The sequence below is a fragment of the Chenopodium quinoa genome, unplaced genomic scaffold, assembly GCF_001683475.1.
Source record: "Chenopodium quinoa cultivar QQ74 unplaced genomic scaffold, ASM168347v1, whole genome shotgun sequence".
Lineage (NCBI taxonomy): Eukaryota > Viridiplantae > Streptophyta > Magnoliopsida > Caryophyllales > Amaranthaceae > Chenopodium > Chenopodium quinoa.
In genome coordinates this window covers 5,823,693-5,967,871 of record NW_018743252.1, presented here as the reverse complement: position 1 = coordinate 5,967,871, position 144,179 = coordinate 5,823,693, and the positions used below count along the sequence as shown (strand labels likewise).

Sequence of the window (144,179 nt, the reverse complement as noted above, 5' to 3'; positions counted from 1 at the left end):
CAAGACAGTCTGCGAAATACCTCGATGAGGCATACTCAGTCGTAGCATGAGAGTCAGTCAGGCGGCACCTCCCGTCAGTCCGGCTTTCATAGCGACCAGGCGGTACCAAATTTATCGTTTGTACCGCAACAACAGTATTTTTTACAGCCACCTCCGTTTGGTGGACATGCAGCAAAAAATGTCCAACCTATGGACTGGCAGCTACGGTTGCTTAGACTTGGTGAACAGCCGACGACCTTCTCCAAGGAAATTACTGAAGCCGCTCAGCCGGTCAAAGTGAAAAATGTATTAGTAGGCGCCTATGACGGCACTACTAACCCAGAAGACCATCTGATGGCATTCACCAACCTGATGTACCTTCAAGGGTTGGATGATCCCACTTGGTGCAAGTGTTTCCCAGCGACTCTCAAAGGAATCGCACAACAATGGTTCGGCAACCTGCCGACTGGTTGTGTAAATAACTTCAAGACGCTTGCTTACTTATTTACCTCCAACTTCGCCATGAACATCCCTGCGAAGAAGACGACCCTTGATTTAGGAACAATTCAGCAGGCGCGAGAAGGAGGGGCTTCGTTCTTACATCAGGCGGTTTAACCTGATGAGAATACAGATTCAAGGGTTACCGGATGAAGTAGCCTATACTGACTTTTTCAGAGGTCTCAAAGACGGGTCGACCTTCAAATTTGATTTGGTCCGAAAGAGGGTGGCGACTCTTCAAGAGGCCTTGATTGAAGCGGAAGCTTATATACAGGCGACTGATCTTTGTAGTACGGTAAAGCAGTCAGACGGGAGAAGGTCCGACAAAAGAGAAGGACGACAGAAACAGTCGTCAAACAAAGTCGAGAAGAGAAAAGAGGTCTGGGCGGCTGATTCCTCTAAACAGCCGGCCCAGAAAAAGAAAAAAGAATTCAAACCATACTCCCCAAAGCATGCGTTTAACAAGGATAGCCAATTTATCCTAAAGGAAATCAAGGGACGGATCTCAATTGAGAAGCCGGTCCCAATGAAGGGTTCTGCAAACAACCGGAACCAAGAAAAATTCTGTGATTATCATGAAGATGTTGGTCATCACACCAATGAATGCATCAGTCTCATGCGGTATCTGGACCGCCTGGCTAAGCAAGGTGATCTTGACACTTATGTCAAGAAATCTACGGGGAACACTTCCTCGAAAAAGCAGTCGGCCAAAAAGAATCAACAGGCCGACAGTTCCGATACAGATGATGCAGTCGTCTACACCATTGCAGGCGGCTTCTCAGGAGGCGACCCCACTATTAGGGGAAACAAAGACAATATCAGACGGTTAGATGTAAATTCCGTTCACCAAGAACGGCCCTCCAAATATTCATTTCCTGAGATTGTCATCACTGAAGAAGATCTAGGAGGGGTAAGAGGGCCGCATGACGACCCTATCGTTATTGAATGTAAAGTGGCCAACCAGAGAGTTGGCCGAATCCTCATAGATACCGGAAGCTCCTCAGATCTCATCAGTAGCAAATGTCTGTCGAAACTAAAATATCAGACTGATTGCATACATCCGGCATCCCACCCTTTAGTAGGGTTTGGAGGAGGAGTCGTCCACCCAGTGGGATGAGTGGATTTACCCATCCGCCTGGGCGAAAAAGGGGAAGGACGACACATGGTAGTCCGGTTCCTGGTAGTAGAAGAACTCTCGGCCTACAACATGATTCTGGGACGACCAACCCTGAATAATTCCAAGGCTGTTATAATCCCATCTCTTATTTTGCTCAAGTTTGAGAGGGATAATGGAACAGTGGGGTCCCTAAGGGGAGATTAGAGGTAGCCCGAGAGTGCTATCTCTCGGATGTCAAGGCCACTGTTATGGCCACTATGTCGAGCGGTGGAGAAATGGACCTTGACAATGTCAAGGAGAGTGCGCCTGTTCAAGAAGCAGGCGGCAAGAAGAGAAAGGCATCCCAGACAGGGGCCGCAAGAAAAGACAGAAAATAGCAATCATTGGCAGAGGAGCGGTCGGATGAATTCCGCCCTCAGCCAGCTGGTGAGCATACGGACCTGATCTTAGATGACTCGCGTCCTGACAGAACAATCAAGGTTGGGACGACTGCTCTAAGGGACCTGGGTGACGACTTTCACAAACTATTGAAAGAATACAAGCACATCTTTGCATTCGAAGTCCATGAAATGCCAGGCATTAGTCCTGATCTGGCGGTACATAACTGGCCGTGGACCCAAAAAAGAAGCCGGTACGGCAGAAGAAGCGGAACCATGGCGAAGAAAGAAGTCAGGCGGCAGCCGCCGAAGTTTAAAAATTACTTGATGCAGGGTTCATTCGGCAATGTTACTTCCCAGACTGGGTTGCAAATGTGGTGCTTGTTAAAAAGCCGAATGGCACCTGGCGAATGTGTGTAGACTACACAAACTTAAACAAGGCGTGCCCCAAAGACAGTTACCCTCTGCCTAAAATTGATAAACTGGTCGACTCAACAGCCAGCCATGCTTTGATGAGCTTTATGGACGCCTACTCTGGTTTCCATCAAATTCCTTTATGGGAGAAAGTCAGGAGAAGACGGCCTTCGTCACTGATCAGGGGTTATACTGTTACATGGTCATGCCGTTTGGTCTTAAGAATGCCCCGACCACTTTCCAGCGAATGATAAACACTGTGTTCTTTGATCAGATTGGGAGAAATGTCGAGGCATATATTGATGATATGATTGTCAAGTCTAAACTTCAGAAAGATCATCTGTCGGACCTCCGAGAAACTTTCGCCACACTCAGGCGGCACCATGTCATGCTCAATCCCAAGAAATGTGTCTTTGGAGTTGAGTCTGGGAAATTTCTCGGATTCCTTATCAATCAGAGAGGAATAGAGGCGAACCCTGAGAAGGTGCAGGCAGTCATCGACATGCAGTCGCCTCGTACCATCCGAGAGGTTCAGAAGTTAACAGGTTGTCTGGCGGCCTTGGGAAGATTTCTAAGCCGATCAGGCGACAAATGCCTATACTTTTTCCAGGCAATTAAGAAAAAGGCAAGGTTTGAATGGGGGCCGGATGCTGAGGCGGCCTTCCAGAAATTGAAAGTTCACTTGCATTCCTTGCCGAGGCTGGTCAGCCCTTTGCCCAAAGAAGTACTCTACATGTACCTGGCCGTCTCTAATCATGCGTTAAGCGCTGTTCTCCTTGCTGAAAGAGACGGTTGTCAGCTCCCGGTCTATTTTGTCAGTCACGTACTGAAAAAATGTCGAGTTGAGGTATCCCTTAGTGGAGAAATTTTGGTCTTGAACTCTTCATGGCTGTTATAAAATTGAAGCCCTACTTTTTGGCACATGCAGTCGTCGTGTATACAGACCAACCTATCAAGCGGCCACTGACCATCATGGAGTCGTCAAGCCGAATGATCAAATGGGCCATAGAAATACAGAGCCTCGAAGTTACCTTCGAGCCTAGAAAAGTAGTGAAGGGGCAAGCCTTTGCTGACTTTGTTGTTGAGATGACTCGTCCTCCTGACTCTCAAGTTCCAGACCAAGTCTGGAAGGTATATGTGGATGGAAGCTCTACTTCAAATGGTTGTGGAGCAGGCGTCATATGTCAGTCGCCAGAGGGCGACAGGTACGAGTATGCTCTACGCTTCAGTTTTCAGGCCTCAAACAATGAGGCAGAATATGAAGCTTTACTAGCCGGAATCCGCATGTGCAAGGCGGCAGGGGCAAGAAAAATAGACGCCTGTTCCGATTCACAATTGATAGTGAGTCAGTACAATGGCGAATACGAAGCAACCCATCCGGCCATGATCAAGTATTTACAGGCGGTACGACAGGCGATCGGATCCCTTGAAGATTTTCGTCTGACCCAAGTGCCGAGATCAGAAAACAACCAGGCGGATGCACTTTCAAAATTAGCATCATCCGCCTCCTGTGATACTCCTCGAACTGTTTTTTGGGAAGTAATGGAGAGGAGAAGCATTGAGGAAGAACCTATTGGAATCTTAGACAAAAGCTCAACCTGGATGGATCCAATCAGGGCATATCTGACAAAGGGTACCCTGCCGGATGATCATCAACAGGCGGCAGCACTGAAAAAACGAGCAACCAGTTTTGAAATAATAAAGGGAGAACTTCACAAAAGGGGGTACCTTCAACCCTTCTTAAAGTATGTTTCTCCAGAAACGGGACGAGAGATACTAGACGATCTTCACTCTGGTTGCTGTGCTTCCCATATAGGCGGTAGGACGCTTGCTCAACGGGCAAGGCGGCAGGGCTACTTTTGGCCTACTTTAGAAGCAGATGCAATGGAGATGGTGAAAAACTGTGACAAGTGCCAAAGGTTTGGCAAGCTAATTCACCGTCCGGCTACTGACCTCACTACCATTCATAGCCCACTACCGTTTGCTAAGTGGGGCATGGATATTCTGGGTCCATATACGCCTGCTACAGGCGGAAGGAGGTACATACTTGTTGGCGTCGACTACTTCACTAAATGGGTAGAGGCGCAGGCTGTAAAGGGAATCAAGACGAAGGATGTAATTTCATTCATTTGGAAAAATGTCATCACTCGGTTCGGGGTTCCCATGTCTATGGTTTTTGATAATGGTCCCCAATTTGAGACGCCTGTTCTCAAAAGCTGGTTGGGTGACCAAGGAATTGTACACTACTTTGCATCAGTCGGCCGTCCACAAGCAAACGGCCTGGTAGAAGCTTTCAATAAAATCATCTCAGATGATCTCAAGAAAAAGATTGAACGAGCAGGTGGCCTATGGGCGGATGAATTACCACATGTTCTCTGGGCCATTAGGACGACTGAAAAAGGGGCAACTGGAGAAACTCCATTCCTCCTAACTTATGGTGCGGAAGCTGTTCTTCCAATAGAACACTACGAGCCGACTCTTCGAGTAATGCTATATGACGAAGAGGCAAACTGGGAAGCCATGCGCCTGGCATTAGACTCACTTCCTGAAAGGAGGGGCAATGCTGTCTTGCGCCATGAAATTTACCGTCTGAGAATGACTAGATCATACAACAAAAAAGTACACAGGCGTCCACTCAAAGTGGGGGACTTAGAAAAATGGAAGCAGTTGGAAGGGCTAATGAGTCTTGCAAACTAACTCCCAACTGGGAAGGACCCTACCGAATCTGTGAAGAGGTCAGGGACGGTACCTACCGTCTGGAAACACCAGACGGCCAACCGTTGCCTCGAACTTGGAATGCAGATAATCTTAAAAAATATTTCTTTTGAATGATATAAATAGTCAAGGGCTACTTAATAAAAGTTTGCATACTTAATATTCAATTTTGTACTAAGAGGGGCACGCCTACTAACAAACAGTCGGCTACTCTCCATATTCAGTTTTCATTTTTACTTAAGAGGGGCATGCCTACTGACAAACAGTCGGCTACTCTCCATGTTTAATTTTTATTCTTACTTAAGAGGGGCATGCCGTCTGTACCTTTACAGTCGGCTACTCTCCATTGAGTATTTTACTCATCACCATAGGGGCATGCCGTTTGGATATTTAGTCGGCTACTCTCCATAGAAGAGGGCCGACTGGTTCCAAAGCACACAGCCACCCCCCTTATACTTAGCTAAAAATGATCAGGGCCTGGCCGACCCTGTGCCTAAACAGGCGGCTACCCTCCTCTTACTTACCACCTACGTTCACCAAGAACTAACCAATTCCACAAGCCGAATGATCAGTCCAGGCGCCAAGCCAACTAATCCAATCTTTAAACTAATTCGACTTGTCCCAACATCATAGCAGGCGTCCGGCGGCATCCCTCCGGATGAAATTCGTCGCAGAGAGCAGCTCCCTTTTGGGTGGAACATTTCTCTATAAACTAATTACACGGCACCTATACGACTGTCCCCAAGGGCAACCACGTAGCCGTTTATGAGACAAGGATAACTCTATCACTAACCAAACCAGTGGTAGCAGTTGGCATCTGAGTCAGATGACCGCCTGTATTACTTGGGATAAATGCAGGGGGTACCTCTTGAGTTAATAGCCAACAAACATTGGCGAATCAAAAGGTTCAGCCGGCCTCCGCCACCTTGTACCTTTACTACTCAAGCAGGAGTGACGGCGACTGAGTAACACCAAAGTTAACTCATAGTCACTCTCTCAAACTTAGTATGGAGCCCAAAAGGTATGAGTCGTCCGCCTGTTTTTAGCAAACAGGGGCTCTCAACCACTACTCCTGCTAGTTTAACAACCTATGAGTTAAAAGCCAACAAACATTGGCGAATAAAGGGGAACAACCGGTACCCACCGCTTGATACTTCTACTACTCAGTTACTTGGCGACTAGGTAACAATCATGTTTACTTGGTCACTCCTTAAAAATTTGGTATGAAACTAAAAAGGTGTTCAAACAGCACCTGTTCACACTAGATTAAATATGGCGGGAAACAGTCGGCCTAGACGGCCTAAAGTCTCTAGCCTAAAAGCATGACAAGTAGGAAACAACTTTCCTACTTGGTTAATTTTACACATGACCGGACCGCCTGCCTAAAGGGGATTCAGTCTTTAAAATGGTTCGAATACCGGTTGGATAAATGGCCGACTGATCGTCTAGCCTGGAAACAGACCACCAGTCGTCTAGGGGCATAGGCGGCGTGAGTAACTATCCGTACCTGTTTGCAACTATCGGCCATGTAAAACAGTCAGTATAGTGTACAATTGGATATCAGAATATTCAATACTTAAACAAATTTGAAGCAAAACAAAAAAAATTCATTAAAAAGAAGCCGGTCATTAAAGACGGCAAAATATTCAGAGCCCCGGCCCCCTGGCCAGGTAAATACAAACAAACGGCACGCAGGCCGTGGAAAGAAGACATAAAGCTTAAGAAAGGGGCAGATCTTCAATATTAGCAGCTGCCGCCTAGTCAGCACTCTTCTTGCTGGACTCGGCTTCAGCTGCATCCTTTGATGCACTACCCCCAAGCGGCACAAGCGCCACTACCGGCTGCTCCTCCTCCTCCAACGCCTCTTCCTCAGCAGCCGCCAGGATCTCTTGATTATATCTATCAGAACACTGGCGGTACGTTTTTTCCCATGAGGCAAAGTCGGCATTGGGGAAGAGGTGGCCCCAAGTCATGCGCTGGATTTGAGCAGAGTCTTCCATCATCTCCCGGACCAGCTCTTTCTTTTCTTGCTCGGCCTTTTCCGAGAGCTCCTGAGTAAGACTCTTCTCCTGGGTCACCAGGCGTACCTTTACGCTCGCCAAGGATTTCTCCAAGGTTTCGTATGAGGACATCTTTTGGCGAAGAGGTCTCAGCTCGGCCTTGAGGTTGTTGATGGTCGCCTCCAGCTCGCTATTCCTCTTCTGGGCCGCCTCTAACTGAGCCCGGATAGCAGCGGTAGCCTGCGCCTGATAATAAAGAATATCAATGGTCAGAACTTCATTTTAGGCAATTTGAAACATTGCCTTATCACAGTCAGAGGCGGCCATAGCTTTTGTAGCCTTTACCTCTTTGTTCTTCCGGTCAAGCGGCTTGCGAAGGCCGTTCACTCGGAGCAGGGCCTAAGTAAAAAGGGGAACAGGCGTCAGTTTCCAAACAAAAAAGAAAACAGGCGTCCTGGAATTCAAATACTCAAAAATATGCCAAGTATACCTCAGCAAGGACCCCTGCAATCCGGTCTAGGTCAAGGGTGCCGACACCCCTGACCGCCTCCCTTTCAGCTAGAGGAACGGCCTTGATCATAGACTTGGCCACCTCGACCAAGTCAGGCTCCTAAGGTTCGGCTGCATCAAGCATAAACAAACGGATTAGACCTAGTAAAGAAGGGAGCAAGTCTAAAATTTACAAGGATAATTTCATACTTCTAGGTGGCCCTGCTGGAGTTTTAGAAGAAGTGGCCGGCTGTTTCTCAGCCGCCACTGGTTTCCTGGCAGAACCAGGAGAGCTCGCAACAGTCGTCCTCCGGGCCTTGGGGTCCGGCTGTTGGGAAGAAGAAGCTCTTGGAGCGCCCGTCTAAAAAAGAAGAAAAGAGTCAGTATATGCATAAACACAACTCCACAAACAGGGTGAAAGGTTCGAAGCCCACCAAGGGTGCCCCCTTGTTGGGGGAGTCGGTTGAAGACTGTTGCATGATGGAGGCCCGCAACATGGCCGCCGCAGTCTTGGAGGCGGTAATTTTGCTCATGGCGTCCGCTGCAAAAACAAATAGCAAAGTTAATAAAAGTCATAACAAGAAATGCATGGAACAACAGAGTATTTGACAGGTCCGCTACCTCTTGAGCACCGACTGCTGAGGCCACAGGCGGCCAAAAAGTACTCGTCGTAGAGCCATTTGAAGCTCGGGACGCAGTGCAGGGGTACTTGCTCTCGTACCCCTGAAGTAGAGTTCACCTTCGACTCTACTTTGAAGAGTCCTTTATCTAGGATCTCTTTCTTAGCCTTGGGGGGAACAGGCGGCATGCTGCGGCCGCCTGCAAGAAGGGGCGGATTCCTGTTCCACCTGTTGAAGCGCTTGTTCAGCTATGTGTCTGAACTCTCAATGATAAGGAAGGTGCTCCGCCAGTCCTTCCATTTGTTTGCTTTACCTCTCGTCATGAGGTAGCCCCTGTGGCTCGTTAATTGATACCAGCTGGTACCGCCTGCCTTAGGGGTCCGGCTGAGGTAGTTCATGTGGGCGAAAGCCTCGAAGTTCGGCTCCACCCCGTGCAGTTCGCACCCGGCCACATAGCCGAGTACGTTGACCCAGGAGTTCGGGGCTAACTGACATAACCCCAACTCATACCCATCCAAGATCCGCTGAACATCCGGATGTAGTGGGAAGCGCAGCCCAGCCTTGATGGCCGCCTCGTAGCAGCCAAAGCAGGCGCCATCATAACTGGTACCAGCCGGCCAGACGACTGTGTCTTCTGGATCCGGCACGAACATTAAAAAGTCGGGGCCCATTGTGTGGTTTGCGATAAAGCTCTCCACTTTCTCTTGCATGGATGTGATCCGGCCCCGAGGTACCGTGCAGTAGTAGGGGGTATTTTGCTCTCGGTGAGAGGCGGATGGCTCCGCCCAATCGTCCCCCTTCTCAACTGCGTGAGAAAGCCTTGCCTCTTGCAGGCGACTGTTTTTCTCTTCTGTGTCCAGAGAAGCATGGCCAGAAGAGCTAGACTCGGAATCGTCCTCTGAAGAGTCCGAAGAGGACGACTCCTCCCCTCTCCCGGAGGGGCCCGCCTCCTCTCCTTTAAAAGGAGCAGGAGAGAATGTAGAATTGTCAACTGTAAAACGGGAAGGGGTCACTTTGACTCCTCCCTCAGAACTGCCGGCTTTCAAGCCGCTTTGTTTCACTTCCACATCTGGCGCCTGGTCAGATGTTTCACTAATCGGCACCCTGTGGGATGAGCCGTCTGAGTTTGAGATCAGGGCAGTCTTTTTTGTTCTGGCCATCATGCTCTGCATAGACACAGATACAGTCGGACTTTGTATAAAGGGCAAAGATGGGTCCAGAAAAGGGCAGGCGGCACTCCTAGTCCTAGATTCAGCCGTCCCTGGTGACCGGCTGATCACTAACCTAGGTCGTGTCGTGTGCTTCCGTGGTGCCATTTCAAAAAAGAATAAATTAAAGAGGAAATTAAGAGTAAGAGAACCGACGGTTACCTGAACGAGTGACGATTGATGAAGTTCTGAAAATCCTTTGCAGTCGGCTTGTCAGAGCAGGCGGTAGGAAGAAAGGGTCCAAAATGTCAGAGCAAGTTTAGGGGTCCGAATGTTCTCTCACAAAGTTTTCAAGTGTGAAAATGACCGAAGTCAACACTCCTTTATATAGGCGAAGTGAGAAGGCGAAGGGTCACTTCCAGAATTCAAAATTTTGGCGGGAGAATCTCTCGGCCTCTCGCCGAGTGACACCTGTAGCAGGCCGTCGCCTGTTACAGGGCGATACCTGTCACAGGTAACACGTGACCAGTCACGTGCCACCTGTGAAGGGCAAATGATTAGGGGATTTTTCCCCACCAATCACCATCTGACAAGTGGACCAATCAGGTTCCGCCATGTGTCCGTCACATGGGCCAATAGGAGCCTGCCACGTGTCAAGCAATGATCCGTCCACTCTGGACCAATTACGACACGCACGTGTCCTTCCCATGACACCTGGGATAACCGGTCACCTAGGCCCTACTTCCGTGGGAAGCCCAATCAGCCCAAGGTTAACCTAAACCTAGATTGGCACGTTTCCCGAGGTTATAAATACCTCCCTTAATCCTCATTAAGAGAGATTACACAGATTACACACATTAAAATCTCTCACCTAGAGAGACCCAATCACTTTAATTTCCGCATTAATTACTCCTTAATCAAGTACTAACTTGACCGTCGGAGGCGGATCTCCAATCATCCGGAGCGTCCGTTTGATTTGCAGGTACAGGCGTCCGGTTCTAGTCTCGGAATTGTAACTCTCCCGCAGGACATCAGAAAACCCCGAAACAGAAGGCTCATTGATAGGCTTGATGAGGAGAAATGGATCAAAAGAGGTTTTGTTTTTTGAAATAGCCAAGGCCTCAAAATGCAAAGAATCGCTAATGTTTGGCTTCTTACTTGTAGGAGGAACAGGAAGCTTGTTGTTATCAATCAAATATTAGATGGCTTCCTTTATTTTCCAACAACTTTCGGTGGTGTAGACATCTAAAAATGTTCCACAAAACCAAACCTGATGATGAAAAACGTTTCACCACCATTATTGGTCGGGTTAAGTATTTAATCTTTGGAGTGCTTAAATCTATATTCAATCCAATACATTTCATAAACAAACCCAGTTCTTAGCCCATTTCCCTAAGCCATAACTTATTTTCTTCTTTTCGTGTCCACATCAAAAAAATCGAGCTAAAATGATTTCGTGGCACTATAATTTTGAACAAAATATTTTTCAGTTGGATAGGCCTTGAAATAAGCTTTCCAACGGCATATGCCCAATTCCGATTTAAAACGAAGAAGATATGAGCAAAACACTAAAACTCTGCCTAAAATAGACACCCTTGCACTAAAATGGCAATATATTAAAATATACAAAAGATTATGACTTGATTATAATTGGGATGAAAAGAAGACTTGAAGATCTTTCCGACGTTATATTATATTCCTTATTCCGAGTTACGGATCTAAAGTTATCGAAATTTTAAAAACACATAAAAACTAGAAAGTACTGCGCCACGGTAAAAAATGTCGTGATACGGCAGGCAATGCCGTGCCATAACAATTCTTGCTGTGCCACAACAATTCCTTTGACTTAGTTTTATCTTTTTACGCGTTTTGGCTTTCAAAAATGATAAAATTTATTGCCGTGCCACGGCAGATTTAATGTACCACAACAAAAATGTCGTGGCACGACAATTTATTCTTCTACAACGCCTCATTTCTAGGGTTCCGGACCTCACCCCTCACATTTCCTCTATAAATACAAGGTTGGTTCCACAGTTTCGGGGCACCAATTCAGATTATCTTTCTCTCTTACGCTCTAGCCTAAATACTTACCTTCATTACTCTTTTATCCAACATCCCCTAAGCACTCCCCGGAGTCCGTACTTTACTCGAAATTCTATACTTAAACCAAGGCGTGAAAGGAAGAAATATTTGAGGGTTTGGCCCCAAAACAACTTTACTTTCATTTGATTTAATTTCCATATTATTTATTATTTTCCTTGAAGTTACTAACGTGTTTATTGTTTTATGTTGCAAGCAAATGCAATCAAAGTAAGGAAACATATTCCTTTGGTTCCTGTTATATTTCTAACGATTTTTGTTACGTTTGTCATATATTAATCGTTATTATGGTTAAATTGCTTCCGATGTAAATGTTATTCTGTTGTTTATTGTTGATCACCGTATTGCATGTTTAAAGGGAATATGTAATTGAATATCACGACTAATAAGATAATTTGAACAACAGAGTTATATTAGAATCCTTTTTAATCTTGTTATTAATTAGATTGATCACGAAACTTAGAATTATATGTTGCACTAATATCCAACCAATTTAGCCTAATTTAGTTTGGAGCAAACTGAATCTTTGTTTGTGTACTTTTGAGATCACATAAAATATTTTTCACAATAAGAATCGAGTAGAGGCCAATACGGGCGAATGTGACTCCATGACTCACTTCGTTCCATCATCCCTGATCTTCCTTTCGTGGTTCCGAATCATATGGAGTTAGTAATCTCATTGATTATGAACTGTGTGTAACCTTCACGGGTCAATCGTTGTTACCTATCGTTGTCCCTTATTCGTGGTTGCCTTATAATGATCCGTGAACGGTTTACAAGTTCCTTAAAAACTTGTTGGCGACTTTCTACTTTCCTTGTCCCTAATCTTATAATGTCAATTCCCACTTTCTATGATTGCCAAGAATATTCACAACATGCTTACGTAGGCGCGCTTTGAACGACGCCAAAGATTAGCGACTCTACTAGGGAGGATTCTTGAATTGTATTCCTGCGATTTAATTGCAATGTCACATATGCACATGCATTTTAGCTTACCTATTTTTCCACAGTAGTACATGTTCTACGTATGTGGCTATCGAAGGAAATTTAAGCTCTATCAACCCGAAAACGCTCATGGCCATAAGGGTTCATCCGAGTTTTTAAATCCACCCAAACCATGGAGTCGAGTTCGATTTTATCAAGAACATGTGAATCCGTCCATTGGCATACACCCTCAAGGGAGGCTGCCTTGCTAACGCGTCCAAACTCTTAACCATGGTACCCTTTTGACACCCCAATAAGCTTGCCTATAGTCGAATATATAAACAAGACTCTAGGTTGCGAACTTCATTGCATCATGTGTGCCAATGGGCTTATATGTGCATATTTATATTGATTTTTTTTATTATTATTTTTTTCTTATCTAACCCTCCTTTTTTATTAGAGTCGAGTCATAGTTTCTTTTTTTTTTTTTATTATATTGAGTAAACCCGGATTTTTATTCCCATATCCTGCACAAGAGTCAAATTGTTTTGGTCATAGCTGGAGTTGTAGAAAGAGTGAGATGTTGTGCCACCTATGGATCTGTAGCCCGAAGTTTTATCTTTCATTTGGCATTCGGTTCGTCACAATCAAAATCACAGATCAAAACTTATAATTAAAATACTACAGCCTGCCCAATTTAGGAGTTCTTTTTATCGTCTAACCTTTTTTTTTAATTTTTCTTTTTTTTTTATCTTTTCGTGTCAAGCTAGTCTTAGCTAATATTATACTTCTCTTACTTCCCTAATCCATGTCAACTTGTATAACATAGGATTGTAGATGTTTATTTATTTATATTTTATTTTCCCATGAGTCCTAACTCTTCTAGAATTCTAGTCCTTCTTCCTAATATTTTGTGATTATTGTGCTAACCTTAACATGTGTTTTTTGTCTTTGATTGTGGTTGATCTTATTTATGACTAATGATTGTCAATGAACCGTTTTCACCTAGTAAATAGCATAAACATTAAAATTGGACAAAATTAACCATTCGTTTTCACCTAGTAAATCACTATTTTTGAGTCGAAATCTGGGTTTGTCAGCCAAAATTAAAAAAAAAATACAAGTTTAAAATTAATTAAAACGAGTTTCTAATCCAATTAGAAAGCACAACCAGAAATTTAAATCCATTTTAAATCACCTTAATTAATTGCTAATTGCAATAATTAAAAAGAGCGCGGCTCCGATATCGCTGAAGGGTTTCGTAGAGACCGTCTCTACGCGGAATAGAAACCCCCTAAGACCCGCCCCAATAATTAAAGCAATTTAAGCATGCATAAACATAATTAAACAATAATTAAGAGAAGGGAGAAAAAAGTAATACCCTTTAAGCGTGCTTCGCTCGTAAACTAAGCTCTTACTTCGAAGCTTAAAGCCTCACAAGCGTGACGGCTCCAACGGCTCGTACCCACGACCCGACCCGAACGATCTTCGTCTCGAGGGTTAGTCGAGACTTGACCAAAGATAAAACTAGAGTTTTACGAACTTAATGGTTTTCTCAATAATAAGAGATGCCTTTTTGAGTTCCACTCAAGTTGATTTCCAGATGCCCACTCATCAGGTATTTATAGGGAAATGCAACTTGCACTCCCATTCATGATAAATGTGGGATAGCTTGCATTCCTAACCAATTTATTTAAATAAAAGATAATACAATCAACAATCAACAATCAACAAGTGGCACATGGAGAATTAGTGATTAGGTGAGTACCATCACCAAAGGGGGGACCATTGCCTTGCTCCCTAAGGGTTGGCTCCAAGGCTTGGTCCCCACATCTCCAAACCGACATCAAGGCATTGGCAAGCTGGCAGCCTGCCTTGGCTACCAAGGCTGCCAGCTGGCGTCTGGCATCAAGGCTAGGCAGCCTGCCTTGCCAGCCAGCCAGCCATCCAGCAAGCACAGCACAGTAAGCACGTAGAGCCCAGCCAGCGCTTGCGTGCTGCTAGCGAGCCATGCATGCTGCTGCTGCTGCTAGGTGAGGCCCCTAGCTCGCTGTTGTGCTTGATGCTGCCATGCGAAGGCACACACACACGCATATAGTGCAAGCATGCACAGCGTGCTGCTACGCTAGCAAGCACGCACAGCACGTTGCTACGCTTGGTGCTGCTTGGCTAGCACGCACGAATGCATAGCACAAGCATGCATAACGAGCTGCTGTGCGAGTGCTATGCTGCCATGCAAAGTGCCTAGCAAGGCCAAGCATGATGTGCGCGCCAGTGCTAGGCGATGCTGGCCTACTAGCTCCTAGAAAGCAAGCAAGGCCTAGCCTTGCGATGCTTGCTGTGCGCCAGCGCCTAGCATGCTAGCAAGGCCTAGCCTTGCGATGCTTGCTGTGCGCCAGCGCCTAGCATGCTAGCAAGGCCTAGCCTTGCGTTGCGTGCTAGGCTTGATGTGCGCCAATGCTAGCAAGGCCTAGCCTTGCGACAGCAGTTGGGCACTAGCGCCTAGCAATGCGAGGTGCATGCTAGCTCAAGCTAGCCTAGCAATCACATGGCTAGGTCAATGTGATGCTACGGCTTTGCTCAAACTTTTTGCTTGTTGACTTTGCAACGCTCGGTCTCGATGCCCTAGGCTCGATATCCGACGTTTGTGTTCGTAATACTCTAATGATTCATCAAATCCTTCGGATTGATTCGTCGGTTCGGATCGGCAGTTCGTTTGTGTTCGACCCGAAGGGTTCAGTAAAGACAATGCTGTAATTTTAATTGTTCACTAATATTACAGATCGGAAGCGGCCACCACCCATGCATTCCGATCACTTGATCTAACTGAAGAATTAGCTTCCTGATAATTCTGAACCCTCTATCAGAATAATACACTTGTTGGAAGGACACCATTCCTTTCAATCTTCTACTTGTCCTTCCGTACAAGTGTGCATATAGTGTATAGCCCATTTCCTATATCGCTTAATGTCTCTTCATGAACTTTAAGGTAAGAATCTTCGTCACCCTTATTACGTTCAAAAGTGTTTCTCGATCTCCGAGTTCGACTATCAATAAGCTGATGATTTCTAAAATCCATCTGAGCACGACCATGCATTTTCACAGTCTGCTCTTCGAGCCGCCTTGTAAACAACAAAGACATATTCCCTATTGTTAATAGGGGGACATTCCCAGTCTTGTACTGTAAGCCTCCCTTACTAAGAGGATCTAATCTCCCGAGTGTTCCCGTTATAATCCCCAGTTACGGCAGACGTTTGACAACATCAAAGAGACTAGTACTCAAACAAGAGAACTTCACAATACTCATGGTCGAGGAAATAGGTTTCGATAGCTATAATGAGAAATGTACTTATGACGATTTTGAATCTCTTAAAGTACTCTCATAGGTCAATCCGGTGTAGTTCTAAACTAGCACCTGTGCAAATGATTTATAACTACTATGTCCTTGCAGCACAAGAAACGGTGCTGTAAATCATACTACACACTAATCTCTGGTGGTCATTGATCTTCCATCAGTTAAATGACCTCGATTAGGGATAATTTTCAATTTAGATATTCAATGTTCACTTAACAGGTGTTTCTTTATCCAAGACATGGTCTTGATACCCTGTTTTGAATATTCCCATAAATCGAATGGACTCATTATTTAATTCTAAACCACAATTAAATAGAAATGGAGTGAATAGTAATTTTGCATAAAAATTGATTACTTCAAAAATGAATGGTTTCAATGTAGTGTTTTACATTGAGACATCTAGTTTAATTAAAACACATGTCTAGGGAATTCAAAGCCAATCTCCAACGTGCTTGATTCCCATTGCCTCGACGTGGTTGTTGTGCTTCACCTGAGGCAAAGGTTTAGTCAAGGGATCGGCCACATTTTCATCCGTCTCGATCTTACAAATTCTGATTTCACCTTCGGATTTCCATTCCCTTATCATGTGAAATCGCCTTTGGACATGTTTGACCTTCTGGTGCTCTCTTGGCTCTCTGGCCTGAGCAATAGCTCCATTGTTGTCACAATAGAGATCTATTAGACCCTTGATCGAGGGTACAACACCAAGTTCACTGACGAACTTTTGAATCCAAACTGCCTCCTTAGCGGCTTTCGAAGCTGCCAAGTATTCGGCTTTAGTTGTAGAATCTGCAGTGGTGCTTTGCTTGGCACTCTTCCAACTAAACGCTCCTCCATTTAGGCAAAATTTGCACCCTGACTGTGACTTGAAGTCGTCTCTATCAGTCTGGAAGCTAGCGTCGGTGTAACCTTCAACAATCAAGTCTTCATGGCCACCATAGACCAGGAATTTATCCTTGTTCCTTTTTAGGTACTTTAGGATATTCTTGGCCGCAGTCCAATGCGCCTCTCTTGGGTCTGATTGGTATTGGCTCGTAGCACTTAAGGCGTACGATACATCAGGCCTCGTACGTATCATGACATACATGATTGATCCAATTAGCGAAGCATATGGAATCTGATTCATTCTCTCCCGCTGAACAGGTGTTTGTGGACACTGTTTCTTGCTAAGTGTTATGCCATGGGACATGGGTAGGTGCCCTCTCTTGGCATTTTCCATGCTGAATCGTGCCAGTACTTTATCAATGTAATTACTATAGCTCAATCCAATCATCCTCTTAGATCTATCCCTATAAATCTTGATGCCCAATATGTATTGTGCCTCCCCTAAGTCCTTCATTGAAAAGCATTTTCCCAGCCAGCCCTTTACGGACTCTAATAATTTTGTGTTGTTTTCAATGAGCAATATGCCATCGACATATAGGACTAGGAATGCGATGTCACTCCCACTGACCTTCTTGTAAACACAAGACTCATCTGGATTCTTGATAAAACCAAACTTACTGATGGCTTCATCAAATCGCAGATTCCAACTTCTGCTTGCCTGCTTCAGTCCATAAATGGACTTCTTAAGCTTGCATACCTTTCCAGCATTGCTTGGATCAACAAACCCTTTCGGCTGTGTCATATACACAATTTCTTCCAAAATCCCATTAAGGAAGGCGGTTTTGACATCCATTTGTCATATTTAATAATCGTAATATGCAACAATCGCTAGGATGATCCGGACGGACTTTAGCATTGCGACTGGCGAAAAGGTTTCATCATAATCAATCCCGTGGATTTGCCTATAACCTTTTGCCACCATCTAGCTTTGTATATTGATAAATTTCCATCTTTGTCTGTTTTCAATTTGAAAATCCATTTACAATCGATGGGTGTGTTACCTTCGAGAAAATTTACCAAGTCCCAGACTTGATTTTCAGACATGGAGTCCATCTCAGATTTCATGGCCTCTTTCCATTTAGCAGAGTCGGGGCTCGTCATAGCTTGTTTGTATGTCGCTAGCTCATCTCCATCCATGACTAGGATGTCCCGATCTTCGGTTAAGACAATACCAAGGTATCTGTCTGGTTAAGATCTTCGCCGTTGCGACCTACGAAGGGTCATAGGTTGAGCATTTACATTGTCTGTTTGATTCTGACCAATCTTATCAACTGCTTCTAAAGTATTTTGATTGTCAGTTTTATCAGGTTGACATTGTTGCTCGTCCTCTCGAACTTCGTCCAGTTCGATTTTCCTCCCACTTGTCATTTTGGAAAGGTGTTCCTTCTCCAAAAAGACACCATCACAAGCAACAAACACTTTGTTCTCGGATTTATTGTAGAAGCAATACCCCTTGGTTTCTTTTGGGTAGCTCACAAGGAAACACTTGGCTGATTTTGGGTGAAGCTTGTTAGAAATTAATCGCTTGACATATGCTTCGCAACCCTAAATCTTAAGAAAAGACAACCTTGGAGGTTTCCTAGTCCATAATTCATATGGAGTCTTTTCGACAGCTTTTGACGAAGCATGGTTCAGTGTTAGTGCCGTAGTTAATAACGCATGTCCCCAGAAAGACATAGGTAGTTCACTAAGACCCATCATTGATCGAACCATGTCTAACAAGGTTCGATTTCTCCTTTCGGATACTCCGTTCCATTGAGTTGTTCCAGGAGGTGTCAACTCTGAAAGAATACCATTTTCTTTTAAGTGATCGTCGAATTCATGGCTCAAATATTCGGCACCTCGATCCGATCAAAGTGCTTTAATCTTCTTGCCAAGTTGATTCTCAACTTCACTTTGAAATTCTTTGAATTTCTCAAAGGATTCAGATTTATTCGACATAAGGTAGACATAACCATATCTACTATAGTCGTCGGTGAAGGTAATGATTGTCTTAATTTTTTCAGTGGTATCAACATTTGTCTAATCATATGTAAAAACATGCAATTTCCATTGAACATATATAAACAAGACATTTTGAAACAACTATTGTCAAAGTCTTACGATCAAAATAACTTGGTGTCCAACACCATAGATCATAATATGTTCAAAAGCATGATGAAAGTAAGATTAGTTTAATTACAAGTCATAGACAAAATAGTGCATGCAAGCATGAATGAAAAACCATCTTCGTCGTTTGCTCGTTTTGCACGTACACTTGATAAGCTTCTCACTTGATCCCTGAGAAGGAAACATAAAGTGAGTCATATTTGGTATCTAATACCTATGATTTGCTTAATGCACAAGTGTTTAAGGAATATACCTGAGGTAGTCGGAACACTCCTCTCCTCCTCATCCTTGCGAAAGATCTTACATTCTTGTTTGTAGTGGCCTTCCCAGCACAACAGAAGCAACGAATCTTTGCCTTTTTCTTGAACTCCCTCCTTCTTAGTCTTAGGGGCCTTTCGGTTGCTCCATAGAAAGTAGCTCGGTTAAGAAGTTGCACCACCTCTCTAAAGGAGTATGTCTCCTTACCCGCAGCTATATGCACTCTGAGTGCATCATAGCCCGAGTGAAGTGAAGCAAGCAAAATGTCACCGGCCATCACAGTTTCCACTGGGATCCCTAGAAGCTCCATGTGTTTAAAGAGCCTAGTCATTCTGAACACATGAGGTCGGAGGGGCATACCAAGTCTTTGCTTGGTATTGTAAACCCTTGACCAAAGTTGACATCTTTCCTTAGCAAGACAACCCTTTTTAGGGGGCTTTATCCTCATGTTCGAGAGAGACCTAGTCAGGTCAAACACGAGTCCATCATAGTTTCCATTGAGACTCTTGGTGACTCTCACATTGACGACGTCCTCAAGAGCTTTGAGGAACATGTCCGGAAGGTAGGAGGAAATCCTTTCCTTCCAGTCTTCCGGGATGGAATTAGCCATAAGTAGTGAGACTTTCTTACAATTGGAAGACCATTCTTCATGAGCCTCATCACTCATGATCCCCTTAGAGAAGAAGCTTGGAATGGGAGTATCAAGAGTGTACTCCAAGGAACAATTCCGAAGAGTTTTCCTGAGTTCCTCCTCCCACTCCTTGAAGTTGACCAAGTTAAGGCTAAAAGCCAACTTGTCGGGAGTTCCGGGCACATAGAGTTGTTGTTTGAGTTACTTGCAGACATGTTTCTACAATTTAAATTTAAAGCGTTCATGCAAATTTTCAATCTTATTGAGCATTTTATCCACGCATTAATAATTTGTCCCTTTTAAGCGAGAATAAAATGATTCCAAGATCCTAAAGATCAAGAAATGATTAAGCATGCTTTGGCTTGTCTTAACATTTAATATCTTAAGGTAAGAAATCTAATTGCTAATAGCTCTAAGCTACTCTCGGTTTGATAAAACGTCGCATCTGATGCATCCTTGACGTCTTATCTCTTTTGCCATGACATCTAAGGACTCCTTACTAATATCGTTGAGCTTAACCAAGATCAAATCGTATACCTAATATACCTTACGTTCCTAGGGAGGTAGTGATGCCTCGCTTTGGCATAGCCCATCACGTACGCATATTAGTTCGGTAAGTGTTGTTCTTGGAACGGAAAATTTTAGCTCAATATTATAGGGACCTAGGGTTTCTATGTTGGTTGATTTAAGTGAACTTAACTAATCATCGCAACAATTTGAAATCCTAGACATGCATCTAGCATTCAAATATATATATAAGCACAATAATATATAAAGCATAAAATAGATGCATTTGGAAACTAGCATGACCCCTTGAATCTTCAAGTCTTCAAGGGCCTTCAAAGCATTATCTTGACTCGACCTCATAGAAAAAAACACCGTCTTGAGACGTCTCCGTCAAGCATGCAATATCTAGTTACTACGACTAAGATTAATCTAAATATTAAGGTACAAAAATACTCAACGGTACGCAGACCGTATTTAGATTTACAAAAATACGTAACACAACGCAGTCCGTATTTTCTATCCTAGTCGGGTCCCACTAGTTGCCATTTTCTCAAAACCCTGTTACATAACAAGCTTTCATTCACCCATTCACTATATGTGAATGGCCCATGCATTTTACGACGAAAAACAAGTAATAATGCACAACACGCGAAAACTAGTAACTAACTTAGGTGGTTAATCCGATTAACACGCCTAATTAAAACTAGTCAAAGTTGTTTAACATATTATGTATTTTAAGGAGCAATCCGTTCACGTAATTACTCAAGCTCCCACTAAATTCCGCATCCAACTTGATCAATCTAATTAATAAAGTCGGTTTAACCCATAATTTGTCAAAATATTTTGCAAGTGCCAAAGCTACCAAGGCCTAGCCTCATTTAAATTTAACTATTTAAATAATTAAAACAGCAAAATTATTGCAAAAGTCATAGCCCAAAATTAAGCAAAAACGACCCACTAAAAAATTTATGGGCTGCGCACTAAGGCTGCTATGCAGCCCTTGGTGTTGCGCCTGCTATGCTGGGTGCTAGCATGTTCGCCCAGCGTAGCACGCTATGCTAGCCAGCACTAGCAGCTTGCTACGCATGTTGCGCATGCTAGCTTGCTTGCTGGCGCCTGGCAGCGTATGACAGGCTGGCTGGGGCTTGCTTCCATGCTGCCCAGCATCATGCCCAACAAACTCCAGCAGCCAACCACGCACATCGCAATAGCGCGCAACACAGCAGGCCTCGCCACATAGCAGCAACACCTCAAGGCGTAAGCACCCTTGTGCGCACCTAAGGCAGCCACATGTGGGCTGCGTGGGCAGGCCGGCTAGCCTTTGGTGACGCTAGGGTGTTCTTGCCTTGATTTGCGTGCCATTTCTCGGGATTTTAATCTCGTTTTATATGTGACATTAATTAATTCTATATTTATTTTAGAATCAACTTAAGGAAAAAATGAAAATAAAACAAGTCTAACTTAATCAAATTCAATTTTAATGGTGCACAATCCTAAATCATCCTAAATTACCTTTGAATAATTTAGGTCTTTCTGATGCTTAAAATTGAAAAGCGCTATACCCATAATTAATTTAACCAACATGCAAATTAATAATGAGTTTTGACAAAGTAGGGAGTTGGAAAATAAAACCAATCATCCAATAAAAATTAATTTCAAACGTAACTTTTAACTTGTGTAATATGACAAAGATTACAACTTCCAACATGAAGATTAATCAAGATTCAATCACAAGTACTTGAACTTTGAGGATTTTAATCAACTAAAAAAATGACTAAATCCTACATTAGTTCAACATGGAATTTAGAATCAAAGTTCCAACCATTTAAACACTTAAAAATTGGATCTTTAATATACTAGGAACTTTAAATTTTCACATTCACAATAAACATTCACACTTTAATGCAATTGATTTGCACGATTGTGAAATGACAAATTTATGTGAGAAATTGAACATACCAACTTAAGCACAAATTATGACTTCGTAACCATGCTTAAAAGAGTTTAAAATTGCTATAGATTAGGGATGCAACAATGCATTTGATCTACCCTTGACATGCTTAAATTAATCAAGGCATAAAGATTTAAAAATTTTCGTTAAAAACGAAAAACCCTTCGAAAAACATTTTTCTGGGTGGATTTTGGCTTCTGGAAAATCCTAATAGAGTCAGAAACGATTTAGAACATCGATTCCACCCAAAAATCACTATTTTTGAGTCGAAATCTGGGTTCGTCAGCCAAAATTAAAAAATACGAGTTTAAAATTAATTAAAACGAGCTTCTAATCCAATTAGAAAGCACAACCAGAAATTTAAATCCATTTTAAATCACCTTAATTAATTTCTAATAGCAATAAATAAAAAGAACGCGGCTCCAATACCGATGTAGGGTTTCGTAGAGACCGTCTCTACGCGGAATAGAAACCCCCCAAGACCCGCCCCAATAATTAAAGCAATTTAAGCATGCATAAACATAATTAAACAATAATTAAGAGAAGGGAGAAAGAAGTAATACCCTTGAAGCGTGCTTCGCTCGTAAATCGAGCTCTTCCTTCGAAGCTTAAAGCCTCACAAGCATGACGGCCTCCAACGGCTCGTACCCACGACCCAACCTGAACGATCTTCGTCTCGAGGGTTAGTCGAGACTTGACCAAAGATAAAACTAGAGTTTTACGAACTCAAAGGTTTTCTCAATAATAAGAGATGCCTTTTTGAGTTCCACTCAAGTTGATTTCCTAATGCCCAATCATGGGGTATTTATAGGGAAATGCAACTTGCACTCCCATTCATGATCAATGTGGGATAGCTTGCATTTCTAACTAATTTATTTAAATAAAAAATAAATTAAAAGATAATAAAATCAACAAGTGGCACATGGAGAATTAGTGATTAGGTGAGGACCATCACCAAGGGGGGGGACCAATGCCTTGCTCCCCAAGGGCTGGCTCAAAGCCTTGGTCCCCACATCTCTAAATCGGCATCAAGGTATTAGCAAGCTGGCAACCTGCCTTGGCTTCCAAGGCTGCCAGCTGGCGCCTGGCACCAAGGCTAAGCAGCCTGCCTTGCTAGCCAGCCAGCACAACACAGCATAACAAGCACGCACAGCCCAGCCAGTGCATGCGTGCTGCTAGCGAGCCACGCATGCTGCTGTTGCTAGGCAAGGCCCCTAGCTCGTTGTTGTGCTTGGTGCTACCATGCGAAGGCACACATACACGCATATAGTGCAAGCACGCATAGCGTGTTGCTACACTAGCAAGCACGCACAACACGTTTCTACGGCTGGTGCTTCTTGGGTAGCACGCACGCATGCATAGCGAGCTATTGTGCGAGTGCTATGCTGCCATGCGAAGTGCCTAGCAAGGCCGGGCATGCTGTGCGCGCCAGTGCTAGGCGATGTTGGGCTGCTAGCTCCTAGCAAGCAAGCAAGGCCTAGCCTTGCGATGCTTGATGTGCGCCAGCGCCTAGAATGCTAGCAAGGCCTAGCCTTGCGATGCATGCTGGGCTTGCTGTGCGCCAGTGCTAGCAAGGGCTAGCCTTGCGACAGCAGCTGGGCACTAGTGCCTAGCAATGCGAGGTGCATACTAGCTCGAGCTAGCCTAGCAATCACATGGCTAGGTCAATGTGATGATACGGCTTTGCTCGAACTTGTTGCTTGTTGATTTTGCAACCCTCGATCTCAACGCCCTAGGCTCGATATCCGACGTCTGTGTTCGTAATACTCTAGTGACTCATCAAATCCTTCGGATTGTTTCGTTGGTTCGGATTGGCAGTTCGTTTGGGTTCGACCCGAAGGGTTCAGTCAAGACAAAGCTGTAATATTAATTGTTCAATAATATAACAGATTGGAAGCGGCCTTCAGCCAGGCATTCCGATCACTTGATCTCACTGAAGAATTAGCTTCCTGATAATTTTGAACCCTCTATCAGAATAATACACTTGTTGGAAGGACAGCATTCCTTTCATTTAGTATAAAAAAAAAAAAAACAATCAATTGCCAAACCAAACACACGATGCACCAATGATTTGAGGCACCTTTGCAACTCATTAGTCCTCTAAATCATTTAAACACATATTCCATTCTTTCATTAACCATTTAGAGCCTCACATAACAATCAGCTTTCATTTTTTCAACCCACACACACCAAACCTTTGGATGGGATGGTGTGTGATTTGTGTGACATTCAAAGGCAAGTTCAAAAGAAGAAGCAAAAGAAAAAAAAAATTGTCTAAGGAAAGTGTTCTAATGTCTTTGATATGAACACGTCTTGAATTGCGTCTCTCATCGAGTGCTTGGTACCGTGCTTGAGAAACATGAATGCTAAGTGAGTGATGGACTACATGATCCTAGATTGCCCACATTGATTCAAAAAAATGAGAAAATTAAAATTTAAAAGCTAAAAAAAATGTGAAAAAATAAAACTTGCAAAATTCAAATTACAAATACACATCCTTGGGGGCTTCTCTCAAGTCTTGAGCCTTTTACCCTTTCTTTTTTAACACAAGCTTTACCATGTTACAACCCTCAAAAGACCTCTTTGAGGTATACATACACTTATGTTAAGTTCAAATAGAGCTACGTTTGTCCTGATCATTCCTAACGGATACATAGGCAACCTCACATTGAGGTGCGACCATACTCACATTCATGCATGATCGAGTAAAAAAATATCCAGCGCTCACCCCTATCCGTCTAGAGCTAGACTTGGGGGCTTGAACCCACATCACTCGGCCTACCTAGCCTAAAGAGTCACTATCTTTGAGTATTCCCACATCTCTTTCCATTGTCATAGCCTTTACAGCCTCACCTTAGTATCACATTCACACACTTCATTCACATATACATTACCATTCTTCCCCTTAGGAACCCTTTATCATAAAATATTGTTCCCATATCGCGCATTCTTCACAATAACATTCAGCAAACGTCATCATCATTAAAAGCATCAATGAATACTTGCTTAGCTTCCTAACCTAAACAACATTCATACATTACATATTGTGCTTAGCTCCCTAACCTAAGCAACACTCAACAATCACCATTGTATACGTGCTTAGCTTCTAGACTTAAGCAACGTCCAAGATTGTACACTATATATGATGCTTAGCTTCCTGACTTAAGCAACATAAATCGACAATAAGCTACGATTATATTGTGCTTAGCTTCCTGACCTAAGTGCATTCATTGATCGTGTCACATGATGTAATTGACCTTAGCCTCCTGGCTTAAGAACATTCATCATGCATACATTATTTTCAAGATGAGCGATTCAATTTGACAAGATAATCCATACGATTCACTTCGGTTTACTCAACGAGGAAGTTCAAAACTTCTTCCCATTTTTAATATTTTTTCTTTAGGGGAAGTTCAAACACTTTTCTAAAAAATTTTCTTTTGGAGAAGTTCAAAAACTTTTTCAAAATTTTATTTATTGAGGGAAGTTTGAAAACTCTTACTTCATTTCTCACGTTTTTTTTTCGGGAGAAAGTCGGTACCCTCCACTCATGACAAAAATTGAAGGAAATTTTTGCATTTTCAGTAGCTTGTGTCTGCGCACACACTTAAACTATACATATATACACCCCGTCACAAGTCATACACATGTCATGTCGTGTCAAGTCAAGCTTGTTCAAGTCAATATCAGTCTATACAAGTCCCTTAGAAAAATCCATTTTGCAGGTCTTAGGTACAACCTCTGTTCGGGGACAATCGAACAAATTACCATTTACAGACTTTGTTCAAGGACAATCGGACATTTATTTGCTCATCGCGAGGCATGGACGATTCACGTTGTAAGTTTCTCGAGGCGTAGAGACTTGTAATTTGTTTTTCATCAAACATATTTTTTCGAGCCGCGCAAAATGGTCAGTTGTTGCATGCTTCTCGAGGCGTAGAGGTTTACAATTGTATCCCGAGGAGCTAACACTTAGTATTATTCCCGGAGTATGGAATTTCACTTGTGAGTTATTCGAGGCGTAGAAGCTCACGATAGGATTTTCGAGGCGCGAATACTATCTCATATCAATCTTCCCGAGGCGTAGAAGATCATCATTCAGTAGGCTTCTCGAGGCGTTGTAGTCTACGACATGTTTCCCGAGGGGCGGAAACTTGTCACCTTTCATCTAGTGGATTGCTCGAAGCGCAGTGATTCACAATCGGATTCCTGAGGTGCGGAAGATCATCAATCAGTAGGTTGTTCGAGGCACAGGAGTCTACGACATGTTTTCCGAGGCGCGGAAGCTTGTCACCTTTTATCTAGTGGATTTCTTGAGGCGCAATGGTTCACGATAGAATTCCCAAGGCGCAAAAGGCTATTATCTAAGGGATTTCTCGAGGCGTAGAAAGATACCAAACATATTTGCTATTGATGCACTTGTGTCAGATACACATTCTATCCCTTGATCTTTTATCTGTGGAACTTGTAGGGTTTTGCAGTGTCCAACACCGCGTGGAAACATAACCCGCCCAAAGATCCATGCATAAATTAAAGCAACTAAACATGCATACAATTAATTAAACATTAAACACATAATAATAATAGAGAGAGAGAGGAAAAGACGATCATACCCTTTATGCGTGTTTTCCTCTTAGCACGAGCACGAACTCACGAACGGAGAAAGAGCCTCAAAAGCGATCCCTCCAACGTAGTCCACCCACGCGCCCAAACTTGGCTAATGTTACCGGCTAGGGTAGTATTAACATTACTAACAAGAGGACCTCCTTCTAAGGTTTTCTTAATGGAGATGCCTTGTATAGAGTTTAACTCTTGCAACAATTCCCAAGGGAGACCTTGGGTATTTATAGGAGAAGCATCTCCATCGCCTTGATTTCCAATCAATGTGGGACTTTGCAAAGGTGAGAAATAAATGGATTTAATTTAATTCTAAAATAAATTAAAATGCCAATAACAAATAATCAAACAACAAGTGGCACAAACATGGGAGGGTTAGGTGAGGACCACAAGGGAAAGCCAGATGACCTCCTTGTTCCCGAAGCCACCAAACCCACCAATCACAAGAATGTATGATCGGTCAACATCCTTGGGCACCAAGGTATGGCCGGTTAAGGCCTTGTGAACTTGGCTTGAGCCTGATAGCCGCACCGCAAGGCCACCACACTTGCTGAGTTGTTGTGTGTTGCGTGGCTGCCATGTCGGGCCTGCCAGCCTGCCTCGCAAGCTAGTGCTTGCTGCGGGCTTGCTGGCGTGCAAGGCTAGCATGCCTGATGTAAGCTACTGGCATGCAAGGTTAGCAGGCCTGCTGCAAGCTACTAGCATGCGGGCTGCTTGGTCCGCCATGCTAACTTCTTGCTTCTACTGTCCTTCACAAGCTAGCATGCCATTGCGCGCTGCTTGGTGCTTGTGGCTAGCTTGGTGCTTGCGGCTTGCTTGCGACAGCGTGTGCTAGCTTCGCCCTCGTACGGCTAGGCCGATACAAGGGTAGGGCTATGCACTTTGACTTTATTATTTGTTATTTGACTTATTTGTACGTCTCGTTAATTCCTAGAATTTAACTCAACGTTCGACGTTCGGCCTCGACGCTCTAAGCTCGGAATCCGATGTCGCAGTACTTATCCTATTGTTTGACATATTAAGGCCTTTGGCTTAATTCATCGCCTTAGTTTGGTTACACGCTTGGGTGTGACCCGTTGGGTACAGTTAAAGGAAAGCTGTGAGATTAATATTATTAATCTCACTGATTGGAGATGGCCTCTAGCCCTACTTTCCGATCACTTAACTTTATAGAATAATTAACTCCGTAATTTATTTTGAACCCTCTATCGGAATAATACACTTGTTTGAAGGACACCATTCCTTTCAATCTCCCACTTGTCCTTTCGGACAAGTGTGTTGTTTGTGTATAGCCTATTTCATATGTCACTTAATGTCTCTTCATGAACTATATGGTAAGATTCTTCGTCATCCTTATTACATCCAGAAGTTTTTCTCGACTTCCGAGTTCGACTTTCAATAATCAGATGATTTCTATAATCAATCTAAGTACCATGCATTTTCACAGTCCCGCTCTTCAAGAGGCCTTGTAAACAACAAAGACATGTTCCCTACTGTTAATAAGGGGACATTCCTAGTTTTGCATTGTTAGCTTCCTTTACTAAGGGGACCTAGCTGCCCGAGTGTTACCTTTATAATCCCCTTGTACGGCTGACGTTTGACATTATCAAAGCGAACTAGTAATCAGAAAAGAGAACTAACAATACTCATGGTTGAGGAATGAGGTTCCGATAGCTACAATGAGTAATGTACTTATGACGATTGTTTAATCTCTTACAGTATTCTCATAGGTCGATCCGGTATAGTTCCAAACTAATGCCTGTACAAATGATTTATGACATTCATGTCCTTGTAGCACGAGAAACGGTGTTATAAATCATATTACAGACTAATCTCGCGCGATCAATAGTCATCCAACTTTTAAATGACCTCGATTAGGGATGGTTTGAATATGATATACAATGTTCACTTAATAGGTGATTTTTTATCCAAGACATTGTCTTGATACCCTATTATGAATATCGTCTAATCGAATGGACTCATTATTTAATTCTAAACCACAATTAAATAGTTTGTGGAATTATTAATAAAAATTTTATCACACTATAAAACTTTTCAACGTTTCATCTTATGATAAATGGTTTTCCACAAATGTTTTAAGAGTAATAATCTTTACAAAACATAAATAGAAATCACACTCATATCTCATATGTTTGATATCTTTTATGCAATTGTGAATGTTGTGGTTCACTTATTGCATAGGTTTAGTTATCATTACTTTAATTGCAAATCTTAGCATTTTCATTATCGAACACTTTCATAATGAGATGATAAAATTTGAGTGTGATATGGATTACATGTGATCTAGAATTTATTTCCCAAGTGATGGCTCCCACTCATTTTCATGAATTGAGACCTTCAACTTGGCAACCTATAATCATCAAAGTTCAATAACGAACTATCTAATCATCAAAGTTCAATAATGAACTATCTATTGAACAACATCCCTATTTTTGCCTTTAAGGCAACAATGTTCTCAACATATATTTTAGTAGATTTTTTAATGATGCTTTGCTTGGATTTTACTCCAATCAGTTCACAATGATTTGGGATCATTTGTGATTATGGAATTATACTTGAAATTTCTGCACAATCTACATGGGCATATGTCCATGTTGCCATTCTCAAGCCACAACGCATCTAAGCTCGCGCTTATAAATGGCTTCCTCATTAATGATCTAATCCTTGTTAAGGTTGTGCTCGCAACATCAATACTCAAATTATATTTGTTTCCATGTATCAAGAACTCATCCATTTACTTAACCAAATACATTGGAAATTCTTGATCATAACCTAACATTCCATTATTTAGATTTCAAGTCGATTGGTACTTTATACTTGTCATGCTCTCTAAACATGCAAATCATGTGACGATTCCATATCGTAGCACATATGATGGATTCAATTGCAAAGCCATTCACAATTTGATCCCTTTCATGTGACTTTTAGCTCATCCAGTTTCACTAAGTCTTGCTAACTGTTTGCTACATGATACGATTGAAAGTCTCTACTAGAATTTTTCTTGTTTGACTTAGCATTTTCCTAGCTTATACTTAGTACAAACATTTGCTTAGTTTTATACATATGGGTCGAAAGCCTTTTTAGGCCCTTCATGTTTAATATGGTAAATTTCTTTACCCGTTCAAACATTTCATTAAGTCTATTAAATAGGTCTTAATTCCCATTATGTACTAAGTGTTGTCTTAGCTTGGTCCATTGTAGAAAAATTCTTTCAAATATAAGCATTTAGAATTTGATAGTTATTTTACAGTAGAGTTCGTAAACTTTTTATTGGACCTTAAAAAATTGACTTTGGCTCCCACTAAACTTCTTTTTTCAAAGAATTTACATGTTTCTCAAAAAGCCAAACCTGATATTAACTTTATGAGAAAACACGTTCAAATTCCAATATGCAATGTTTCCTTCAATCCAACAATGGATTTCTTGAGCTTGGTTTCAAATCTAGAATTATTTATATTTACAAAACCCTTAGAATATATCTATAGTCTCTTCCAAAATCCATTTTTAGGAAGGCGGTTTCGATATCTATTTTTCCATATTTCATATGCACAATTTTGCTAGAATAATCACGAAAAGATTAAGCATTCAGATTAGTGAATAGGTTTTATAAAAATCAATGTCGTGAATTTAGTTGTATCCTTTACAACCAATCTATCTATGTATGCATATACTTTTCCATATTTTTTAGTTTTTTCATGAAAACCTATTTGCGATTGATAGGTCTTTACCCTTCATGCAAATTAATCAAGTTTCAAATATGAATTTCAAACATGGAACCTGTTTCGGATTTTATGGCCTCTAACCATTTCCAAAATTTGGATTTGTTGTAGCTATCTTACAAGACACTATTCCCTTACTATCCAATAGTAAATAATATACTTTTAAGTCGTAGGTTCATTTCTAACTTAAAAGAAACTTTAAAAGATTCAATCCAAGCCTTTTGGTGAATTCTATACCAATACGGGGTAATTGCATCAAACACAGAGTCTCAATGCGCTTCTAATTCCCTTTGATTGTTTTGATCTTACTCCAATACTTTTAAAGTTTTGTAAGTAATAAATTCTCGGTTCTTGTTTGTTGCTCATTCATTTTCCTCTCACTTGTCGTTTTGAAAATGTGTTACTTTCCATAAAGACACCTCTTAGAGCAACAAGTACTATGTTCTCAATTTGGTTGTAAAAGTAATTCCCCTAGTCTCACTTGAATGCTTGCAAAGAGACTTGTATGTTGTCTTTGGGTAAACGTTTGTTGTGAAATAAACACATAACTCCCACTTGAGCTACCTTAGCCCTTACTGAGCCATTTATCTCCCACTGAGCCAATGAGCTGCCACTGAGGCTAAGAGCCCTAGACATATACTTGAAAAGACGCTAGAAACTATTTCTATCCATAACTGAATATGGTGTCTTTTCTTAGCTTCGACAATTTTGTTTAGTGTAAGATTTAGTCATTTGTGCATATCTCTAAGAACGTTATAGGAAGGGATGTGATTCATCATCGTTCGAGTCATTTCCAAATGACTTCGAGGTCTCCGTTAAGATATACTATATTCATTGTGGAGCTGATTATGAAATTCCAATTTCATAACATTAAGATGATAACTCTTGGCTCAAGCAACCATCGCTTGATCTAATCTTGACGTTTTGTTATCTTGCCAAGTCGATTCTATACTTCACTTTAACTTTTGAGCTATTCAAGATCCAGTTTGTTCACCATTGATGAATATAGCCATATTCTTTCAAATTCTTGTGAAAACGTTCAAGTAATGGAATTCTCTTTAGATTTCAGAGTCAATTATCTATACCAAGCACAATAGCTCATTTCTTTGTCGGTTTCAACAAGTAAGACTTCCTTGCCTTACTAAGTAATGCATGAAATAATGTAATGTATGCAATAGTGAATGTTACTTAGGTTAGGAAGCTAAGCACGTTTTGCATGAATCTTGATAAATATACCTAGGTCAGGAAGCTAAGTACATTTGTGATAATGTTATCGAATGATGATGACTTTGCTTGATGATGTCGTGAAGTATGTGTGGTGTGGTAACAAGATTTCATGATAAGGGGTTCCTAAGGGAAAGAGGATATGGCCATGAATATGTGAATGAAGTGTGTGAAAGTGATACTAAGGTGAGGCTGCAAGGGTTATGGTGACGGAAAGAGATGTGATAAAAGTCGAGATGGTGACTCTTTATGCTGGGTAGGCTAAGTGATGTGGTTCAAGCCCCCAAGTCTAGCTCTATATGGATAAGGATGAGCATTGGATATTCTTTAATTCGATCATACATGGATATGAATATGAATGTAGTCGCAACTCGATGTGAGGTTTCCTACGTATCCGTTAGGAATTAGGCCGAACGTAGCATTAGCCGAAATTTGCACAAGTGTATGTATACCTCATAGAGGTCTTTCGAGGGTTGTAACGTGGTTAAGCTAGTGGTTTGAAGAAGAAAGGGTGAAAGGCTCAAGACCCGAGAAAAGCCCCCAATGATGTGTAATTGTGTATTTGAAAAAATTTGAATTTTGCAAGTTTATTTTTCACATTGTTTTTAGCTTTAATTTTACCTTTTTTTTTCTTCTTTTTTTTTCTTGCTTTGAATCAATGTGGTCAATCTCGGATCATGCGGCCCATCACTCGCTTAGATTCATGTTTCTCGGGCACGGTACCAAGTACTCGGTGAGAGACGCAATTCAAGACGTGTTCATATCAAAGACATTGGAACACTTGCCCTTTGACATTGTTTTATATTTATCATTCTTTTTTTAATGTTACAGAAATCACACACCTTCCCATCCCAAGTTTAGGTGAGTATGGGTTGAAAAAATGAAAGCCAATCGTAAACAAGGCTAAAAGTGGTTAGTGAAGAAATGGAATATATGTTTGAATTGTTTAAAGGGAATGAAAAGGTTGCAAAGGTGCCTCAAATCGTTGGTGTGGGCTTGTGTTTGGTTTGGCGATTGAATTTTGTTTTTTTTTTTTTGTAAACTAAAGAATGGCATGATCGAGATGTAAGAGGAAAAGAATGCTCACTTTATTGATGAAGAAATGTGAATAAAACATACAGAACTGCGAAGTGGAAAACCTATGCTAGACAAAATTTGGGGAAAAGGGAGATATATAAAAAAAGAAAGAAAACATGAAATCTTGCAAGAAGGACTCGTCGTGCGCCTTGTCTTCATTGCTTCTTGTTACTTCTTGCCGCCTGGAGGGACAGGAAGTTTGTTTGCATCAACCAAGTTTTGAATGACATCTTTCAGATTCCAGCATTGTTTAGTTGAGTGACCTCTTCCTTGGTAGAATTTGCAGTGAGCATTAGGGTTCTATTTGGCACTCCTTTCTTCAGGTTTTGGCTCTGGAAATCGCCTAATAGGTGTAATCAAACCTTGACCTTAAAGCCGATCAAAGGAAACATCATAAGTCATTCCCAAAGGAGTGCAAGTTCTCCTTTTCTTGGGTAATGGAGCATCAAGAGCTAAAACTTCATTGAGATCAACCTAGTTCACATTGTTGGTAGTATTTTCGAGCTTAGAAGACGAAGAAGAAGGAAGGTTGTTCTTCTTGTTTTTCCAAGTGTTATTGTTGTTATTACCACTAGCAGTCTTCATTAGCTTGTCCTCAATATTGATGCCGATATTGTATACAGCTTTGAAAGTGTTCAATGGCAGGAACTTGAGATGTTTCCTGTACTTATGAGTCAAATTTTGGATAAGAGACGAACCATTTCCTTCTCCTTTGGTGGCTCAACCGTTTGCGCAGCTGTTTCTCTCCACCTACTCAAATAGGCAGTGAACCCTTCATTTTCTTTCTGCTTCAGAATATAAAGCTCACATTTGGAAGTCTTGTTTTGAATGTTACACTTGTAACGATTCCTGAAAATTTCAATGACATCTTCCCAAGTCGCAGTATACTTAGAATCTAGATAATAGAACCATTGTTGGAAAACATGCTCTAAAAAGAGAGGGAACACTGTAAGGAAAGTGACCTATCCAATACCTTGAGAGCCATGGTTGCCGAGAAGGCCTTCAAATGAAACATTAGATTTTTAGTAGGTTTGAACTTAGGTATGTCGGCAGTGGAGAACTTTTCTGGGAGCTTGTCCTTTACAACCAAAGCAGTAGAAGGTTGTTCCACATGGGTGAAGTTCTCAGATTTCTTGCTCACTTGCTCTTTAGTCTTGTCAACTGCCGCAACAGTGACCTTAGTTTGTTCCATGGTATTTACTTTGGTACTGCGTTTTTGCATCATGGCATAAAGTTCGTCGATGGACTTGTGAATGCCCTCAATATCTTCCTTAGTGACTATTGGAATGAATTGAAAGTAAATAGGATATGGTGATGGAGATGAATTTCGTAGAGATGATTGTGGTGGTTTCCTTGTACGCCTCTTAGGTATAAGAGGTTGTTGTGGCAGCGACTCGAATCGTATAAATCTACCCCTGCTTCTTGGCCAAGTACTGTGAAATAAACCAAATTCTCTTAATGGTTTGAGTCAACATTCCAAATAGGAAAGAAAAAGAGGGAGTAGATTTTTTATTTTTTATTTTTTTATTTTTTTATTTTTTAAAAAAAAAAGGATAAGAAAACTCCACTCATTCTTTATTGTGACAGAAAAAAGGAGACACATGCATGAACCTAGTGTACGATCATAAACGGCATGGTGCACGACTCAAGTTGAACGTAAAAGAGTGTGTGGACTATACTTGACTTGTGAGTGATTAAGTGATGCTATAAGACTCGTGGTATGATCGCATAGCTAGACATGTAAACAGTATCAAAACAACTGATGCGTGGACAAAAATAGCACGGAAGACTAAAAACAGGACAAACTAGACTCAAACCCAGGGTACCATGGCACGGTATTACTGTCGGTGCACGACAAATTATACAGTAGTGCAATAGAAGTTTCCGTGACACGGCACTGACTTTCGTGGCGCAGCAATTTTTCCATGGCACGATGGTCAGTTCCATTTTTAATTGTATGGTTTTTTTCCAGTTTTTCGTCAATTTTAGAGTTTGTGCTAATTACTAAGTGAATACGGTCCGTTGGCATTAGTTAGTCGTAAAATAAACCACCATAGACATAGAACGATCATTAAGGTTAGGATTAAAACGATCAAATATACACACATAGGGCATGTAGTCACAATGATGCAACAAAAAGTTCGCAACCTAGAGTCAAGTTCTATGTTCAACTATGGTGAAGCTTTTTGGGGTCAAAAGGGTACCATGGTTAACAGTTTGGACGCGTTAGCAAGGCAGCCTCCCTTGTGGGTGTATGCCAACGGGCGGCTCCGCAAGTTCGTGATTAAATCGAACTCGACTCCATGGTTTGGGTAACCCTTGTTGTTATGAATGTTTTCAGGATGACAGAGCTTAAATCCCCGGGGCTAAAACGTATGTAGACCACATACGGTTTTCAGAAAAAACGAAGGAAGCTAATAACAAGAAAAATACAGAGCCACTAGAAGGATTTCAAGACTGCCGTGACACGACAGGGATCACCGTGTCAGGGTAAAGTTTGTCGCGTAACGGTAAACTGTGACGTAACACGGTAATTGTGTCGTGGCGCGGCAGTCAGAAAATCTGATAAGTGCCTCTGTTTTTTCGTTCGTGATCTGGTTATTTCATTTTTCCTACAAGGCGAACCTAAATACCACGGTAAACATCAATGCATATGCAAAAATGCCAAATTAATCACAGGAATACGATTCAAGAATCTTTCAAGTCTCATCCACTCATCTCAATTAAATACCGATAACTCAAATTGATAAATAACCAAGAATCCTCCCAAGTGGAGTCGCCAAATTGTAGGCGTCGTTTAAAGCGTGCCTACTTAAGAATGGTGTGAATATTCTAGGCACTCATAGGAAGTGGGAATTGACATACGATTAGGGACACGATTAGGGGCAAAGCAAAGTAGGGAGCCGCCAACAAATTTTAAAGGAACATGTAAACTATTCACGGATCATTTAAGGCAACCACGATTAAGGGACAAAGATAGGCAACAACGATTGACTCGTGAAGGTTACACCCCATTCATAATCCATGAGATTACTAACTCCATATGGTTCGGAACCACGAAAGGAGGATCGGGGATGATGGTACGAAGTGAGTCATGGAGTCACATTGGCTCGTATTAGCTTCTACTCAATTCTTATTGTGAAGAGTGATTCATGTGATCTCAAAGGCATGCAAATAAAGATTCAATTTTCTCCAACTTAACATTAGGCTAAATTGGTTAAATGTTAATGCAACAAATAATTCTAATTATTAGTGATTACTTGATTAAACAATAAGATTAAAAAGGAACCTAAACCGGTCGTCCAAATTATCTTATTAGGCGTTATATTTAATTACATATTCCTTTTAAACATGCAATATGGTGATCATAAATATAATAGAATCAACATCAACATCAACATCAACATTGGAAGCAATTCAACCATAATAACGTTAGTAAAATGAAATCATAATAATAACCCTAATCATGATGCTAGCAATAAGAATAAAAGTAAGAGTAATTAAGTGATTAATTACTCACGTTCCACGTTTCTTTAAATTGCTACATCATGAATAAATTGTTAGTAACTTCAATTAATATATAAATTAAAATGAAATTAAATTAAATAAAAGTAGAGTTGATTTGGTCCAAACCCTCAATTGTTCTACCTTTCACGCCTTGTTTTAAGTATGGATCTTCGGGTGTTGTATGGACTTCGAGGAGTGCGTAGGGGATATATTGTGAGAGAATTGGGAAGGCAAGTATTTAAGCTAAAGCATAAGAGAGAAAGAGAGAATGATTTTTGGTGCCCCGAAACTGGTGAAATCAGCCTTGTATTTATAAAAAAAAATGTGAAGGGTGAAGTACGAAACCCTGGAATTGAAGTGCGTCGCGGAGAAACCTTAGAAAATTGTCGTGTTACGGCATTGCTGTGACCGTGGCAGATTTTGCCGTGGCGCGGCAGAGTTTTCCATGTCGCGGTAGGTTTTGCCTTATTGCGGCATTTGTGTTTTCCAGAATTTCGTCCAGATTCCTTTTTATATTTTACTTAAGCATTAAGCAAGTGATAATTAGCCACCGTTTCAGCTATTCCGAACTTATTTCAGGCTTAGAGTTTTATTATTTATTAATGGGGCTTAATTAATAAATACAACGAAATGGATTAAAAAGGGTTTGAGCTGAAATGTGAGTTGGACTAAGTTTAATTAAATGTTTAGACTGATTTGTAGATTGAATATGTTTTGACTGAATATGGGTTTTAAGCACTCTCAAGATTAAATACTCGACCTGACCAATAATAGCGATGAAAGGTTGTTCATCAATGGGTTTGGTTTTGGGGAGACATTTTTAGGTGTCTACAGTTGCACGCTTGGGTGTAACCCGTTGGGTTTAGTTAAAGGAAAGCTATGAGATTAATATAATTAATCTCACTGATCGGAGATGGCCTCTAGCCCAAATTTTTGATCTCGTGACTTTACTGAATAATTAACTGCGTAATTTATTCAGAACCCTCTATCGGAATAATACACTTGTTCGAAGGACACCATTCCTTTCAGAACTAACACTTTTCTACAGGTATCGGCATATACAGAGTGGTTTAGGATCGCAAAACGTATTAAATCATTCTTCGTCCCTATCGACTACTTTGACTATCGTTTTCGAAACTTACGTTTCTACAAACTCAGTCAAAATGGGGGCTTCTGTACACACATAAAAACGTCTTCCCAAAACCAAACCCGATGATGAACAACTTTTCACTGCCATTATTGGTCCGATTGAGTATTTAATATTTGGAATGCTTAAATCTATATTCAATCCAATACATTTCATAAAATAACCCAATTCTTACCCATTGCCCCAAACCATAACTTATTTTCCTCTTTTCGTGTCCACATCACAAAATCGAGCTAAACTGATTTTATGGCACTATTATTTTGATCCAAATAATATTTGGTTGGATAAGCCTTGAAATAAGCTTTCCAATGGAGTATTATAGGCCCAATTCTAATTTAAAAAGAAGAAGATATGAGAAAAACACTAAAACTCAGCCCAAAATCGACACCCTTGCACTAAAACGGCCATATATTAAAATATACAAAAGAATTTTACCTGATTCTAATTAGGTTGGAAATTAGACTTGAAGATCTTTCCAACAATATATTATACTTCCTCCGTTCCATTTATATTGTAACAAGGATGAAATTACGCATCCCAAAGCACATTTTATATATTAAATATGTATAATTCTATTAGAATAAATATTATAAAAATTTGATATTATGTAAGTATTTCACGAGATGAATCTAACAAGATCCCACATGAATATATTACTTAATATATAAATCATAATATGTGGTCAAACAAGCATGATAAATTGTGTAAAAGTCTAATTGTTGCAATCTTACTAGATAAGAGGAAGTATGCCTTATTCCGAGTTACGTATCAAAAGTTATCAAAGATTTAAAAATGCATAAAAAATGGAAAGTACGACGCCGCGGTAAAAATATTGTGTCACGGCAGACAATGCGGTACCACAGTAATACTTGCCATTTCACGGCAATTCCTGTCGTGCCACGGCAATTCCTTTGACTTGGTTTTATCTTTTAACGCGTTTTGGCTTTCAGAAATGATAAAATTTACTGCCGTTCCACGACAATATATCGTACCACAACAAAAATGCCGTGACGTGGCAATTTATTCTTCTGCAGCGCCTCAATTTTAGGGTTTCGGACCTCACCCCTCACATTTCCTCTATAAATACGAGGTTGATTTCACAGTTTCGGGGCACTAATTCATATTCTCTTTCTCTCCTATGCTCTAGCCTAAATAATTTCCTTCATTATTCTTTCATCATACATCCCCTAAGCACTCCCCAGATTCTGTAATTTACCCGAAGTTCTATACTTAAACCTAGGCGTGAAAGGTAGAATTGTTTGAAGGTTTGGCCCCAAATCAACTTTACTTTCATTTGATTTAATTTCCAAATTATTTATTATTTTCCTTGAAGTTAGTAACGTGTTTATTGCTTTATAGTTGCAAGCAAATGCAATCAAAGTAAGGAATCATGTTCCTTTTGTTCCTATTATATTTTTAACGATTTTTGTTATGTTTGTCATATATTAATCATTATTATATTTAAATAGCTTCCAATGTTAATGTTTATACTATTTTTTATTGTTGATCACTGTATTGCATGTTTAAAGGTAATATGTAATTGAATATCACGACTAATAAGATAATTTGGACGACCGGGTTAGGATCCTTTTTAATCTTGTTATTAATTGAAGCTAAGTGATTACGATACTTAGAACTGTATGTTGCATTAATATTAAACCAGTTTAGCCTAATTTAGTTTGGAGCAAATTTAATCTTTGTTTGTGTGCCTTTGAGATCGTAGGAAATACTTTGCATAATAAGAATCGAGTAGAGGCCAATACAGGTGAATGTGACTCAATGACTCACTTCGTAACATCATCCCTGATCCTCCTTTCGTGGTTCTGAACCATATGGAGTTAGTAATATCATGGATTATAAAAGGGGTGTAACCTTCACGGGTCAATCGTTGTTTCCTATCGTTGTCCCTTATTCGTGGTTGCCTTATAATGATCCGTGAACGGTTTACAAGTTCCTTAAAAACTTGTTGGAAGCCCCCTACTTTCCTTGTCCTTAATCGTATAATGTCAATTCCCACTTCCTATGATTGCCAAGCATATTCACAACATGCTTACGTAGGCGCGCTTCGAACGATGCCTACAGGTGGTGTTGCCCCTACCTTGATGGTACTTGCAATGGGCGTTAGGGTTCCAGTTGTGTGATCTCCTTTCAAGTGCCGGATCTTGGATAGGTCCTATGGGAGCGATTAGTCCCCTAGCATGTAGACGATCAAAGGCGATGTCATAGCTCATTCTAATAGGAGTGAATTCTTACCTTCTCTCCCTTCTTGGTCTTTGATTATCCATTGCTTAAGACATCGTTCAGATCATAGGTGCTAACATTGTTACTAGATTGGGTGGTTTTGGAAGAACAAGGAGTGTCGTTCTTGTTTCCTTTTCAGCCACTGTTGTTACTATTGTTAGCAGCTTTCGATTTCATAAGGTCGCCTTCGATTACGATGCCTAAGTCATAGACGGCCTTGAAAGTGGTTAGACCTAAGAATTTCAGGTACTTTTGTTACTTGTCTTGGATGTTCCTAATGAATATTCGCAGGAAGTCCTTTTCATGTGGAACGTTGATCATTTTTTCAGAAGTCACTTTCCACCTATTGTAAAATGTAGTGAAGCCTTCGTTTTCCGTTGGCTTAAGGATTTCAAGTTCTCTATTGTTAGTCTCCACTTGGACATTACACTTGTATCTGTCAATGAAGGCATGTGTAATACCATCCAAAGTACCAGTTTTCTTAGAATCCACAGAAAAGTACCACTGTTAGCATACTGGCTCCAAGGAAAGAGAGAAAATCGAGGGAAAGATTTTCTTGTCAATCCCCTTGATTTCCATGGTTGTTTTAAAAGCCTTTAGGTGGAAGTAAGGATTATTAGTGGCTTTGTCCAGTGAGAGTCCCTTAGTATTTAAATCGTAGTACTTATAGAGATTGGAGACTTGGATTAGGCTCTCCTTGATACGTATGATTGTCTCCGGTGGGACTTATTCTTCAGAATTTTCAACTTTCTCCACCCGAGTGGAGAGTCCCTTGACAAGTTCGGCAAGAGTATCCATTCATTTTTGAAGATTTTTAATGTCTTCCTTAGTGTTCGTTCTTGGTTATTTATTCCTTTGAACCGTGTTTTCAAAGAAGATCTCACGTATGTAGGAGTTATCTCGAACTAAACGTCCTTCTTTCCTCGACCAAATGCTGTAAAAAAATCAAACCATGGACACTTTAATGACTCGTACTCATGGGGTTGAAAAAGAAAAAAATGGCTGCTTATTTTGTGAAAATCAAATAGAAAGGACTAGTTTTCAAAACGCATAGTTTATGTTGGAAGGATATTATCTTACTTACTCCCCCCTTAAAAAAATGACAGAAAGTAACGCATGCAACACTCTAAGCATGGTCGTGGTGTAGAAAAAGTATGTGCAACGTGTGTGCAAAGACTTGTGAGTGGAAGTGTGTTGGATATTTAGAGTGTTGATGGTTGCGCGCTCGCGACCATGAAGAGTGCCCCCGCAAGGTAGGCGCGGCCGCGCAGAGAGCGCGTCTAAACCGCGCACCTCTCTGGAAATTGGCAAATTGGAAGGGTGAGGATGGCGCGCCCGCGCGTCCTAAACCGCGCCCCTCATTGCCTTTTTGTGAAATCTCGCAGATTTTGTGAGGAGCGCCCGCTTCTCCTGGTGGAGCGCCCGCGCCTCCCTATTTTGCGGTTTTTTCTGACGGTTGAGTCTTTTATTAAAAGACATAATTCGTGAAAGAAAAAAAGACAGATTATTATTCTTCACGTCTCCAAAAAGAATCCTCCACATTTTCTCTCAAATTTCTTGCAAACTTTTATGAGAAAAACTCTTCCAATTAATCCAATTTGGTGAATTTGTCATCTTTATTTCGATTCTTAGTGCAAAGAACGAAATTGCTGTCAATTGTATCTCAAAAAGGATTTCCGGTTTAACCCAAGCACCGTGTGGGGGAAATAAACCTCTTTAGGAAAATGTTTACACGCCTTTGACAGTGTATCAAGGTACTAGTCTTACGGGACATCGGTTTTCTCATGTTCATGCTTGTTGATGTCGGCTTGGAGGAAAGGCAAGTTTGATTCTTCACAATAGTGTAGTCTTTGTATATTTTCAGTAATTTCATTGACAATTCAAATACTTGATTGTAATACTTTGTTTAGTATTTGATATTTACAATTTGGAATTGTAATCATATATTTTAGGATTTGTTCCCACACATTGTTTAAGTGTTTTCTTGATTGAAATCGCTGTAAATCCTAACAAAGTGATATTTACAAGACTCATGTGATGACCATGTGACTAGACATGTGGGGAGACTCATACAAGACCAGGAAAAGATTGTATATTGGCGTTAAACTGATTAATCGTGGTAGTGAAACTTGATGCGAAGACGCTGAAAGAAGGACTGAACTGTCGCGTGGCGATGGAAATGTCGCATGACGATGGTTCCATCGCAAAGCAACAAGCATGTAGCGATGCAATGATTCCCATCACCATGCATCACAAATCTGGAGTGACGCACCAGTATTGGTGCACCACAATGATCTGTTTTCAGTCGTTCTTTCGAAGGTTTAGGCCTAAAGTCTTCCAGGTCGAGCATATTCGTATTTTATGGGTTCATTTTAATTAACCTTTTTAATTTTGGGTTAGTATGTATAAATATATAAGAAACAAGTCAAGAAAAAGGGTTAGTTTAAACACATACGAGCTATGCACACGTAGTCAAGTAGTCACAACATGATACAATGAGTTTGTCACCTAACCATGGCTCCAGTTCTCTAAGGTTAAGAATTTTAGTGTCCAATAGGGTCCATGGTTAAAAGTCTAGATGTATCACACGGAAGCCTTACCTTAGAAGGGTTGGTGCGATGGACGAGACTCCACGAGTTAAACTCAACTCCATAGTTTGGTGAATTTAACAAACTCAGATGAACCCTTTATTGCACGGAGCGTTTATTATAGTTGACGGAGCGTGAATTCCCAAGGGCTAAAACCATATGTAAAACATATATGGGTTTAGAAAGGTAAAAAAAAAACTTAATCAGGAAGTAAAATCGTCGAGACGATACAAGAATCAGGCAAAACGCGAAGACAGGGTTCATCGTCCGGCGACAAAGCTCTCGTCTAGGTAAGGCTTCCATGCGATGCATCCGGAATCTTAACCATGGATCCTCTTGGACACCAAAATCCTTGACCTTAGAGAAGTAGATCCATGGTTAGGTGGCGAACTCATTGCATCATGTTGTGACTACTTGACTACTTGTGCAAATCTTACTTATGCATACTTTGTTTGTGTTTAAACTAACCCGTTGCTTTTGATTACACTAACCATTTGCTTTGATTGGATTCTTGTACACATGTCTATACACACTAACCCAAAGGACCTTGCTTAAATAATTTGGTTAATTAAAACTAACCCATAAAGTATCAATATGCTCGACCTAGAGGACTATAGGCTTAAACCTTTAAAAAAAAAATGGCTGAAAACAGATTGTGGTGACGTTCCAGTTTTGGCGCGTCATTTTAGTCTGTGGCGTAGAACGTTGGTAACCAACGCATTGTGACAACCTTGTCGTTCTGCGTTGGAGCGAACACCACGCAATAGTTCCATCGTTTTGCGATGATTCAGTCGTTTTTTCCGAGTCTTCACAACGAGTCCCACTATATCGATTAACCAATTTAATGACAGTCTTTCCCTGGTCTTGTATGAGCCCAACCACATGTCTAGTCACATGGTCATGGCACGAGTCTTGTAAATATCACTTCCACTCATGAGTCTTTGCACACACCTTATACATATCTTTTTTCACACCATGACCATGTCTTAGGCCCGTGCATGAGTCATCCTTTCCGTCATTTAAGTTGAGGGTCCATCCTATTCCGAGAAATTTCCATAATCTTCCACAAATACATCTTTTCCCTTTACATCACCTTCCATATGTTACATATCTCACACTCTCCTTCTTAAACACTTTCCACATTCACATACTTTCCATATACACATATACCTCCCTACATACTTTCTTCTTACATGCTTTCCCCGTACATATCATTCTCCCTCATACACCATGTTCTTTCGAGAATTTCCCAATCTATGCATATACTTTGAATTAAGTTCGAGTCATGTGATTGACAAGAAAAGTCCATGGTTTAATTTTTACAGCGTTAGGTCGAGGAAAGAAGGGCGCTTAGTTCGAGATAATTCCTACGTATAAGAGATCTTCCTCACGAACACGATTTGAAGAAAGAGGAAAATGTCGGCCAAAGAAGAAGATGTTGACAAACTCCAAATGACCATGGATGGTCTTGTTGAACTGGTCAAAGGACTCGCCATTCGAATGGAGAGGGCCGAAGACCCTGATAAGTATGTTCCACCTGAGACGATCAAGCGCATTCAAGAGGGCCTAAGTCAAGTCTCTAATGACTACAAATACCTTAACATAAGCTCTAAGGGACTTTCACTGGACAAAGAACTTCTTCCACACAAGTTCTCGGCCGCTAACATCCCTAAGTTCAAAGCCACTGACAATCCTTACTTTCACTTAAAGGCATTTGAGATAATCATGGAAATCAAGGGGATTGATAAGAAATTCTTCCCCTCACTTTTCTCTCTTTCTTTGGAAACAGTATGCCAACAATGGTACTTTTCTGTGGGTTTTGAGAAAATTTCTACTTGGGATAGTATCACGCAGGTGTTCATTGATAGGTACAAGTGTAATGTCCAAGTGGAGACCGACCATAGAGAGCTTGAAATCCTTAAGCAAAAGGAAAATGAAGGCTTCACTGCATTTTACAATAGGTGGAAATAGACTTCCATATAGATGATCACTGTCTCAAATAAAAAGGAATTTTTGCGAATATTCATTATAAATCTCCAAGATAAGTACCAAAAGCACTTAAAATATCAACTTTTAAACACTTTCAAGGTTGTTTACAATATAGGCATCGAAATTGAGGACGACATTATGAAATCGGCAGCTACTAACAATAATAATGCGAAAGGAAAGAAGAACGACCATCCTTCTTCTTCCTCTCCCATTAATGAAGTACTTGCTACAAACACTCCTAAGCAACAAATACAAAGGTCGAAAAGAGTGTTTACCCCTCTTGGTATGAGCTACGAGATAGCCTTCGATAAGCTTCACCACAAAGGATTGGTCATGCCCATAGGTACTATCAAAGATCCAATCCCGGGGGGGCAAAACACCTAAGTGGAACCCTAATAAACAATGTAAGTACCACCAAGGAAGAGGCCAATATACTGAGGAATGATGGAAACTCAAAGAAGCTATCCAAGATTTGATCGATGATAACAAAATTTCTGAGGTTCTAGCCATTGCAAAAGATCCGATAATCTTTAATCCTTCTCTCCTCATTACATCTATCAATGAGCCCATGATCGAAGAATTCTATATAACTGCCATTGGGGATGTGACCATAATTGAGGAGGATGAAGAAGTTTTCTTAGATGCCATCGAGGAATACTGAGCAAATCTAAAAGAAGACGTTGATAAGCTTCGAGATTCCATTGCCATGATTTTGAGTATGGTAGATGACCTAATGAACCGGATATTAGTCATTGAACCAAACCCTCATCACCAAGATTGGAAGAATGAAAAGAACGACCACCCTCCTTCTTTTTCCCATCAAAGGCTAAAGAAAAAACTTAATGCTCCTAAGCCGTGCGTTAAATGGACCATTGATGAATATACACCAATAGTAATGACTTATAATGAAGCTTTCGACTACCTCCACGGCCAAGGTTTCATTCATCCCATTGGTCCAATCCAAGATCCAGTACCTGAGAGACGATCTCCTAATTAGAATCCAAACTCCTATTTTAAATTCCATCAAGGAAATGGCCACACTACCGAAGAATGTTTCACCCTCAACGATTGCATTCAAGACCTAATTGACTCGAATTGTCTTCATGTTCCTCCGAGCGACAAGAAGGCCAAGGCTGATAACAATGGTAACAATGGCAAGAGTAGGAAGAATGACAATCCTTCTTCCGCTTCTTCCCATAGCCACTACATTAACAACATCGATGCCGATGAAATCTAGGCCCTTGATAAGGATACTTTAAAAACCAAGAAACTCAAGAGAGAGTTCACACCTATTGGAATATCCTATGATGTCGCTTTCAATTGTCTCTATGATCGGCGTTTAATCAAGCCTATTGGTCCCACTGAGGATCCAACACCAGAAAAGCGATCTTCAAGATGGAATCCCAACTTTTATTGCACGTACCATTAAGGCAATGGCCATACCACAAATGAATGTTACAAGTTTCAAAACCTCATTCAGGATCTCATTGATGCAAACAAGCTTCCATTTCCTCCAGCCGGCAAGAAGACCGAGTGATAATGAGACAAGGCACAAGGCACTTCGATTTTTAGGATTTTTATGATCTTTCTTTTCTTATTCTTGTTTTCTCCTTTCCCTTAATAAGTCTAGCATAGGCACCCTCCATCATTTCTTAGATTTACTTCATGAGTGTGTTTCTACCCTTTCATTTCAATAAAATGAGCATTTATTTCACAAGATTTACCATTGATTTGAGGCACCCCTTGTAGCCATACTATATCATCTTTACCCTTTTCAATTATATGATCCTTTCTTGATAAACCACTTCAAGCCTCGTCTAACGATTAGCCTTCCTTTTTCAACCCACATTTACCTAACCTTGGGATGAGATGGTGTGCAACTTGTGAAATTTTCAAAGCCAAAGAAAAAGCTTGAGTGATTTTGACCAAAGTTCCAAAATTTCAAAAGTTCGAAAAGTGTGCAAAAGGGCAAGCGTTCCAATGTCTTTGACATGAATATGTTTTATAATGCGACTTTTATCGAGTGCTCGGTACCATGCCTAAGAAACATGAATGCCAAGTGAGTGATAGACCGCATGATCGAGATTGCCCACACTTATCTAAGAAGATTCAAATACAAATCTCAAATGAAAAATCAAAAAACAAGTTCAAAAGTGAGAAAGTGAGAAGCATACAAATTTCAAGATTCAAATGCAAGGTTGCACATCTTGGGGGCTTACTTTGGGTCTTGAACCTTTATCCTTTCTTCTTCAAACCTTTATCCTAACCCCGTTACAACCCTTAAAAGACCTCCTTGAGGTATATATACACTTGTACGAGGTTCGGCTAAAGCTACGTTTGGCCTGATTCCTAACGGAGGCAACCCCACATTGGGGTGCGGCCGTAATAGAATGCATTCACTCATTCATTCACATTCATGCATGACCATATCAAGGGATCCCCAATTCTCATCCATATCCATTTAGAGCTAGACTTGGGGGCTTGATCCCTACTTCATTAGCCTACCCAGCCTAAGAGTCACCATCATTTGGCTCTTCTCAAGATATTTTTCATACCCTTAACCTTTGCAGCCTAACCTTAGTATCACTCTCACACACATCACAAATACATAGCCAAATAATCCTTCCCTTAGGAACCCTTTGACATGAAATCCTAATAAGACTCTAAGAATGCCTTGTCATCTTAGAATTACTCATCCTCATAATCATCATTACATCACAAAGTATGAGGTACTTAGCCTCCAAGCCTAAGTTACCCAAACACTTTCATTATCGAATCATCAATTGAGATAGTTTAGGATGCTACAATCCTTGCACCATGAGATACAATGATTAAGCTCATTCAACTTGCATCATTACTTGATTCATTCTTTTCATCTTTTTCCTTTTTGGGAAAGTTCAAAAACTTCAATATTCACCAACACTTTACCTCTTTTCATTTTCACATCTTTCTTTCCGAGAGAAAGTCGGTACCCTCCACAAAAATGACGAAAATCTTTTGATTTTCTGCATTTTCGAGTCGCATGAGCACAATGCACACACAAGCCATGCACATTGAGTCATGTCGTGTCACCACATTGAGTTGAGTCTACACTCTACACACACGAGTCATTTACCTTAAGCTAGGTCGTGTCGAAACACATCGAGTTGATTTGAGTACATTGAGTCACACAATGAGTCAAGTACACCAAGTCTTAGGTCAACCCCAAGAAAACCACCAGCAAAGTCCTTTGGCAATATTTGATTTTACAGGATACACCTATTCATCGAAGCTTCTGTTCGAAGTCAATCGAGCAATCTCATTATACCTATTCATCGAAGCTTCTGTTCGGAGTCAATCGAGCAATCTCATTATACCTATTTATCAAAGCTTCTGTTCAAAGTCAATCGAGCAATCTCACCAAATCATCAAAGCTCCTGTTCGTAGCCAATCGAACAATCTCACCATTCCAAAAAGCAATTCTTTGAAGCTCCCGTTCGCAGCCAATCGAACACTCTCACCTTTCCAAAAGCTCTTTTGTTCAGAGACGAATGAACATTTCTTCTCAAAGCTCTTATGTTTAGAGACGTGTGGAAAATCCTTTTCAAAGCTCTTATGTTTAGAGATGCGTGGACAATCCTTTTCAAAGCTCTTATGTTCAGAGACGCGTGGACAATCCTTTTCAAAGCTCTTATGTTTAGAGACGAGTGGACATCCTTTTCAAAACTCTTATGCTCAGAGACGTGTGGACATTCCTTCCAAAAAGCTCTTGTGTTCAGAGACGCGTGAACATCCCTTCCAAAAGTTCCTGTGTTCAGAGACGCGCAAACACATTTCAGATTGACAGCGCTCCCTGAGAATGAGGAGGTTGTCCCTTGATTCGAGAAGACGGCTCAAAGCAAAGTGATCTTCGATGACGCTCCCTGAGAATTTGGAGTCAAATTGAGTTAACAAGATGTCACCCAGAGACGTGTGCTCGGCAATCCCAGGTACGCATTCTTTCCCCTTAACTCCTTTATTTGTAGAACTGACGCTTTCTGCAGGTATCGACGTTAAAAAAGATGATTTAGGATCGGAGAACGTTCTAAAAGTTCTCCGTCCCTATTGATATACTTTGAATTGCGTTTTCAAAACTTACGTTTCTCCAAACTCAGTCAAAGTGGGGGCTTTTGTAGAAACCTGATTGTGTCTCCCCAAAAAACCAACCCCAGTGATGAGTACCTTTCACGTCTTTGATTAACAAGTTTGGTAAAGATTTGAAGAGTCTCGCGAAGTTTCCTTAAGTCCTGACCATATTTCTAACCTTTCCTAAAATGTTTTAACCCAAAAACATTCTTTCGTGTCCTTAAAGTCATTTATTTCGTGTCTAAGTCATTAAAACGTCCAAACTTGCTTATTTTGCTCCATGATCCCAGTCCAATAATTTTAGTTGGATGGGTATTGAAAAGAGCTTTCCAACGATACATTATAAGCCAAAATCCAACTTAAAACGAATAAGTTATGGCCAAAATACTAAACTGGGCCAAAATCGAGCCTAAGTCCACCTTAGCTACGACCCAATGGTTATGTGGAGTCCAAATATCTTATATAATCATATACCCAATCCTAAACCAGTTAGGATCCTATAGAAACTTCTAGAAGGTTCTAATTTATCCTTCTCGAAAGGGTAAAGATCAAAGAAGTTCGAGATTGAATAAAACATACATCTCGTAAAATAATCCTTGTTCTATTCGAATACGAAGACGTCCGGATATCTTTTGGAAATACAATTCCGTTAGAAATCAAACTCTGTACGATTTTGCTATCCTTTAGAACCAGCGTGCAACGTCAGGACCAACGCATGGAGATAGCCCTAACGCGGCGTGTTGGCACCTAGTGCGGTGCGTCAGACCCAACGCGACGCGTCAAAAACAGTTTTATTTCCTTTCAACTTCTGATCTTTTTATGATCGTCCAGAATCTCTGTTTTCCTTATAAACATAGTTTGTTTTCCTCGTTTTAGATCATGGACAATAATTACTTGTTACCTAGCCACAACTATCATCAATCATCATTCAATATATTCATGTTCTTAACCTTAGCCTAAACATATCCTTGATATTCTCCTAAATCAGACACAATACTTCCTTCGCGAGATTCGAATACTCCTAGCCGTACTCGACGTTGCCTTCGACCTCGACGTGAAAGGTTGATAGTTTTGACTTTTGAGGGTTTGGTACCAAAATCTATAGTTCAATTCTTATTTGATTTATTTACTTTATTGATTTAACTTTCTTGAAGGTTACTTACGTGTGTATTGTTTTAATAGCAAGAAGGTTGAGGCATTAAAGTGAGTAATTCAATTACCCTTATTATTTTTTTGGAGTAGAAATCATGTTTACGATATTATTTTGATTCCTAGTACCATGTTTAGGATGCTTGTTATGATTTCAAGTATCATGTTTAGGATGACGCTTTGATTTTGTTATTAGTGACATGCTAGGATTTGTTATAAATCTGTTTAGTATCATGCCTAGGATCTTACTACTAACGATGTTTTGATGATGTTCTTATGATGATGATTATTATATTAATCACATGTTGCTTAATTATTCATGATTTATTGTTATTGCTTGATCACGCCCCTTTTTGCAAGTTCAAAGGAAATTTGTACTTGAAATCACGCCTAATAATATAATTAACAATTTTAATTAGGCTAATATGATTTTAATTCAAGTGACCGCCAATAATAGATTTTGATTATGCATTAATAATCAACCAATGTAGATTAAACACGTTTAGGATTAATTTGATGTATGTATGTTGATCGAAAAGCGCGCATGAATATCAATAAAAATCAAATAGAGGCCTATTTAGGGTGGGTTTGGCTTCTCTTAGGTTAAATTCGTACCATTATCTCCAAACATCCAGTCATGGTTCCGGACCACTATGGAGTTAGCAATCTTTGTGATTGTGAATGGGGTGTAATCTTCACACCCGTGAACGGTTTACAAGTTCCTAAAACTTGTTGGTGACTCTTTTTCTCTAGCTTCTTTTCCTTGGAGTGCCACCATGCTTAAAAACATGACACCACAGTAGGGTGGAGTTGAAAAATTCTCTACAGTCGCACACAACGTGTATGAGTCGACTCGCTCCATATATATGTTGTTAGTTATATCATCATTTAGTTAAGTTGTGTTGTCATACACACTGTATCCTATAATCATATTTAAGAGCATGCATGTGTCGTTTTTCTGTCATTTTTTTAGGGAGTAATTAAGTCGGATATACATCCTCCGATACATATGATTTTATATATAACTTTACGTAACTTTTTTTTTTAACTTTATGTAACTTTTTTTCCAAAATAGTCTTTTCATAAACCTTTATTCTAGTCCAGTCGAGTCATTGAATCAATCTTGTGTGATTTCTACAGCGAGTGGACAAGAAGTAGAGGAAGAATAGTTCGAAGAGACACCGCATCCGCACAACTACAATCGTCCCTTCGAACTAGAAGGAACAAGTGTAGAAATCAAGTCGGCTTAGCTCTTCAAGAACCGCTTCTCTTTCAAAGAATGGCTACTATAAGGAAGATGTTGATGGACTCATAAAATCTGTTGAGGGCATCACTGCTATGCTCCAAAACCTTACTACCCGAGTAATGACTGTGGAAGAAGTCGCTTCTCCTGCAAAAATCAAGAGGATGACTGAAAAAATCAACAAGCTTGTTGATGAATACTCTTATGAAGTACCAGCGGGTCTTTCGGCTGTTATAGAAAATCTTTTGGAGAAATTCTCTACGACCGACATCCCAAAGTTCAAGCCTATAGACAATCCCATTTTTCATCTCAAGGCATTCCAAGCAACCATGTCTCTCAAAGGGGTGGAAGTCTCATTGTACCCTACGATGTTTCCTCTATCTCTTGAAATGGTGTGTAACACCCCCAAATCTCCCTCTATGGAGATATTAGTACAATACGTATAATTATACCATAGAGATAGATCACTTAGGCATAGTACCGCCGCGTGATTACGCAAGGCTACTCAAAATACTTAACTCAATAACAATCTTGCAGCGGAAAACTCAACTCTTGTTTTATTAATACTTAAGAAATATTAACCATTTTCATGAGTACTCATAAACAAAACAAAAACCAACACTCCTAATCTAGGTGAAGCAAATCTCGGGACTCCTATATACTCAATCAAGACTTTACTTGAAATAGTCAACACTGCTTACCATTAAGGTACGTAAATAGGGCGAACCAAAACAAAGAGGAAATACGGATTAGCAAAATATGACAAGTACATTTAAGTGCAAGATAAGTAAACTCAATTTATTGGCAAACATGCTTTTAAAATTAATCATGGAAATTCCAATATTTATTTCAACAATCCAATCCTCATAATTCAAGACCAATTCTCAAAATGATTCCAATAACTCAATAATTCAATAATAATGATTTATAAAATCAATTCCTCTTTTTAAAACTCAATTCCTCTCCTAAGTGTGCACACCCCCCAAGTTAGTATCTTTATATTGAAAGGTTATCCTTGAGGAAAAGACTCGGTCATACAAAGCCCAAAGTCTTATCAACCAAATCCGTATAGTGGAATTAATATAATCATGCTTGTAAAGCTTTAATAAATAATTTAATAATTCTTCATTAACTCATTAACTCATTAAATCAAAAATTCAACCTTTATAATAGGTTAACTCAAAAACACTTTTTTATTCAATTCAATATGCTTTTAAAATCAAACCTTTTAATCGTGATAAATAATAATTCAAACCATTCAAAACATGATATTAAAAATCTATTCTCAACATACTTATTTTAAAAGAGTATATCTAGGAAGAACAATGGGGATTCTGGAGGATCAAAGAATGGGTATTTTAGCAGCCCCTCCAGCTAACTTTAGCTTTTTGGGACCAGTCAATTATAATCGAAGTGCTATAGGTGTCTTTCTTGGACCCTATCCTCCAACTGTTACTTATGTCAATTCTAGGTGGATACGAAGAGGTGTAATTCGTGTCCATCAATCTGGAATCTATTATCTTTTTGAGTGTTACGATGCTTATGATTTGGATGGAATCATAAGGCAACACTCGACTGTCTTTGAGGGAAGAATCATCAACCTTAGGCGCTATCACCGCTCCTTTATCCCTCAAGAAATAAACTTTGATACTACAAGGTTGTGGGTTAGAGTACAGGGGCTTCCCCTGCTTTATCTTACACGTGAATGGGCAAATCAGATCCTCTCGCATGTGGGCTTTATAGAGGAATATGAACAGGTGGGTGTTGGATTGCCCATGCATGCAAACATCAGGGTGCGGATGCTAGTCGACACTTCGCAACTCCTTATTCCGGGATGCTTTGTACCAGTAGAAGGAGATCGAGTGGTGTGGGCCTTTTTTAGGCATGAAGGTGCTTTTAAATTTAATAAATCTTGTGGTTATATTGGTCATCACAGTGAAAGATGCAAGGTGAAGAAGGATGTGTCCTCTTGTAAGCCTCGGTGTAGGCTAGCAGCACTAGAGCGACGAGGGATGCGTGTGTTGTATGGACCTGGGCAGCAGGCGTATTACACCAACTATGTAAAGGGGCTTCCGGATATTTTTCGCTATAGAAATCCGAAAGTCAATCTAATTCGACCGTCGGAACCAGAAGTCATTCCTTTCATGGATAGGAATGGAAGGGAGATTCGGATCTATCAAGAGACAGCTCGGGGAGTGGTGGCACGGAACGATACTACTCTGTTTCGGAAGGAAGTTCTGATTCTGATGAGATTGAAGAAACGCGTGATGGTGATAGATAGGGCTGGCAAAAACTGACCCGACCCAAAAACCCGACCCGAACCCGATCCGAAAAAAGCGGGTTAGGGTTGAGGTTTCCGACCCAAAAACTTAAATGGGTCGACACGAACCCGAACCCGAAATTAAATGGGTTAGGTTAAGGTTGAAAATCTCAACCCGAAAACGACCCACTTAACCCGAAATAAATTTCAGGTCAAAATCAGGTCGGGTCAACCCGAACCCGACCTGATAACCCGAACTAATTTAAGTAAGAAAAAGAAAAAAAAACGTAAAAAGCTCATTAAGCCCGGCCCAAATTCACAAAGAGGCTTCCATATATAAATTCAATACCCTAAATGAACTCATTTCCCCTCATTGATCTTCAGCCGTTTTTCCCCTCACTTCTCTCTCTTTAATTTTCTCTCTCCTCAAAAACTCAAAAATTCGACAGAGGTAGTTCCGTTAAGCCCAACTTTACCATTGTCATTTCCTTGACGGCTTGAATCCTTCACTCCTCCACGAATTCCTCTCCTTCATCAAAGGTATCTTGCTTCTTAATTTATTTTCTGTTTTTTTTTCATGTTTTTTATATGCTAGTTTTGTTTATTTTCTAATTCTTCTGTTGTTAATTTTATATTTACTTGCTTCCGTTTATTTTAGTTTTTTACATGCTAATTTTCGAGTGTTATTACTAAATTCTGATGTTAAATGTTGTTGATTATGTTATTATACGGTTGTTTTTGCTAATTTTTTATTGTTAATGCTAATTTTTATTGTTAAATGTTGTCTATGTTATGGTGATTCTTGCTAATATTTGTTGTTTACTTTTGTTTATCATGAGCATGCATGTTTTAATTTAGATCTTACTAGTTAAATCTAGATAATATAGTCTGATTTAGAATTGCATGTTTTAATTATGTTAGTGTTGTTTTTCTTTATAGGTTTGGCAGCAAGAAGTAGCCCACCCATGTTCAATTGGAAATGTTGTGTTAATTATGAAGCTTGAGGTGTTAGTGTTAATATAGTCTGATTTAGAATTGCATGTTTTAATTATGTTAGTGTTGTTTTTCTTTATAGGTTTGGCAGCAAGAAGTAGCCCACCCATGTTCAATTGGAAATGTTGTGGATCAATTTTGAAGCTTGAGGTGGTGAACAAGGATGACAGCCATGACAAATTGACAGTCCCAACATCGCCCGATCTTAATCCAAATGAAAATCTTATTGCATCTTCTATTATTTTTTGAAAACTGTAATTTGTGTTATTAAAACTTTATCTTTGGTTTGTAATTAGTGAATTACAATTTTTATTGGTTTATTATCGTTAAGTAGGATTGTTACTTTGTTAGACTAAGCTATTTAATTTTGGTTTGAATTAAAATGCTTAACCTGAACAACTTGTATTTGAAATGAAAAAAAAGTTATTCAGGTCAATTTTGGGTTAACCCAAACCTGAATATATCAGGTTTGGGTCGGGTTAATTTCAGGTCAAAGAAACCTGATTTTAACCCAAATAAAAAATCAGGTCAAATAAGGTCAATTTCGGGTTGACCCGAACCTGAAAATATCAGGTTCAGGTTAGGGTTTTCAACCCGAAAAATTAAATGGATCAGGTTCGGGTTGGGGGTAGCTGACCCGAAATTTAGGTGACCCGAACACGAACCCGACCCGACCTGATCCATTTGCCAGCCCTAGTGATAGATCTAATATGGTTTGGCAATCTGGAACCAGATTTGGGCTTGGATTCAATCCGTATGCTCGATATTATCCATCTCATCCTATGAATGGTGATGGGAATCGCCCAAATCGTTTCAACTCTGCTTTGAGAATTAATCCAAGCCCATAAGAGGACCGGCGACCAGCCCATGAATTAAGTCTTATTTGGGCCAAGCCTCTAATGTAAGGGGAACCCAGGAATTTCAAGATAAAGGGAAAAATCCAATTGAACCTTTACCATCTCCAGTTCGTTGCAGCTTTCCAAATTCTGGTATTAATTTTGCAAATCCTTCCAGTTTTGAAGTTGGTGAATCGTCTGCGAACAACAATCATTTGTACTGCATCTTGGTGAGGAGGCTGCATCGTTTCAGCCACCGAGTTCAAAATGAAGATTACCTCATGGAATTGTAGGGGTTTAAACGATCCACACGCCCCTAAAATTCCTTATCTAGTGTGGTTAATTAACACTAAGAAGCATCTCTTTTGTTCTTATGTGAAACTAAAATGACTGTAACTGATGTTAACTCTAATTTGGCTTATCTTTCCCCTAATTTTGCTTATGGTATTGATGCTGTAGGTTCTAGGGGCGGCTTGGCTGTCTTTTCTTGGTGTAATTGTAATGCTTCAATTACACCAATCTTTTGCTCTCAAAGTATTATTCTGTGTAATATTGTTGATCTTAGTGGAATATCAAAATATATAGTTTTGGTGTATGGCGCTCCGGCTGTTGAGGACCTGGCTTTGGTTTGGAATGCTTTGATTGATATTATTAGTAGTTATCCTAAATGCTTGCTAATTAGAGATTTTAATCAAATTGAGTATTTAGCGGATAAATTTGGAGGGAGTTCAACAATATGAGGGGTTGATGATTATATAGATTGGAGACTTCATAATGATATTTTAGAAATTTCTTTCTCGATGCTGAGGTTTACTTGGACACATAAGAGGCTTGAGAACGGGCTGATTTTAGAAAGATTGGATAGGGGTTATGTAACTTCAGAGTGGTTTGATGAATTTGGGAATGGAAGAATCACTCATGAACCTATTTCTATCTCTGGTCATGCGGCTATAACTTTTGATCTCAATCCTTTACAACTTGTTGTCAATCACCCATACCAAAGTTGAATCATGGTGTTTACTGTAGGTTGGAGAACTGTAAAATCAGAAAAGAAATTGTAATGTAGGTTGTGTTTGTTTAATGTATGTATAACGCTGTGACGTGTTAGGAACACTGTCTCAGAAGCAAAATTCGCCCCGACTATAGTGCAATCGGAGATGGCGTTGCCCTCCTAGATTTAACACAGCGATCTCCCTTGATGTGCACTCAAAAAGGGAGAATAGGAACTCACAACAATGCTCAAAACAATCGCAGAGGAGATGAAAGAATTTTTTTGTGTTTCAAAAGCCACGAAAAATCAAAATATATAGAAGAAGTAATCTATAACTGTCAGAGATAATCAAGCCACGCAAATAATCGTGGAGGAAAATCAGCGAGCAGTTACAAAGACCGATTCAAATGTTGTTGCGGACTTCGTAACTGAACAATCTCATAAAACTGGAATGTCAGTTACGACTTAGGCACACCACACTGTGCCACGAACACGAAGCGGTAAATTTCTTTGAAGTGCTTTCCTTATCTATATCTCAAATCTGAATAATGGTAATCATTTAGTGCAACACATAAATCAGATTATTCCGGAATGCCAACTTCAAAACTGTTATTGGCAACATAAACTAAAGGCTAAGTGGCTCAAAGAAGGTGATGCTCCTACGAAACGTTTGTTTAACAAAGTTAAACAAAAGAAAAGAGGAAAGAAATTTTAACCTTGTGCAATGATGATAGTGAATGGCGGGAAGGACAGGAAAAAATAGCTGAATTATCTTTTAATAATTTAAAAAGTGCTTATCAACCAGCAACTGACCCAAGCCACGAAGAAAATATTGACTTGATTCTACGAGAGATTAATTTTCCCGTTGTTCCTTCACATTTATCAAGCGATTTGGAGAAACCCTTTACTCCGGAAGAAATTAAACATGCTATGTTTGATATTCATTCCTCCAAGTCTCCCGGAAGGGACGGCTTTATAGCAGAATTTTTTAAAATACATTGGGAAGTGGTTGGACAAACTGTTATGAAGAGTGTCCAAAATTTCTTTGACACATGCTTTCTCTTAACGGAGCTAAATACGTCGCTTTTGGTCCTTTTTCTAAAGGTGGAGTCACCAGAAAAAGTTGCTCACTTTAGACCTATTAGCCTCTATAATACTGGGTATAAGTGTATTGCAAAGTGCCTAGTGACACAGTACCGGGGTTATAATTGCAAATTATTTATGTGGTCCTGTTCAACTTCTCTTAATGGGGCCCTCTACTCAATAAATTAAATACCCATATTTTTTGTTAAAAAAATTCATTACATTAGAAAATTTGTCAAAATTAAACAATAAGTTTATTAGTTAAATGTGAAATTAATTTTGGAAGATATAGAGTTTTTTTGGAAATTAAAATAATAAATTGAAAAAATTTTGAGAGAAAAAATTATTTGGAAAAAGGAAAGATCTAATTTTGGGTTTGGGTGGAGAATTCTAGAGACAAAGTAATAACTTCATTCAATGTTTGGACGCTCAAAGCTCAACCTTATTCAATGCCAGCTTTCACTTTATTTCCCAAAAAGTAAAAAAATTGTTGGACCCAAGGCTTGAACTTGAGATCTCTCATACATAAGAAGCATATTAACTCAAACCACTAGTCCATCTGTAATTTTATGTTATTATTCCAAAATTAATTACATATATCTATATTTTGGGGCCCCTCAAATTTGGGGGCCCTGCTCCGTCGCCCACCTTGCTCCGGCTCAAAACCGCTTATGGTGACACGTATGAAAAAAATCTTACCGTTGTTAATCTCGGATTACCAACATGCTTTTATTTCCTAGGTGTCATATGGAGGATAATGTTTACTTGTCTCAGGAGCTTATCCACTACATAAACATGAAAAAATATTCGACTCATCTGGCTGCTCTAAAAATCAATATGTCGAAAGCTTATGATCGTGTGGATTGGACCTTTTTTTAAGGTTCTACATGCTTATGGTTTTCCTAATCGATGGATACAATGGATTTCTCAATGCATTTCAACCGTTTCTTTCAAAGCCATTGTGAATGGGAAAACGACACAGGGCTTTAAGCCACACTGTGGCCTGCGTCAAGGTGATCCTTTATCTTCTTATTTATTTCTTTTTTGTATGGACGTTTTATCTAGAATGTTATTGTAGGCGGAAGACATAAAACGTTTTGGAACGTATTAAAACTGCAAGAAGAGCACCAAAAATTTCTCATCTTTTCTTTGCGGATGATGCTATGTTCTTTTTCAAAGTTGTATCTACGTCTTGTATAAATATTTGGGACATACTGTCTAGATTTGGATACATTTTTAGAAATCACAGATTAAATTTACTCCTTCTGTTCCACCGGAACTTGCCACTGAATTTAAGAATATTCTCCAAATCCCTAGTGTTCAAATTATGGGAACACATTTGGGAAGTCTGATTGATATTACGGAAAAAAAAGGTGGATAGTTTTAATTATCTTGTAGAGAAAGTTAAAACAAAAATCTTATCATGGTCTACGTGCAAACTGTCACAATCCTCAAAACTAGTTCTCATAAACTCTGTTCTTATGGGTATTTCCGCTCATGTTATGAAGTCCCTGAAACTTCCATTATCTATTGCGAATAAACTAGATTCAATCATAACTAGATTTTGGTGGGCAACAAGTGGAGAAAAAGGTATTCACTAGCTTAGGAAATCAATTATTCAGTTACCAAAAGGAATGGGCGGACTAGGGATTCGAGCTACTAGTACGATGAATGATACTCTTCTCTTCAAAAGTGTTCTAAGGATGCATAAGAATCCACAACTCGTTGCATATAAGGTTTTCAATGCAAAAATTCCATGTGTCATGTGTTATGGTATTCCTACGAAACAGGTGGCAGGGACCATATCTTATGCACGTAAAGGTTTCCACAAGGTCGCTTCCATGTTTCTCCCGGGGTCTGCGTGGAAAATTGGAAGTGGGGACAACATTCTGGCGTGCAGTAGTAAATTGGTTAATGGGAAAGTCCCAGTGGTTAGATCTAATCAAAATCTTCGCGATAGTATGCAATGGATGGTTAAGGATTTTATCGATCAAAATACTGGCTCCTGGAATGCTTCGTTTGTTAGAGAAAAGTTCGAATGGGATAGCATAAGTGCAGTTTTAGGGATGGAGTTACCGAAAGATAAGGCTGATGATTTCCTTTATTAGCCTATCCACTCCTCTTGGAAGTTTAAAGTTAAAACAGTGTATAGCTTCCTCTCGAATAATGTACATGGCCAAGAAATGGATCATGATATGGACCGTAATACTTTCTTTAAAATTATCTGGAGGCTTCATATTCCACCAAAATGGAGCATGTTCATTTGGAAGCTTTTTTATGATGCCATTCCAATGAAGGAGAAACTTATACAACGAGGTATGCCAATGAATGAGTTATGTGACTACTGTGGTTTAGATGTTGAAAATTTGGAACACATTTTTAGGTTCTGTACTTTTGGCTAAATTTGCGTGGAGTTATGCCCACGTCACTGACAGCCAAACAATTAATGATTTATTTCTATTCCCTTGAGGAAATGGATTCAATCTTATATCCTGCTGTTTTATAGTCGCGATGGAATTCATAGTGAAGCTATGACAACCTTCATTGCAACCTTTGTGGGGCACGTGGGTCAAGTGAAACCAGCGTGTTTTCAGGGGAGAAACTGGTGATACTAGCAGTTTAACTAGGAATATTGAAGAAGCTTTTAAAAATTTGTAGAATTTAGAAAGCCGGATCTTCATGCACTTGGAACGTTAGATTTTCTAGGAGCACAAATTCAAGAACCGCCAGGTTTTTGCCAAGTTCATATTGGCAAGGAAAAGTATGTTTTCTGCCAGAGTATGGGCATGCCAAATTGTACTTTACAGGTGGATGGATCATGGGAGAAATAAAGTGGTAGATGTGGCTTTGGACGCTCTACGAAGATTAATTAAGGTCATTTCTTTGATGCGAGAGCAGGTTTTGGAAAAGCAACCTCAGCTTTGCACGCGGAAGCCCAAGCTTGCCTTGAGGGTCTGAAATGGTGTACTAATATAGGTTTCTTGAAAGTACTGCTCTACTCAGACTCGATGAACTTAATCACTTTCTTGCGGAAAGAAGACAAAACTAATATAAGTATCTTTTGGACTATTCGAGAAATTAAGAAACGGGGTATGAATTTTCAATGTTGTAATATTCTCAAGGTGGACAGGGAACAGGTACATAGAGCTCATTTGCTAGCAAATGATAGCCGTAACAACTTAATTAGTTTTTCTTTTAATTTGTAACTTGATTGGTTATGCTGATGTCAAATAAAAAAAATTAAAAAAATTAAAAAAATTATTTAAAAATGAATTCTCAAGATTATTTCATAAATTATAATTCAAAAAAATTTAATTCAATCACCAATAAAATCATATGGAACCTGCTATTCAAACCAATCACTTTCAAAAGGTATCTAGCCACCTAAACGTACCTTGATTTCGAATCTCAAATTAGCACTTCGCAATTTCAAAGTTCAATCACGAATACACCTTCCAATTAATATAAACATATGGTTATCACAACATCTTTAGACATAAGATTATATTATTTTATTAATCAAAACAAAATCTAATTAATTATTCATTATGGTTGAAAATTCCAAGCTTCCCATTTATATTATTAGCTTAATATTTTCGGATCATATAAACAATAAAAATCATATTATATTTTTCTTTAGGCAATCCGAAAATCATTACTTAATTTTCGGTTTTTATGAAAATAAAATAATTAGGAAATACTTAATATTCGAACCCAATAAAATAAATAAAAAACAGATTTTATTATTTTGTCAAATATCCGAAAATCATATCCTATAAATATATATATTTTGGTTTATATAAAATAATTAAGTGGATAATTAATTTTATCCAAAATAAAACAAATAGTTTTAAAAATAGAATTTGCGCCAAAATTCAAATATTCTTTTGGCTCTATTTCAAATACTAATTAAATTACTAAAATACCCTTTTTAGAAAATAAGATTTAATTAATTAGAAAATATTTCTCGAAAATACAGGGTATTACATGGTGTGTCAGTAATGGTTCTATTCTCTAGATAGTAGTGACACTACAAGATGGGATGATATCACTCGTCATTTTGTGGAAAGGTACAAGTGCAACATTCAAGCAAAGACCTCACAACGAGAGCTAGAGATTCTCAAGCAAAAAGACAATGAAGGCTTCAATGCATATTGGTATAGGTGGAGACCAATTGCTGCTCAAATGGTTAAAACCACCTAGTGAAAAAGAAATGGTGCATCTGTTCATTGACAATCTGCATGACAAGTACAAGAAACATCTTAAATACTTGGGATTGAATAATTTTGAAGCTGTTTATACTATTGATATGGAAATTGAAAATGATCTATTGAAAAATGATGGTAGTAATAATAATAACAATTAGAAAAATAAGAAGAACGACAATCCTTATTTTTCTTCTTATAACGCTATTAATAACATCGATCTCAGTGAGGTTTTAGCCCTAAATTCTGCAAAGGCACGATCTAAAAGGAGGACATACACCCCCTTGGGTATGACATATGATGTAGCTTTTGACCGGCTCCATGAACAAGGTTTGATCACACCAATCGGGCCAACCAAGATCTTGCACCTGCATAAGGAAAGGTCCGTGGAACCCCAATTTTTACTGCAAATACCATCAAGGCAATGGTCATACTACTGACAAATGCTATAAACTCAAAGATTGCATCTAAGATCTGGTAGATGCAAACGAACTTCTTGTGGCAAGTTGTCAACTTCTAGGTAGCTACGAAGACAGAGCACAAGGCAGGATTTTCATTCAAGATTTCGTGATTTGCTTTTCTTATGTTTGTTTTTATTTTCCTCTTAAGTCTAGCATTAGGTTTCCTTTTCAGCCGGTCTTCTCATTTTCTATTATGTGTCTTCAAACATTGTGCGTTCGTTTTCCTTCATCAATAAAATGAGCATTTAGTTCTTTGCATATGATCATTTCATCCTATCATTTCATTTCAATGCAAAAAAAAAAAAAAAAAAAAAAAAAAAAAAAAAAAAACACAATGTCAAACTAAGCACAAGGTATAACAATGATTACAAGCAATCTTTGTAGCCATATTATTTTCCTTAACTTTGCAAACACATATCATCTTTTTTCTTAGCCACTTTGAGCCTCATCTAACGATTGGCCTTTCATATTTTCAACCCACATCTACTTAACCTTAGGATGAAAGGTGTGCAATATGTGTAATGTACAAAAAAGCAAGTAATAATAATAAAAAAAAATTAAAAAAAAAACAAACAAACAATGTTTAGGATGTGTTTAATTAATTTGTTCCTTTAATTATTATCTAGTTGCTTTCAATATTTTTACGCACTTTATTTATTAAATTTAATTTATTTGATTTATTTTGATCACCTATATTGCATGTTTAATTAGGAATATGTAATTGAAAATCACATTTAATAAGATAATTTGGACAACCAGTTTAAGTTCCTATTAATCTTGTTGATTAACTCAAGTTGATCACAATAATTAGATTTAATTAGGAATATGTGATTGAAAATCCTAAGGTATTTCATGTTTAATTAGGAATATGTAATTGAAAAACACATTTAATAAGATAATTTGGACAACCAGTTTAAGTTCCTATTAATCTTGTTGATTAACTCAAGTTGATCACAATAATTAGATTTATGTGTGCATTAAATATTGAACAAACTTAGACTAATTAGTTTGGAGAGAATTAAAATAGTTTGTATGTCTTTTGGGTTGCAATTAATACATGTCAATATAAGAATCGAGTAGAGGCCAATATGAGCGGCATTGGGTTCATGACTCAATCCGTAACATCATCCCCAAATATCCTGTTATGGTTCAGGATCACTATGGAGTTAGTAATGTCATGGATTATGAATGGGGTGTAACCTTCATGGATCAAATCATTGTTGCCTTTCGGTTTGTCCCCTTTCGTAGTTGCCTTTAATGATCCATGAACGGTTCACAAGTTCCTTAAAAACTTGTTGGCGACTCTTTACTTTTTTGTCCCTATCGTTATATGTCAAGTCCAACTTCCTATGATTGCCAAGCATATTCACAACATAAGCTATCCAATTTTCTGCGCGATTTGCCTCTTAGTAGACGCGTTAGATACTCGAATAACGAAACTGAGGAAGGAGAGAACGAGTATCTTCAATAATATGCTCGATCTGCCAAGCAACTGCCTAAATGTCTTTTATTAAGTTGATGACTAATAGGTTATCACCTTCAATTTCTATGTTGGAATGCCACATTGAAGAGCTAGTTGGACTCCTTTATGAAGAGCAATATTTTCCGCTATAAAATACTTTGTCGTTGCCGAAGTTGAATGTAGATGCCATGATGAGTGCTCTGTTGCTATCTCTGATGATGATTCCTGCTGTTACTAATCGAGTTGTCACGAACCGAACCGTCGAAGTTGAGTTTGAAGAAATTGTTGGGAGGAATCTTCCATGATATAAGAATGGATGATGAGGATTGAGTATGAAAAGAATGAATATGGGATCTCAGAATGGGAGATCGTATGGAGGAAAAGGTATTAATGAGACTTCTTTGGTAAATCGCTCGGTGGTAAATTCTAAAGATGTCAAAGGTTTCATTAATGAAGATAACAACATTCCACTCTTTCCAAATACTCCAAATTAGGAAGATAATTTTCCTTAAAGTGTTTGGGTGTTTTCTTAAGTACATTAACGTTTCGGTTAATTTAAGAAACGAGGTTGAGCAATCTAACCACATTTTTTTATAAGGGGAGGTTCCAAACTTCTTTGGTTATAGTGCAGTTGAGAAAAAGATGATCAAATTTTTTATTCTCCCAATTGCATAAAGCTCAAATGTTGAATGGGATAATGTTTCTTTTGTGAAGAGTGTCTTTGGTAGGTAGGTGATGGTTAAGTCGTTGACTAACCGCCTACTATCAAACAAAATTTATAATTCTTAACTAACTACTAAGCAAGCATAGAGGCAAGTTCGGAGTCGAACCACAAAGACTAAGTGTATCAATTTGAGCAAATTAAACTGGTAGGAAAGATGTGAGGTAGAGAGAGAAACAACTAAAACACTACTTTAAACAATCAACAAGATACTAGGGAAAGTGGAATCCAATTACATTAATGAATTGAACATCAAATTGCAATGAGATGATCATGATCTCAATTAGGAACAATCAACACACTCAACTCACTCCCGCGTAATTAAGCATGCTAATTATCCTACTAAGCTAATTCACTCCCGTGCAACTAGCCTAGCATAGGTATGGAAGAATCTAGACTCTCAAACAACTCACTTCCGCACAATTAGAAACCTAGAATCAATTAGCTAAAAAAGACTCTAAGCAATGTAAACATCATCCACACACAATAATCAAGAATCAATTTCATACTAATCAAAATCAATCATTCAATTCAGCAACATAACATTCATCCATTTCCCTAGAACAAAATCTAAGCAATCATAATGAAGAAAAACATGGAAATCAAGGTAAAACAAGAATTAAAGAAAGAATCCAACAAGTAATCTAATTATCTACTCTAATCAACAAAGAATTAAGCAAAAACAAGAATTAAAGAAAGCAATAAAGGTGAGAGAAAGATAGAAATGCTCATTGAATAGTTGAGAAGAGAATCCACATAATTGCTTCTTCAAGCTCTTAATCCTTCATTGAAATCCCAAGCTTTCTCTCTCTAAAACTACTAAACTAGAGTGAGAAACTCCTAATCTAACCCTAATGCTAATTAGAGGAAAGAGAAAATGTAAAAATCTGCCTAAAATAAGTCCCTCCTTTTTTTGAAATAGGGCCGAACACTATTTATATTACAAGAAGAAAAAGGAGAAAAATCGAAGATTAAACGCGAATAAAAACTAGAACATCGCGCCCGCGGTGGCTGGGCCACGCCCGCAGTGGGGCATCTCCAGGAACGAAGTACCGCATCCGCGATGAACAAAGCCGCACCCGCGGTGGCTCAGGAGTGCAGCGCCACGGTGCACCTTGCCGCGCCACGGCAGGTCCGTCGCGTCATTGTAACACCCTAGAAATTTCTTTCCTTCAAAATACCAAATTTGCCCTTTTAAAATACGAAATAGGAAAATTTAAGACATTACCGCTACCGTGAAAACGACTAAGACAAATATCAAAGACACACACAGTGGAAGACTCTCTTTAAAACCATTTTAAAACAAGTTAACTTAAAAAGTCAAACCAAACAAAAGTAAAAGTCAAACTAAGTCAAACAAGTCAACCTACAACTTGGAACCATTGCAGGCCCTTAAAACCAAACAATACTGAAAACCTTTGTGTTAGTCTCATGAACATAATCAAACAAATAATATTCAAAGCAAATAAAACACATCATATTCCTTATGAGAACTAAGCATGATTCGCTCTTTACTCATGCCCTTCATGAAAAATGCTTCACCATCCTGAAAAGCTTCTCTTTACTTCCCCACTACTCGCCATTAGAAATGGGTCGTTGTAGGGCCAAGGTAAAGACAAGGCCAAACAAACATACAAACACACAATCAGCAATGCTAAGTACATAAGCGTAATAAAACACACTAACATGCTTTCATCCTATCATCACACAACTTACCGTGTTGCACCTGTTTACAAGGATACAAATATTCAACACCTAACTAGACCAATACCAATGTTCATTTAATTTTGATTACACATTGAACGGATTTCCAACCAAATCCTTGCCTTAAATAAATTGAGGTGAACTACACCGTGAGCTAACCGGGTAGGAAAATGTCACATGAAGTGACTGGACGTCCTGCGCATAAGATAAATAAAAAGGAAAATACAGCGTCCTGTACACCCAGTAGAAGTCATGGTTAAATATTAAACCCCATAACTCCCCCCATATGTTCATACTCAAGGTATATACGTTCCAAGAGTTTTGGTGTGTAATCTCTTTCACTTTACGTTGTTTACATATTATTATACTTGGTGACGACTCTCAAACCATAGCACAATCAAACATAATAAATCATTCAAGCAATCAAACATACCAATTTAATTCTTGAATAATTAATGACCACATAAATTTAATAGTTGAACCCTTTTTAATCTACCTCAGTGTCAAAGACACCTTAAACGCATAATGCGCCGTAAATCCTATCCTTCGGTATTAGAAACACCTTAAGTGCATATAAGCACCGCAATATAATTTATTCTTGTGTACTAAGACTCTTAAATAGCTCAATTTCCATGCTTAAAGAATCAATAAAAAAATTATATGAACCATAATAAAATTTCCTGTTCATATTCCAAACCAAATTAAACATTTAGTTTAATTAAACATGCTCTCTACCATGCCAATAATAAAGTGTTGTTCATAACCAATATGCCAACATAATTAATTCCAATCAACAATTCTCCATAAATAATTCATACATCACAAATCATTCACCAATCATCAATCCCATCAACAAATTTCAACTATCACCTATCATGATACTACTTGGAATTAATTAAGCAAAGCCTAGCATGCTTCTACATATTCAAATAATTACTAAATACGCGAACGTACCTTGAATACGATCTCAAAATCACCACGACTAAATAAAATCACTCACTTGAAAGTCTCCTACAAACCAAAATTACAAAGAAGTATTTATACCTCTTTCACATAAATTTCGAGCAATACATACACTCTTTAAATCACTCTTAAACCCTCTAAAACAAGCTAGAATTTAATGTAAAACCCTTACTTTTATTCCCAATTAATGGGTAATTAAAAATCCTTTCAAGAAACATAATTATAGCTTATATATAAAAATTCCAGCATTATTAAAACTTATAAAATTATTGTAATTTAGTTTAAAAACATTAATTTCAATAGTTTTAATCAACCACTATCAAATTCCATCAATAAAGACTAATTTAGAAACCTAGGGTTTTCAATTTGGGACTTTTTAAATTAAAACCAAACCTGAAAATTTATATACAAAATACTTATTATCAAACATCTTAAAACCATCCCAAAACCCAAAAATAATAATTAGATTAAGGCTAGATTAAATAAAAAATCAAAAAGAAAAATAATTTTTTTTAAAAGGGCGTACGAACCACCATGGCTGGCGGCTGTCGCGCGCCCGCTTGGTGGTCGCCGCTGCTGGTGTGCACCGATGGTGGTGGTCTCCAGCCGGTGGTGGCGTGTGATGGTGGCGCCGACCGTGTGTGGTGGTGTGTGAGTGGTGATTGAAAAAAAAATAAAAAAAAAATAAAGGGGAAGGGGAAAAATTAAGGAGAAAATAAAATAAGAGAGAAAGAGAGTTTACCTTTGGGTGCACTTCACCTTAGGTATATGATGGGTATTTATACCCCCTCTCAAAATCCCTCCTACTTAAAATTCCTTTACTACCCTTAATGATCCATTTTCTAGTCAAACTAGTATTTTGACTTTCTTTAAATACATTGACTTTAAAAATTATCTTTTATAAAATAATATGCCCCAATATTTCCAAATCATAAAATAAAATATTTTTCAAGATTATTAAATAATTAAAAATAAACTTTTAATTAAAATAATTCTTTTAAAATTAATAAAAACCATAAATAATTCATTTCGAATTATTTAAATACTTTAAGAAATACTTATTTAAATTAAATAACGTATAAAATACAGGGTATTACAACCACGACGGACATTGCCGCGCCACGATGGACCAGATCCTGCTTGGCTTCCTTGGTGCGAGGGCCTGTGCCATGCGGAGCTAAGGGTTGCTCGGGCACCGGTTCTAGCCTTAAGGGCTGCAAATGCTCTGCTTCTTAGCTTCATCTTGGTTTCAAGGGTTTTTCTAATGAGTTTTTCGGCCTTCTCTCGGGTCATCAATCATTAAGGAAAAGACCAAGTATCTAAACAAATAGACCAAGAGAGAAAAGAGTGAAAGATCACATAGAAAAGCACGCAAATCAAGCTAGAAAACGAGCAAAAAACGCATTATTCACAACTAAGGCCTAAAAACATATACTAAGACTCTATTAACTAAAACAAGACTAAAAGGACTAGAAATGACCAAGAAATACCAAAATAAACCTAAAACTAAGGGAGAAAAACACCCTAAAATGTGTCATAAATGACACTTATTAGTCTTGAACACCTAAACTATTATGAAATATTTGGCAAAGGAAAATTTGGAGTTTGGGAGGGATGTTTATTTTCCAAATCCATCTTTGGAGCCAATTGTTGTCTTCAGGATTGAGATTATGAGCGAGCCAATTAGCTGACTTAACTGAGAAGTTTCCATGCGTACGGACTCCCTAACGGAGGGTGTCCATCAAATCATTGAGAGGTAATGGAATGCCCATGATTTGGGTTGTGATGTTTTCAGGAAGAAAAGCCCTTAATTTTTCTCTATCCCATTGTTTATTAGGTAGAATAAAATTTAATACTACCTTCAATTAGGGGATTTAACCCCGCCACGTGGACTAATTGAACTCTGCCACGTGCATCCACGTGGACGAACCAGAGTCCGCCATGTGTCACCTCGTGAGAGGTCCAAAGTGGACCAATTAGGCCACGACACGTGGCAGACAAGTTGCTAACTTGGATAAGCAGCCTTTCAAGGCCCATACTCCAAGGACCCCAGTCAAACCTAGGTTTCCCGTAAACCTAAGACTAGCACACATTACGAGACCCTATAAAAGGGAGATGTTCCCCCTGAGTAACATCATTCAGAAATTATTAAACACACATGTACATTAATTGCTGAGCATTAACTCTAGCTTTAATTGCACTTCTTGAGAGCTAAGGCTCGGATTTCGAGGCTTTCTGAGATAGCCGGATGATCACTCCTCTGCTAAGAGGAGCCTGATCCCATCTACATTCCGAACTTTTTTACATCCGAACATGTTCTAACTTGATCGTCGGAGGCGGAACTCCCACCCCCCAAGAGTATCAGTTGTTTTGCAGGTACAGGCGCGTGGATCCAGTCTTGGTGTTGTAACTCTCCCGCAGAACACATAAAAAACCCCGAAACATTTGGCGCCGTCTATGGGGAAAGTACTACTAAGATGGCTTCACAAGAACCTGTACCGCCTCTTAATGAGAAACGACCTATGGCCGACGCACAGGTCTATACTGACCAAGATACAGATGACGACCTTGAGGTCGACAAATACATGGCCCCTGATGGGTCACTAAGAACTAGGCGCATCCGTCCTGCCGAAAGGAGGCAACGGGGTGACGAACAGGCAAGTCCTAGCAAACCAACCGGCTAGCCGATTGGTCAACACCAGGCGGCCGAAGGCTCCATCCCCATCACCAGAAACGAGCTCGTGACTCTCATGACAAGTTTCAAAGGGGAGATTAAGGACCTGATTGATAAACGGACGACTGTTTCCACCGAGGAACAGTCGGCAAAGAAGCCCTCCCATTCTAAGAGGAATACGCCGGTCAAAGACCGATAGGCCGCTCCTTACCCTAAACTTAGGGAAGAACAGAGGCCCCTGATGAATTTAGCCCAAATTCCGGTCCCTTGAGCCAGGAAAGAGGAAGGCCATCCGACATGTACTGCCGAATGGTTAAAAGAAAACTTATTCTGATGCTCGCATGTTAATCCAGCAAAAGAAGAACATGCAACTGTCAGAGTCAGCTTCAACGTCGAGCTTGCAAGACAGCTTTCAGAATACCTCAATAAGGTATTCACAATTAAACCGAGAGAACCAGACAAGCGGCATGTCCGCACACTCTAGTCCTTAGATGCTCCATGCGGCCCCGTATGCGCCTCAACAGCCATACATGCCGTATGGACAACCTTACATGCAGTCGAACCTCTTTGGGGGGTAGGCGGCACATAATGTCCACCCTTGGACTGGCAGCTCCGACTGCCAAGACTGGGGGAACAACCCTCTGCGTTCTCCAAGGAAATAACTGAGGTCGTACAGCCGGCAAAGGTGAAAAATGTATTGGTAGGTACTTATGATGGTACCACCAATCCAGAAGATCACCTTATGACATACACCAACCCCATTTATCTACAAAGGTTGGATGATGCTGCATGGTGTCGATGCTTTCCGGCTACATTGAAGGGCGTCGCCCAACAATGGTTCGGCAACCTACTAGCCGGATGCATCAAAAATTTCAAGACGCTTACATACTTGTTTGCGTCCAACTTCTTAATGAACATCCCTGCTAAGAAAACAAGTCTTGACTTGGGTGTAATTCAGCAGGGAGAGAAAGAAGGCCTTCGGTCATACATTAGGCGGTTTAATCTGATGAGAATTCAGATTTAAGGACTGTCTGATGAAGTGGCCTAAACAGAATTTTTCAAAGGTCTAAAGGACGGGTCGACCTTTAAGTTTGACCTTGTCAGAAAGAGGGTTACTACCCTCCAAGAAGCACTGATGGAGGCGGATGCCTAAACACAGGCGACCGAACTTTGCAACATCTGTAAACAGTCGGACTCCAAAAAGTCTAACAAAAGAGAGAGTCGGTCAGCACAGCCGGCTAAGAAGGAAAATAAGAAAAGAAAAGAAAATAAGTCTAGGTGGCTGATACCTCTGAACAACCATCCTAGAAGAAAAAGAAAGAAACTAAAACGTACTCCCCAAAGTATGAGTTCAATAAAGACTGTCACTCCATCCTCATGGAGATAAAGGACAGGATGACTACTGAAAAGCCGGCTGCTATGAAAGGTTTCGCCAAAAATCAGAACAAAAATAAGTACTATCATTTTCATGAGGACATTGGCCATGACACCAATGACTGCTATAGTCTTAGGCGGCTGTTGGACTGTTTGGCTGACAAAGGAGTACTCAAGTCCTACATTCTGAGGTCCAAGGTTACTCTGCAAACTAACCCTGGGCAGTCGTCCAAGAAAAAGTCTCAACCTGCTAATAGTTTTGCGAAGAACAGATCTATACAATAGCAGGCGGTTATGCTGGAGGCGGCCCAACCATTCGGGGAACCAAAGATTACATTAGGCGGCTAGACGTTAGCTCAGTTGATGAGGGGAAGAAGTCTAAGGACACTTTCCCTGAAGTTTTCATCTCTGAGGGAGATAGGGGTAATGTCAGGAGGCCGCATGATGACCCCATTGTCATCGAATGCAAAGTGGCCGACCAAAAGGTGGGCCGAATCCTCATAGACACCGGCAATTCCTCTGATCTCATCAGCCACAAGTGCTTGACCAAGCTCCAGCACAAGCCTGAGTGCACAAGGTGTCTCATCCCTTAGTGGGATTTGGGGGCGGAGTTGTGCATCCGGAAGATCGAATAGCCTTACCCATTCGAATGGGAGAAAAGGGAGAGGGACACCACTTGGTGGTCTAGTTCGTTGTTGAAGAGCTGACCGCCTATAACATGATTTTGGGTCATCCCACCCTAAATGAGTCCAAAGCTGTTATCATTCCTTCCCTTATGCTTCTCAAGTTTGAAAGGGATTACGGAACAGTCGGCTCCCTACGGGGGGGGGGGGACCAAAAGACGGCTAGGGAGTGCTATCTCTCTAACGTCAAACCCACTGTGGTCGCATCCAGCCCCAGTGGAGAAATTATAAACCTTGACAAAGTCAAGGAATCCGCGCCTGCTCCCATAGCAGGCGGCAAAAAGAGAAAGGCCGACCAGATGGTGGTTGTGAAAAAAGAAAAGCAATAGCAAACACTGACCGGAGAACGGCCGAATGAACTCCGTCCCCAGCCGGCTGCTGAGCACATTGATATTGTTCTGGATGACACTCATCTAGAACATACTGTTAAGGTGGGGATGGCTGCTTTTGCTAAATTGGGTGCAGACCTGCAAAGCCTATTGAAAGAGTTCAAAGACATCTTTTCCTTTGAAGTTGACGAGATGCCAAACATCAGCCCGGATCTAGCCGTTCACAAACTTGCTGTGGATCCATAAAAGAAGCCGGTTAGGCAAAAGAAGAGGAACCACGGTGAAGAAAGAAGCCAGGCGGCAGCCGCCGAGGTGAAAAAATTGTTGGATGCTGGGTTCATTCGGTAATGCTACTTCCCGGATTGGGTTGCCAATGTTGTGCTCGTGAAAAAGCCGAATGGTACCTGGCGCATGTATGTTGACTACACAGGCCTGAACAAGGCATGTCCGAAGGATAGTTATCCTCTTCCAAAGATCGACAGTCTAGTCGATTCTACAGCCGGCCATGCCTTGATGAGCTTTATGAACGCCTATTCAGGCTCTCACCAGATACCCTTGTGGAAAAAAGATCAAGAAGAGACGACATTCGTCAATAATCAGTGGTTATTCTGCTATATTGTGATGTTGTTTGGTTTGAAGAATGCGCCTGCTACCTTCCAGCGAATGATTAATACATTCTTCATTAATCAAATTGGAAGGAATGTGGAGGCGTACATTAATGACATGATAGTCAAATCCAAACTTCAGACGGATCATCTTACAGACCTCCGAGAAACTTTCGCCACACTCAGGCGGCACCAGGTCATGCTCAATCCCAAGAAGTATGTCTTTGGTGTTGAGTATGGGAAGTTTCTCGAATTTTTGATTGATCAAAGGGGGATAGAGGCCAACACAGAAAAAATGCAGTCGCCCCGTACTGTAAAAGAAGTTCAAAAGTCGACAGGTTGCCTGGCGTCATTGGGGAGATTCCTCAGTCGATCAGGCGACAAGTGCCTCTATATTTTTTCCAAGCTATTAAAATGAAGACAATGGAGGGCGGATGCAAAGGCGGCCTTTCAAAAGTTGAAACAACAATTGCACTCTTTGCCAAGGCTAGTTAGTCCTTTTCCAAAGGAAGTGTTGTACATGTACCTAGCCATCTCTGACCATGCGCTCAGTGCTGTTCTCCTTGCTGAAAGAGGCGGCACCCAGCTCCCGGTCTATTTCATCAGTCATGTTCTACGGAATGTAGAGTTGAGGTACCCCATGGTTGAAATTTTGGACTTGCCCTCTTTATGGCAGTTAAGAAGTTAAAACCTTACTTCCTAGCGCATCCGGTAGTGATTTACACAGACCAACCAATCAAGCGTCCAATGACAACCATGGAATCATCCAGCCGAATGATCAAATGGGCGATTGAAATTCAAAGTCTTGAAATTTCCTTTGAACCAAGAAAGGCAATGAAGGGACAGGCATTTGCCGACTTCATTGTCGAAATGACAAGGCCGGCTAATCATGAAAACCTTGAGCAGATTTGGAAGGTATATGTGGACGAGAGCTCCACCCTGAACGGTTGTGGTGCAGGCGTCATATGTCAATCTCCTGGAGGAGACAAGTATGAATATGCATTACAATTTAAGTTCCAAGCCTCAAATAATGAGGCAGAATATGAAGCCCTACTAGTAGGCATTCACATGTGTAAGGCGACTGGAGCAAGGAAAGTGGACATCTGCTCTGATTCGCAGTTGATTGTAAGCCAATACCATGGTGACTATGAGGCCAACTATCCAGCTATGATCAAATATATGCAGGTGGTCAAAGAATAGGCTGGGACACTTGACGAATTTCATCTAAGTTAGGTGCCCAGGTCCAAGAACAATCAGGCAGATGCTCTCTCAAAACTTGCATCATCCACCTCTTGTGACACACCTAGGTTAGTCTTCTAGGAAGTTATGGAAAAAAGAAGCATTGAAGAAGATCCCATTGGAGTACTAGACCGAAGCTTAACCTGGATGGATAACATTCGGGCTTACTTAATAGACGGCACCTTGTCGGATACTTACTCAAAGATGGTTGCAATGAAAAAACGTGCGACCAGTTTTGAGATTCATAATGGAGAACTCTTCAAATAGGGTTATCTCTAACCTTTACTAAAATGTGTCACCCCAGAGAGGGGACGAGAGGTTTTAGAAGACTTGCACTCAGGCTTCTGCGCCTCCCATATAGGCGGCAGGATCCTAGCAAAGAGAGCCAGGCGGCAGGGCTACTTTTGGCCCACTCTTGAAGCAGACACCATGGAAATGGTGAAAAAAGGTGACAAGTGTCAAAGGTTTGCCAAACTTATCCACCATTCGACCACTGATCTGATGGCCATCCATAGCCCAGTACCATTCGCTAATTGGGGCATGGACATCCTGGGACCATATACGCCTGTTACAGGCGGACGGAGGTATATCCTGGTTGCTGTCGACTACTTCACCAAATGGGTCGAAGGAGAGGCGGTCAAAGGCATTAGACCAAAGATGTTATCTCCTTCATCTGGAGAAATGTCATCACTCGGTATGGGGTACCCATGTCTATGGTCTTTGATAATGGTCCTCAATTTAAGACGCCTGCTCTCAACAACTGGTTGGGAGACCAAGGGATCTCTCACTGTTTTGCATCAGTCGGTCGTCCCTAAGCAAACGACCAGGTTGAAGCCTTCAACAAGTTAATCTCTGATGACATCAAAAAGAAAATTAAAAGAGCTGGCGACCTATGGGCTGACGAGCTACCGCATGTTCTGTGGGCCATCAGGACGACTGAAAAAGGGGCAACTGGTGAAACTCTATTTCTCATGGTTTATAGGGCGGAAGCTGTTTTGCCTATTGAGCACTATGAGTCGACTCTTCGAGTCATGTTATATGATGAGGAGGCTAACTAGGAGGCCATGCGGCTAGCACTAGACACCCTTCCAGAATGCAAGGGCAATTCTGCCTTGCGCCATGAGATCTAACATCTGAGAATAACGAGAGCCTACAATAAAAGAGTGTACAAGCAGCCCCTAAAAGTGGGGGACTTTGTGTTGCGAAAAATGGAGGCGACCGGTAGGGCCAATGAGCAGGGAAAGCTGACTCCCAATTGGGAAGGCCCCTATAGGATCTATGAAGAAGTAAGAGGTGACACCTACCGCCTGAAAACACCATACAGCAGGCAACTAGCCAGAACTTGGAATGCAAATAACTTGAAAAAGTACTACTTCTGAGAATTGTAATTTTATTTGGTACTTAAGTATCAATGAAAGTTAAATCTTTGGCTTCTTATGTACTCTCTATGAAATTACCATTTGTACAATGTACAGGCGGCCTTATTAATTATTTCGATTTTCTGCTCCAACATAAGCAAAGCAAAGCTAAGACTGAAAACTTAGCGGCTATGCGTTGTTCCTCTTAGAATGACCTTCTGAGGCCTATGGCCAGATGATCAATATGAGGCCTATGGCCGGATTGAATAAAATAAACTAATACGTCTGCCCTGCATGAACAGGCGGTCGGCGACATCCATCCGGGTGAATTCATCGCAAAGACCATCTCCCATTTGGGTGGCACATTGCTCTATAAACAAAAACAAACGGCCCTACCGGTTTTCCATAAAGACAAGCTCGTAGTCGTTTGCATTGATCAAATGAGACAAGGATAACAAAGACTACCGACTATTCTACAAAACAAGCGATAGTCTATAATATCTGAGTCAGATAACCATCTGCTGATTGCTCAGGGGCAACTCGGTCGGCTAACTTTGAGGATATAAGCTAAGTTCAACTCTTAGCAGCTAAATTGCAAAACAAGCTAAGTCCAACAATTAGCAGCCAAGCATGCGAAGCAATCAAGCGGACTTTTACCGTCTGCTTCCTTTATACATTTTAAATCCAAGTGACAAAGACTGATTTAATCCTAAGGGCTACCTCACAGTCGTTCAACCTGAAAAACCTAAAATGGAACCTAAAAGGCTCGAATAAAACCGCCTGTCGTATTGACAACAGTCGGTATTCGGCCACTATTCCTACTTAGGATGGTGACACTAAGATAGTTGAAGCTAACGCCGGCAACATAACAGGCAGCTGCTATCCTGGTTAGATATTTTGTTTGAAGCCTGATATTTTCCAAATATCATACAAACGGCATATTTGAAATTTAAAAATAAGCTAAGTATAAAACTTGGCAGCTATGCATAGTTCGTCTTATGAACTATAAATAAGGTCAAGAGTCGGATCATGCTTAGCGTATAACCGTCTGTCCAATGACCAATTATCCGCCTAGTTTGGGGCAATCACCATAGTGATTGATTGACTTAGAAATCATCCATACTCTTTAAAGTATCAAAAATTTCCAAGTCAATCCATCAGCCTTTAAAAACGAGGCGCACAGCCACCCAGGGGCAAAAACATTTGGTATACCAAAGCAATCGGCATATTGAAGAGTATTCAAAGCATCCATACAAAAAGGCAAGCTATACTTAGCAAAATTTATGAAATGCAAAAATTCAAAGCAAAGTGCAAATTAGAAAAACCGACAAAACTGCTGGATGATTCATATTAACAGTCGGCCAGAAGACCGACAAAAATGTTAAAATTGTCAATAAACCCCAACCCCTTGGTCGGGTAATGATACAAAGCAAGCGGCATGCAGGCCGAAGAAAGTTGATATAAAAATAGGGAAAGCTTAAGCAGTAGGAGGGGGTTGTTCAGCATCAGCAGCCGCATCCTTTTGGTCCCCACCCGGCTGCTGTTCTTTTTCATTATCCTCCCCTTCCTCCTGTTCCTCGTGGTCCAACCCCCCAGATGCAGAATCAGACGATTCACTCTCCTCCTCTTCTCCACCTTGGCCTTGGCCCATGATCTTGTCATTGTACTCTTGAGTAGAGGTGGCAAAATGATTCTTCCAGCCCTCATAGCTGGAGTTCGGGAAAAGAGCCACCTAGGTCATCTCCATGATGATGTTGCAGTCGTCCATCATGTCTTTGACCAAGGCCTGCATTTCCTCCTCGGCTCTAAAAGTGTATTTTTTGGTGAGCTGGACTTCCTGGTTAGCCAGCCGCTATTTCAGTTTGTCAAATCGAGTAGGAAGGCCGTCTGCTTCCCTCTTTGCCTCTTTGAGAGGCTCGAGCTTGGCCTTGAGGTCCTTAACCTGCTATTCCAGCTCAGAGACCCGCTTCTTCGCAGCGTCTAAGTCAACCTTGACCTGCAGGTTGGCGATCTCCTGTGAATATATTATGTCAGTCGTTAATATTTCATTTTGAGCAATCTAAAACATGGCCTTATCATGCAAAGAGGCGGAGCGAGCATTCGCAGCTTTTACCTCCTTGGTCTTCTCGTTGATGGGCCTGCGAGGATCGTGCACTCGCAGCATAGACTGCACTTAGCTAAAAACAGACGTCAGTTATAGGCGGCTCACAAGTTATATAAATAAGAAATAGAAATTTTTTACAAGTATACCTCAGCCAGAAGAGCGAGGATGGCGTCCAGGTTCAGGGTGCCGACTCCTCTAACCGCCTCCCTGTCCTTAAGGGAGAAGATTTTCAGCATGGACTTGGCCAGCTGTACAAGATCCAGCCTAGGGGCATCTGCACATTCAGCATTTTTTAAGTAGTTGTTGTAAATTTGGCCAATAGATCGACTGCTTTCAGAGGTACTAGACGACTGCTGATTGAATTTAACCCTCAAAAGGAAAAGAAAACAAGTCTTTGATACCTTCAGCAACCGCCTCCTTTTCCTTCTCCTTCTCCTTCTCCTTCTCTTTCTGAGGCCGACTGCCCTCAAGGATGGCTGGAGATTTTGGAGGTGGGTTCTTCCCTGGCCTTGAGGCCACATGCTTCCTAGATCTTCCAAGAGTGCTCATATCACCAGCCGTCTACTTCCGAACCTTTGGATCCGACTATGAAAGAGAGGGTTTGTTGGGGTCGCCCTGCTACAAAAACCACAGAGTGAGAAGCAGGCCACAAAAAATTAATTTTGACTTAGACAAATGGAAGAGAAGTTCACCTTGGGCACCTGTGAAGCAGGCGACTCTTCAATAGGCCGCTTGGCCATCGCTTGCCCAGGATGGCCAAGTGGTATAGGGCAACAACTTTCTTTGATGCTGAGAGCTTCTCCATAGCTTTATTTGCAAAAGATGAATCAAAGAGTTAGTTCGACACAAAATCAACCGAGTCTTACAAAACACTTGAACATGCGGTCAACTACCTCTCGGTATCTCTCCACTAAGGCCACAGGCAGCCAGATATGTCCCATCGTATAGCTAGTTATATTTTGCAGCCGGCAACATAGCCTAAGATGTTGAACCAAGAGTTTGGGGCCAGTTGCTAGACACCCAGTTGCTATCCGTCCAGGATTCGCTCCACAGCCAGATGTAGAGGAAATATTAGGCCAGCCTTAATAGTAACCTCATAGCAGCAAAACCATTCGTCCCCGTAGATGGACCCCTTTGGCCAGACTACAGTGTCCTCGGCATCCGGCGTGCATAAGATATAACCATGCCCCATGACATGGTTAGCTCTGAAGCTTCCTATTTTATCCGCCATTTTTTTTCGCCTGCCTACGGGAACATGATGATAGTAGGCGGCATATTGCTCTCGACGGGTAGCAGACGGCTCTGCCCAGTCTTCTCCCATTTCTACTGAAAGGGATTCTCTCGCTGTCTCTAGCCCAGAGTGCCTTTCTTCAAAGTCATCAAAGAATTTGCTTGAAGTACTTGGCTCAGAGTCACTGCCTAAGCTCTTGGACGCAGCGTCTGCCTGACGAGCTAGATCAACAAAGCCTGAAATGTCATTTTGAACCTCCTCCTCTGATTCTTCCAAAATGGAATCACTGGGAGTGCTTGGGCGCTAGGCGGCACGTCAGATATCTCATTGACAGGCGCATAGAAGGATGTGGCGTCTGAGTTGGTCACCCTTGCAGTTCTTTTAGTTCTGGCCATGGTGTCCTATACAGACACATAGACAGTCGGACTTAGGGCAGTTTGCAGAGGGTGCGTGGTCCAGCAAGGGGCAGTCGACACTCCTAGTTCTAGATTCAGCCGTCCCTGGTGATCGACTGATAACTAACCTAGGCCGTGCCGTGTGCTTTTGAGAAACCATTTTCAAAAAAGAAAACAAACAAAGAGAAAGTACAAGAGAATACAAGTGGTTACCTTTGATTTAAAAAGATTGAAGGTGCTTGAAAAAATCTAGCAGCTGTAAGAGCAGGCGGTCAGCTAGCAAGCGTCAGTCATTCTCTAAGAAGAAGTCAAAGGCTAAAGTCCAAAGTCTGAGAGTTTGAAAATTCTAGAATGTCCAAACAAATGATTTGGACATCCCTTATTTATAAGGGGGTGAATTTCAAGAGACGGTAAAAAAAAATAGTAAAAACTATTGGCCAATTAGAGTGTGACCTATCATAGGCGCCACGTGGCAAGCCACGTTACCCCTATGGGGGGAAAATGATTAGGGGATTTAACTCCGCCACGTGGACCAATTGAACCCTACCACGTGTCATCCACGTGGACCAACCAGAGTCCACCACGTGTCACCTCGTTAGAGGTCCAAGGTGATTTAAAGCCGCCACATGGACCAATTGCATTTCTTGAGAGCTAAGGCTCGGATTTCGAGGCTGTCTGAGATAGCCGGATGATCATTCCTCTCCTAAGAGGAGCCTGATCCCATCTATATTCCGCACTTTCTTACATCCGAACACATTCTAACTTGATCGTCGGAGGCGGAACTCCCAACCCCGGGAGTATTCGTTATTTTGCAGGTACAGGCGCGGGGATCCAGTCTCGGTGTTGTAACTCTCCCGCAGGACACATAAAAAACCCCGAAACAACCTTCGTTTCTTATTTTATGCAACCAAATCCATTGCACGAGACAAAACTTTTAAGGAGTTTTAATTAAAATAAGAGCAGTTAATTAATCACCACCATCCCACCAAATACAATATCAGCAACCACCCTATCATTACTAAGTACCAACACCAACAACAACCACCCATCCTAACCACCATAACCCCACCCTATAGCCACCATAAATCGCCGCAACGAAACCCACCCTTAGTCACACCACAACCACCACACCACCACATCAACCCTCTCGACGCCCACACATGGCCACCCACAACTATTGCACACAAGTAGCAACCACCACACATCCACGCCTATGGGTGCTCATAATTGGGTACCCGGGTTTTCGGGTAGTGAATTTACCGGCCCATGTCCCGACCCGATAAAACCGGGTACCCGGTTGTCGAGTACCTGATTTTACCGGGTCAGGTCACGGGTACCCTTTAAAAAAATTATCTTTTTACTTAATAAATTAAAATTTAATGCTAGCCTGCTTTTTTCATATCAAGCCTGCTTAAAGAACCAAAACTCATCATAATCGTGGTCATAATAGCTCTAAAAGTACTCTAATTATATTAATCAATCAAACACAGATTAACTTTAATTACGATTTTTTATTAAAAAATATAATAAAAAATTAACTACTACTTGCAAAGTCATAATTCATAGCATACCCAACAAACAACAAGATTCCAAAAAAAATCAATCAAATTTAAACTAAGAAGCAGCAACAATCCAACAACGACAGCCGACAGGAATCACCGAAACATACGTACACAGAAGCAGCAGCACCAGCACCGCACCTAGATTGTTTGTAAGCGGTAAGCCGTCAGGAACTCACGACTCCTCATGAAATGGATAGGTCATCCATAATCCATATAATACGCAAAATAAAGGGAGGAAGATGAAGAAAGCTAGAAATCTAGGAGTAATTGTAAAGTGTAATTAAGGAGTGAATTGAAGAGCAAAGGAGTGAGCATGAAGGGGGGGATGATGGCTGTAGAAGTAGAGGAGAGAGAATGGAAGTGAAGATAACCCTAAGTCCCCAACACTTTAAAAGAACATATTATAAAAATATAAAAAAAAAACTCACGGTTAGCGGGTACCCGACACCCCCACAACTCGCCCATAACCTGACCCGAATACCCGCTTGATTTCCTAGGTAGGGTACCCGCCCCGTTAATTTTAGAAAAATTAAAAAAATACCCGGTTAAATTAAGTCGGGTCAGCGGGTCATTGGGTCGGGTCAGTCGAGTCGGGTATTTTTGAACACCCCTACCACGCCACCCTAACCACCGAAAGGCCAAAACCACCGTACTAACCCACCTCGTAACCACCCTAGCCACCACAAACCCACTTTTATAACAACCTCTCACCACAAACACCTCTAAAACAACCCCTTGCCATAAACCCACCTTTAAAACAACCCCTCACAACAAACCCACAAATCAACTCTTGGGTTTCGATTACAATTTAAAGGAGGAGGGGCGGTGTCGCCTTCGATCTCGACAGGTATGAGGGGCATTGACTACGATCTTGATGAGGTGGAAGGGCAATGGCGAATATTAAGGGGGAGGAGGAAGTGGCGATGACTTTGATGAGAGGAGGAGGAGCGGTGACGAGGAGGATGGACGATAACTTGGTGGGGGGTGGTTATTAGGGAAGGGAGAGAAGATAAGGTGGTGGGGTGGTTGTGAGAGAAGAGAAAGAAAAAGGGGTTAGGTGGCTGAGAGGGAGGAGAGAAAATGTAGTGCTGAGGGTGCTAGATGTGGTGGTGAGGGAGGAGAGAGAAAGTGGGTTAGGGTTTTATTGAAGGATGATTAAGTAAGGTTAATAAGTTAACAACAGTTGTTTGATGTCTTAATTGAGTTAAATAAGGGTTTGATGGTAATTTTATTCAAAAAGAAATTTACTACAAACGGGAAAAAATAATTTGTTGCACATAACTTGAAACATTCGTTTTTGGCAAAAGTTGCACAAAATAAGAAATAGAGGTTGTACTTTAGAGTTAAGATTGACCTGATTGACATCTATTTGGATGAGCTCTAAAAGGCTTTGGTTAGCCGCCCAATTATCCATAAAAAAATCTCTTTGCCATCACCTATTATTCAACAGATACCTTTTTCTCAAAAGTTTATGTTGAGCAAGAATTTTTCTCCATATATGTGAATCTTTCACATTGTGTTTGCACTCAAAAGAGGATGAATTGTGAAGATATTTATCTTTAATGACTTTCACCCAAGTATTCTTTGGGTTTGATATTTTACTAGTACATTGACATATGTTTAATACTTCCTCCGTTTTTTACTTGCTTCGCTTTGACTTTTACACTACTTTTTACCACCCCTCATTTGACCGTCTTTTGTGACTTATATATAAGGAAAAACATATCCATGTGAAATTTTGTTAGGATCGTCTTAATAAGTACGTACTATCATAATATATAACTTTTATTATCCTTACTTATGGAGAATTAAATTTATTGATGGTTAAAGTTCTACATTGACAAACGTGATAAATGAAACATGCAAGTAAAAAAAGATGGAGGAAGTATATACCAAAAAAAGTTTGACAATGTCAATTATTCGGGGGCAAAGCCACTAGTTATTTTTGGGTTGGATAGAGGAGCAACATCAAGTTAATTAGGCTAATGACATGACAAAGTTACTCCATTTATCTGAGCAAGGGTTTTGGACTTTTGGGTGATAAATTATACTGTCTCACCTTTTATTTTATTTTTAAGTACCATCCTAAATTAAAAAAAAATCCTCTTTTTTTTAGTAAAAAATACTATTATACAAATACTTCATCAACCTCTTTTTTTTTTTTTTTTTTTTTTTTTTTTTTAATTAGTCGACTAAAAAAATAACTCTATGACATCATTAATTGTTTTATTATAAAAATTCTTTTTATTTTTATAATATTTTTTACTAATTTTTTTTATTAACCGTTTTAAATTTACACCTATTAATACTAATAGAGTCGTTTCTTATATTGCACATACACGCATTGCGTGCGTTTCTTAGCTTGCACTCATATTAGTTAAAATGACAAGAGTTTATTCCTCATTTATTAGTCAAAATGACCGTAATACCCCTTAATTTTTTAATGATCGTTTCTTAGCTTGTACTCATAATAGCTTGTACTTACTCCTTGTTAACTTGAAATTTCTCTTTTTTTTTTTGTTTTTTGTTTTTTTGAAGATAATGTTAGGCAGGAATATAATAAATCAAAACAAACGTCCAAGACTCTGCTGGAACGGACCCATACAAACAAATTCCGAACAACCACGAGTATCTGCAGGAATATTTTTATCTAACAATAAGTCTTGTGTAAGGCGAGTGTACGTTTGTAAGACATTCAGTTTGAGGGCAGCTTTAGCTATTTTTATGGTAACTTTAAACCCTTAAAGGGTAACTTTTAATTTGTCATTGGTTTGAGTTTTATTTTAATGTGTAATTTCTTATATATTCATGATTATATACTATATAGGCTAATATGATTAATCTAATACATTACAAGTTTTTTTGTAAATTAAAATCTATTTTTAGAAAAATAATAACTTTAACCTGTCTTATAATAAATTAACGTACACTCACTTTTCGAAGAATTTGTGTTTTCTCTGGATAAATTGGTTAAACTATTGCATCAACTTAAAAAAAAAAAAATTAAAAAAAAATATAAAATATTGGAGTACAAAATTTAGTGCGATAATAATATGCCAATTGGGACAAAAGAGTATAAATGCTGAGAAAACTCGAAGACTCCCATGTCGATTGTCGCAGACATCCATGTAAATTAGCAGCCTCAACAATGGCGGTGCTTAAAATACTGACTTTGCTTGCGTTAATTTCTCTGTTATTTTCAACAATCCACGCCAAATCCAACAACACTGCTAATTTCCAATGGCAGATTCTCTCTTCCAAGAATTTTTCTTCTCAGATTCGTCTTCATCCTCATATTCTCCTCTTTATCACCGTCCCTTGTATGTTATCTTTCTATCTCTTTAATCTCTCGAATTTGTCAATTGTTCGATTAATTGTAGCTATTTTTGAATTTAATTTATGTTGCGATTTGAATTCAATGAATTGGGCGAAATTTAAATGTTAAATGGTTGTTTTTATTGGTTTATGGTGTGAGTTGACAGTTAGGAATTATTTTAGGTCAAAATAGAAGGACAAATGTAGTTTTATGTTGTGAATTTTGAAACTAATTCGGAGTAATATTTTAGGAAGATTTTTTTTTTTTTTTTTTTGAATAGTTTAGGAAGATTTATTTAATGCTTATAGTTAGCTCGTATTGCCGTGTACATCGAATCCGATTATAATGATGAAAGCAATTGTCCAAGTGAAAGAGAATGTGCAATTTGATAAGCTGGTAGAGTTTAATTTTCCTAAATTAAGAGTTGGAATAAGTAGTAAAGCAGTTAACAGTAGTTTAGGACTTTAGGTGTCCAACAAGCAGTTCTTATTTATGAAATCATAAGAAGACATGTATGAAACCTTGCACATTTATGTTCATATTTTTACAGAAGATTATATTGACATTTGATGTACCCTAGCATTTTGCATTATGCCTTTTTATTACTACAATCTGGTATATTTGAACTGATTACCTAAATTCAAATCTAGTTGATCAAACCCATTGTTTCTACTTAATATTCTTAGATCTTTACCGCCTCGTGTTAAGCTGTTGAGTGAAGTTTAAAACCCGTGTTTATATATGTGTCAGTTTCCTTTCTCTTCTGAGAATTATGGCACATCGCTCAGATAGTGGCACAACATGCCAACATTGGAAAAAACATTACCTTAATAATATGTTTTTTTGTGGGAGCTTTAAAGTATATATATCCTTTTTTAGTGATATGAAGTAAGATGTAAAGGCCAAACTAGAAACAAATTGTTAAATTCTCTATTTTCGGACAATGCTTCTAACAATCAAAGCATCGCTTGATTCTTTGTTTAGCCCTATCGTTTTGTATTCCTTAATTTCATCTTTCCTTTTAGGATCCCATAGATTGTTTCTAAGAAGTCAGAGAGGCTTTTAAAATCCTTTTTTCAGTTAAGATTGTGGGAAAGTGAAGAGGGACCATCTAGTGGTTTGAATTCTAGTTTGTCGACTAGTAGTCCAAAATACGAACGAGAGTAGCTACTTGCCGACCTCTTTGGATTAAGATGTCTCGAAAAACCCCTTGGTGGTAAAGTGGTGGTGTCATGAGAATTTCTCCTCAAATCTGAATCCTTATTTTGTGTGGACTCTTACTATTCCACCATGGTAATTAAGTTATTATTCCCTCATCTTTACCACTTTTAAACATCAACTGATGCAAAAACTATAGGATTTCTAGTTAGAAATTAATGCTCTCATGTATCCTCTTTCGAAGAAGTCAAGGCTCATGAGTAGGAAATAGGTGACTAGGTGGGGATAAACAATACTTCCTCCGTTCTTTTTTACTTGACCTGTTTCATTTATCATGCTTGCCAATGAAGAACTTTCACCTTTAGTTCTCCTTAGGTAAAATTATTAAAGTTATATATTATAATAGCACTTATTGAGACGAATCTAACAAGATCCCACATGAATATGTTTTTCCTTACATATTGTGCCTTTGTTTTGCTGCCAGCAAAATTAAAAATTAAAAATGGAAATCATACATGTAGGTACTTTTGTATTAAAAAGGAGAGAGATCGAGAGTAAGAGATTTATTAAATATTAGTGGGCTCCACAAAGTGGGGTTGTGGATGATAAAAAGCGAATAAAAAATTGTCATAAAAGGAATAAAGTAAAAGTGAGTAGAACTTAGAAAAGCGGATGAAAACGGAAAGTGAGTAAGTCTTAGGAAAATGGAGGTAGTAATTCACAAAAGATGGTCAAAGGACTCAAAGGAAGGGTGATGAATAGTGTAAAAGTTAAAGCAGATTATGTAAAAATGAACGTAGGATTTTAAACATTTTGGAATGGTACAAATTATAACTTAGAATCAATGCAAATAATACCATGGTGATTTTAAGTAAAAGTTATTAGGAAAATAGAATATTTGCATTGATTTGGAAAGGTGAAACTCTATAGGTTGTTCTCTTATCGCTTTTGCTTCTTTCAACTTTTCAAGCGAACCTTCCCATTATGCATCATTGAAGGTAAGGTACTTTGAGGCCCAAGAGGCCTTAACGGTGAACCTCAATTTTGACTAAACTTTCACAACTCATTCATGGCAAAGTTAAAACTTGCGATTAGATCGTGGCGAAGCTTGGTGTGTAAGCAATCTAGCATTCTATCTTTGTGGGCATTGGTGTAAACTTTTTCCATTTTTATTTACCACTTCTGTCCCTAAATAAAAGTCCCATTTCAACCAAAAATCTAGTCCCTAAATAAAAGATCAATATCATCTAAATCTATTTACTCATTCACTTTTCATCAGCCAAACCCTTTATCTTCCTTTTTTTATTCATTTTTTAACAACCAAACTCCACAATTTTGTTTTTGTATATTCACCTTTGATCAACCAAATATATGTCTTGTTATTATTCACCTTCCTAAAAACTTATGCAATGGGCAAGTGGAAGCTTTATTTTGGGGTGGAGGGAGTAAAAGAAAAGAAAGGTTTTAGAAAAAATAGAGCAAAAAATTATCAGCTGTGCTTATAAAAGATTCTAGCAAGATATGAAATCGATGTGTTATGAATAATTGTCCATTTTTATTTTTGTGGAGAAAACAAGCCCATTTTTCACTCTAGGGCTTGATGCTAGGCTGTTAGCTGTAAAAGAATATAGATTATCTAGTCAATGCATCATCATTCTTTATGTCTGATAGTCACCCTTCTGATGTTTGTGTAAATACTGTGTGCATTTGGTTCTGTGTTGTTTTTGCATTTCTGTTAATTTTTTTTTGGGCTTGGAGATTATTTATTCTTTTACTTTCTGAAAGCTTATGTAATTGAATAGATTTCTGTATACACTGTCAAATTATTTGTTTTTTTCACATAGGGTGTGGAGAGTCTCGTTCTTTGATGAATGAGGTATCTCAGAAATTGTCTAAAGAACAAGAGACGTATTGCTCCTTGAAGCTGATGCTCATATACCGCAATCTTGAAAAGACACTGGCTGATTCTCTTGGTGCTGCAGAGGGAATTACAGTTCTCTGTTATCATCATGGCATGTCTTTTAAGTATCAGGGAATCAACAGAGAACGAGATATATTATCCTCTGTCTTTTATATAATGTCACTTGCCACTGAAGACCTTCCTCTTAAGAGAATTGGCAATTCCAAGGACATGGAAATGTTTCTTGCATCAACCGATAAGGCTATAATCCTCTTAGAATCTTGCGGATGGACCTCAAAGTTGCTTGTGGATCAGACTGGCAATGGAACTGTGCAAGGTATGTCAAACAATCATGATTTTTTGCTCCTTTTCTGTTTCTGCGCTTCTGTACTCCTGTAGCATATCATTTTCAAACTAAACACAGTTGTGATGGCTCCACCATATATGGTAGGCTAGTTGGTGGATTTTCCAAATAAAAGAGAGGCTGCGAGAATTTGTGTGAGCTTGATGCAATTGTTTTATCCTATTCTTTCCTGTTATATTTTCTTGCTTTTGTGTTTTTATTTGCATTTATCTATGTCTTAAGTTGTGAAGCTTTGAGATCAAGCAATTCTAGTTGCCTCATACTATATATGATTCTATATTCGTTATATTGTTGTAAGTTTAAAGTTTTTTTTTTGGTAAAATCAATCAATTCGAATAGGTTCTTGATAAAAATAAGACTTTGAAGGAGTATTACCTAATTTAGTTGGTGTTATTTCCTGACTTCATAATTTATTAATCCTTTGTTGATGAAATCTAATTCTGGTACTGATAAATTACATTGTTCCTAGTTTTTAATTTGGCCATTGTAACTAGATTTTTAATTTAATACCTCCGTTTCATATTATGTGCAGCAAAGGCATTGACACGGACTCCTAAACAAAATTTGTTTGTGAGTGTTAAATGGAGAGAGAAAGATAGAGACACATGTGATGAGGAGAGAGATACATAGAAATGATAACTTAAAAAGGAAATAGAACATTTGTTGCACATAATGTGTAGTATCCATTTATAATAAATGTTGCACATAATATGAAACAGAGGTAGTATTTATTTAGTTACTCCTTCTATCCCAAATTAAATTTTACACCTTCCTTTCTCAATTGTCCCAAATTATTGTTACACTTCTAACTTTTGAAAGACACCACTATGGCACTATTATTTAAATACATCTCATCTCCACTATCAAAAGTTACGGTCCCATACTATCTCACATTCAATTAAATAAAATACTATTTCATATAATTTTTACCTTTTCAAAGATATAGTACCCCACTATTGCCTTTCAAATCTACATTTTAAATAACAAAACGATTGATAACCAAACAACTTATCACTTAGAATACGTGCCATAATAATTGTCAAAACTAATGTGGGCCGGAGGGAGTACTTAATACAATAAACTGATTTAATACTTAATCTTAGCTATTATAGCATGTTTGAGTTAAAAAACTCAGAAAGTGTAACTGAGAAAAGTCAAATTGTAAGAAATTGATCTCTCCAACAATGGAGAGATTTGGAAAGAAAACTCATCATTCTTCCCTCCCCTTCCTCTCCCTCCCCTCCCCTTCTTTTCATTATTCTTTCTTTATCCAAACGCACTATTAAGCTGCTAAGTACTAAGGTGAACTCGTTATTGAACCTGGAATGACCTTTTGTGTTGAGATGTTTACTGTAGGTCTGGAGTTATTCCCCCTCCTCTTAGGGGTTGGGAGGAGGATTGTGGTGATGTGATGTAGGGTTAATTGGGATCAATGTATAAGAAACTGCAAGGCGCACTAAGGCAATAGGGGTCTTGATGCGCAAGGTGCACCTCAACGAAGTGAGGCACACTCAATGAAATACTGAGTAAAAATTGAAGTTGTGTCTCTTTAAATGTGTTTCCTAGCTCAAAAAATCGTTGAAAACCCCATGCGTAGCGCCTAGGAGTGTATAAAAAAGTGTGTCTAGGTGTTGAGGCACTAGGAGAATGGGGCAGAGCACTTTTATTGCTCAAGGAGAGGTGCATTCAAAGAGGCACACTTGAGGCGCATGATGCATAAGATTTGCACAAGGCACACATGAGGCATATCTGAACTGTGCTTCAAGGAGGCGCACCTAGGTATAGTGCTTTGAGATTTTTAATACATTGGCACTAAGGTAAACCTTAGGCACGCTATTTATACTTTGATTGGGATGGTGGGTGGTTTTTAGCTGAAGGGTCTATTTTTGGGCTGAATCTTTACCCAGCAAGTAATTAAATCTTGCCCACTTCCTCACATTGCTACCGCATTGTAAAAATGTTTGAGCTTAATGTGACAGTGTTATTAGGTTGCAATACCAAAAACCATCCACATTGCCCACAAAAGTGGTTCCATGACTGTTATTGTGATAGGCTGAAAGGTTTCGATCATGAAATTATGGCTAAAATCTTACTTTAATAGGTTGCTATTTGCTTTTGTTTTTTTCCCTTCAGAATTGGCGAGGTTGAAACCATTGTTTCTTTTCATTTTTCGTTAGCAGGCAACTTGTCTAGCTGTGTTTATTTTGTGACAAGTGAGTTGGTGTGTGAGAGACAGAGAAATCATAATTGTTATGGTATGCTATGGCAATTACATCAGTACAATATCCTTATGTTTTTGTGTGAGCATCGGTAGTGATTGAGGATTATAAACTTGTTTAGTCGGTTTCATATTACATAGTTTAGTAAGGAACATCCAGCATTATTCTATAGGTTTGATAGATGCTTTGAATGTGGGAGAGCATGCATAATTTTGCAAGGTTAAGGCATTGTTTTTTTGGGTACAAACATATTTTATAGATGATCATCCTTCTCTGGCTGAGATTAACTGTAGACATTGTAGAATCAATTCTTATTTGCATGTGTATATATGCACGGGAGATAAACATGTTATATTGCTTTAGGTCGGCCAAATTGATTAGTGGCATTTGATCTTATGAATAAGGCTTCCTGGTATACCGATCATACCTATCGTACAGGGTGGAGCACATTCACAGATGTGTACATACTACAGAGAATACTGGTTTATGTTCTGCAGTTGTTAGTGTGATTACACTACAGAGTTGTGGTTCTTAAATTTCGCTCTAGTCTCAGGAGTCATGCAAAGGGAAGCACAATTGATGGTGGCTAGGAAAATAGTTAATGTTGCGGAAGGAGATGATGAATTCTTCATGGATGAAAATCTGGTGGGTAGGTTTATAAATAATGAGATCCTTATGTGTAAAGTGTAATGTACTAAACTGGTTCAGATCTTAAAAACATATTAATATGCAGAAGATGGGAAACAAGATTAATTTTAGGCTATGAAAGGGAGGAAATTATTGAAGATGGAGAGAGATTTTTATTTGTATTAAAGTTAACCCTAGAAGAATAACAACTTCTCTGCTTTTGAGTGGCCGGGTCACTCCCAAGACAATGAACTGTCACAAAAAATTTATCATATCTGTTATTTATATCCTAGCTTACTTTCTCTCTCATGTAACCAACACTTCACTCGTTATTTGGTTCTTCTAACAATTTCAAGTGCCAAGGTAGTTTATCCATAGTATCCTTCCACAATGACACATGTACACTTGCTTAATTGGGTGTCTGGGTGGGTTTTTACAGATAAGTTTAGATGTTAATCATCTATATTTGACTGTATTGTTTTAAAATTGAATCGGCCATAGATTGTTATGATGTGATTGAATCGGCCATAGATTGTTATGATGTGATTCTAGATCATTTGGCCTCCTAAAGTTGGAGGATGGCAATTAAATAAATTGTTGAAGCTTCATTTTGTGGCTAAAGGATCAAGGTTTAATATACCTTTTTTTTTCTGCTTTCTGATATGTTTTCTTACATAAAAAGTAAGTCGTGAACATGAGGTTATGTTGATGTCACCAAAAGACGCATGATAACTAAATTAAAAGGAAAGCATGGACATTTTTATAAACCTCTTCTTCCTTGTATAGGAAAAAAATGTGTTCTCTTATTATCTTTGTATGTGTATATCTGAAGAAAGGCTTTATGAGTTCATCTTAGAAAGCCCATCCTTACACAACACCATCTATATAGAGTATAGGAGTATTTTATGGTATTGATATGTGATGTGGAATATAATATATGATTGCTCAGTGACACCTTAGAAAACCTATTTTTGCAGGTAGTCACTTTCCAGGGGATTTAAATAGAGAAACTGATCAAACCCTGGTATCTGGAAGTCAGAAAAACCTTAAGGTGACTTGTGGTTTTGTGATGACTTGTTATAATGACATTTACGTGAAACTTAATGTTTATCATAGCAATTAACCATTAGGTTTTTTAACTCCCTCTCTTAACAGGATGGAGAAAATGATACGAACTGTGATGTTCAACATGTTTGTGGTGAAAGTCCCTGGGTTGGAGAATACAGTGCTGAAAATAGGACAGCTTCTACTGACGAGGATATGCAGCCTACGTCTGGAACATCCTGCAGTTTCAAAGAATTCAGTAAATTTAAGTCGTTCTTCTCAAAGTTCATGATATTGGCAAGAGATATGTATCTTCCTCCTCAAAGACAAAGATATGGCTTTGTATCAGATAGGTCATTGCTTTCGACTCTTGGTGCTGAAGATTTTGATCAATGGTCGGTGATCATATCCTATGCTGGATGTCTTAGTTGCTTAAGGAAATTTAAAGATGAAATACATCTTCAAAAGGCTCTTGAGATGCATGATCTGCCAGTACTGGAGGTAAGTCCATACATTGGATCATCAACTTATTGGAATGTTCATGCTGTACCTCTTCTCTCTATGCATTTGAACAGTTGATTTGCTGCTTGGACGTTTTTCACAATTTTGAATCCTTATTATACATATACAATTATAAAAGAAGTATTGTTGATTTGTTATTTGCTATTCTTTGAACTATATTTGATTAATCTAGCAGAGCTTTAAGTGCAGTAGGGCTCCCTCTGTCCTCCGTCAAACATCCCGTTTCTCATAAAGTGCATGTCTGTCAATAAACTTCCTATATCCCCAGTATACCTTCCCGCTTTTTCCAACCAGCTCTCCTTTAAAACATGAAAATATACTCATTATCTTATTTCAATTTCACCTTAAATAAAAAAAAAAACAAAAGAAAAGAATAAACTCTAATTTGTTTCACCTTTTTTCAACAAAATCCTCCCCTATCAACTTGGTGCCCCCTTGATGCTTTTTATATATTGATTTAACAATAATCTGGTTATAAACAAAGAAATACTGAAGAAGCAAAGATTTGGATCTAGTTCATACTTTATACGCTTTGGTAGTTATGATGGATGTTGCACTCTCTAATAATCGATTAGGTTTGGAATATATGAGTAATTATTTTGGATCAAAGCTTTCACTAAATTGAAAGCTTTATTTATCTTTGTAGGGAGCTTTTCCACTTACCATATTGATGTGCATATTAACCTTCTAGGTGCAATTTTAGGGAAATTTTTAGCAGTTTTTGGACCTGGATATGGGTAACATACTCTGGTATGGATCTGACCAGGAATTAAGTTTTTTTAATATGAAAATGCTTGGACATAGTTAATAACCATCTAATTTATGATTAGGATATTGGGGTACTATCAATGCATATGTTTTCCATCATTAATTTTGAGTTAAAAAGAAGTCTACTATATCGTTCATCTATTTATTACTCAGACTCTTCATTTCACCTCAAAGTACCCGTGTCGGACCATTGACATTTGGACATGGGAAGCACACTTAGACACTTCATTTTAGTTTTAAATCATGCTAAATGTTTCGCAAAAAGACACTCGGACACATACCAGTGTCAAGTCCATGTAACATAAACATTTATTTAAAAAAAAGGAAGTTAAGGTATGAAGGAACGGAAGGATCAAGGGGCATTTGGTCGGGCAGTTGGGGATGTCAATTATAGAAAAAGATATATATGTATGCAAAGCATAGGATTGGTGTGCAATTTTTTAATTGAATATGCATATTTTTCTTAGTAAATGTGCATATTTTGATTTTTTAAGCTGATTTTATATTACAAATTTCTGGAAATGGGAAAAAAATCCACATTGTGTATAAAACAACAACAACAACAACAAAGCCTTAGTCCCAAAATGAAATATTGGGGTCGGCTAACATGAATCGTCATAAGGAATTGCACAATATAGAAAAACGGACATAACAAAACCATCATTTAAAAGAGTTTGAAAAAAGGTTAGTAAAAAAAGTGAGTAAACGAAATAGCATTACGAAAAATTAAAAGAGTTTTCAAAGAAAATCAAGAATAAAATTCAAGATAGTTTTATAATAGTGGTTAAAACGTTCATGTTGAAAACAAAAAAAAAATTTAAACATTAGTGTGCCAAAAAAAAATTAGTGTGCCAAAAAAAAAAATTAAAACGAAAATAAGATTAAAAAGTATATATAATCAATTCACGTCGTTGACGTAAGTTTTCTCCCTCCACACTGCCCTATCAAACATCATATTCTCCTCAATTCCCAAAGCACTCATGTCACTCTTAATCACCCTCTTCCGAATTTTCTTAGGTCTTCCCCTACCTCTCGCGATCCCAACACTTTGCAATTCTTCAAGCCTCCTTACCGGAGCGTCACTTGGCCTCCTTTTTACATGGCCAAACCATCTTAAGCGATTCTCCCTCATCTTGTACTCAATCGATACAATCCCTACTTTCTTCCTTATTATCTCATTCCTTAACCAATCCTATAATTGTGTATGAGTAAAAAAAATAAAAAAATTGCACATATGCTTTAAAAAAAATAGTGCACCACCCTATAAGACCACTATTAATGCCACCAATACCATTGTTTCACTCACCAACCCGTACTACTTAACTCTACACTCAGTTATCTCCATCATAGGCATGGCAACCCACCAAGTTCTGTCCACTGGTAATGGTTGAAGTAGATTTCCCAATTGGAAATTTAAAGGCCGAATTGAACCATATACTAGTGAATTGAATTGTGATGATAAAGAAATTGTGAAGAGAAAATGATTAACAGCATCAAAGATGGTGATGGTTGTTGCCTTGAATGGGGGAAGCTATGTCTATAGAGTATACGAGATAAACAAATCGTTAGGGTAGTGACTAATGATCTTGGAGGTGACTTGGGAAATGATTGATATCATAGCTAAGGAGGTTTTTATGGGTTTTAATTTCTAGTGAACAAATACCATATAGGAACATCAAAATCCTATCCCATCACAACCAAAAAAAACGATGACCAAAGGGTTTTGATTTTTTTCATTCAGTTTTATCTTTCCCAATTCTATACTTTTCCCTTACTTGAACCTTTCCTTATAATTGATGTTAGATACTACAGGCCACCTCTGTTCCTCTGATTGTCGAACATTAGTTGTCCTATGATAACAAGTAGAGGTTACAATCGATTGTTTAGCTTAGGTTCTGATCGAGTTCATTCAGGTTGGTAATGAGTATATTGAGTTGGGTACGGATTGAATTGATTTTATGTCTGTTTCCAATTTGAGCCTCATATTATTTCGGGTCTATCTGAGTCGGATCAAACTTAATATTAAATCAGTTTCCATGTTTTTCTTCTATTGTCAAATTCTCTTCATATGCATGTCAAATTGGTCCTAACAACTAGAAACACCACTCCTTTTATAGCATTCAATGACTGCTACTGACCTGTTTTGTAGCTTATCAACTGACTAATACTTGAAGGTCATCTTTCTTGTTGGGTTTTGTTTGATTTGTTTTATTATAATATGCAGCTGCCAGATGATGGAAAAGGCCTTAGACCTGCTCTCCCTGTTGATAAACCATCAGTTGTACTTTTTGTAGACAGAACATCAGACTCTGTAGAAACTAGAGAAAGTAGTCAGAAAGCTCTTCGTTTGTTCAAAGAACTTGCGTTACAGTATTGGAAATCACATCCGACTGATTGGCAAAGTATTGATCCAACAAAAGGATCACTTCACACTTATCAAGATTCAACCAGCGTGTTTAAGAATCATAGGTTTCTGGTATCACCTTCATCTCAGATAAAATTGGATGATAAAATGTCTATAATGATAATAGATGAAGGACAACAGGTTACCTTTGGTAATGAGGCCTCGCAAAGTGGCTCTTTACATGAGATCTTGACATATTTGGTTGGACAGAGAAAGCAAGCGAAATTAAACACACTTGCAAAAGAAGCAGGTTTTCAACTGCTTTCTGATGAAATAGACATAAAGATAGCAAATGTGTTACCTTCTCTGGAAGGTCAGGATCAGGATTCATCCATCAAGTCAGATGTTGCCTCTGAGGAAAGTATCAATGACAAAATTAAGGATTCTACTGATGAAGTTGCACCCCTTGCAGATCAGGAGCAACTATATCAACCTATTAATGTTGAAGCTTCATCTGAGTACAGTAACCAGCAAGTATCCATTGATTCTGCAATTAAAGAGTCTGGAATTGGGGATCCCCATCAGTCTCCTAATGATCAGAAACTTGGATCTGGCCAAGATGTAGATTTAGATATTCAACCTAATGCAGAAAACACAGAAATTTCAGGTCTTAGGCGTCATTTAAGTGCCTTTACTGGTTCGTTTTTCTTTAGTGATGGTAACTACAAATTTCTCAGATCTCTTACTCAAGACTCACAAGTTCCAAGAATAGTGATCATTGATCCGTTGTCCCAGCAACATTATGTCTTATCTGAAGAAGCAAATTATGATATTGTATCTCTATCAACATTTATAAAAGAGTTTCTAAATGGTAGCCTTACTCCATTTCAACGCAGTGGACCTTTGCGAAAATCTGTTGAAATGCCACAGCCTCCATTTGTCAATCTTGATTTTCGTGAAAAGGATTCCATCCCTGTTGTTACAGCTGATACTTTTTCTGAGTTAGTTCTTGGTTCTGGTGAGTCCAATGCTCAAGATGCACTCAATGCATGGCATAAAGATGTGGTAGTGCTTTTCAGCAGTAGCTGGTGTGGAATTTGTCAGAGAATGGAATTAATTGTTCGTGAAGTTTACTGGGCCTTGAAAAGCTACGTAAACATGGTTGAGTCTGAAACAAAAGGCAAAAGGCTTTTTTCTCAAGGCAGGTATCTTCCTTTCCATATATGTAATTGCTAAAGTCTCTTAATTTTTTGTTTGCCTCGAAATAATCTACAGAGTATGCATTTTAAATATTGTCCAGATTTCCTTATATACTTTCCAATCCCCAACTTGCTCCATCCTATGCCTAAAGAGAGTGAAAAGATGTAATCCTAACTGATGCATGGTCAGTTTTATTCAGAAGAACTAAAACTGGGTGGATGTATAAAATGTAAAAACAACTATGCAGGTGTCTGATATTGCAGAATTTGAAATTGTTGGAATAAGAAGGTTTTTCATGGTGACAAATGAATAAGAAGATATTCAAGGGGGTATACTGTGACCTACTAAAAGAGTAAAAGATAAAATTTGTAAATAGGATTCATCATCTTCTTATATATATATATATATATATATATATATATATATATATATATATATATATATATGTGAGAACCCTTTCTTATGTGAGAATACTTTTTATGTTCTAAATTTTAACTCTGGTGTTCTAAATTAAATCAGATACTCTAAATTTTTACTCACATGATCTAAACCTTAAATTAGTTAAAATCAGATGTTATAAACCTTAAATAAGTTGTTCAAAAACTTTAACTTATATGTGATAAATTTTAAATCATGTGTTCTAAGATTTTTAATCATATGTTCTAGATTTTGAAGCATGTATTCTAAATTTGGGGAGAGATCCGGTGAGAATAGGTCCATATATGAGAACTCATACTCATATGAGAACTAATCTAAAATTTAGAACATGGGAGTAAAAATTTAGAACATATGAGTAAATATCTAGAGCATGTGACTCAAATTAAAACTTAGAACATATGAGTAATAATTTAGAACATATGTGTAAGTAATAATTTAGAACATCTAATTTAAGAATTAGAACATGTGATTAAAAATTTAGATAATCTGATTTATAAAATTTAGAACATATGATTAAACTTTAGAACATCTAAGTTAAAATTTAGAATATGTGAATAAAATTTCAAAATATCTAATATTAAATAGGAAAAATACACTTTAATAATCCCAACTATGGACGATTTATTTCTAATAATCCCAACAAAGGTTTATTATCTAATAATCCCAACTATGCTATGTGTTTACCTCCAATGGTCCCAACCAGTCAACAACTTGTTATAATAGGTTACCAGACATGTGTTAACACGTGATTCGTCCAAAATAAAAAAAATAACAAAAAAAATACCCAAAATTCCCAATTTCCCAGCCACCCTTTCCCCACCCTAACCCCACCCTAACCTCGTTGGAAACCGGTCGGCCACCCCCCTTAACCACCGAAACCGGCCGGTTGGCCTTCTACACCCCCTTTGACCCAGCCTGACCCCGAAACTACCTCCAAGCCAACCCCGACTCCAAAAACAGATCTTCAAGAACCCTAAAAGCTTTCTATGAACAAAAACAATGGCAGTCAACAACGACCCATGGTTAGCGGCGAGGAGAGAGAAAGGGTGCGAGATGAGAGAGAAAGCGAGGACAACGCCGACATTTTTGCGGATGCGAGAGAAAGCGTCGGAGAGATTCTCAGGGCGAGCGAAGGCGGTGCGATTGAGGAGTTCGTACTATGGTCGGCGTTGTAAGGGTGAGAGAAGGGGGTGCGATCGAGGAATAATGGAGAGATTCCAGGCGAGTGAAGGCATTGCGCGAAGGTTTGGCGAAGGTGGTGGTTAAGAAGGAGATGAAGCTCCGGAAAGCAGGGGTTGTAATGGAGGTGGTGTTGTCGGCGTTGATGGCTGTTGGGTGGTCATTGGGAGTGTTGCCGGCGACGACATTGTTTGCCGGCAGGTGAAGGGAGGACTAAGGAGGTGGAGATTGTTTCGTTAAAGGGTGGATTGTTTTTTTTTTTCAAATTTTTTTTATGTTTTTTTATTTTTTTGGTAATTTTAGACCAATCACGTGTTGACATGTGGTAATTAAAACCTAAAAAAAAAAAAACTCTTTCAGCAGGTTATCAGTCATTAGGACCATTAGAGGCAAACACATAGCATAGTTGGGATTATTAGATAATAAACTTTAGTTGGGATTATTAGAAGTAAATCGCCCATATTTGGGATTATTAAAGTGTATTTTTCCTATAAAATATAGAACATGTGAGTAAAAACTTTGAACGTACGAGAAAATATTAAACCATAGAATATAACATTTTGAAGGGGAAGGCTCTCCTAGAACCCCTCCTTTATGTGAGAACCTTTACTTATGTGAGAACACTCTTTATGATCTAAATTAAATCAGATGCTCTAAATTAGTACTCACATGTTCTAAACCACAAATTAGTTAAGTAAAAATCAATCAATAAAAGCCTTAATCCCATAAGTGGGGTTGGCTACATGAACCAAATTTGATTATTCTGTGTAGTTATCAACAAAAATCTTCCTCTTCCATCCCTTACGATCCAATGCCTCATCCTCATTCAAATACATTTACTTCATATCCTTCTTAACTCCTTCCAACTAAGTCATTTTTAGTCTCCCTCTCCTTCAGTTAATCCCTCCATGGTCCCACTTTTCCACTCTTTGTACTTCGGGTCTCCGTTTTACATGCCCAAACCAACGCAGACGATTTTCCCTTAGTTTGTCTGCAATGCCTGCCGCACCTATTTTCTTTTGAATAACCTCGTTTCTGATTCTATCTCTTAGAGTGTTCCCGCACATCCACCTTAACATGCGCATTTCCGTAACCTCTATCTTTTTACTGTGCTCCTTCATAGAAGCCCAACATTCTGTAACATAGAGCAACACTGATTTTATGGCAGTCATGTATATTTTCCCTTCAATTGTAAGGGAATGCTTCGTTCACATTATACTCTCGTGACCGCTCTCCATTTTAACTTGTTGCAAAATTTTAACTTATCGTTTTAAATTTTAAAACGTGTGCTCTAAGATTTTTAATCATATGTTCTAGATTTTTAAGCATATGTTTTAATTTTTATTTGTATGTTCTAAATTTTTACTTAAATTTTCTATATTTTATACCAGGTGTTCTAATTTTTATTCACATGTTCTAAATCTTAAATAAGATGTTCTAATTTTTACTCGTATATTCTAAATTTCATAAAGCAGATTTTCTAAATATTTACTCACATGTCCTAATTTATTACTCACACAGATGTTCTAAATTATTACTCATATGTTCTAAATTTTAATTTAAGTCACATGTTCTAAATTTTAGACCAGTTCTCATATAAGTATGGGTTCTCACATATGGACCTATTCTCACCGGATTCCTCCCCATAATATATATATATATATATACACACACCATTCCTCTCCAACCAAATGCTCCTCGGGATTACCGTCACTGGATTTCTCCAAAGAATTTTTATCTCCTTTGCCCCACCAAACCCTATAAACTGAATCTGTAGTCTTGTATATTTGGACAGATCCAACGTTCTTTATTCTCCAGAAAGAGTCATGATTGCATTTCTTGTTGATGGGCTCCTTCCACACTTGTCATTGTCAAAGTCTGTTCACTCTGCTGTATGTTTTAATTCCCTGAGAATAAATCTTTTTGGCAGACCTAATTGGTTTCACCATGTACAATACACAATGTTTTTTGAAACTCACCATGTATCCTCAACAATTTAAGTAAATCTTTCATTTAAAATCTGACAGCGTGTTGATTTTGTTAACCTGCCCTAAGTCTGTTCCTCAATTTCTCTCTATTAACCTGGTGAAGGTTTTCTTCTCCCACTCTTCTTTAGTTCATGTGGTAAAAGTTTTAAGACATATAAGTATTTTTTGTGATGTATATATAAGAAAAAACATTACCATGTGATATCTTGTTAGATTTCTCTCATTGTGTAGTTTCAATCTATCAACATTTTATAATTTTAATTAGTACACAACTAAAGATATCAATGGTCAAAGACGTGCAGAATCAAATTAGTAGGGAGTAAAAAGGAAAATTTAACTCTAATAATCCCACTTTTGGATGGTCTTCTTAGACCAGTCCCAACTTGTAAAAGAGCTGTCGTCTTAAAATGGTCAATCACCTATTGTTTGGCAGCATAACAAGTGTGACTCTTGTTTCTTTCTAATTGTATAGATTTTTTTATTTTTTTTTTGAATTTAATTAATATTATCATCCCCCTCTGTCTCCTCTCCTGTCCACATCACCTTACTCTCTCCTCTCCCCTACACAGCCCCAATTCCCTGCTCAAATGGGAGCTGTGTTCAGCCCCACTCTTCACCGTGCCCCAGAGTCCAAGACCCCTGACAGGTGGACACCACAACCACCACATCCTTCTGCACAACCCACATATCACCACATCAACATCACCCCTGCCAAGGAATGACCAATCTTATTCCAAGAAGACAATGAGAAGGGCAGTGAGGAAAAAAAAATCCCCTGATCTTCATGGCCATTGATTGTAGAAACAGGCAAGATTTACTACCAAATTGATTATTAGAGAGAATGATACAGTAATTTCTTTATGACTCACAACTTCCCTCACGCTCCCTCTATGGTATAATTTGGGAAATCATTCTTTTTAGTTTGATTATTTGGTTGAAATTTGTTATTTTTCTGTACCATTGATGTTTTCAATTATTGATCTATGATCTCTTGGGTCTATAAATTTAATTTATGGCTTCTTGTTTTTTATAAATTTAGTTTGCTGCTTCTTTTGTTGTTGTTTGAGCTGATGCCTTTCAAAAAGGGAGATGAATGATGGTATGTGTGGATATGGAAAGCAAGAAAAGAGGAAAAAAAAAATTGGAGTGTTAGTCCATAGGGTACTGAATGAGGGGAGAGAGATCAAAGAGGGAGGTGGGGAGGCTGGAGGGAGTTTTGTAAATAAGCATAATGTTACATCTGGTAACTGGTGAAATGGTTCAATTTAACAAGGTTTCACAAAAAGTTGGGATTACTTCCAGTTTTTTAAGAGTGGAGACCGTTTTATGAAGATTTTCTAAAGGTGGGATTATTTTTTCCCCAAGAAAATAAAGGGGGTAATCAAATGTCTTACTAAGTGTTATTGTGCCAAATCCTCGGGTATGCATGCAAAATTTTAAAAACTTGGTGAATTCTTAAAACGTTTAGGGAACATGGTGAATTTCAATAAGCCTTGGTGTGCACATGATGAAAATCTCCTTTTACTCTCTGTTTGTAAAGACTTTTATAAATGTCTAAATAACTTTTTCAGCACATCTTGTAGGAGAGAGAATGATATTATTATGTTAATGTGGCGCAGATAACTTGAAGGATGATGTTTCAAAGATGCTTGTATTTTATTCGATTGATTGCATGGTGAATGAATGCAGTTGGATCCTGAAATCAATGGGTCAAGTAAGTCCCATCATTTATATAGTTATATTATGCACTAACAAAATTTAGCTTTTTATATTTCCAACTTCCTCTTTTCTGGCAAAAAAGGAAAGAAAAGAAAAGAGAAAGGAACTTTATATTGGAATTGACATATTTTGTGTGAAAATTGCAGAAGGAAGTTTATCCTAGTTTGCTGCTATTTCCAGCAGAGAGGAAGACTGCTATCGTCTATGATGGAAATATGATGGTTACAGACATTATAAAATTTATAGCCAACCATGGGAGTCGTTCTGACCATCTTGCCAGACAGAAAGGTATACATAGATATTCGCAAATGGATACCTCCAACACCCCCCTCCCCCCAAATGACTCCTGTGTACCTAACCCTGATTTTCACTTTTGTTTGGTTATATGACTTGTGTATCGATCTTTTTTTGCTCTTGCCGCTAATTTTACTTTATCTTATTGACATCAATAAATATTATTACATGCTACCATGGGATTCACACGTTTGGAATCTGTCTCTAACAGTGGTGTCTATGAAATTAATACGGAGTATGTTTTATATAACCTTAGTCCTTAGCTGAAGCACTGTTAAAAGTCCGTGTATAGTTAAGAAATTTCAGAATACTTGTTTGCAGCGAAGTAAACATTAATAGTTTTGACGCTAGTTCTACTTTACCATTATTACCGACCTGCGGATATTTACTTCATTTCACCTTTGCTCGCTTGAGTTTATTCCTTTGATGTCAGTATGTGGCTACGATTTGAGTATGTGTTAATGTTTGTTAATCTAGTGTTGAATAGGTGATGTTTGGATATTGAATAAGTCGGAACTTTTGATTGCAATCAGTAATTACTAATTAGTATGTTAGTATTTGACTACAATATATTTGGAGATGTTTAAGATTTTTGTTAGTGTTACAACTACAATTATAACACTGACCATGATTTTTGGATTTTTGCTATGCTCTTTCCTATTTGGATGGTTCCTTATGATGATTCAGTTAGCCAACCCCAAATCATCTTGGGACTAAGCCTTTGTTGTTGTTGCTGTTTACAACTACAATTATAGGGCTCTTCATCATAGTAATTTGATATAACTACTAAAATCCACTATGGAGTATATAAGCTTCAAAACCAAAACATGTGCCACAGCAACCATGACCTACCTGTGATCTCCATATCAGTATCCATGGCATTGTGGCAGTTATCAGTACCATGCATTAATTCTACAAGGCTACACCAATAACAAATGACATTGTGTTTATAACATCAAGTCATCAATGTTAATGCCTCTCAGCGGCTCGTTCCTTTGGCAGAGGAGGAGAAATACACAGGCCTTCCGCTGTCTGAAGTGCTATTTTTAACTTACCCTTAATCCATCGCAGCTATTATTTTCTACAAAGTACTTGAGGTAAAAAAAGGTAGTTTAACTAGCCTTTTATTAAATGAAGATGTAAAAATTTTATAGGTTAGACACTATTAATCTATGGCTTAATTGCATACTCTCCTTGTTCTTGAATTATTATATTCACACTTAAGTAGTTAGACCTGTTAGTCTAGATTCAATTGACATAATGCAATTTTTATGTCTACTTATTTGCAGGAAATTTATGGACTGATTTGGAAGAGAGAAAAAATCAAGATGATGAAGTCAGAGTTGCAATGAGTAGAGATACCAAAAAATCTTCTGATGTCACAAATAAATATTTTGGAACCAATATGCAGAATGCAGAGTTACAAAATTCAGCGATATTACAAAAGCCAATCACACCAAATCCCATTGTCGGCTCATTTCTAGTTGCCACTGAACACTTGGATGATTCAAACCTTTTCAACAAAGCCAAGATTCTCATTGTGGGTGCTGAACATGGTGTAGGATTTCAAGGTTTGATTGTTAACAAGCCTATCCCCAGCTGGGATTCTTTACCTCGATTGCGAGACGTAAAACTACTTGAAGGAGCTCTTGTTTCTTTTGGGGGCCCAGTCATTCAACAAGAAATGCCTCTTGTCTCCTTGGCGAGGATTTCTTTCAACAATCAATACCCTCAAGTTCTACCCGGTGTCTATCTCCTTGATCAATTGGAAACACTCGGCAAAATTAAGGATATTGAAGCAGGAAATCTGTCTGCTACTGACTTGTGGTTCTTTTGGGGCTACTCAGGCTGGAGTTGGGACCAACTTCTAAATGAGATAGCTGAAGGATCGTGGAAGCTTCATGAGGGAAGTGTTGAAGATCTACAGTGGCCAAAATGAGAGCTTAGCCTCACAAGATGGAGATATGTCTTATGTGAAATGCCTCACCCAAGTTCTGGAGGACTTCTTTCATTAAATCTGAATTCCCTTTGATCGAAGCATTGAGGATGAAGTTAGAAGGCTGCAGGGGGTGGGGGACTATTTTGCGTAACTAGGCTGCTGGCTGATTGATATCTTATGTTTGGTAATGTATATGATGTCTCCCCAACTACATGAAAGGATAGAATGTTCGAAGGTTTTGAAGGAATGAAAGAGATGTGTCCTGCTCCACACTCCCTATTCCAATATCTGTAACATTTACCAGCATTTCCTGTGCAATATGTTCTCAGTTTGTTCTATTTTTTATCGCCTTTAGGTTAGAGTATTCGTTACCTAAATAGAAATAGGGAAGAAAACAGAATTCAGGTTTATGGGGGATTCGAAAGAAGAACCTCTGCAGCAGAATTCTCATTTTGGTATAGTAATATTTTACAGCTACTAATAGGCTCCTATGTTGTACTGTATCACTGATGCATATGAATGAAGTTCACAAAAGTAACCATTTTTCTTCTTCTGTGTTTCTCCAAACCCTTTGACGGTTGATGAGTAGGGCCATTGGGTGCTTTGGAATGTCGTTGGTTGATTGCTTACCCTTGATTCTTAATTTATTTATTATTATATCTTTATATTATTTCTATTTTATTTATGCTTATGCATTTCTTTTTAAAAAGGCTTTAAATTTTTAATAACAATTTTGGGCTAATTTTAGGACGAATTTGGTTTTTATTTTTTTTTAATTTTTTTTATTATACAGTGTCGATTTTGCTTTGAAATCATTAAGCGAAATTGTCATTTATTTATCATTGAGAAATCTTACAAGAACTTGTCAGGAAATTCTTTTTGGTAACCTTCAACTTTTTATTTTTCTTTGTGATAAATTGCAAAAAACTTATTATCTTTGGTAGGGCACGAATTATTTATAATAAGTAAATAATAACATTAATGATTAATTTTAATCAAATCTTTAACTATAGTTATTTTTTTTAATTTTTTTTAACATTTAAATTATTTAATAATTTAACCTAAAATAATTTCTTAATAAAAAAAAGTCACCAAACCAACCTAGCCTCCCTCAGCGGCCCGACGCCCTTCCCCCACCCCTGTCGTCGTCCCTTCTCTCCACTAGTTGATCATTCTCTCTCTCAGCCACATCATGCTCACCCGCTCGTAGGGAAATTCACGTATCTTCAATGGCGTCGGCGTTAGCAGCGGTGATTTTGAAAAATCCTAACTTTTAGGAGGACCAACTCGTCAATTTGACCATTGAAGACATTGTTAGGGCTTCTCACATTTTTTTTTTTCGTTTTTTTTTCCTGTGTTTTCAACTTGATAATGGCGGAATTTCGATTTAGGGTTTGTAGTTTTGTGAACTAGTTTGATTGGATTGATTTCGTGAGTTTTTGTTTGTGGTTTTTGGTGGGTGTCGGGGTGAGGGAAGGAGGGCGGTGGGGTGTCGGGGGTAGAGGTAGGGTCGTCGCTGGACGCTTTTGTTAATAAGAATTTTTATTTATCACCGAGCTTGTTCAGGTATTGGGAACAAAAATATAATGTTATCAATGTTAATAAGAATTTTTACAATTTACCAATGAGAAAAATGAAAAATTGGGTGTTACAAAAGAGAATTTCTTTTTATTTATCACCGAGCTTTTTCAGGTATTGGGAAATCAAGTCATGACTCCTCAAATATGGCCAGTGATTTTCGCACACCCCAAATTGATAACCGCACACCCCCCTTTGGCCCACTACAATTTACTTTCCTAATTTCCTTCTAAGTGTATTAAGTCTCACGTGCCAATGTCTTACTTTTTTATTTATTTTTTTAATTTTGACTTTTGTGGGTAAATTACCCAGCTCCCAAATCGTAAACATTGAGTTTGCTTTTTACTCCAACTCCCCTGTACACATCCCACCATTAATCTTTTAACCCCAAAAGCTTCTACCTTTTCATGGGACTTCACCTTTCCAAAATACCTCAATTGTAATTGCACTTTATTATAATTAGGAAGATGGATGGAGAATTTGATTTTTAAGGTTTAGAGATTAAAAATAGTATAATAAGATTAGATTTTCTTAACTTTTATGTTAATCAAAACCAGAAGAGTACTATTGTAAAACCAAAAAAAACAAAACTCGTATTATCGAACTTTGAGCAGCAGGCTAAGTGTATATTTTTTTATGGGTTTTTGATTATTAAGAATATATTTTTGTGACTATTCTTGTTAAATTTTTTGATTGTATAGGTTCACCACAATTTGACGATCATCAACCTCCTCAAATACCCACTGATATGTATCAACTTTCATCACAACATTTTTCGAATAGAGAAACATTGTTGGAGACTGTTCGGGGAATGGCCTACTCACAAGGCTTTGTTACAGTGATTCAAAAAAAAAAAAAAAAACAGATGGGTTATTATTAGCTGTGATCGGGGTGGATCATATCGAACTAATCGTAGCCATATCCCTTATAGTGGAAAGAAAAAGTCAGAAACTCGATTAATGGATTGCCCATTTCAAATTTGTGGAAGAATGAACCAAGACATTATTTGGAGAGTCGAAATTAAAGATCTTTCTCTCATAACCATGATTTATCTAGTGATATTTCGGGAGATCCTTATGCCCGGCGTTTCTCAAGGCAGGAAGTTAATGAGATTAAAGTGATGATTGCTGCTGGCATTGCTCCACGGTAGATACTTACAAAACTTCGAAAAGGTAATTCTAATCTAAAAGCAATATCTAGAAAACTTTATAATATGAAGGCTAAAATTATTAAAGATGGGCTAGAATGTCGTTCAATGATCCAAGTTTTGATGGATGAAATTGGTAAAGGTGGTTTTATTTATGATGTTGAGTGTGATAATGAAGGATATGTGACACATTTGTTGTTTTCTCATCCAAGTTCGATTGAACTAGCAAGAATTTACTCATATACTTTTGTGATGGACTGCACTTATAAGACTAACAAGTATAAAATGCCTTTACTTGATATTGTTGGAGTTAACTAGTTTTAATACATCATTCTTTTGCGGGTTTGCCTTCTTATTTAAAGAGGAGGAAAGTGATTATGTGTGGGCACTACAAAAATTTGGTAAAATTTTGGGTAATGATAAGCAACCATCGGTGATTGTGAGTTATCGAGAGTTGGCTTTGATGAATGCAACTAAAGTTGTTTTCCCTAATACTTGTAATTTGTTGTGTGTATGGCACATTGAAAAAATTATTTTAGCAAAGTGCAAGCCTTTTTTGGATGATGGTGATGAATGGGATGTGTTTATGTCCGATTGGACAAATTTGATTGAATCTTCAACTGAAAATCAATTTTAATGAAGCTTGGTCTGAATTTGAAGTGAAGTATGGGAAGTACAAGGAGATTCTTATTTACATTCAGAATACTTGGTTTCCATGGAAAAAATTTGTCATGCTGTTGATCATCAGTATGATGAGATTAAAACACAATTGTAGAAGATATGCATTCCTCATGACTTGTGTATCCCCTTCTTAAGTAAGCTCATAGGTCATGTTTCTCATTTTGCATTAAGAAAACTCCTTAACCAATTTGAGCTAGCTTATTCCAATTCTTTGTCTCCTACTTGTACTGGTTAGTTTTCAAAAACTATGGGTACGGTCTCCCTTGTGCTTACGTGATGAGAAGGATGACAAATGAGGATTTAAATCTTGACAACATTCATTACCAGTGGAGAATTGACAACATATCACTTTCAAAGAGCGGAGAGAATCAAGATGTTCATGGAGATCGGATTGATGTGCTTGTACAAGAGTTACAACTCAAATATCAACAACTGCCTCTTACTCAAAAAGAATCGAAAACAAATTTCCCAATTTGTTAGTTCTTCAAGTCCTTTGGTTCTTGATTCCATGATTCGTTAATCTAAAACTCTTGGAATTAATTCAAGAAAAAAGAAAAAACAAAGTACTTCTACAAAGAGGGATCCTTCAACTTTTGAGATGGTCGAAAAGGTCAGAAGGTGCAGCATGTGTGGCAACACGAATCATGATCGTACAAGATGTCCTAAAATTACTACTCCAAACTCTTCAATGTCCTTCATGCCTCCAATTTTGAATGACTTGACTAGTCCATCCACCTCTTTTGTTGTTGATTTGAACATTTTGCCTCCAAACTCGGATTATAATAACTCATCGTAAGGTTAATTTTTTTTTTGGTAAGTTGTGTTTATATTTTCATGCTATTGTATTATTATATAAAAGATATTATATTAACATGTTTAATTAATATTGTGAAGGTCGAGAATATTTGATTTTATGTGATGTCCACGATACAAAGTGCAAAGAAACTAATTAAGGTAATTCGTTTTTTTTTTCTTTTTTTTTTCGTAGTTTGGTTTTATGTTTAATTGTCTAAACTAATTATTGTATGCTATTGTAGTTTTGTCGTAATGGATGCAGGTTTAGTCATTGGATTGGAGTAGTTAGTTCGAAGTTACTGGCATAAGATCTTTGGAGTAGCTTTGGTTGATGAATCATATTCATGTATCTTTTGAGACAATATTTGTTGATTTAACTTTTGCCCAACATTTGTATTTTGTTAAAAACTTAATTTGAGGTAATCATAGTTATTAATTTAAGATGTTTAATATTTTATAATATCTGATTGATTATAAAATGTCATTTTTTTTAAGAAAAAAAAATATCATTTTTATATTTATGTAAAAAAAAAAAATCAAACTTGACTCATGGTAGAGAACTACTTCTAGTGCGCTAGAATACTTAACACTTGTTTTATAATTAGAACAAACAAGATCTACTTCTACCAAAAAAAAAAAACAAAAGAAATTAGATTAATGACTAAAATAAAATACATAAAGCAAAGCAAAAGTCAAATATCAATTTGCTTTCCCACGTGCATAGTTGTGAGATTTGATTATGGGGTGTGCGGTTATCAATTTGGGGTGTGCGGAAATCAGTGGCCCTCAAATATATATGAACCTTTTTATACGACTATGATTTTAATATCTTATATTCAGATTTCTTTGAAAAAATTTGTTACATGCACCCTAATTCTAGGTTCTGATAAATTTGATGTTTTGTGGGATTGAAGTGGTGGTCTAAAACACTTACGCTACCTTAGTCTCATATTCAATAGGATAAAGTGTTGCCACAATCAATTGATAATATTTGGAATCTTAACATTATACTTGAAAAGTTGCTGCAAACTTGAGAAGGGTCCATAAATTGTATTTCTTGGAAAACTGCACTTTCATAAATTCCCTTGATGGAGATGCCACTTAGAATTGGGAAATTAAAAACCTTCAAACTTCGACCAATTTTATGTTAGTAGTTATAGGTGGGTGCAGGGTAAGGGAGTTGGGGAAGTTGATTAATCTTCGCGTGGAGGATTACTCATTTTGGGGGTAGAAAATGTAAAGGTTAAAGAAACCCAGTTGAACAAAAAAAAATTATAAAAAAAAAGTCTAGATAAGTTGTATCTATAATAGGAAACTTGTGGGAGAGGGTTGTAACACCCTAGAAATTCCTCTCCTTTAAAATACATGTTTTGCTCTTTTTAAAAATACAAATTAGGAAAATCTAAGATATTACTGCCACCGTGAAAACGGCTAAGACAATTATCAAAGACACACAATGGAAGACTCTCTTTAAAAACCATTCAAAACAAGTCAACTTAAAAAGTCAAACCAAACGAAAGTAAAGTCAAACCAAAGTCAAATAAAGTTAACCTATAACTTGGAACCATTGTAGGCTCTTATCAAGACCCAAAACTAATATTAAAACCTTTGCGTTGGTCTCACAAGCAAATATATAATAATCAAAGCAAATAAAACACATCATATACTTATGGAAACTAAACAGGATTCGCTGTTCACTCATGCCGATCATGAATATGTTTCATCACCTGATAAATTTCTCTTTACTTTGTCCCTACTACTCGCCATTAGAAATGGATCGTCGTAGGGCCAAGATAAAGACAATGCCAAACAAAGATACAAACACACAATCAACAATGTTGAGTACATAAGCATAAACAATATACACTAACATTCTTTCATCCTATCAATACACAACTTACCTTGTTGCACCAGTTTACAAGCATACAACATACAACACAACCAACCAATAAATAAATAAATTGCTTAGTTAATTTGATTACACATCATATCGAACGGGTTCCCCCCCTAACCTGCCCCAATAAACGGGTACTAACACGGGAGCTAACCGTGCCAATATAAAAGAACCACTTGTAAGTGGTGGAATTCCTGCGCATAATAATAAAAAGGAAAGTACACATCCCGTACTCCCTGTAGAAGCTATGGTTAAATATAAAACCCCATAACTCCCCCCATATGTTCATACTTGAGGTATATACGTTCCAAGAGTGTTTTGTTGCGTAATCTCTTTCACTTTACGTTGTTTACATATTTTTAGACTTGGTGATGACTCTCAATCCATAACACAATTAATCATCATAAATCATTCAAACAATCAAGCATACCAATTTAATTCTTGAATAATTAGTGACCACATTTAATTAAATGTTGAACCCTTTTTAAACTATCTCGGTGTTAAATAACACCTTAAGCGCATAATGCACCACAAATCCTATTCCTCGGTGTTTAGAATATAAATAAGTGCACTTAGACACCAAAATATAAATTAATCCTCGTTTACATAGAAACTTAAATAGCTACATTCCCATGATTATAGCATCAATAAAAATTATATGACCATAATAAAATTCCCATTCAATATTCTAAACTCAATTAAACATTTAGTGAATTAAACATGCTTTCAATCATGCCAATAATAAAAGTGTGGTTCATAATCAACATGCCAACATAATTAATTCCAATCAATAATTTACCTCAAATAATTCGTACTTCACAAATCAATCACCAAAGTTAATCCAATCAACAATTACCACCAATACCTATCATGATACTATCTTGGAATTAATTAAACAAAGCCTATCATGTTCTACACACTTAAATAATTACCGAGTATGCAAACGAACCTCAAATATGGTCTCAAAATCGCCACAACTACACGAAATCACTCACATGGAAGTCTCATACAACCCAAAATTACAAAGAGACATTAATACCTATTCATAATAAATTTCCAGCAATATATATACTATGTAAATCATTTTTAAACCTTTCAAAACATGATGAAAATCAATTTAAACCACCTACTTTTATCCCAATTAATGGGTACTTAATAACCCTATCAAGAAATATAATTCTAGCCTCTACATAAAAATTCCAGGATTATAAAAACTCTTAAACTTGCTGTAATTTAGTTTAAAAACATTAATCTCAATAGTTTTAATCAACTACATTCAAATTCCATTAATAAGCATTAATTTAGAAATCTAGGGTTTTCAATTTGGGGCTATTTAATTCAAAAACTAAATCTGAAAATTATATACATAATAATCATGATTAAAATGTCGTAAAATCATCACACACACCCAAAATCTATCATTAAAAGGCTAGATTGAATTAACAACAAAAGAGAGAGGGTTTTTTTTTTTTTTTTTTTTTTTTTTTTTTTTTTTTTTTTTTTTACACCTGCGCACAAAAGGGGAAGGAGGGGAGAGTGGTTGGTGCCACCTCCCCACGGCTGCTGCTACTGCTTCTCTGTGCTGGCGGCGGCCGGCTGTGGTGGTGGTGGCAGCCGAGCATCGGTGGTGGGTGTGGGGTGTTGGGTTTTACGGTGTCCGACACCGCGCGGAAACAAAACCCGAATACCGGATCGCATGCATAATAATTACAACATAAACAATAGCATGCAAATAAACAAAATACAAGAGAAGAGAGAAGAGAGATAAAGAAGACTCGCCCTAGAAGCGTGCTTCGCACAACCGATGAGCTCGGACTTGAAAGCTTCAAGTTCCGCAAGTGAACCTCTGACGCCTCACACCTTAGTTGGGGCTAGACAAAAAACAACTTAGTGTTATAAGAACAAAGGATGTTCTCTTCTTTGGAGATCCCTTAAAGTTCACTAACTCAAGTGCTCTTTCCCAATCCCAAATGATTGGTATTTATAGGGAATAGAGCTCAAGAATTTTGATCATCTTTCAATGTGGGATAGTTAGTAAAAAGGCAAAGTAGAATTTAATTTAACTCTAAATTAAATTAAAAAGCCAAATGAATCTCCAAACGACAAGTGGCATGAGAAGAGCAAGGGGTTTGGTGAGGACCATAAGGGGAGGACCACCTTCCCCTTGCTCCCCAAGTAAACCCATAAATGGCTCCTACACTCTTGGCCACTCGTAGCGTGCCAGCTGGCCCGACCTGCTTTGGGCGCCAAGGCTGCCTCGCTGGAGGCCTGGCCCCTTGGCTGGGCCTGCTAGTTGGCCTCGCACGCTCAAACTCTTAGCCCAGCAAGCTATGCGTGCTTGCGGGCTGCTGGGCGTGCCTATCGCAAGTCCAGCTTGCGTGCTGCTACTGCTCCTTCCTCGCGCAAGGCTCAGCGAGCATCAACTGCTGGCCTTGCTTGCGATGGTACAGGGCTGATGCTGCTAGCATGCTAGCACGCCTCGCGCGCCAGCGATGCTGGCTTGCTACGCCAGCTAGCCAGCGATGCTAGCTGCTAGCTAGCTCAACATGTCGTTGCTCCCAAGCCAGCAAGCGCATGCTGCGGCTGGGCTTGCAGCCATGCCTTGCATGCTTGCAGCCTTTGCTAGCCATATTGCCCTAGCCCTCGGATGGCTCGACCATTCCGAGGCTAGGGCTATAAGTATTGACTTGTCGTTTGGCAGATTTTTCCGTCTCGTCGTTTCCTAAATTCGATTGACTTACGACGCTCGATTTCGACGCTCTAAGCTCGAAATCCGACGTCTTTGTCCGTAAGAACTCTATTGACTCATTTAATCCTTCAGATTAATTCGTCGCTTTGGTTCGACTACACGATTGGGTGTGACCCGAAAGGTTAAGTCAAGATTAAGCTGTAATATTAATCTTATTGATCGGAAGCGGCCTCCAGCTAGGCATTCTGATCACTTGACCTCATTGAATAATTAGCTTTCTAATTAATTCTGAATCCTTTATCGGAATAATACACTTGTTTGAAGGACACCATTCCTTTCAATCTCCCACTTGTCCTTTCGGACAAGTGTGCTCTATGTGTATAGCCTATTTCCTATGTCACTTAAAGTCTCTTCATGAACTATAAGGTAATTAGATTTTTCGTCGTGCTTATTACGTCCAGAAGTGTTTCTTGATTTCCGAGTTCGACTGTCAATAAGCAGATGATTTCTAAAATCCATCTGAGCACGACCATGCATTTTCACAGTCTCGCTCTTCGAGAGACCTTGTTAACAACAAAGGCATGTTTCCTACTGTTAATAGTGGGACATTCCCAGTCTTGCATTATCAGTTTCCCTTACTAAGAGGCCCTAGCCGCCCAATTGTTTCCTTTTATAATCCCCTTATACGGAAGACGTTTGACAACATCAAAGAGGTCTAGTACTCAAACAAGAGAACTAACAATACTCATGGTCAAGGAAAGAGGTTCCGATAGCCATAATGAGTAATATACTTATGACGATTGTTAAATCTCTTAACGATTCTCATAGGTCGATCCGGTATAGTTCCAAATTGATACTTGTGCACATGATTTATGACAATTTTGTCCTTATAGCACAAGAAACGATGCTATAAATCATACTACACACTAATCTCACGCGGTCATTAATTAGTTGTCCAACTTTCAAATGACCTTGATTAGGGATAATTTCGATGTGATATTCAACGTTCACTTAATAGGTGTTTCTTTATCCTAGACATGGTCTTGGTACCCTATTATGAATATCGCCAAATCGAACAGACTCATTATTTAATTATAAACCACAATTAAATAGTTTTGTGGAATAATTAGTAAATTTTATTCCACTATGAAACTTTCAAACGTTTCATCTATGATAAATGGTTTTTCCAAGTGTTTTAAGAGTAATACTCTTAACAAAACATCTATAGATATCACACCAATATCTAATATGCTTGATTTCTTTATGCAATTGTGAATGTTGTGGTTCACTTATTGCATAGGTTAAGTTATGATTACTTTGCAAAACTTAGCATCTTCATTATTAAAAACTCTCATAATAGGATGATAAGATTTGAGAGTGTTATGAATTATATGCGATTTAGGATTTATTGTTCATGTGATGGCTTCCACTCATTTTCATAATTTGAGATCTCCAACTTGACAACCTACAATCATCAAAGTTCAACCACGAACTATCCATTGAACAACTTCCTTATTATTGCCTTTAAGGCAACAATGTTCTCAACATATATTTTAGTAGAGTTCCTAATGATGTTTTGCTTGGATTTTAGTCCAACATGTTCACAATGATTTGGAATACCCTAACCATTGGTGATCATGGTTATAAATGACTTCCTTGTTAAGGATCTGATCCTTGTTAAGGTTGTGCTCGCAACATCAACACTCAAATTATATTTGTTTCCATGTATCAAGAACTCATCCTCTTACCTAACCAAGTACTTTGGATGTTCTTGATCATAATCTAACGATCCATTGCTTAGATTTAAGTCGATTAGTTTTCTTATACTTGTCATGCTCTAAGCATGCAGGTCATGTGACGATTCCATATCGTAGCATACATGATGGATTCAATTGCTAAATATTCCCAATTTCATCTCATTCATGTGAGTTTTAGCTCATCTAGTTTCATTGACTGTTTGCTATATGATACGGTTGAAAGTCTCTACTAGAGTCTTTCTTGTTTGACTTAGCTTGTACTTAGTTCAAACATTTACTTATTTTTACACATATGGGTCGAAAACTTTTCAAGTACTTCATGTTTAACACGGTAAGTTCCTTTACTCGTTCAAACATTTTATTGAGTCTATCTAATAGATCTTAGTTCCCACTTTGTAATAAGTGTTGCCTTACCTGGTCCATTGTCGAAAATACTTTCAAATCTAAGCATTTAGCATTTAATAGTTATTTCACAACAGATTTTGTAAAATTCTTGTTGGACCTTTAAATAATCGACTTTTGCTCCCACTAAACTTCTTATCTATATGAATTTCTATGTTTTTCCATAAGCCAAACCTTTTTCTAACTTTATGAGAAAACACATTCCAGTTCCTACATGCAATGCTTCTCTCAATCCACCAATGGATTTCTTGAGCTTGCTTTCAAATCTTGCATTATTTAGATTTACAAAACCCTTAGAATATATCTATAGTCTCTTCTGAAATCCCAATTTTAGGAAGGTGGTTTTGATATCTATTTTTCCATATTTCATATGCGCAATTTTGCTAGGACAATCACGAAAAGACTTAAGCATTTCGATTAGTGAATAGGTTGTATTAAATCAATGCCGTGAATTAAATTGTAACCTTTTCAACCAATCTAGCTATGTATGCATATACATTTCCATGTTTGTTAGTTTTCTCCTTGAAAACTTATTTGCAATTGATGAGTCTTTACCCTTCATGCAAATTAATCAAGTTTCAAACATGACTTTCAAACATGGAGTCCTTTTCTAATTTTATGACCTCTAACCATTATTTGGAATTTGGATTTGTCGTAGCTAATTTACAAGACACTATTCCCTTACCATCTAATAGTAAATAGTATGCTTGTAAGTCTTAGGTTTATAGAAATTTATAGGATTCAATCCAAGCCTTTTTGGTGAATTCTATACCTATACGGGGTAATTGCATCAAACATTGAGTTTCAAGGTGCTTTTAAAGCCCTTTGATTATATTGATCTTACTCCCACACTTCTAAAGTTTTTGTGAGTAATGAATTCACTTATAAGGCACTTGTAAATTCCTTTGAGTATTCTTGATCAATTATTCTCATGAAGCCCTTTTAAAGTCTTCCGAGATTCTCATTTCTAGTTTGTTGCTAATCTCGATGGTCATCGAGTTCATTTTCCTCCCATTTGTCATTTTGAAAATGTGTTATTTTCCAGAAAGACACCACTTAGAGCAACAAATACTATGTTCTCAATCAGGTTGTGGAAGTAATGCCCATAGTCTCACTTGAATGCTTACAAAGAGACATGTACATTGTCTTTGGGTAAAAGTTCATTTGTTGTGAAACAAACAGTTAGCTCCCACTCGGCTACCTTAGCCGTTATTGAGCCACTTAGCTCCCACTGAGCCAATGAACTCCCATTGAGCTAAGACCCCTAGACATATACTTGAAAAGACGCTAGAAACTATTTCTATCCATAACTGAACATGGTGTCCTTTCTTAGCTTCGACATTTGATTTAGTGTAACATTAGTCATTTGTGCAAATCTTTAAGAACTTTATAGTAAGGGATGTGATCTATCATCATTCGAGTTATTTCCAAATGACATCGAGGTCTCCGTCAAGACATACTATATTCTTTGTGGAGCTAATTATGAAATTTCAATTTCATAACCTTGATATGATCACTCTTAGCTCTAGCAAATATCGCTCGATCTAATCTAGACGTTTTGATATCTTGCCAAGTAGACTCTATACTTCATTGAACTTTTGAGCTACTTAAGATCCAATTTGTTCACATTTGATGAATATAGCCATATTATTTCAAATTCTTGTGAAAACGTTAAAGTAATGGAATTCTCTTTAGCTTTCAGAGTCAATGGTTTATACCTAGCACAATAGCTCCTTTCTTTGTCAATTTCAACAAGTAAGACTTGCTTGTATTCGAACGAATTCAAATCGATTAACTTTCAAGATTCTATCTAATAGAACCTTGTACGTTCTTGTCAATGTGACATTGCTAAAGATGTTTGGATCACAAATAATGTCCATGACTTGAACCTTGTGAGTTTTCATGTTAGAGAAATGTTTGTTTATAATCAAGCATCCTTGACCCATGCCATTCAAATAAAACCAACAACTATTTCTCTTTTACTTTAAATGTGAGTCTTTCCGCGTGTAAACGGATCGTTTTCTGATTATGTAACACAATAACCTTTTATTTGTTCCATTCTTAGCTTTAAAAGGTCTTTAAAAGGTCTTAAACCAGATGACCTTACAACTGATGTAGCACTACTTGCTTCATTCCAAGCTTGTAAGTCAATAAATTAGTTTAACTTCAATGGTTTGAGGCCACTTTAAAAGTGAAACACGCATGCAGTATTCGATACTTGTGAAGATAATGAGTTGCTAAGTTTAACTATGATAACATGAACTCTTAGGTAGAATTGGAATCTCGTATTCCTTTCTGATGTTCCTTGTTTCCTATATTTCTTATCATACATCATCTCATAACTTTTAAGAACCATTTCTTTAAGTGTTTTGACTTTTATACTTTGTTAGGTATAATTGAGCATCTAATGCGCCGTAAAACAAATTTCTATCTTTTCCTTTAATTCCTACTTGAATTACTACATCAATGAGTCCTACTCATTAGTGTATGAAGCGAAAAGATATGTTGGTTGTCAACTATTGACAATTTGAGTTTTTCAACTCAATACTTCATGTTTATCAAACTACTTAGTATTTTGAATACATGATGTCCAATCGTCCTTTTGGATTAAGCCATAAAAGTCATGTATGAGAAGTTGTATTTTAGAAATGTCTTTTCTTTCCTTGAGAACCATTCTCAAAAGATTTCCCTTTACCAATCGTTGGAAATATTATAATTTGATTTAGAATACTACAAATATAAGTGCAAAGTATAACCATTTACCAAGATAATAACAAAATAAGTTTGGAATTTAAGGCATACATGCAAACTTTCAATCTTATTTAGCGTTTTATCCACACAATTAATATAATATTTGTCCCAATTAGGCGAGAATAAAACGATTCCAAGACCCAAAAATCAAAAAGTGATTAAGCATGCTTTAGCTTGTCTTAACACTTAATATTTTAAGGTAAGATATCTAATTGCTAATAGCTCTAAGCTATTCTTGGTTCGATAAATCGTCGCATCCAATGCTTTCTTAACGATTATCTCCTTTGCCACGACATCTAAGGACTCCTTACTGATATCGTTGAGTTTAACCAAAAACGTGTATATGATGCCTTGCTTTGGAAAGCGCACCAACATACCTTACTTCCCTAGGAAAGTAGTAATGCCTTGCTTTGGCATATCCCATTACTATTCTCATTAGTTCCGTAAGTGTCATTTTGGAATGGCAGATGTAACTCAATATTCTTTGGGACTTAGGGTTTCTATGTTGGTTGGTTTAAGTGAACTAAACTAATTATTCAACATTCGAAATCCTAAACACGCATCTAACATCACAATTATATATATAAGAAAAATATATAGCGGGCATAAATAAAGATGCATTTTGGCAACTAGCATGACCCCTTGAAACTTGAGTCTTCAAATCTTCAAGGGACTTCATCGCATCTTCTTGGCTTCGTCTTCTTAGAAACGCCATTTTCGAGACATAACCACCAATTATGAAACTACTAAAATAGCTAGGACTAATCAAAATAACTTAAGTATAAAAATACTTAATGGAACGCAGTTCGTATTTAGATTTACAAAAATACAAAACGGAATGCAGTCCGTATTTACTATCCTAGTCGGGCCCCACTAGTTGCCATTTTGTAAAACTTGCATTAAAATATCTATTCCATTCATCCATTCACTAACGTTAATGGCCCGTGCATTTTACAAATAATTCAAGCAACAATTCAAAACGAGCGGAAAACTAGTTACTAACTTAGGTGGTTAATCCAATTAACGCGCTTAATTAAAACTAGTCAAAGTTGTTATCCGATTATGTGAAATAACGCAATAATAATAGCTCAAAACAGTTAATGAAGCACCCACTAAATTCCACAACCAACTTAATTAAAATTAATCCAATTAAAATTAATTAAGCCGGTTAACCTAAAATTTTGCCAAATTATTTTGCAAGTGCCGGTAAAAACCGAGGCCTAGCCTCGTGTTTAGTTAAACAAAAAACCGCAAAAACACAAAATTAATAGCCCCTTAAACGGCCGAGTACCTAGCATCCTAGCCACGAAGCTCGGCTTGCTAGGCACCAAGCCCCGGGCTGCCAAGCGTGGGTGCTGCCCTACACAGCCCCTGCTGTGCCAAGCCACCTGCTAGTGGCTGACAGCGTCGCTCGCGCGTTATGCTGGCCCTAGAAGCGTGCTTGCAACGTACGCAAGTGCTGGCCTAAAAGCCCTAGCTGTGCGAGCTAGCGCAGCCTAGCAACCGCACACGCACCACACGCACACAGCCATGCCGCTCCAAGGTGGTGCGTAAGCACAGCGCACATACTTTCGGCAGCCACATGCGGGCTACGCAAGCAGCCCAGTTGGCCGAGGGTTTATGCTCGAGGCTTGGTGCCTCGATTTGTGTGCTTGTGCCTCGGAATTTAATTCCGATTTTGTATGTGACAAAATAAAATTAATTCTGATTTTGTATGTGACAAAATAAAATTAATTCTAAATTATTTTTAGAACTAATATTGAGCAATATGAAAATAAAACAATTCCAACTTAAATAAATTCAATTTTAGTGCACAAACCAATATTAACTCAAGAACCATTCTTTATTTTATTTTTGGCTGAACTTGATGCTATAAAAATTGAGGGCTATTCTCACAATTAATTTAACCAACATAAATTAATAATGAGATTTGACAAGAGTTGGAAAAATAAACACAATCATCCACTAAAAAATTTCTCCAACACTAACTTGTGCAAATTTGAAAAATAACATTCTTCCAACATGAAGAGTAATCAAATTTCAATCACAAGTTTGAACATTTAAGACTTTAATCAATTAAAAAATGATTAAAACCAAAAATTAGTTCATTGTGGAATTTAGAAAGTTAAGATCCAACCAAATAAACAATTAAAGATTGAATCTTAAACATTTTAGGGGCCTCAAAATACATTTTCACCATAAACATTCACACTCCAAGCATTAATTTGCAAAAAATGTGAAAATACAAGTTTATGTGAAAATAAGAGCTAACCAAATTAAGCACAAATTATGACTTCATAAACATGCTTAATAAGGGTTAAAAATTGCAGAAGATTAATAGTATAATCAAACACATAATCCAACAATACCATGCCATAATTAATCAAGGTTTAAAGATTTAAAATTTTTCGTCAAAAAACAAAAAACCCTTCTTTCTAGGTGGATTTTGGCTTCTGGAAGGCCTTTTTTTTTAGCCCAAAGTGGGTAAAGTCTGATTTAAAAAGTCGATTCCACCCAAAATTCACTATTTTTGAGTCAAAATCGGAGTTCGTAATCCAAAATGAGCATGAATATGATTTTTATCCAATTAAAAAACGAGCTCCTAATCTAATTAGGATGCTAAACCAGAAATTTATATCCATTTTAAAACACCTTAATTAATTTTTGGTATAAAACATAAATACAAGAGGCTCTTATACCGCTGTTGGGTTTTGCGGTGTCTGACATCGCGCGGAAACAAAACCCGATAACCGGATCGCATGCATAATATTTACAACATATACAAAAGCATGCAAATAAACAAAACACAAGAGAAGAGAGAGAAGAGAGAGAAAGAATACTCACCCTAGAAGCGTGCTTCGCTCAACCGATGAGCTCGGACTTGAAAGTTTCAAGTTCCGCAAATGCGAGAACCTCCGACGGCTCACACCCTCGCTACCGAACCGAACCGAACCGGTCCTTACCCCAAAGCTTAGTCGGTGCTAGACAAAAAATAACTTAGAGTTATTAGGACAAAGGTTTTCACTTCTTTGGAGATTCCTTAAAGTTCACCAACTCAAGTGCTCTTTCCCAATCACAAATTATTGGTATTTATAGGGAATAGAGCTCAAGAATTCCCATCATCTTTCAATGTGGGATAGTTGTTAAAAAGGCAGAATAGAATTTAATTTAATTTTAAATTAAATTTAAAAGCCAAATGACACACCAAACCACAAGTGGCATGAGAACCATAAGGGGAGGACCACCTTGCCCTTGCTCCCCAAGTAAACCCATAAACGGCTCCTACACACACTCTCGGCCACTCGCAGCGCGCTAGCTGGCGTGGCCTGCCTTGGGAGCCAAGGATGCCACGCTGGCGACCTGACCCCTTGGATGGGCCTGCTAGTTGGCCTCTCACGTTCGGACGCTTAGATTTGCAAGCTATGCGTGCTTGCGGGCAGCTAGTCGTGCCTACCGCAAGTCCAGCTTGCGTGCTGCTACTGGTGCTTCCTCGCACAAGGCCCAGCGAGCATCAGCTGTTGGCCTTGCTTGCGATGGTGCGGGGCTGATGCTGCTAGCATGCTAGCACGCCTCGCGCGCCAACTAGCGAGCGATGCCAGGTGCTAGCTAGCTCGACATGCCGTAGCTCCCAAGCCAGCACGCGCATGCTGCGGCTAGGCTTGCGGCCACGCCTCGCATGCTTGTAGCCTTTGCTAGCCATATTGCCTTAGCCCTCAGGTGCTCGGCCATTCTGAGGCTAGGGCTATACGTTGTGACTTATCGTTTGGCTGATTTTTCCGTCTTGTCGTTTCCTAAATTCGACTCGACTTACGACACTCGGTTTGACACTCTAAGTTCGGAATTCGACGTCTTTGGTCATAAAAAATCTATTGACTCATTTAATCATTCGAATTAATTCGTCGCTTCGGTTCGGTTACACGATTGGGTGTGACCCGAAGGGTTCAGTTAAGATTAAGCTGTAATATTAATTATTCTCGAATATTACTGATAGGAAGAGGCCTCCAGCTAGGCATTCCAATCACTTGACCTCACTGAATAATTAGCTTTCTAATTAACTTTTGAACCCTCTATCGGAATAATACACTTGTTCGTAGGACACCATTCCTTTCATGGGGTGCGTGCGTGTGTGAAGTGAGAAGAGGGGAGGGGAAAAATTAAGGGGAAAGAAAAATAAGAAGAGAGAGAAAGAGATTTTACCTTTGGGTATTCTCCATATTGGGCAAAGTTTAATTTACTCATATGATGGGTATTTATACCTCTCTTAAAACCCTCCAAACTTTATTGATTTAAAACTTCCGTTTATAAAATAATTATGCCTCAAAGTTTCCAACTAATAAATTAAAATATCTCTAAAGCAATTTAGTAAATAAAAATCGACTTTTAGTTGAAATAAACCTTTTTAAATTATTTAAATACCATAAATAATTCATTTCGAATTATTTAAATACTTTACAAAATAATGTTTTAAATTAATATACGTATAAAAATACGGGGTATTACAGTCTACCCCCCTTAAAAAAGTTTCGTCTCGAAACTTGGCTAACGAAAATCAACATTTTTACTCACTTTGTGTAATATTGCTCTACTCTTTTGACATACTTTTACCTTTAATGTCTCCTTGAAATCAAAAGTACTCGGCATAACTGTTAAAAATGTGCAAAAAGCACTAAAATATTTTTAAATATAGGAAAAAAGTGCGAAATTCTACCCTACCCCCCGTAGAGAAAACGAATTACGTCCCCGTAACTCAACATACCTCAAACAACTCAGGGTATTTCTTTTTCATCTCATCCTCAACTTCCCAAGTTGCTTCCTCATATTGTTGGATAGACCATAGCACCTTAACAATCTTAACTTCCTTGTTGCGTGTACTACGCACTTTACTGTCAAGGATCTTGAGAGGTCTTTCCTCATAAGTTAAGCTTTGATCTAACTCAATTGTTTCAGGCTGTAACACATGTGACTTATTAGGTATATACCTTTTTAACTGACACACATGAAATACATCATGCACCGTACTTAGCTCCATAGGTAAGGCCAACCTATAAGCTACTTTGCCTATCCTCTGTAATATCTCATATGGACTAATATACTTTAGGCTAAGTTTCCCTTTCTTCCCAAATCTCATGACACCTTTCATTAGTGACACTTTCAACAACACTTTATCACCAACTTCAAACACTTTTCCTACACTTTAAATCTGCATAACTCTTTTGACGATCTTGTGTTGCTTGAATCTTAGCTTGAATCTCCTTCACTTGCCTTACTGTATCTTCAATCATTTGAGGCCCTAAGATCATTGTTTCACTTATGTTGTTCCAACATACCGGGCTATGATATTTTCTTCCATATAATGACTCAAATGGAGCCATACCAATACTCGCATGGTAGCTATTGTTATAAGAAAGTTCAATTAAGTCTAAGCTATCTTCCCATCCCCCTTAGAAGTCTATGACACAAGCTCTCAACATATCTTCCGAGGTTTTAATAGTTCTCTCAATTTGTCCATTTGTGGTAGGGTGAAATGTTGTACTCATCTTTAGTGTTGTACCAAAGTTTTCTTGAACATTCTTCCAGAACTTTGAAAGAAACCTAGAATCTCTATCAGACACAATATCTTTTGGAACTCCACATAACCTCACAACATACTTGATGTAAGCTTTTACAAGTTGCTCCATCTTCCAAGTCTCCTTCATTGGTATGAACACTGCAGATTTGGTAAGTGTATCCACCATGACCCAATGGTATCATTTCCACTCTTTGACTTTGGGAGGCAAGTCACAAAATCCATCAAAATGCAATCCCACTTCCATCCAGGGATTTCCAATGATTGCACGGTTCCTTGCGGTCTCTTGTGCTCTATTTTCACCTTTTAAATAGTTAGACACTTCGCTACAAATTTCGCCACTTCATTCTTCATTCTAGGCCACGAATACATCTTTTTCAAGTCTTTGTATAGCTTGTCCCCTTCAGGGTGTACTGAGTATGGTGTATTGTGTCCTTCCTCCATCAATTCTCTCTTTACTTCTTCGCATTTTTGTGGTACACACCATCTACCTTTGTACCTTCAACTCCCATCTTCATGAATTTTGAAATCCGTAGCTTTTCCTTGCTTTATTTTCTCACAAATCCTATCCAATTTTACATCTCCTGCTTGATTTTTCCTTATCTCATCAAATATTGTTGGTTGAATACTTAGGTTCGCAAGTATGCCTGCTGGCACTCCCCATTCTACCACTTTTAAATTCATTTTCCTCATTTCTCTACATAACTCATCAGTCACTATCACAGTATTTAGTCCATGACTGGTTTACGACTTAGAGAATCTGCGACTACATTTTCCTTGCCCTCATGATATTGTATGTCTAAGTCGTAGTCCATTGCAAACTAACCATCTCCTTTGTCGTGAGTTTAGATTTCTTTGGGTGAAAATGTACTTCAAACTTTTATGGTCAGTATAAATCTTACATTTCACTCCATATAAGTAATGCCTCCAAATCTTTAGTGCAAAGATGATTGCAGCTAATTTTAAGTCACGAGTAGGGTAGTTTACTTCATGAGATTTTAACTGTCTTGATGCATATGCAATCACCTTTCCATTTTTCATAAGCACACATCCCAAACCATTCTTGGATGCATCACTATATACATCGTAGATGCCACTATCATCTAGCAATGTTAACACAGGTGCTGTAATCAACTTTTGATTCAACAGTTGAAACGCTTCCTTACACTTCATATCCCATTCAAACTTTTTTCTTCTTCTTTATTAATGAGTTCATAGGCTCAGCAATCTTAGAAAAGTCCTTCACGAACTGCCTATAACACCTTGCTAAACCTAAGAAACTCCTAGTGTCAGACACTTTCTTTGGCGTAGGCCATCCCTTAACTACCTCAATCTTTGCTGGATCTACTTCTACTCCATCCTTGGACACAAAGTGGCCCAGAAATGTTACTTTCTCTAGCCAAAACTCACACTTGGAAAACTTCGCATAGAGCTTGTTCTCCCTTAAAGTTTGTAAAACTACTCTTAAATCTTCCACATGTTCCTCCTTATTCTTCGAATATACCAATATATCATCTATAAACACTAAGACAAACTTGTCCATAAATGGATGGAACACATTATTCATCAACTCCATAAAGATTGCTGGAGCATTCGTCAATCCAAATGGCATTACTGTGAACTTATAATGTCCATACCTTATTTTAAATGCAGTCTTGGGAATAACTTCGTTTGCGATCCTCAACTGTTGGTATCTAGACCTTAAATCAATCTTGGAAAACACAGATGCGCTCCTCAATTGGTCAAATATGTCCTCAATCCTTGGTAATGGGTACTTGTTCTTTATGGTGACCTTATTCATTAACTCCCTATAGTCAATACATAACCTTATACTTCCATCCTTTTTCTTAACAAACAACACCGGAGCTCCCCAAGGCGACACACTTGGTCTAATGTACCCCTTTTTTAGTAAATCCTGTAGTTGCTCCTTTAACTCACTCATTTCTGCAGGTGCCATTCGATATGGTGCCTTGGAAATTGGTGCTATCCCTGGGATCAATTGCCCTCTTAGGTGGCATTCCTAGAAAGTCTTCTGGGAACACATCCAAAAACTCAGTCACCACTTCTATGTTTTTTGGCTTAGTTGTCTCTTTGTGTTCCAAGTTCCTTACACTACAAAAATACACTAGATGTCCCTTCTTAATATACTTAGTCAACTTCATCATAGAGATGGCCCTTGGACACGTTACTTTCTGTGATCGACAACGGATCTACGCACTATACTTGCTCAACCTATCCATTCCCAAGATGATATCAAAGTCATTCAACCTAAATTCAATGAGGTTAGACAAAAAAACCTTTCCTTTGATCTCTAATGGCACATGCTTAAAGGTTTTGGTACACTGTACTACCCCTCCCATAGGAATAACTATAGGTACATCTATGACATCTATCGTTTTCAAATAGTGTGATAGCTTTGAAACAATGGCTTTTGAAATGAAAGGAAAAGTTTTACCAGAATCAAACAAAACTTAATAGGAATAGAGTTAATAGAAAAAGTACCAGTAATAACATCCTTCGTAGTGTCATCTTCATTACTTATCACAATCAGTTTTCCTGGAGCTCCACTCTTCACCTGACCATTCCCATTATTGTTGCCTTTCACCCCATTTTGTTCTGCCCCTTTGATCCCTGCATAGTTGTTGCTTCCCTAAAATTTCCTATGAGCCTCTCCTTGATTATTTCCCTACTTGTTTTGATTTGAATCCTTGGAGAATCACTCATACTCCCTATGTCCCAACTTGTTGCAAGCGCGACAAGTAATCAAGTTACCCTCACAATCTTTACCAGGGTGATTATTTCTGCATCTCTTACAGAAATAACGTCTTCCATCCTTATTATTTCCCTGGTTAGAGTTCTTACGCCCTCCATTGAAATTTTTTCCACCCTGACGATTGTTATTGTGGAATTTATTGTTGCTATTAAAGTTGTTGTTGTTGTGGTGGTATTTCTACTTCTTAAAATTGTTCTAGTTACCTTAAGGGTTTCCAGAATTCTGTCCCATCTCTTTTCTCTTTTCCTTTCCTTCCACCTCAGCTAATTCCTTCTTTTTCTTCAACTCCAAAGCATAAAGGTGTGCTGACCTCCCATAAACTCCATCTAATGTTTCGAACACTTGTCCACACAACTTTAGTTGAAGATAGTGGTTAATCCACTATCAAACTTCCTAACTTTCGCCTTTTTTGTAGCAACAGACTCTTTAGTAAACCTTGATAGCTCAATAAACTTGGCATAATACTCATTGACTGACATATCTCCCATTGCTAGGCTGGAAAATTCCTCAGCTTTCTATTTTTGTAGGAAACTGGGGTAAAACTTGTCCCTAAACTTCTCCTGAAACATAGTCCAAATGAAACTAGGTAGTGCCTTAATGGTAGCCTCATTTTGTTGCCACCAAAGGTCAACTTCACCCCTGAGGTAATAGGTAGCACATCCCACTTTCAAATTTTTTGGGCACCCTACTGCCTTAAACAGTTTCTCAAACTTCCTTAACCAATTCTTTAACACGGTTGGGTTAGGTTTGCCTTGATAGGTTGGTGGCTTTCTTTACGCCACCTTCTTGAACAATTCCCCTTGAGCATCCCCATTGTTGGTCGAGTTCCTTCCTAAATGCTGGGCGACCTCTGCTAACTGCCTTACAACCTCACTCAGCTCTCCTCCTTCATTATTGTCCCCTCTTCCTCCTTCCATCTTTCTTCTCCTAAATTAAAACAAGGGGTCTTTATTAATTATGGCCATGGTTAGCTCTCAAGTTAGACACCCATCTAACTAACTTATACCATTCATACACACATATTTAATTTAAGCTAACAAATCGAGGTTGCAAAATTACAACTCCCAAATTTTGCAGCTTGATCAACCAAATTTTGATTGCTAACCAACCATTCATTTAATAAAGCAACATAATAATAAATAAAAATAATTCCCATGGTTCCCCAGAGTTTACAAATGAATTATTGGAATATTTGAGTAAGAAATGGCTCATTGGGGTAGTGATATGAAATGAATGATTTGGAAATAAAATGAATAATTTGGGAGTAAAATGAATTATTTGGCAAAGAAACGAATATAAATTTTATTACTCAGAAAGAAAATAGCTGGAAAATAAAATGAAATGAGTTCGAATAACCTACGCAAATTAATAGGTTTATTGACTCACTGTGGCCATGCCACTTATTACTTTACTGAAAAATGAAATAATTAAAACTGCATAAATGAAACGAAGAATCCTAAAACAAATAAAAATAAAAAAAATCTATTCCTTTCAAACATTGTCCTTGTCCTTTGATTGTTTTTAGCTTCTAGGATCGAATTCAGGGTCATCTTCGTCCTCCATTGGTTCAGGTGTCTCTGGATTTTGCTCTACTTGAATAAACTCTTCATCTTCCTCGTCGTCAGATGAAATGTAAATAATGGTTGGAGTTGGGGGTGGATTTGGATTCGAGATTTCCATAATGGAACTATCAACAATATGGTTACTCTCATCCATTATCTCTCCTTCCTCTTACCCTCCATTTGCTTCTGCTTGATTATCTTGTGGTGAAGAAGAATTTCCTGATTGATTGCTAGTGGAACGGGAATCATTCCTTGTTGGGTTATCATAGTAGTAATTTGGATATGGAATATGTAAGCGCTCGGAGTGATACATCTCTACTCAAATGAGATAAGAAATCAAGTATTTGTAATCAGGGTACCACTATCCATAACTTTTCAATTGCCGGGTAATAGTACACTTTCCCTTTGCCCTTGTCTTAAAACATTAGAAATTCAAGGATGCAAGGAACTAAGTGTGTTACTTCCAAGCATTCCTATGCTAGAATTTTGTAATGTATTTAGATGTAAAGTATTGTATACAAATGTGTGCAAATGTCATTTTTGTTAAAAAAGGATGAGTGGTTACAATTTATTGGAAATCACTTGTTGACTTTTTATTTATATACTTTCGTAATTAAATCCTAATTGGTAGGTTTTATTTGCTTCCCTTTTCAACTATCCAATTACAGTATATGATTCAATAGTAAGAGATTTGTGATTAAAAGTAACTACAATCCTTGGGATTTGAGGATTCATCTTCCTCAACAACTTCTCATCTGGAACAACTCATTGTTAAGCCTTGTGAGTTTGTCATCTCTATTGGTTATATTCCCTTCACTCTATAATCGTTGCGGATTATTGATTGTGATTGAGAAACAAGGGTGTGCTTTAATATTGATGATATGCATTTTAATGTTGAACATGAACCTCAGCTTAACCCAATATCTTTGATGCTCAAATTCTTGCTCTATTGCAACTTTTCTCTACCAACAAGTCCAAGAGCTTCAAGATCAACGCAACTTAAGATCAACTTGCCCAAGTGAAGAGTGAATATCTTGGTGATCACGTGAGTGAGAAATCTCATGTGGCGGTTAAGAGTGTTCATGAGGATAATGATGGCCTTGTTGAGTTGAAAGAACGTTGTGATGGTATTGATTTACTTATTGTAGGGTTTCTTAGTGACCCGACACTATGCGGAAGGAAACCCACCAAGACCCGCCCCTTAATTAAAGCAATTAATCAAGCATAATAAACTTAATCAAACAAGATTAAGAACAAGAATTATACCTTTGACGCGTGCTTCGCTCCTAAAGAGCTCTTACTTCAAAATCCCGAAAAAACGAGATCTCCGACGGATCGTACCCTCGACCCAACCCGAGCGTCCCAAGTCTTGAAGGTTAGTCAAGACCCGGACAAAATTAACTATGAGTTTTACGAATCAAAGGTTTACTCTTTTCTAGAGTTGCCTTTTTAATTCCACTCAAGGTTATTTCAAATCCCAATACCAAGCTTGGTATTTATAGGGAAATGACCCCTTGATTTCCAATCTCCCATCAATGTGGGAGAGTTGGTAAAATGACAATTATTTAATTTCCAAAATTAAATAATTAATCAACTTAAGAACAAATCGACACATGGCACAATTATAGAGAAAGCCAAGTGAGGACCAAGGCTTGGGGGGACCATTGCCTTGACACCCAAGGCCATGAATTGGTCCCCACACACCATGCCCAAAACCGGGTCAAGGTGTGCTAGCTGGCTGCCAGCTAGTGTGCCAGCTGGGGCTGCCAGCTAGCGTGCCTTGCTGCCCAGCACCCACCCAGCCAGCCAGTGCACGCTGCTGCTGGGCTGTGCTGGTGCTACGTGCTGGCGCTGGGCGCTGCTAGCACCTAGTGCTGGCACTGGCCCCCAGCAGCCCCACGCACACACACACACTCTTCGCGCCTCAATGCTAGCACAGCTAGCCCACACGCATCAATGCGCCTGTAGTGCGAGGCTGCTTGTGCGAGGCCTAGCATCATGCTGGCGCCTAGGCTCTCGCATGTAGTGCGATGCTTGGTGCTGCCATGCGAAGGCAAGCACACAAGCATCCACGCACATGGTGCGCCATTGCCAATCAGCCAACCATGCTAGCACTTGGTGCTTGCGATGGTGCTGCCATGCCAGGCACACACACACGCAGCACCCAGTGCTTGCCATGGTGTGCCTGGTAACTGCGATGGTGCTGCCATGCCAGGCACGCACGCACGCAGCATCAGGGCCTGCGATGGTGCGCTTGGTGCGCCCATTGCTGGCGATAGGTGCCATATGCACCCAGGCACCCACGCAAGCACGCTGCTAGCTGCGATGGGCTGCCTGGTGCTTGTGTGGCTTGCGATGGCTGCCATGCGCACCCAGTCACCCATGCTAGCATGTTGCTAGCTTGCGATGGGCTGCTAGGGTGCGCCTAGGCTGCGATGGTGCTTAGCACACCATGGTGCGCCTAGCACACACATGGTGCACCTAGGCTTGCGATGAGCTACCCTATCCTAGCTATGGCTACGCTCTTACTTGTCGATTGTGATTTTGAGACGTTCGGTCTCGACGCCTTAGGCTCGATTTCCGACGTCTGTATTCGTAAAACTCTGTCGACTCATAAAATCCTTTCGGATTAATTCGTCGTCTCGGATCGGAGATTCGATTGGGTTCGACCCGAAGGGTTCAGTTAAGATCAAGCTGTAATATCAATTGTACCTCGATATTACTGATCGGAAGCGGCCTCCACCTAGGCATTTCGATCACTTGACCTTACTGAAAAATTAGCTCTGTAATAATTCTTAACCCTTTATCGGAAGAATACACTTGTTGGAAGGACACCATTCCTTTCAATCTCCCACTTGTCCTTCCGCATATTGTGTATAGCTCATTTCCTTTGTCTCTTAATGTTTCTTCGTGAACTATAAGGTAAGATTCTTTGTCATCCTTATTACGTTCAGAAGTGTTTCTCGATCTCCGAGTTCGACTGTCAATAAGCAGATGATTTCTAAAATCCATCTGAGCATGGCCATGCATTTTCACAGTCTCACTCTTCGAGCGGCCTTTTAAACAACAAAACATTTTCCCTATTGTTAGTAGGGGGACAATCCCAGTCTTGTATTAGAAGTTCTTCTTACTAAGAGGACATAGACTCCCGAGTGTTCCCGTTATGATCCCCAGTTACGGCAGACGTTTGGAAACATCAAAGAGTCCAGTACTCAAACAAGAAAACTTCATAGTACTCATGGTCGGAGGAAATAAGTTTCGATAATCATAATGAGAAATGTACTTATGACAAAATTTAATATTTTCTTAAAGTACTCTCATAGGTCTTATCCAATACAATTCTAAACTGTACCTGTGCAAATGATTTATGACTGTCACGTCCTCACAGCACAAGAAACGGTGCTGTAAATCATACTACACACTAATCTATGGCGGTCATCAATCGTCCATCTGTTAGATGACCTCGATTAGGGATACTTTTCGATTTAATATTCAATGTTCACTTAACAGGTGTTTCTTTATCCAAGACATGGTCTTGATACCCTGTTTTGAATATTTTCATAAATCGAATGGACTCATTATTTAATTCTAAACCAAAATTAAAAAGTAATTACTCTATTAATGAATGGTTTTAGTACAGTGTCTTACATTAAATCAACCCGTTTAATTAAAACACATGTACAGGGAATTTCAAAGCCAGTCTCTAACATGCTTGATTCCCATTGCCTCAACATGTTTGTTATGTTTCACTTGAGGCAAAGGTTTAGTCAAAGGATCGGCTACATTATCATCCGTGCCGATCTTACAAATTCTGATTTCACCTTCGAATTTCCATTCCCTTATCATGTGAAATCGCCTTTGCACGTGTTTGACCTTCTGGTGCTCTCTCGGCTCTCTGGCCTGAGCGATAGCTCCATTATTATCACAATAAAGGTCTATCGGTCCCCTGATTGAGGGTACAACACCAAGTTCACTAATGAACTTGTGAATCCAAATAGCTTCCTAGGCAGCTTTTGAAGCGGCCAAGTACTCGGCTTCAGTTGTAGAGTCTGCAGTGGTGCTCTGCTTGGCACTCTTCCAGCTAAACGCTCCTCCATTCAGACAGAATATATACCCCGACAGTGACTTGAAGTCGTCTCTGTCAGTCTGGAAGCTAGCGTCGGTGTAACCTTCATTAACCAGTTCTTTGTGGCCTCCATACACCAGGAATTTATCCTTGTTCCTTTTCAGGTACTTAAGGATGTTTTTTTGGCCGCAGTCCAATGCGCCTCTCCTGGGTTCGATTGGTATCGACTCGTTGCACTCAGGGCATACAATACATCTGGCCTTGTACATATCATGGCATACATGATCAATTCGATTAGCGAAGCATATGAGATCTGATTCATTCTTTCTCGCTCAACAGGTGTCTGCGGACACTGATTCTTGCTGAGAGTTATGCCATGGGACATGGGTAAATGCCCTCTTTTGGCATTTTCCATGTTAAATCGAGCCAGTACCTTATCAATGTAAGTACTCTGGCTTAATCCAATCATCCTCTTAGATCTATCCCTATAGATCTTGATGCCCAATATGTACTATGCCTCTCCTAAGTCCTTCATTGAAAAACACTTTCTCAACCAGCCCTTTACGGACTCCAATAATTTTGTGCTGTTTCCAATGAGCAGTATGTCATCGTCATACAGGACTAGGAATGCAATATCACTCCCACCGACCTTCTTGTATACACAAGACTCATCTGGATTCTTGATAAAACCAAACTTGCTAATGGCTTCATCAAGTCGCAGATTCCAACTTCTGCTGGCTTGCTTTAGTCCATAAATGGACTTCTTGAGCTTGCAAACCTTTCCAGCGTTGCCTGGATCAACAAAACCTTCTGGCTGTGTCATATACACAGTTTCTTCCAAAATCCCATTAAGGAAGGCAGTTTTGACATTCATTTGCCATATTTCGTAATCGTAATATGCAGCAATCGCTAGGATGATCCGGACGGACTTTAGCATTGCAACTGGTGAAAAAGTTTCATCATAGTCAATCCCGTGGACTTGTCTATAACCTTTTGCCACCAGTCTAGCTTTGTATATCGATACATTTCCATCCATGTCTGTCTTCACTTTGAAGATCCATTTGCAACCAATGGGTGTATAACCCTCGGGCAAATTCACCAAGTCCCAAACTTGATTTTCAGACATGGAGTCCATCTCGGATTTCATGGCCTCTTGCCATTTTGCAGAGTCGGGGCTCGTCATAGCTTGCTTGTAAGTCGCCGGCTCATCACCATCCATGACTAGGATGTCCTGATCATCGGTTAAGACGATACCGAGGTATCTGTCTGGTTGTGATCTTTGCCGTTGCGACCTACGTAGGGTAATCGGTTGAGCATTTACATTGTCTGTTTGACTCTGAACAATCTCCTTAGATGCTTCCAAAGTATCTAGATTGTCAGTTTTGTCAGGTTGACATTGTTGCTCGTCCTCTCGAACTTCGTCGAGTTCGATTTTCCTCCCACTTGTCATTTTGGAAAGGTGATCCTTCTCCAAAAGACACCATCACGAGCAACAAAAACTTTGTTCTTGGATTCATTGTAGAAGTAATACCCTTTGGTTTCTTTTGGATATCCCACAAAGAAACACTTATCCGATTTGGGATGAAGTTTGTCTGAAATTAATCGCTTGACATATGCTTCGCATCCCCAAATCTTGAGAAAAGACAACCTAGGAGGTTTCTTAGTCCATAATTAATATGGAGTCTTTTCAACAGCTTTTGACGGAGCTCTATTCAGTGTTAGTGCTGCTGTTTGTAGCGCATGTCCCCAGAACGAGATAGGGAGTTCACTAAGACTCATCATTGACCGAACCATGTCTAACAAGGTCTGATTCCTCCGTTCGGACACTACGTTCCATTGAGGAGTTCCGGGAGGTGTCAACTCTGAAAGAATGCCACATTCTTTCGAGTGATCGTCGAATTCATGGCTCAAATATTTTCCACCTCGATCCGATCGAATTGCTTTAATTTTCTTGCCAAGTTGATTTTCAACTTCTTTCTGAAATTCTTTGAACTTTTCAAAGGATTCAAATTTATTCGACATTAAGTAGATATAGCCATATCTACTATAATCGTCGGTGAAAGTGATGAAATATCGGTAACCGTGCCTTGCGGGTGTGCTCATAGGTCTACATACATCCGTGTGTATTAGACCTAATAAGTCACTTGCCCTTTCTCCCAACTTGGAGAATGGTTGTTTGATCATCTTGCCTAATAAGCATCCTTCACAATTTTCAAACGACTCTAAGTCGAATGAGTCAAGAACACCTTCTTGAAGAAGTTTCTTGATGCGTTTGATGTTAATGTGGCCAAGACGACAATGCCACAAGTAGGTTTGATTCGACTCGGTGGTCTTAGCTTGGGGGTATCAACTGTTGTCTAATCATATGTAAAACATGCAATTTAATTGAACATAAATTTGTAAGACAAACTTGAAACAACTATTGTGAAAAGTCTTACATTTGAAATTCCTAGGTGTCCAACACCATGGATCATAATATGTTCAAAGCATGAAGAAAACTAGAAATAGTTTAATTACATGTCATAGACAAAATAGTGCATGCAAGCACGACCGAAAAACCATCTTCGTCGTCTTTTTGTCCATGCACCAACACTTGATAAGCTTCTCACTTGGTCCCTGAAAAGGCAACATTAAGTGAGTCATACTTGGTATCCAATACCTTATGATAATCTTAATCTACAAGTGTTTAAGGAAGATACCTGAGGCGGATGCTCCATTCCTCTCCTCCTCCTCCCGAAAGAGCTTGCATTCTCTCTTGAAGTGGCCTTGCCCGCCACAGTAGAAGCAACGCATCTTAGCCTTAACATTGAGATCCCTCCTTCTTGATGGTCTTTTGGTTGCACAAATGAGTTGGCCTGGTGCAAAAGCTCCACCACATTCTTTAAGGAATGTGTCTCCTTTGAATCAGAAATATATGCCTTTAATGCATCATATCCTGAGTGGAGTGAAGTGAGCAAAATATGACCAGCCATTCCATCTTCTAGTGGAATCCCGAGGAGTTCCATGTGCTTGAAGAGCTTAGTAATTTTTGCCACATGGGGTCGGAGGGGCATACCCGGTCTCAACTTAGTGTTGCAGACCGTACACCAAAGATGGTACCTCTCTTTCGCAAGACAACCTTGATCCAACGACTTTACATTCATGTCCGTAAGTGACCTAGCCACTTCAAACAAGAGTCCATCATTGTTTCGTTGAAACTCTTAGAGAATCTCACACCGACAACATCCCTTAGTCCTCCAAGGAACAAGTCTGGGAAGGAGAATGGAAGTTTTTCTTTCCATTCTTCCGGGATGGAGTTAGCCATTAGTTGTGACACTAATTTGCAGTCTTTCGACCATGCACAATAAGTTTCGTCACTCAAGAGGGTCTTGGAACAGAGAGTTGGGAGGGAAGTATCCAGAACATACTCCTTGGAATAACTCCGGAGAGTTTTCCTGAGTTCTTCTTCCCATTCATCCAGGTTTTTTAGTTAAGCTTGATAGCTAACTTATCGGGGAGTTCCGAGCACATTTGATTGTTGTTTGAGTTACTGGCAGACATGATTCTACAATTGAAAGAATTTGAAGTGAAAAACCATTCATGCATCAATAAGTTGAAATTTAAAGCGTTCATGCACACATTCAAACTTATTGAACATTTTATCCTCGCATTTTAAGAATGTCCCTTATGGGCGAGAATAAAATGATTCTGAGATCCCAAAGATCAAGAAATGGTTAAGCATGATTTTGCTTGTCTTAACCATTAAATATCTTAAGGTAAGCAATCCAATTGCTAATAGCTCCAAGCTACTCTCGGTTTGATAAAATGTCGCATCTAATGCATACTTGACATTTTATCTCTTTTGCCACGACATCTAAGGACTCCTTACTGATATCATTGAGCATAACCAAGACAACTTGTATACCTAGTATACCTTACGTTCCTAGGGAAGTAGTGATGCCTCGCTTTGGCGTAATCCATCTCGTACGCGCATTAGTTCGGTAAGTGTTGTTCTTGGAACGGCAAATTTTAGATCAATATTATTAAGGGACCTAGGGTTTCTATGTTGGTTGATTTAAGTGAACTTAACTAATCATCGCAACATAATAGAAATCCTAGACATGCATCTAGCAAACATATATAATAACAATATATAAAGCATAAAATAGATGCATTTGGCAACTAACATGACCCCTTGAAATCTTCAATTTCCATGGGTCTTCATCTTGGCTCGTCTTCATCGAAACTCCGTCTTGAGACATCGTGGCCAAAATGAAATAAAAGAAGCTAGCTTGAACGACTAAGATTAATCTAATTAGTACAAAAATACTTAACGGTTCGCAGACCGTATTTAGATTTACAAAAATACATAACGGAGCGCAGTCCGTATTTTCTATCCTAGTCGGGCCCTACTAGTTGCCATTTTCAAGGAACCCGTTTTGAAAGCAATCTTTCATTCATCCGTTCACTATTTGTGAACGGCCCATGCAATTTTACGAAATACATAATTAAACACGCACAACTAGTTACTAACTTAGGTCGTTAATCCAATTAACGCTCCTAATTAAAACTAGTCAAAGTGGTTTAATCCATTATTTCTAAACGCAAAATGCTAACTCATTTAATTAAGCTCCCACTAAATTCAGCATCCTTACTTAATTAATCCGATTAATTAAGTCGGCATAACCCATAATTTGCCAAAATTTTGCAAAATCAAAAATCGAGGTTTTTAGCCTCGTTAAAATAATTAATTAAAACTATTATTAACACGGAAAAAATCGCAAAATCATAGCTCAAGTACTAAGCATAAAATGGCATCATCCTATGATGCATGGCGCACCATGGCTGCTAGGCAGCCCATGGCCCCTGCGCCATGGTGCGTGGTGCTGGCAGCTAGCAAGTGTGCCTAGCACAGCCTGCCTAGCCAGCTAGCACCAGCAGCATGCTACGCATGCTATGCACGCTAGCAGCTTGCTGGCACAAGCATCAGAGGGCTGGCTGGCTGGGGCTTGCTGCCTCGCTACCCAGCAGCCGCACAAGCGTACCAGCAGCCTAAGGCCCCATGCGCCAGCACACGCACCACACAGCAGCCCCTCCTCGCCACACAGCCACGCACCAAGCGATGCACAGCCATATGCGCACCATAGGCAGCCTACATGTGGGCTGCTAGGCAGCCCGACTAGCCTTGGTGACGCTTGCGGTTTTGCATCGTTTTGCGTGCATTTTACTCGGAATTTAATTCCGATTTGTGTGTGACAATAATCAATTCTAAATTAAATTTTAGAATTAATTTTGAGGGAAAAATAAAATAAAAGAAATGTTAATTCTAACTTAAACAAATTTATTTTATTGGTGCACAAGCCTAAATTTATCCAAAAATTCAATTTTGAACAAAATTAGGTCAAACTTTATGCTTAAAAAATAAAATGAGCTATGTCCAAAATTAATCTTGCCAATATGCGAATTAATCATGGATTTGACAAAAGGGAGTTGGAAAAATAAATTAACCATCCAATGATAAAATTTTCCAACTTGCATACTTGTGTAAAATACCAAGATTACATCTTCCAATATGAAGATTAATCAATTTTTACTCACATGTAATTGAACTTAATGGATTTTAATCAACCAAAACATGAAAAATCCAAACTTTGTTCAACATGGAATTTAGGGTTAGGGTTCCAATCATTTAAACATTTAAAGATTAGAACTTTAACATTACTAGGGAACTTAAAATACAAAATCACAACAAGTTTTCACACCTTATTGCAATTTATTTGCAAAATTTGTGAAAAACAAGTTTATGTGTTAAATTGGTATATCAACTTAAGCACTAATAATCACTCCATTATTATGCTCAAGGATATTTTAAAACCAGTAGATTAGTGATGCAAATGTGCATTTAATCTAACCTTGTAATGCTTGCATTAATCAAGGCTTAAAAAAGAATTAAAATTTTCGTTGAAAAACGAAAAACCCCAGAAAAATTGGGTTTCTGGTTCGAATTTGGCTTCTGGACAACCCTGAAAGCCCTGAAACATTTCCAGAATGTCGATTCAACCAAAAAATCACTATTTTTGAGCCAAAATCTGGGTTCGACAGCCAAATCAAAAATAAAATCGAGTTTTAAAAGATAATTAAAACGAGCATCTAATCTAATTAGATGAACATGAACCAAAAAATTAAATTCTTTAAAACCCCTTAATTAAACAATAATTGCAAAAATTAAAAGGAGCGTGGCTCCGATACCGCTGTAGGGTTTAGTAGTGACCCGGCACTATGCGGAAGAAAACCCACCAAGACCCGCCCCTTAATTAAAGCAATTAAACAAGCATAATAAACTGAATCAAACAAGATTAAGAACAAGAATTATACCTTTGACGCGTGCTTCGCTCCTAAAGAGCTCTTACTTCAAAATCCTGAAAAGACGAGATCTCCGACGGATTGTACCCTCGACCTGACCCGAGCGTCCCAAGTCTTGAAGGTTAGTCAAGACCCGAACAAAATTAACTATGAGTTTTACGAATCAAAGGTTTACTCTTTTCTAGAGTTGCCTTTTTAATTCCACTCAAGGTTATTTCAAATCCCAATACCAAGCTTGGTATTTATAGGGAAATGACCCCTTGATTTCCAATCTCCCATCAATGTGGGAGAGTTGGTAAAATGACAATTATTTAATTTCCAAAATTAAATAATTAATCAACTCAATCACAAATCGACACATGGCACAATTATAGAGAAAGCCAAGTGAGGACCAAGGCTTGGGGGGACCATTGCCTTGATCCCCAAGGCCATGAATTGGTCCCCACACACCATGCCCAAAACCGGGTCAAGGTGTGCTAGCTGGCTGCCAACTAGTGTGCCAGCTGGGGCTTCCAGCTAGCGTGCCTTGCTTCCCACCACCCAGCCACCCAGCCAGTGCACGCTGCTGATGGGCTGTGCTGGTGCTACGTGCTGGCGCTGGGCGCTGCTAGCACCTAGTGCTGGCACTGGCCCCCAGCAGCCCCACGCACACACGCACACTCTTCGCGCCTCATTGCTAGCACAGCCAGCCCACACGCATCAATGCGCCTGTAGTGCGAGGCTGCTTGTGCGAGGCCTAGCATCATGCTGGCGCCTAGGCTCCCGCATGTGGTGCGATGCTTGGTGCTGCCATGCGAAGGCTAGAACACAAGCATCCACGCACATGGTGTGCCATTGCCAGGCAGCCAACCATGCTAGCACTTGGTGATTGCGATGGTGCTGCCATGTCAGGCACGCACACACGCAACACCCAGTGCTTGCCATGGTGCGCCTGGTGCCTGCGATGGTGCTGCCATGCTAGGCACGCACGCACGCAGCACTTGGGCCTGCGATGGTGCACCTGGTCCGCCCATTGCTGGGATAGGTGCCATATGCACCCACGCTAGCACGCTGCTAGCTGCGATGGGCTGCCTGGTGCTTGTGTGGCTTGCAATGGCTGCCATGCGCACCTAGGCACCCATGCTAGCATGTTGCTAGCTTGCGATGGGCTGCTAGGGCGCGCCTAGGCTGCGATGGTGCCTAGCACACCATGGTGCGCCTAGCACACACATGGTGCACCTAGGCTTGCAATGAGCTAGCCTTGCCTAGCTATGGCTACGCTCATACTTGTCGATTGTGATTTTACGACGTTCGGTCTCGACGCCCTAGGTTCGATTTTCGACGTCTGTATTCGTAAAACTCTGTCGAATCATAAAATCCTTTCGGATTAATTCGTCGTCTCGGATCGGAGATTCGATTGGGTTCAACCCGAAGGGTTCATTTAAGATCAAGTTGTAATATCAATTGTACCTCGATATTACTGATCGGAAGCGGCCTCCACCTAGGCATTCCAATCACTTGACCTTACTGAAGAATTAGCTCTGTAATAATTCTGAACCCTCTATCAGAAGAATACACTTGTTGGAAGGACACCATTCCTTTCACTTATGAGTGAAGAAAATGGCATTGGGAATTTGGAGAGTGGTGCCTTGAGTCTTGAATGAGGATGATATGGGTCTAAGTTGTAAAGGTGGGGATTAGAGGCATTGTTTAAGGGTAATGAAGTTGAGATTGAGGTGAGTTATGAGCCCTTGCAAATTGAAAATCCAAATCTTGAGTCTCATTTTCCCATTAAATGAATCTTGAACCTTTTCCTTCTCCTTCTCCTTTCATCCTTGAGAAGCCCCATACCCCTCCCCCCACGAGTGTTGATAAGGTTGTGCTTGAGGGAGATGTCGATTCTCGTGTCAATTTTGAGCTCCCTCCCTAATTTGATCCTTAACCATGTGATGAGCCTCCTTTGAAGTTTGATAGTGATATGAGATTGTTGAGATCTCATTTACATTGTGAAGATTTGATTGAGGATGAGTTTGAGAATGTTTTTTAATGATAATAAAGTTGGGTTGGAAGAGAATCCCATGAGCCAAGGGTCCTTGGTTGAGAGAGCTTGTGATTCGAATCAAGGTGATGTGAGAGAGGTTACTTATGAAGCCATCTATCCTTTTCCTCCACCTCATATCCCTTTTTCTTGGAAGCTTAACCTTATTCTTTCATATCCCATTTCACTGCCTTACTTTCTCCAACTTCACCATTCTTTTGATTCTTCTTTTTCTTATTTTCATGGTTTCACTTTTGAACCTTCTTGTTCTTGACATTCCTCTCCTCATTTGCATAAAGTTGCACTATATATACTTGGTGCATTATTTTCGTTTGTCAATTGCATGTGGGATATTTTTCTTAGATGTATTCTAATGCATTTGACAAGTTATTGCGATTGTTGACATGTTATTTACTAGAAAAGTCAAGCTTAGGATCTTAAATAAGATTTTTTTGGGAAGTGATCCGTGTTTATTGCTTTCCGTTTCCTTTAATTTTTTAATTTTTCTCATATTTTCTTTTATTCTTCGATGTGTAAGTAGGTGCATGTTGCAATGACGGATCCAAAGGTAGCTTGCTATTCGCTAGCTTGGGGGAATTTCATCTCAAAAGAGTGGTTGCACATATCTATGTTAGAAATAAGTATTTGCTAGCTATTTATTTAGCTAGCTATTCGCTAGCTTGGGGGAATTTTGCTCATATTCGCTAGCTTGGCTATAAGCGTCTTAGTTATGACTTTTGGTATAGTTAGATTAGATTGATCATGTCTGGACTTCTTCTTACACGTGTGTGTGTGTATTTTTTTTTTTTTTGTATATAATTTTCTTTTATTAAGAAAAAATAATGATTAAAAAGTCCAAAAAAAAGGAAATTTTGTCTGGAATAATCCCACTTTTGGGACGTCCGCCCAAAATAATCCCAACTTTGGGTTATTTTTAAATAATCCGACCTTTATACCCAATCTGCTCAAAATGGTCCCAAATGACCTTTAACCGGTTGAGTAGGTAATTTTTCTTATTAAGTTTAATTTATACATGTCACCATGTGATTGATCAAAATATAAGTTTTAATTTTAATTTTGTTTTATGAAATGATTATTAGTAATTAAAAGTAATTAACTATTTTTCTCATAACTTTTTTCTTAACAAAAAAATAATAAATAAAAAATAAAACCAGATCCCAGCCCCACCATGACCCCAGGCACCTCTCCACCACTACCATCGGCCCAGAGCCGCCAGCGCCATCAAGACCAGACCCAGCTCCCTAACGTCGTTCGCCGATCATCTCCTACCCTTTTCCGTTGCCACTAAACCACCACAACCTTTATTGAAATTAAGGTGTGGGAAGTGGAGAGGGGTCGAAATCGAGGCGTGGAAAGGGGAGGTGGCTGGGAAAGGGACGGGGGACAGGGAGGGGGGCTGGGATCGGAACGGAAAATGGGTTTTCGAGGGTGGGGGCTGGTTTTATGCTCTCCAGTGCTTTCGGCTGGGTTTTCGTGGGGGTGGGGGTTGGTGGTTCAGGGGAGGGGGTCGTTCGCGGCGCCGGCGACGACGCTGGGGATGGGGGATGGCTGGCCGGAGCTGGGTGGTAGGGTCTCAGACGGGGGGACGACGATGGCTTGGGTGGTGGGTTAAATATTAATTATTTTATTTTTTCTTTAAAAATATTTTAACATTTTTTAAAAATTTATTTTATTTTATTTTATTTTTATTTTTCTGATCAATCAAAGGCCACTACGTATCCGGTAACTTGTTATAACAAGTTATATGACTGGTTGGGACCATTTTGAGCATATTGGGTATAAAGGTCGGATTATTTAAAAATAACCCAAAGATGAGATTATTTTTAGCGGACGCCCTAAAGGTGGGATTATTCAGGGAGATTCAAATCTAATATTGGTGATCACTTGAATTAAATTCATATTAGCCTAATCAAATTATTAATTATCTTATTAGGCGTGATTTCAAGTACAAATTCCCTATAAACCTTCAAAAAGGGGTGTGATCAAGTAATAGCAATAAATCATGAATAATCAAGCAACATATGATTAATATAACAACAATCATCATCATAACATTATTACTAGTAAGATCCTAGGCATGATACTAAAAGGGTTAATAACAAATCCTAGCGTTATCCTAAACATGATACTAGGAATTATAATAACATCCTACACATGGTTTCTACTCCAAAATCAAAGAATAATAATAAGGGTTATTAAATTACTAACTTTGATGCCTCAACCTTCTTGCTATCATAACAATACACACGTTAGTAAAATTCAAGAAAGCTAAATTAATAACGTAAGTAAATTAAATATGAATTGAAATATAGATTTGGGACTAAACCCTCAGAACTCTCAACCTTTCACGTCCAGGTCGAAGGCAACGTCGAGTATGGCATGGAGTATTCGAATCTTGCGAATGAGGTATTATGACTGATTTGGGAGAGTATCGAGGATGTGTTTAGGCTAAGGCTAAGAACATGGGTGTTTTGAATGATGATTGATGGTAGTTGTAGCTAAGTAATTGATGATTCTAGCTGATTTGAAAACGGGGAAAGCGACCTCTATTTATAGGTAAAAAAGAGAGTCTGGTGATCAGAAAAAGATCAGAATTTGAATGGAAGTAAAACCGACTCTAACGCGTTGCGCTTTCTCTGTCGCGCCGCGTTGGTCCTGGCGTTGTGCGCTGGTTTTAAATGTGTGAGGAGGGTAGCCCGTCGTTGGGGATCCCACTTCCTCCATTCCCATGGCCCTTTAAAAGCCTAGGACTTTACACTTTTGAAGGTGTGTTAGAATTTGAATTCTTGAATGTTTAGGGGAGCTTGAATTAGAATTGATTCTATCATTACGCTTTTTTGAAAGAAACTAATAAGGAGTCGCCAATGAGTTTTAGGAAAACTCATAAACCTCGTTCATGACTTTTTCCCAAGTAGAGTTCAAGGGATATTTAGCATGAATCATAAGTTTAACCATGCCCAAATTTGTCTACTTGTACTAGAAATGAGTTCGGGAGCGAGGGTATTAAATTAAAGTTCCCTTTAGGGGGGAATCTCTATCCTAGCCCAAGTGCGGCCTCTACTAGCTCTTCCAATTTCATCACCAAGTAATTTATGCAACGTGATTCCTAAAACTAAGTTAGTTGATTTTATTTACAAGCATTAATCAAAAAAATTCTACATACACTGGAGATGTCGTTATTCTTATTTAATTTAAATTCGTGAAAGGAACAAGAAATAAAACAAGATTCCCTTGTCTTAGGTGATAAAACAACAATTAATTATTCAATTCTAGTATTTAATTAACCTAAGAATACTATGTGGAATTAATGAATTAAAGTTTATTTAAGGTGATAAAACAACACTAATTAATTAATTAGAATTTGTTTAAGCAAGAAAAGAAAGGTGATTTATCTAAGTGCTCAGGAAACTAACTATTCTCCTTTTTTGCTAGATCTCTGTTTTGGGAGTTTATGGACTTCCTTCCTTCTTCGTACCTCCAAGGACTTCAATAGAATGGATTAGGGTTGAAGAGTATTTGGAAAGAGAGGGGAAAATTAGTATGATAGTAATAGAGAACTTGAGAGATTAGGGTTTCTAGAACTCTAGGGTTTTTTTATTTTGATTTTTTTGTTGTGTTTAGGTCTAAGAGAAAACCCCTATTTATAAGCGTAGGAACCTAGGTTTAGGGTTTTAGATCCGCGGTGTCGGGTGGTATGCGCAACTCTCATAATCGCGCCGAAGTTTCTAGCGTAACTCTATGATTTGTGCGCGGCATGCGCGCGCAACTTTGGGAGTTGTGAGTTGTGCAGTTTGCCTTATACGAAAACGCATTTTTAAAACTTCCATAACATGTTATTGCGATGTTGGAAAGGGTACAACTGGATTCGGTGAACGCTCACGATTAAAGATATCATTGGAAAGCTTTGAATATCTACTTTCCAATGCATTTATAATTAGTTTAAAATCTGTTATGGATCAAAAGATATGGCCGTTTGAGTGTAAGGGTTTCGGTTTTAGGGCCCGGTTTAGTATTTTGATGATAACTTCTTTGTTTTGACTTGGAATTGGTCTTATAATGTACCGTTGGAAAGCTCTTTGAAAGGGCTATCCAGCTTTTAGGCCTTGAACGAATATTTGTTGGTTAAATGTTCTGGTTGGATTGGTTTTCAACAATGTAAGATCCATTTGATCCAATCATTGCATTTGACGAATTTAGATCCGTTATTTAATCAAGATTAAACATGTATGAACATGTTTTAGGCCTAATTAGTAATCAGACTAGGCTCTAAGATAATTTGGTCTCAAATACGGGTTTTACTTAGTTCATAATGCATTTCAGAGCCCATAAACACTTCAACTTTGATCAAGCATGAAGAACATGTTTTTGTAACATCATCGCACTTCTTGTTGGGACAGGAGGCCAAAAGTAGGTGTCTATAGTTAGCCCCCACTTTGATCGGGTAAAGGAAGTAAATCCGAGACTCATTCTGCGAAGTTCTTTAAAAATAAATAAGTCTTTCAGTAGTTTTGAGAATGTCGAAACTATTCTCAATTCGCTAAATGTTCAAGACAAGTAGCTACTAAGATCAAGGTAATTTGAATTTAGCGCGCTAAAGAATCTAGGTGGACCCTTTTCAAGTATAGAACGCTTTTACAATTAAAGGCTCTCTTAGGTGATGTCATGTCATGAGAAGGTACCAGGTTTAAAAAGATTAGAAGAGGATGATACCCTCTCAATATGTCATCGGTGGTTTAAAGTCCTTCGATTTGTGATTGGAACTCTAGTCCATGATTTTAACAAAGTAAAAGATGATAAAATGGGGGGTGCTTCGACATTGTAGCCTAACACTTGAATAAAAGATTGGCATACACTACTAAAACAAATATTCGATGTCACGTTGCTAGTGCAATTTTATGCATCACATACGCCATACAATTTTAAGATGTACGATATGCGGTATTGTTGTTATGGACGCAAAAAATACGAAAAAGGTGACATTTCTAAAAGGGCAGTATAGGAAAATGCCAAATTGTCTATGGGAGCTCTGACGTAAAGCACCGCTATGAGATACTTTAAGACGCTTCACGACAAACATCAAAAATGTATGCTTGGGGAAGACACAAAGCTAGGTGTGCATGCAGGATGATGCAAAAAACTATCAAAGAAGAAAAGAAACTACTAGATGCAAAGCAATAAAAGGT

General features: G+C 38.8%; 3 protein-coding genes across 4 annotated transcripts; 2 read left to right on the top strand and 1 right to left on the bottom strand.

The window, feature by feature from the left end:
• Positions 1-52,036: 52,036 nt before the first annotated feature.
• LOC110735097 lies at positions 52,037-54,312 on the top strand. Of its 2 annotated transcripts, none has more exons than XM_021915244.1 (2): positions 52,037-53,503; positions 54,039-54,312. In XM_021915244.1, exon 1 carries the CDS (start codon positions 52,053-52,055, stop codon positions 52,998-53,000), a length of 948 nt encoding a protein of 315 aa, XP_021770936.1. In that variant the 5' UTR covers positions 52,037-52,052; the 3' UTR covers positions 53,001-53,503; positions 54,039-54,312. The 2 variants fall into 2 exon arrangements, with proteins under 2 accessions (XP_021770936.1, XP_021770935.1); XM_021915243.1 differs by lacking the exon at positions 54,039-54,312 and adding an exon at positions 53,903-54,026.
• A 27,886-nt stretch (positions 54,313-82,198) lies between these two features.
• Positions 82,199-103,620, top strand: LOC110735096. Its single transcript, XM_021915242.1, has 8 exons — positions 82,199-83,256; positions 86,255-86,647; positions 90,498-90,571; positions 90,676-91,065; positions 94,079-95,399; positions 100,623-100,717; positions 100,869-101,010; positions 102,306-103,620. Exons 1-8 carry the CDS (start codon positions 83,016-83,018, stop codon positions 102,953-102,955), a joined length of 3,306 nt encoding a protein of 1,101 aa, XP_021770934.1. The 5' UTR covers positions 82,199-83,015; the 3' UTR covers positions 102,956-103,620.
• A 17,636-nt stretch (positions 103,621-121,256) lies between these two features.
• Positions 121,257-121,789, bottom strand: LOC110734902. Its single transcript, XM_021915030.1, has 2 exons — positions 121,406-121,789; positions 121,257-121,292 (listed from the first exon to the last, which is right to left on the bottom strand). The coding sequence occupies exons 1-2, from the start codon at positions 121,787-121,789 to the stop codon at positions 121,257-121,259; spliced, it is 420 nt and encodes a 139-aa protein (XP_021770722.1).
• Between the last annotated feature and the right edge of the window lie 22,390 nt (positions 121,790-144,179).

Bases quoted from the DNA above. Each gene is read 5' to 3' on its own strand.
- LOC110735097 (XM_021915244.1), top strand. From the start codon at position 52,053: ATGGGTATTTTAGCAGCCCCTCCAGCTAACTTTAGCTTTTTGGGACCA.
- LOC110735096 (XM_021915242.1), top strand. From the start codon at position 83,016: ATGCTGAGAAAACTCGAAGACTCCCATGTCGATTGTCGCAGACATCCA. The intron at 95,400-100,622 runs GCAGGTATCTTC...AATGTGGCGCAG, and splicing joins CAAAAGGCTTTTTTCTCAAG to ATAACTTGAAGGATGATGTT. The intron at 100,718-100,868 runs GTAAGTCCCATC...TGAAAATTGCAG, and splicing joins TCCTGAAATCAATGGGTCAA to AAGGAAGTTTATCCTAGTTT.
- LOC110734902 (XM_021915030.1), bottom strand. From the start codon at position 121,789: ATGAAAGGTGTCATGAGATTTGGGAAGAAAGGGAAACTTAGCCTAAAG. The intron at 121,293-121,405 runs GTATGTTGAGTT...CATTTTTAACAG, and splicing joins AATACCCTGAGTTGTTTGAG to TTATGCCGAGTACTTTTGAT.